The sequence below is a fragment of the Dendropsophus ebraccatus genome, chromosome 1 (assembly GCF_027789765.1).
Source record: "Dendropsophus ebraccatus isolate aDenEbr1 chromosome 1, aDenEbr1.pat, whole genome shotgun sequence".
NCBI classification, from domain to species: domain Eukaryota; kingdom Metazoa; phylum Chordata; class Amphibia; order Anura; family Hylidae; genus Dendropsophus; species Dendropsophus ebraccatus.
In genome coordinates this window covers 180,603,681-180,722,320 of record NC_091454.1, presented here as the reverse complement: position 1 = coordinate 180,722,320, position 118,640 = coordinate 180,603,681, and the positions used below count along the sequence as shown (strand labels likewise).

Here is a 118,640-nt window from a genome sequence, read left to right as displayed (position 1 = left end):
TCTCCATTATATATCCTTGTGTAATAGGGGATTTGCAGCTGGCAAATGATGGCAACAAAGGGCCACAAGAGTGATCCTGTGATCATCCGTATGGCACTAGAGAACAGTGAACCTCCAGCATGCTCCGGTTTGTCCAAACCTGAGCGTGCAGAATTTGATTACCGGTGGCTGAAGATGTTGGATGCTGCTTGGAAATCCATATTCACAACCAGATCAAGCTCGAGGTTCACTCCTCTCTATGTGACACTCCCATCATGGCAGTATTGTAATAGGATCAGTAAATGAGCACCAGTCTACGTAATTGAATGTTGGAACATCCAATAGGGACATTACTGATGTATGGGCAGGATAAAAAACCATTCCCAGCAAAATGAAGACAAGCAACTGTGGTCAGACAGGTGTAAAATACTGATATATATATCCACTTATAGGCCAACTATTAATATGGAGGATAGCATGGACATAAATAAGGCTCCTATACGGACACATTATTACAGTAATGAAGTAATGCTTCACGCTAGCTTACGGCCTATTTGTTACACCCATACTATTATATTAGATGGGCTGATCTATCACACACAATACAGGTGACCCAATCTCCCCCAACATCACAAGCAGAGACCGCAATCTGTAAACATAAGGTATTGGTTAAAATTTTGGACCAGTTTGTATTTTTTTTTTCTTTTTAAGTTATAACATTTTTTTCATACTTTATCAATAATGTTCCATTTGGAAGAATTACAGTGTTAAAGATATTTTAAAAGATATTCAAAAGAATTTGAGGGTATTTTTCTCTTGGCCTTCTGGTCAGTCTCCTCCTGCCATAGGATTAGGATCCAGCAATTGTACTGACCAATCCATCAAAGTCAGCCAACAAGGTGAGCATAGGATTTCTTTGCTGGCAGAAGCAATCATTCTATGAGCACTCCCATAGACAGGCTGTCTTTTACCTTAGAGGTCAGTACTGCCATCACTGGCACATTCAAGTATATTGGATCTCCCCTCAAAGTTTTCTCTTGCACTAACTTCATCATAATCATCAATGACACTTCTGACCATATAGCCAAGATCAGAGAATAAATCCCAGGCTATGATGAATTGTCATCTAAATGTGGTTACACCTACCCTGTCTATTACTTAGTAGGTGCTACAGGCTGCAGCAGGTCTGTCTTCTATACAGTCACACTGATTCTGTTATCAGTGTTATGCAGACAGGTACCATGTTTAGAATGCCAGAACCAAATACTTGTGATTTCTGTTTAAAACATTAGTTTGCTTATTTGCTGTTATATATATATTGTCTTGGATATAAATGTATAGTAAAAGCAGTGTATGAGCCACATCAATACATTCTACCGAAAATATAAACTGCTTCAATCGAAACTTGCTTTTTTTTTTTTTTTTTTTTTATGGTTTATATATTTTTAAATGGGTTATTCAGGCTTAGAAAAACATGGCTGCTCCAGTTTGGGTGTGCTTTTGCAGCTTTTTATGAATGTGACATATCGGGTCAGCGTGATACTGTTGGGCAGCGCTAACTGCAGGCTATGGGATGCAGGCATTTTTAGCAAGATGTTTTTCTTGATAATAAATGTGTCTGAAGGTTTCCATACACGTACAATAACTGACAGCCGAATTATCGTTATCTCTCCCGTGCATCCTCCCCATGCACAGGAACGTTCATGCCTTACTGTATTCTCTTTCGGAGGAGTAAGCCGCAGCAAAACAAAGTGGTCAGCTGTGGTTTTCCATTGTGCCCGACCCCTATCAACACCGACATCATTTCTCAGTGGTTGTTTGGGATGGCCCCATACACTAATAAAAGCTACTGTATTTTTCTGCGGGGGATCTCTCCGCTGCGGAACCCGCCGTGCTCAGTGTCCTGTAGTGAGTAAATGGGAGGGCGTGCGCTCCTCCACTGCCGCCGCTCTCCGCTTAAAGAAGTGACATGTCTCTTCTTTGAGTGGCGGCTGCGGAGGAGTGCGCGCTCTCCCATGGAAGGGCTCACGCACCTTCGCTTCCGTTGGTCCCTGCTCAAGTAACAATTCTTTGATCCCAGTCATAGAGACGCTGTGGGACACTGATGAAGGTGGGATTCTGCCACTTTTGCGGTTTGAACTGGCCCTAATAACTATAATCACTGTGTCCAGGGAAAAGCGGAGCGGTCCATCAGCTCTCAGTACTTCAGGGGCTTGGCAATGCTCTTTGACACTTGGCACAGAATTAAAACAATGTTTTGTACATTTTGGGAGCACAAATCTATGGAAGGTACAATGTGTCTGCAGTTTAGAATGTGAATTGCAGCTGACAGATTGTCTGTAAATAAGTTGCTCTTATTGGCAGTGCATTGCTGGATGATTTTAATTTTTTTTTTCCTAGTTGCCATATTTGCCAGTGTCCTAGTTCATGTAAGCCGGAAAATGATTTGGAAACTGTATTCTCTTTACCCTCCTAAGGAAAATGCAACACACTACTACTTCCTGTATAGTAAAAAGAGATGTTCATTGCAAGAAGCAGGACAAAGTGAACAAACACACAAGGGGTGAACAGAGCCTAAGTTGACAGGAAAGGATGGTGTTTTACGGACCTTTGGGGGGGAAAAAAATCGACTTTTTTTGCATCATGCACATGGAAAGACTAAGGGCTCTGTACTAAACTGTACACAATGCTATAGGTATTCTGATGACTGCCTGTATCCCTTGGCCAGCTATGTTCTAGAAAAGATGTGGTCTCAGATCAGCTGAATGTCACACATTGAGGCTATGTATATTTGCTCTCCATCAGCTGAACAATTTCTTCAGACTTCTTATCAGTAGGAGGTGAAGGAATGTTCTGAGCAGCGAATTCCTCAGTGCTCCCACAAGCCTCAGCAACACCGATCTGGTCTTTACTCTGCCTTATTTGATAGCTTATTATAACCATACTCCATGTCAAGTACGTTAATCTATGTACTCAAATATTAAGGATTAGAGAGGCTAGCAAGGATTAGGAAAACATAGCTGCTTTCTTCCAGAAACAGCGCCACTCTTCTCCTTAGTTTATATGTGGTATTGTAGTTCAGTTCCAGTGAATGGAGCTGAGATGTAATACCACACACTGCCTGAGGACAGGTGCAGTGCTGTGTTTGGAATTCTAGATAACCTCTTAAAGTAGTATCTATTTGCTGAAAACATACCATTCTGTAAAAATGTTACGTTAGGCTGTGTTTAAAAGTGACATTTAGTGTTAGTATAAAAACTTTTGTCGTATAATGGAGACATGTTAAAAGTTTTGATTGGTCAGGGTCTTCATACGTTCTGCAATTACTGTCTGTGCACCATGGACCATGTGCTACAGAACTCCTGGAATCAAGCTCTAGAACAGTTTAAAACACTACTGTACTGAGCTCCCGGCATCATCATGAAGGATGACCTGAGTGCTGAAGTACGCTCCGCGGCACATTGACCGCAAATGGAGTGCACAGCTGCACGCTTCACCCAGTTTTATCTAGAGATTGATCAAAGCTTTCGCACTGACTAAATGTCTGCATGACATGTCAAAAGTTTTTATAAATAATAATGATGCTTTAAATGTAGTGAGTTATCAAAAATATTCTAGAATGTCCTACTGAAAGAATAAAAGCTGCCATGACTGCAGTGGGGTCCAGCCTCATCTTACTGCCTATGGAAATAGGACAAAATGTCCATATAGTGTGTGTGTGTGTGTGTAAATATATACACACATATATATACATATATATATATATATATATATATATATATATATATACACACACACATATACATGTACACACACAGTGGTACCTTGGTTTTAAGAGTAACTTGGACTGAGAGTGCTTTGCAAGAAGAGCTCACAGTTTTTCAAAGTTGTAACTTGGTTTAAGAGCTCCCTGTACTGGATGGGAGGGGCATGGTCTGCATAGCTTGGTCTACAGCACTATACTCTGACCCAGGAAGTCTTCCCCACCTTCCAAATTAGCAGATCTACTTCAGGCTAGGGCTTGCATCAGGGGACAGGGCTGTGGAGGTAATCTCTTCATAGCTGTAACCTCTCTCTTTCCAGACAGAGAGTGCTGCTATACTGTGCCCACATATGCCCTGCTCATTCCTTTATGCTCCCTGCAGTCTGTCAGCACTTGTGTTTCCCATCCTCTCCATTCCTGTTATAATGTGCCTGCACTTACACTCAGACATTCACACTGCTGTAGAGGAGTTTCCCTCACTGTCTTCCTGCACAGCTCTGCGATTTCCACTTCCTGATTGGTCCATGCTGAACACACCCCTTCCCCAGTGCTGTCATGTGACAGCAGCCCTGCTTCTCTATTCTAGCCTGTTGTAGTGCACTACTGCATTATGGGGATCTGCAGTTCCATCCTGTATCTACAAATAGCTGCTGTTCTGTCAGGTTTATGCACTTACTATACATTAAACACCACATGCTGATTGGTATACTGTTGTACAGAAACTTATAATATCACATGTAGCTGTGTCTAAGTGTTTGTTTCATTTGTTTTACATGTTATTCAGAATTTAAAAAAAAAAATCATTTTTGGGGTGTGGAACAAAGTGTCTGGATTTCAATGATTTCTTGGATTACAAGGTCCTGGAACAAATTATGCTCATAATCCTGCAAGGCACCACTGTATACTTGTAGACTTGCTAAATTCCAAGCAAGTAAAATTGGAATAACTAATGAATTACCACACCCTGCTAATAAACCAGATAAAATCCAATGCTTTATTATCCTTGTGGTGTCATTTACACGTGGACAAATTAAAGATACAAAATTAGTGTGTAAAGAAAGTTTGGGACTGGAATTAACCATGTGTATCCAGGCCAGTCCACCGCAGACAACACCAAGCCTCCTTATAGCTCTCATTCCCTCCAGATTTGGTCTTCATAAACTTGGCTGCAATAAACCCCAATGTGCAATTTTAGTTTTTTTTTTCTGGGAATACTGCAAATTGTAGAAGATGCATCTAACAGCAGCTGATCCTGGTATACATGTACAATAAGGCAGCACGTTACTATAAACTGTATAAAAGGGCTTTATGAATAGGACCTATAGAAAAAGAAAAAGACGTGGCTAAAATCTCCACATTCAGCAAAAGGCAGATATAGGTTAGGCTAGTTGGTATTTGGGGCTTTAGAAACAGACAGAAAATATACTGTATACATATACAATAAAGCTATTAGAGTGCCATCTCTCCTCTCTCACCACACATCTTTGGATATAATACCTAGTATTCATTGGCTAAAAGTCTTATAAACGTTGCATATGTATTAGAAGACCTATGTCCTTTGCTGTTGGTTGAAAGCAGGCACAGCAGTGATACGTGTTAATGGCATAGGGAACAGCTAGTGCTTCCTGTGGTCATCTCTGGAACAGACGGGCAGAGTTATCCTGCCGTCCCCTCCCACACAACTCATGTATTAGGTCACAGCATGCGCACAGCTAATCTTGTGTGTATTATACACAGAGCTCCTCTTGTGTTCCGTATGTGGTATAAATAGAGCCAAGGAGGAGGCGGGGATACAGTGTCATCATCTTCAGTGCACTGAGAAGTTAACCCTCTTGTGCAATGAGAACAGGAACCGAGTGGATCCGGGGCAACAGTTGTCAGCAAGGTTTTTAGTGCAATAAAAGCTTCTTGTTCCATAGTTTGTATCCAAAAAAAAAGAAAGAATGTTTTACAAACTGCTGCGATGCTGCCGTCTGTCCTGGTTTCCTTCTGGAAGACACTGTAACAAATCCCACCCCCACACATACACGTTTTGTAAATGACTTTTCCCGGAGGAGATGCTGATACTATAGAATACTGTCTCCTGTTTAAAAAGTTGATTCTAAAACAAAAACAAGAATCGAGCGGTCACTTAAGGTGGATTTTTTTTTTCTTCTTAAAGTTTGTGTTTTGGAACTAAAAAAAAAAAAAAATAAATGGCTGGGCCTTGTATCGAACATAGTTAGTCCTAATGAAAAGGACCCCGCACCTTTCCGATCTGTGGTGCCCCTCCAGCTGAAGTCCGCTGCCCCCAGTACCCTGCTGCGTGCCTGGAAGTCCAACAATAATGATCCTTTACTCCTTATTCTCTCGATGTTATCAGGGTTGGGGTGCGACTGCTTACGATGAGCTGCAAACCTAGCGGTCGTGCTGCCCGTTTATGATGCGCTTCTTTCCATCCCCATTGCTTAATGGCTGCTCCTCGTTTTCCTCGCTGTCCTCTTCTTCGTTGTCACTCCGATCATCACCGGACATCTATACAAGGAAAATTAAAAAAAGATGACAAGCTTTACTCCGGAATACCCCTTTTATAATTCAGCCTAATATTTGTATTACAAAGTTTTAACATTATCCCTCACAAAGCTTGGCAATGTTTGAAAGCCCCACAGAGTAGGAATGATCGAACAGCGGGAATCTTCAGGTTCGTTAGAACTCGAACCATCGGCTTTTCATTCAAAAATCGATGGTTTGAGTTTGAACGAACCTGAAAATTCCCGCTGTTAAATCATCTCCACCACAGAGTACTGGTTGTGACAGCGTGGTGTGTTGTGTATAAAAATAAATAAATAATAAAATATATAATATATATATATATATATATATATATATATATAAATTTTTTTTTCCTTCCTTTCTTCCCAACATTGGTGGGGCTCCATACCATTTAGTTTGTTTACGCCTATTTTAGGGATGGGGATAACCTTATAACTTGGGAGTATCCATTTAAAGTGCAAGAAGGTTGACACATTCATAAAAATTAAATATGCAATTAAATTATTGTGCAATGAAAACTCTAGATTCCAGAAGCAATTCTTTCCCATGTACAAGATCTCTACTTGCCCTCAGGCAAAGCTAAGGGGAGGATTTATGAAGACCGGCGTACAAGTACGCTGGTCTTATATTAGGCCCCGCCCCCTTATCCCTGGCGTGTGCCTCTTAGTGAATCCGGCTGGCCACGAGTCCGGCGTACTTAATCTAGAAGCAGGTGCAGATTTGGATCATGATTTACGCCTGCAATAAATAAGGTGCGGGGGGAGGCCACACCCCCCCCGAAGCTCCCCCAGGCGACCAATCGGGTGAGTGGGGCATACGCCAGGGAGAAGGGGCAAATCTGCACCTTCTCCCTGGCCTACATTTCATAAATGTCCCCCTAAATCTTTAACTGTCCAGGCATGATGGGAGTTCCCAAGGTTCCCTACCGCTGATCTAGAGGATGAAAGACTGTATTATCCATGTCTATGTCACAGTTTGTTATAGTGTATTGTAGCTCTCTGTAAGCTTCATGTCTGTGATTAGCGCTTTATCATATAGATGGATTGTTTCATTGCAGACATTAGGGTCATAGTGCTAGGATATACCAACATTGTCTGATCAGCAGAGCTCTGGCCCCAACTGTGGTAATAGATGAATACTGCATCTTGAAACTTTACTATACCTATATAACCTTGTACTCTGAAAACACAGATGCTTATCAGAGGTTGTGTTTCTCTCATCTGATACAATAAAAACGCCGGTGTTGGGGCTATGCTCATGAATGGCGTGCTTTCTACAGATGAGCACCTCATTCCCGCAGAGGCTGCCGCTGCTGCTGAATGTAGAACATTCTTTTGTTCCTCTCCAAGAGCTGGTAAGTTTCCTGCTGGCAGTGCTTGGCTTGTGTAAGTTCTGTGGCTTATTGCAAAACTCTGCTTTTAAATCCTCACTTGGCACATACACAAAGAGCAAGAGCCTAAGCCTCTGGATGCCTGCACATGCAGGGGGCTTTGTTCCACCAGCCCTGAAAATTGGCCCCAAGAGAAAGGGAAGTGAATATGGTAAATTTACCATTTCACTTTAGATGTATTGATATAGGGAGACAGAACAGGAGCTGAACAGAAGGTGGCTTCTAACAGTGTCTTGATAAGAAAGTGATGTGTTGGACAGTTTCTGGTTTCCATAGGGTTTTAAAATTTGTCCATTCCTTGACCGGGTCACATGTGGCTCATAGCTACTGTATATGTTCCTATATGCACTAAAAATGTAGTCGTGATGATTTAAATGGGATACACGATCTCTTTCCCTATTCACAGTATAGGAGAGGTGTGGAACACAGGAGGTCCGACCACTGCCAGCCCCCCAATCTTCATAACGGGGCCCCATCTCTTTGTTTTGAGCACGGGTTAACGGGTTAGCATGCACGGTGCCACTCAATTTATTGTCTACTGAGCCACTAAAGCTAGTCAAATACAAAGCTATATTCGGCAGCTTCCATACAGAATGAATAGATTTAGGGACTGTTCTGGATATCATAGGGGATACTTATCCCCCATGCTGTGCATAGCGGACAAGGTGGTGTAGGTCAGATCTCACAGAGGTTATAATACATGCACCCCTAGTACTGTGTGCATATAGCTGTGTAATATTTTAAAGGGTAGTTTCGGACTCAACATTTTTTAGTAAAACTCAAATTTTGATTAATTTACTTAGTGAGGGCGGGTTCACACTACGGAATTCTCGCAGATAAACTCTGCGGAATCCCCCCAGCTGTATGCGCTCACGGACGCGCACCTTTCCGCCGGCTCCATTGACACCATTCTATGGGCCGGCTGATTACGCATTCCGCCGAAAGAACTTACATGTCGATTCTTTCGGCGTAATGCAGAATCAGCTGGCCCATAGAATGGGGTCTATGGAGCCAGCGGAAAGGCGCGTGTCCGTGAGCACATACAGCTGGCGGAATTCCGCAGAGTTTATCCGTGAGAATTCCTCAATGTAAACCCACCCTGAAAGCTAAAATTGGATCCAGCAGGGAGAAGTCCTTCCTTTATATTTCTGGCTTTAGCTTTTTTAGGCTGGGTTCACACTACGTATATTTCAGTCAGTTTTGTGGTCCTCATATTGCAACCAAAACCAGGAGTGGATTGAAAACACAGAAAGGCTCTGTTCACACAATGTTGAAATTGAGTGGATGGCCGCCATATAACGGTAAATAACTGCCATTATTTCAATATAACAGCCGTTGTTTTAAAATAACAGCAAATATTTGCCATTAAATGGCGGCCATCCACTCAATTTCAACATTGTGTGAACAGAGCCTGTGTTTTCAATCCACTCCTGGTTTTGGTTGCATTATGAGGACCACAAAACTGACTGAAATATACGTAGTGTGAACCCAGCCTAAAGGAGAAGTCCCACCAAAGTTAAAAATCTCTGGCAAGCAGGGGGCTGCAGGAACATACTAAAGAAAGTATACTTACCCCTTGCCATGCCTCCGTTGCGCCGCTGTCAGCTAAAAGATGTCATTCTTGGCCAGCAGCTGGATATGTCACATACCGGGCTCCTCCAGCTGCAACGTCACAGTGTGTCCCGCCCCAATCACTGATTGGCTGAGCAGATAGTACATCTGCCGGTTACGCGGCGTTGCAGCAGAAAGTGCTGCAGGGCAACAGCAGCTGACAGGAATCGGTAAGTCAGCACTGCGGGGCACGGGGAAGGATAATTATGCTTTCTTTATTATGTTCCTGCAACCCCCTGCCTGAAATTTTTAACTTTGAGGTGTATGGTAATCAATTGCAGTTAAAGGAGAAAGCCCACCAATCTTACCACAGGGAGACATAATGGGTTGACTGGGTTTTGATCTGCTAATGTTATCTAATCCCTGTATTAGGCTGTAAGATGCATCCACAGAGCTGGGTCATATTGACAGTTTCTGTATGGAGGCACAGGGAGTCCCTGCTGCTCCATACAAGGGTCCAGAGCCATGGGCACTGTGAGATTCTAGATTGTTCCTCTGTACAACACTGTATTACAACTTCTAGGGAAGAACATCTCTGTAACAAGATACCGAATGGAACTGCTGCTTTTTGCGTTTTTCTCCATCAGATTAAAACCAACACTGACATAAATCACCTGTAAGAGCTTCCATATAACATCATGTAAAGTAGGTTCCCATGCCCTGTACAACTTGGGCATTTACATAATACGGTGGTGTGCTTACTGTGATACCACATGAGTAGGACGCTGCATTGTGTGTCAGTTCCGGAAATGTAAGAAAGGAAATGTGCCATACTAAACTCCTGTCATTTGCATCACTCATTCTCTGCTGTGCAGAAAGACCGGGCCTCAGGAAGCCAGGTTCACATGAGGAAGTTTGCAGCAGTTTTTCTTGCATCTTTTCTTAGCAAAAACCAGATCCAAAGAAAAGGGAAGTATCTTTTTTTTTTTTTTTTTTTTAACTCCACCTGCATGAGCCACAAAACCTACAGCGAACTGACATACATGAAACCTGCTCATAATGTTTTTCCTCTATTTATTTTTTATGGGTCAATTTGTCTCACTATCACCTGGCATACTTTCTTATGGAGGCTGGATGGAGATGAAAAGGACATTGTTATAGTAAGAACTTACATTTCCTGAGATCATTTTGCGCACCATCCTAAAGATAAGGTATGCCCAGTATATATGAAGGAACTGAAGAATAAACATAACCATATTGAAGAAGTAGTAGAGGAAGAAGCGTGGGCAGTAGTACAGGGGGTACACCACTGTAGAATAGATTATCCTGCAAAACAAACATGTTCATGATGAAGTACAATTACTGATACCATTACTCAGCACGCAAACAATTATCATGTAGGATGGAGATCACCCAGACAGCTAAGCATTTATTATCATATTCTGCTATTATAAGACCTTTCACAAGTGAATGGAAACTATGGTCCCCAGGGGCCCTCAGTAGTTATCATGGTGATGTATACTGTGCTTTCCAAGGCTTGGCAGTAAGCAGTGCTTTCCATGTCTTGGCTCTGCCTTTAAAAGCAGTCAGTGACATTTTATTTTTCTAATTATTTTAAACAAATATGATAGACATATGGCAGTGTAAATATAGCCTACAACTGGCTCCCCTATATTAGACTCATTGTAACGTAAAAAGAACCGGCCATATAGAAAATGCAGTTCAACCTGCAGGCATTATGTTACAGAGTAAGAGGAGCTGAGCAGACGGACATATAGTTTTGTGGGAACAGTTCCAGAATAGTTTTTTTTGTTATTGTTAATGCCTGCTCACACTAGGCTAAGTAGTCAAGTGGGTGGTCCTACTCAGTAATTGACAGCTGTCTTTCTATGTACACATACACAGATATCTGTCAATTATTAAGTTGGACCACCCGCTTGACTACGTAGTACAAAATGAGCAATGGTTTATATGTGTGTAAATCAGTGCTTATCAAACTGTGAGGTGGCCCATTGACTCATTTTGTACTTATTTTATGTTATACAGGGATTAAGAAAACAAATGGAGGGTAGACTAAGCAATAGTTTTTATATTTGCATGGACTTCTACCAGAGATGGTCAGGGCCAAGCATTCTGTTTGGTCAGTCTGGTGAGGCCCAGGCATCATTTTATCTGTTGGGTGAGGCTCCCGTAGAAAAATTTTGAGAAGCGCTGGTGTAAATAGGTTATCCTGAAACTTTTTCTATAAAACTATAAATTAAGCTGCTCTATACCATGCTGCATGCACACTGGACTGCATTTTTAGTGAAGTCACTTTAAAAGGAAAATTAGCAGCAGGTTAGAAGTATCTAACCTGCTGATAAGACCCTATAGCACACGGGGCACTTACCTTTCTTACCTTCCTCTTTGGTGCTATTTTTGCGCTATTAGCAGTTTAATTCTAATACTAATACGCCCTTTTGATGCACTGGGGGTGGGACTACAAGGATCCACCCTGGCCAGCCCGCTCTGCTGAGGCAGGGAGATATCAGCAGGTTATATAGTTCTGACCTGCCTATAGATTTTCCAGCGTTAGAAAAACATGGCCACTTTCTTCCAGAGACAGCACCACTATTGTCTCCAGTTTGGGTGCAGGTTTTGCAACTCCGTTCCACTGAAGTGAATGCAGCTTAAAGGGAACCAATCACACACAAATTGGCCATAAAGATAAGGAAACGTGCTGGTACATCAGCCAGCACGCTTCCTAACCATCCCCCTGTCCCCTCCGTCCCATGAACATTCAGCCCGCAAAGTTAGTTTAATAGTGTCCCGCGCTGTATGCAAATTACCATGTAAGTAGTCAAGGTGGGCGGGCGGCTGGTCAAGTAGTCACGGTGGGCGGGGGCTTCGTCATGTAGTCACAGGCTCCTGGGCCGCCTCCGGTGCTGTAATCACGCCCCTCCGGGCGTGTTGTAAAGCGGCTCCTGGTGACGTCACTCGGGGGGGCCGGCATTGCACGTCGGCCACGCCGACGTCTTTACTAAGTTGCGCATGCGCAGTGCAGCCTGAGAAGACGCTGCTGTACTGCGCTTGCGCGGCGTAGTACAGCAGCGGCTTCACCCACTGTACTGCGCACGCGCAGCTTAGTAAAGACGTCGGCGCGGCCGACGTGCAATGCCGGCCCCCCCGAGTGACGTCACTAGGAGCCGCTTTACAACACGCCCGGAGGGGCGTGATTACAGCACCGGAGGCGGCCCAGGAGCCTGTGACTACATGACGAAGCCCCCGCCCACCGGGACTACTTGACCAGCCGCCCGCCCACCTTGACTACTTACATGGTAATTTGCATACAGCGCGGGACACTATTAAACTAACTTTGCGGGCTGAATGTTCATGGGACGGAGGGGACAGGGGGATGGTTAGGAAGCGTGCTGGCTGATGTACCAGCACGTTTCCTTATCTTTATGGCCAATTTGTGTGTGATTGGTTCCCTTTAAATGCAAACCTGAACTGGAGACAAGAGTCGTGTTGTCTCTAGAAGAAAGCGGCCATGTTTTTCTAATGCTGGATAACCCCTTTAACATATTAACATATGTGTAATGCAGGTGTAGATTTCTATTCGTATTAAAGAGGCAAGTCTGGCTTCCATATCCCTTGCGAATATTTTCCTTGTTCCCGATTATAAAAATAAAAAAGAGAAACAAATCTCTTAACCACTAGACTAGAGACAACTGAGCTTTACTATTAAGGCCCTATTACATAGACGATTATTGACTGTTCTGGACGATAATTGTTTGGTGTAATAGAACATATTAAAAGACATTGATAATCCGACATGCATGATATTGGTTGATTGTGGTCTTTCAACATGTTGAAATAGCATGATCATGTTGGCGATGGTCTGCCGTGCATGGCTCCAAGTAACAGAAGCAGTGGCAGCAGACCGCCGCTGACTTCAATGTGCCCCACGAATGATCTAAAGATCATCCAGGCCACCTCTCCCGCTGCTCCCTGCATGTAATAAAGTCAGCGAGCAGGGAACAAGGGGGAAGCGAGTGCTGAGCTGGCAGGTCGGCGCTCCCTTCCTCTCATTATCATGCCATGTAATATGGCCTTTAGTCTTCTACACTTGCTTCTATTCCTGGGTCATCCCCTCTTACTATCTCTGTGATACACCTACATATTTCAGATAAGCCTACCTTATAAAACATCACATTTTGCTTTAGACTGCATTAGATATACCTAGACATAGGAACTTACCAGAATGGGAAGATAATGAGCCGACTGATCACAAAAACCACTGCAAATACCACAAAGAGAATGTTGCAGGTATTGCTCCACTGGGCATAGCTGCACATTTTAGCAGCCTTGAAAAAAAAAAAGGAAAAAGAAAAAGCGTAAGGGCAGGTATGAAACCAATATACAATACAAAGCAGTCATCATCACTTTACCTCTAGCAAAACATCTGAGACATCGTGCACCAGGAGGGTCAGAGTACCCACTCGGATGTACTTCACTCCCCATGAAAAGTTCAACAGAAAAATAGTGGCCAAGTGGTGAACAACTTGTACCTTGAAGTCCTGCAGAGAAAAAAAAAATGTTAATGTAGTATAAAATGCGTTAACAAAATTCTATTCTGTCAAGCAGAACGGTATGTATGATGTTGATGCTTCCTCCTCATATCCCTCAATTTCCTCCAGCTTTCTTCAGATGAATGGAACATTGCCCGATTTACATTTCCAGTCCCTAGAAGTGTTTTGATTTCCTGTGTCTTTATTCAGCATCTTAGATAGACACAAACACGTGTATAATGCAGCTGGTCAGTGTAGGGACCAAAAGAATAGACCTGCTGAGAGAATGGTCAGAAGTCTCTGATGGTAACACAGGGTTTCATGTGATCTTCTCTTACCTTCCGTCTAACATCAGAGGCAACGCTGAATAGCAGGGACCAGTAGAAGCCCAATTCCATCACATAGTACCAATACTGGGAGTCAAGAACTTCCTAAAATGAGAACAGAACAAGGAAATATTGTTAGTGTACAGCCACATATGCAATGAACTGAATAAAATATCATCCAATCATACCTTGTATAATTTAGGAATAAAAAACAGGATAAAACTAAAATCAGGTTAAAACTTCATATTTTTCACAGGACCAAGTTTATATAATGCACTTTTAGGCTATGTTCACACAACGTATATTTTCGTAAAAGTAAGGGATGTTGCCGATTGCAACAACGGCCATGGTTTATACGTAAATATACGTTACGTTGCTGTCTATGAAATCCCGTCCGGAGCATATACACATAGTATATGCTCCGGCCAGGTTCTCTAGTGGCGCCGCAAAAAACTGACATGTCAGTTTTCTGCGGCCGCTATTTATTGAATAGCGGCCACAGAGAACCTGTCAGTGCACACAGTAAGCACGCGGCTCCGGCCGCACGCTCCATTGTGTGCAGTGGGGAGTTCTGATGCGCGCGCACACTGATGCATCAGAACTTAGTGGCGCTAAAGATCATCCAGCCGGTACTGCAGCATGACTCAGCATAAAAAAAATAAAATAGCTGTCCCAACCCCTCGTTTCTATCCAGGTTATATGGAAACCTAGTTGCAGTTTCTATGGTTTTTTTTCTTGGAGACCATGGATGTCTTGATGGATCGTGGTCCTGTGGTTGGTGCTTTCCTTTGTTGACTATATCGTTACTTTGTTCAGCGTCCACAGCTGGAAGCAGAGTCAAAAAGGAGAATAAGGTGGTGGTTTTGGATTCATCCTTTGGTTTCTTTGTGGCCACAAAGAGGACACTTCAACCAGGTATATTGGGATCTGCGCCAGCACCCTGACAAATTTCATAGCTACTGTAGAATGTCCATATCCACGTTTGATCAGCTACTAAATGATCTTTGTTCAGGATTAACTTACCAGGACACGGACATGTGGTCGCTGATCAACCCCGGGGAACGTCTGATATTTACCCTCAGGCAAGGACATTTAAATCTTTACTTTTTTCTAGACTTGTGGCAATAGGAAACCCTTGTGTTTTACTATTTGCCACAGTTTAAGAGCGACAGTCATGCCACCCTCAGAGTGTGACTATTGGTTTATAGTTCTAGATATAGGGGCCTATAAGAATTCTGCGAATGCTGAGGTCTTCAGAACTTCTAGAATGAGTGAGCTGCTTCATACCGGCCAGCTCTCCCTGTATTGACTGCAATCCTGTGTGTCATTTATACAAGACATAGTTAGTATGTTCAGACATAGTTAGTATGTTCAGAAGAAGAAGAAGAAGAAAAAAAAGAAGACACCTATGAAGTTGTTAATTTCTTCCATATAGATTTGCTATTGGTTGTCTACCTAATATAAAACCTTAGTATTGTGATTGTTCTACATTATTTGGAGCTAGAATCATGATGCTGGCTACTAACCACTGAGCCATAGTTCTGTAAGAACTTCCAGAGTACTTGTGTTAGTGCATTAGTGTTTTACTCTGTTTTAATATCAGAATTAAGCTCTGTCCATTTTACCTACTTAACATACCTGCTTTGGGTATCCGACCCATACTTCCCACACATCATGAAACCAAGGTTTCTGCAAAAGAAGAACATTTTATTATAACTCTGCATATTATTAGGCCTATGGGGGCCTTAAGGCAATGTTTCAATAGTTTTTTCATCAGAAAAAATCTACAGCAAAAATACATGGCAGCAATCCAACACATTTACTTGGATTTCTGTTGTATTTCATTATTGCTGCTGATTCTGCCACCGTCTAGGAAGTGGATTAGTACTATCAAATGGGAATAATCCACATCTCTGTGACCAGACATTTTTCCTGAAAGGAATACACAAGGAAAACTTTAGAGTTATTTTTCACAACACGGACACAGAAAGGATTTGCACTGCAGTTGACAATTTTAAAAGGTTATCCAGGATGAGAAAAAAAAAAAACCCAGCTACTTTCTTGCAAAAACAGCATCATCACTATCCCTAGGTATTACAATTCAGCTCCATTAACTTCAGTGGAAGTGAGCTACAAAACCCACACCCAAACTTAGGACAAGAGAGGTGCGGTTCCTGAAAGAAAGAGGCCATGTTTTTTGAAAACTGGAAAACCCCTTTAACAATGTGTGCAATTCCCATTGAAAACAATAGAGTGCAAACAAAATGCACCTTCCATATGCAGTCTAACGCTGAATATGCAGCAGAATAAGCAAGTCTCTGCTGGACTTTGCAGTGTATCACCAGAATCTGAACTTTTAATCTTAATGCCCAATGCCAGGCATCTGATATTCAATGTGGGACAATTGCAAAGTGAAAAGAATAGGGAAAGTAATACATTATGGATAAGGCATATCGCAGAAGGATCCCACTGCATGCCACCTGTCTGCCGTCCTGTCCTGCTAACTACAAATGGATTAGCAGAATTGTCTTTGCTTCTACAACTATCTTTGCCAGCCATTGTATTTATAGTAAATACATAAAAATATAACGTTTGCACTGTTTAGAAGCACACAGAGTGCAAAGTCTTTCAAGCCAACCAGGTTCTGTTTTCTGCCTCTACCTTATTCTTCAACCGGATGGGTGCCTGGACGATGACTATAGCATGCCGCGCTAGGCACACTATTCGCACAATGCACTAGTATTAATACATTTACCCCCCTGTCTTTATATGCAAAATTTGTGATTTTAATGGGAGAGGAGAAAAAGTCACTGCTAGACATGTCTGGAATCAGCATATCCCTAGGGGGGAGGGTCGGACATTGAAATTCAACATTCCTAATCCTTCCTTTCCCCCTCAATACTATCTGTCTGCGGACATAAGATAGTCATTCAGTCCCGCTGAAATTGACAGCTTATTTTTCTCTAATGTGTGTTGTGGGAAAGTGTTTTTTTTCTGTTGCACGGTAACAACAGGGGGTCACAGTTCAGAAAGGAAACCAAGAAGTGATCAAATCCATGAGGGAGAAGGACAGTACTGGGATGTAGGTTACAGCACATATATGTAAAATATTAGCTGAGCTCCTATGGGCAGCAACAAGAATCTGCTTGATAAGTCTTCCCCTATTGTACGACATTATGTTCTCCCAGACACCAAGTGCGAACGTGGCCTAAATGTTAACAATAACTGTAGAACAGATTATTTGTAATCCATAAATGTCAAGACAAGAACGGCAACTTACATCATAGAGGACAGCGATTCCCCCGATCAGGGCGCACAGGTAAAAGGTGAACCTCCAGCTGCGGAAGAAACACATGAGTTAGTTTGGTACAAGTGCTCTATGCTTACTCCTTCCATGTCTACATGAAGCATAGGAGATGCTTTTGGATAGATATATATATATATATATATATATATATATATATTAAATGACATGTCTGGATAGGGCTATATTATTTGCCAACATCTACAAGGAAGTATTAAAGTTATTCTAGCACAATAAACAGGATAAAGAAACGTAATGTAATGAAATGTATACACCGATAAGCCACAACAATAAAACAACAGACAGGTGAAGTGACTAACTCTGATTATATCATGACAGTGACGTCTGTCAACGAGCAAGACATATTAGACGACAAGTGAACTGTCCGCTCTTGTTGCTGATGGGTTGGAAGCAAAAAAAATAAAATAGGGAAGCATAAGGATCCAAGTAGTGACTAGGACCAAATTGTGATGACTTGATGAAGAGATCAGAGACTCCACTTGTCTTGTGGGGTGTTCTTGGCATGCACTGGTTAATACCTCCAGATGATGGGCTAAGGAAGGACAACAAGGAAACGGGACAGGATCAGAAGTGCCCAAGGCTCATTCATGTGTCTGGAAGGATAAACTGCTTCTACAAATCTCACAGAATAACTAGTGTACAATCTATTGCACTCAAGCATGGCGTCACATCACATGGAGTCACATGCTGCTCCATCGGCAGCCATGCATGGGCGGATGAGCCTTTCAGCTATATACAGGGACGGGCACAGAGCAGGGGTGGAAATCCATCATTAGAGTGAATGGGGTTGCAAAGAAAGCCTCCTCTATTAGTAAGTGATCTGCTACATATACTGCACTGTTTTGAAAAAAAAAAATCATATTAAAGATGGCCAATCCTTTTAAATGAGGGATCAGTTTCATGCTACCCACAGAAATCTAAGGAGGAAGGGAGGAAGAAAAAAAGCGAGGAATGACTGGAAAAAACTGAGGGGCAGAGACAGACAGCAGACAGACTACAGTTCTAGTAGTAAATACTAGAACTGACCCTGATACTGAATTCACAGCTTAGACTGCTCAATACTGCTCTATAGTATATCTATGCTGTTGATACTTCTTAGGATATGCCAAGAAGATACAAGATAGCAGGATCTCCTTCTCTGTGTGTGTTTGTAGTGTATGGGTGACATCCTCGAGTCTAGTCTAGTCCACTAGCTCGGGTAAATAGAGTGAGTCTACAGAGGGAAAACTAGTGAAAATGTCCAATGCAAGTTATATGATGGCCAGAAACAGTGCTACCCCTCATGTACATACACAACTGCTTATCCTAAAATGTTACCTCAAATGACAGGTACACCAGATATTACTCAGATGGGCCTGAATCTTTGCTTATATTAGAGTGAATTAATACTACTGTGAATTGGGGTGCCGCAATCTCTCAATATACCTGTGTATTTGTTATTTTTAATATATCTTCAAGAAAAGCCCTGATGAACGTGGAATCACTCTACTGAAGTGTATTAGGTCCGAGTGCTTAGAACAGCATATACTATAAATACAGTCCTTCTGCCAACCCTCACAATTCTGGTGGAGCATAAACAGGTGCACTGCTTATCCTCAATATTGGGGCCATAGCTGACAGCTTATGTCCCTGTAGGCACACCATGGCTGGACAATACTGGGGTTAGGCCCCATATGCGGCCCCATATACTGGCATTGCTGGGGCTACTGAACGTGCACTACTAGGTGTGTATATTACACCAAGAAGAATGTGGCTACTGTATGCTCACTGCCGCAACATTGCTGGCATTGTCCTCAAATCCTAAATTTGATGAAGAAGAACTATGGAGAGGACATGTGAAGTTATCCTCAGCCATGTCTAGCTGGATATCTATGAACCCTTTCAGGACTGGACCAAAAATGGCCTTGAGGACCAGGGCCCACTTTTCAAATCTGTCTTGTCTCACTTTAGGTGGTTAAAGCTCTAGGATGCTATAACTTATCCTAGCAATTCTGAGATTGACAGATGATTGACAGCCGGGCCATCTGCGGTAACTCACTGCAAAAAGAGTATACAATTGCGTCCTTTTGCAGGACCAGGTTAAAAGCCAAAGCCTTACAGGTTGTCACATTAGAATTAGCTTCTCAGCAAATGAGCTAATGTATATTATCATTAAAAGAAATGCTAATAATAATAATAATAATAATAATAATAATTAAAAAGATACCTATATCTCTGCAAGTAAAAAAAAAAACAAAACACTACTACCACTCTAACATCCAGTGTACTGATGTTTGGCTTCATACAGGTGTATAATACACTACATATTCTAAACTTTTTCAAATGAATCCCATAAAAAAATAGAAATCATCAGCTGATCTGATCCTTTCCTGACTGATCACATGCAGAATAAATAAGGCAGCACACATAGCAGACCAATACCCCCCTCCAGGATCAGCCATAAAAGTCATTCACATTGTTTGGTAACACAATCCTAACAAAATTCCTCCTGCGACTTCCATCTCACAGTCCTCACTTAATCTATATTCTAATTCTCTCATTTAATATTTCACAAGGGGAACATTAACAGACGGGAACTTAACCCCTGTGAGCCCATTGTCCCTGTAATGAGATTATTGCGGCTCTTGGCAGTGGCAGCATCCAGTTCAGTAATGAAGGCTGCCCGCTCCCCTGGTGATAGGTAATTACGGCCCCCAGAGGAATCCTGCTGCCTCTAATTACAATACATTATGGCTGAGGCCCTTTATGTGGGCTAGTGTCATGGAAAGCTTTCCAGATGAACAGAGCCCCTTCTATGAGGGCACGAGCGCTGGTTTCATGTCTGGTACATTGTACGTGCACAAGCACATCATTTATTTTATGGCGAGTGTGGGGACAGGAACAGATCAGGAGCAGGGTTATTATTAAGTGGAAACAGTCCTTACTTATACATAGTATGATTACACATATACTATCACCTCGAAACAAAGAAGTTAATGTTTTAGGGTAAATTCACACGGGCGGATCCGTAGCGGATTTTATGCTTTGAATTAGCAGCAAAATCCGCTGCGGAACCTATGCCAATGACTTTCAATGAGGATACATTTACATCCCGCTGCTAGTATGTATGTGACAGCACCATTAGCCACCGCCTGCTGGAGCATACTTTACCTCTTCCCTACTCCGGCTTGCTTCGGAGGCTCCCGGCGTCTTCACGTCCCGTTCAGCCAATCAGTGCACTGCCCCACCGCAGCCACAGATTGGCTGAACAGGACGTGAAGGCGCCGGGAGCCTCCAAAGCAAGCCGGAGTAGGGAAGAGGTAAAGTATGCTCCAGCAGGCAGTGGCTAATGGCGCTGTCACATACATACTAGCAGCGGGATTTAAATCCGGCTGCGAGTATGTATCCTCATAGAAAATCATTGGCACAGGATCCGCAGCGGATTTCACAGCGACTGTGTGAATTTACCCTAAATCTTAATTATATTCAATGTAATGTGAGTGGTATATAGGTGCATATGCTAGGGGGCAATCTAATTTACTAATAAATGAAGGGGTTTTATAAAAAAAAAAAATATATATTATATATATATCTATATCTCCTTTATCAACTAAAACCAGACAGGAATAAACTGGTCTGTAGCCAGCCATACATTTGGAGTGTTACATGTCAGCCATTTAAATAAATAGTCCATCATGTAGTACATGAGCTAGGCCTACCAAAGAGGAAGCCACCCTGTGTTCTGTGCTTCACCAATACTGTGGGTGTCTTACTATCTATACCTTATTGGTTTATCAGCTGTGTATTAAGCTGTGTGCTAGACCAGAGCCAGAAGCAAACGGCTCCCTACATTGTGCAGTGGCCGTGCTCGGTTCCTACAGCTCAGCTCCCATTGTGGCAACGATATTAAAAAAAAAAAAAATAATAAAAAAAAAAAATAAAAAAAAATCTATATTCACCTACCCTGTTCCCATTCTACTGCCACACCAATGCCAGTCCTCTCTGCTGTTTCCTGGCTCCTGATGACGCATCATCCCCACAGGAACTGCCCTGCCCAGCAAATCACTGAAGGAGGAGGTATACCACTGCTGCCAGTGATTGGCTGAGCAGGGCAGTTTATGCGGGGATGATGCATCATGGGCCAGGGAATGGCAGACAGGACCAGAACTTGAAGCATCAGCAAGACCGCTGCAGGGGATCAGGAGTAGGCGAGTATAGGTTATTTTTTTTTTTTACCTATTCTCCAGCAATATATAATTATTTTTTAGCTTCCAACAACCTTTATATATAATATTAATTTAGGCAAACTCAAAAAGTAGCTGCTATGTTTTTGTACTTGATTAGAGATGATCGAACATCGGGAAATCTTAGGAGTACCACCTGGAAAACGGGATACAGCCTAGGCTGTATCCCTGTTTTCCAGGTGGTACTCCGGCAGTCTCCTCCTTCTCGACGTAACGGGAAGGCATCGGGAATCAAATGCTGCAAGTTCGAGTTCGATCGAACCTAAGATTTCCTGATGTTCCATTATCTCTACTTAGGATATCATAGCATTACAGTGTCAGGACCATATAACTGGAAGGACACCAGGTGTGGATTTTTGCCTTCTGGGTCAGTCTCCTAGGCACTAAAGGCAAAACCATGTATCAATACTACTTAAATTGCTACCTAGTATGTTGATTTGGTTGAGAACTTGTTTATTTGTTGATTCAAAATTACTACAAAAAAAAACATGTATCATACCAGTTCACTCCACTAGACCACCCATGAGTTTTTCATTCATTGTTATATCTGTAATTGTAAACCATAACTAGATTCCACCACAAGGTAAGTTGATAACCACAACTTAGCCCTTGGCCATGGTGGCTTATTGGTTGTTGTCTTGCAGTGCTGGGGTCCTGGCCATAAATATAACTACAGACGTTTGTATGTTCCCCCCATGTTTCCATGAGTTTCCTGCCACACTCCAAAAATACTTTGATGTGTTAATCTGGAATTTAGCTTGTAAGCAATAACTAGGACAGGGACTGATACAGACGCATATAAGTAAATCAAATACATTCTCACAGCACTAGTGGGAAATTTGTGTGTTTAAAAAAAAAAAAAAACAACATGTGCTCATGGTTGCCAGCATTAGATATCCCTTAATCCAGAGGCTCAGCTATACAGACCCCTGAAAAATACCATCCTGAACCTAGAATGCTGTGCCTGTTTGCTGTATGGGCTCTGGTTCCACATTTATTTTGAGTATGTGATGTATGCTGTGCTTCATGTTAATCCTGCACTGTATTCCATTGCCCCTTAGAGATGCTGGCCATGAAGAGTTTCCTTTCTAGATATTTGCAGTAACATAATATGACTTGCGGTAAGCAGTGCTGATGCAGAGGCCGCTCCTACCCAGTGTCTGAGATGAGTACGGAGCTCACACAAATGTCATCCCGTCACGTGACTGTGCATTACATAAGCACAATGGTTCATCGCCACTGCACTCTGATATTTACACTGACAGACTTCCTTCCAAAACAAATCAGCTTAAGCACAAAAAAAATAAGACACACATGATCCAATATTTGTGGACTTAGCTAGTACTTTTTTGGATCTATCCGCAGATTGTAAGTACTGCTTACAAGCTGAATAAGTCCCCCATTTAGGTCCATCCTCAGCATGCATGACCAGAAAGCAATTAAGGCTCTGTGCACAAATGACATCAGAACCTTCTTTCCCAATGTATACCTCTGAAGGAAGGCTCCAGTATATACCATTAGGAGTTGAGTGAACAAACAGTAAGATTCAACAAATCCAAATCTGATGAATCAGTGTTCTGATTCCCAGGAGAAGTCGGGAATGAGACCCTGTCCTGCCTAATTCCAGAATTCTCTGGAGTAAATTAAATCGATGGCTGATTCAATACACTTGGGTCTGGGAATTTTAGATATAATAGTGGCATACGTTCCCTTGTAAAACAAAAATCTAATTTCCTTTTTTTTAACTAATCGTCCCCATACTGTAAAAAAAAAGGGGTATGCTATCCTAAGGCTGCATTCATACGGAACACAGACGTGGAATGCCTGTAACGGACTCTTCCCCGCCCGGGCAGCATCTGTAATTAGATGCTGAGAGCGGGGGAACTGTACAGATGTGTGCGGCGCGGCTCAGTCATTACAGCGCGGCGCATATCTGTATAGTTCCCCTGCTCCCAGCATCTTATCACAGATACTGTTCAGGCAGGTCCGTTATAGGGATTCCACATCCGTGTTCCGTGCAGAACACAGAACGTGTGAATGCAGCCATACATTAGCCACAATGCCACACATAACGCATACATCTGGTGACTTGGGCCCCATCACCAAGTTCAGCTAATGCTCTGGAAAACACAATCTCAAAATTTCCAAATTACAGCTGCTATAAACATGGCTGAATGTATAGACACTCTATACGCATAAGGGGCTCCCAAATGTCAAAGGGGTTATCCAGCTCTACAAAAACATGGCCAATTTCTTCCAGAGACACCACCACTCTTGTCTCCAGTTTGGGTGGGGTTTTGTAATGGAGCGTTTACACAGAGATTTATTGGACAGATTTTTGAAGCCAAAGCCAGGAATTGATTTGAAAAGAGGAGAAATCTCAGTCTTTCCTTTATGATCTGTTGTCTCTTCATAGTCTGTTCCTGGCTTTGGCTTCAATAATCTGTCAGATAAATCTCTCTGTGTAAATGCACCCTTAGTCTATGTTCACACTACGTAAAACTACGGCTGTAGTTCTCCCCGCAGAACTATGGCCGTAGTTTTGAGGGTGGAACATAGCCTTATTTGCAATGGGATCCCGGCCGGAGCGTACACACATCGTATACGCTCCGGCCGGGATCCCATGCGGCATCGGAAAAAAACTGACATGTCAGTTTTCTGCGGCCGGAATTCAGTGAATTCCGACCGCAGAAAGACCTGTCAGTTCACACAGTGAAGCAAGTGGCTCCGGCTGCTCGCTTCACTGTGTGCTATGGGAAGCTCTGATGCGGGTACGCGCTGATGCGCCCGCATCAGAGCTCCGCGGTCGGAAAGATCACGGAACGGCCGGGTGTTCAAGTAATGTGAACATAGTCTTAATCAGTTCCATTGAACCAAACCTGAACTAAAGACAAGAGTGGTGCTGTTTCTGCAAGAAAGTGTCCATGTTTTTGTAGCGCTGGATAACCCCTTTAAGTACAGCCATTGTTTTATGTACATAGGTCAGAGTATACTCCAAGTTAACTTTGGTCAATGAGGAGATCCTTAGAATAATTTTTGCACCCCACACTATGGTATAAACACCTGACAGTAATACATTTATTATGTACAATTTAATATATAATAAATGTATTAATGTTTATACCGTAGTGTACACTTGTATATACCAGTATTTGGGACTCATCAGTTCTACATAACCTGCCCTTATTTCCATCCTCATGGTGCAGTACTAGGGCTTTGGCTATGTTTCCACTATAGAAACATGCCATTATTTAATGGCAAAAGGCGTCCATCTATTGATAATGACAGCCGCAAATAACAATCAATATTTGCAGCCATCATTATCAACAGATGGCTGCCTTTTCCTGATAATATCCTATAGTGAGAACATAGCCATATCCTGGTATCTGTACACAGACCCAAAGTGTGTCTTTACCAATGTCCCCTGATGTAACATCTTCAGTAGCCTCATAAAAAAAATCTTTGCTAGTTCACATATGCCTTTTCTCACCAGGATTCTTGGAATTTCTTCATCACAGCTGGTCGGTCCTGATTTCTCCTCCTCCTGAACCATCTCTCGATCTGTACCAGTGTGCGGTTGCATTTCTTAGCCAGGCCGTAGACGTCCGTCTGCATGAGTAAAGATTTCAGATCACTACATTTAGCAGTTACTTAACAAATACCATGTACAGTAGTGGTATCTTGGTTTAAGAGTAACTTCAATTGAGAGCATTTCGCAAAAAGAGCTGTTTTTCAAAATTGTGACTTGGTTTAAGAGCATTGTTTTGTTTTAAGAGCTACCTGTACTGGGTGGGAGGGGGAGTGGGGGAGGGGATGGTTTGCATAGTGGGGTTTACAGTCCTGTACTCTAACCCAGGAAGTCTCCCTCACCTTCCAAATCATAGCAGATCTACTCCAGGCTGGGGCTGGCATCAGGGGACAGGACTGTGGAGGTAATCTCTTCATAGCTGTAACCCCTCTCTCCCCGGACAGAGAATGCTGTAGTTATGTGTCCACATCTGCCCTGCTCATTCCTTCATGCTCCCTGCAGTCTCTGTCAGCCCTTGTGTTTCCCATCCTCTCCATTCCTGCTATAATGTGCCTACACTTACACTCAGCTATACACACTGCTACTATAATGTGCCTGCACTCACACTCAGCTATACACACTGCTACTATAATGTGCCTGCACTCACACTCAGCTATACACACTGCTGCTGTAATGTGCCTGCACTCACACTCAGCTATACACACTGCTGCTATAATAAGCCTGCACTTACACTCAGCTATACACACTGCTGTATAGAAAAGTGTCTGCCACTGTCCTCCTGCACAGCTCTGTGATTCTCACTTCCTGATTGGTCCATGCTGAACACACACCCCTTCCCCATTGCTGTCATATGACCACACAGACCTCTGACAGCAGCCCTGCTTCTCTATTCTAGACTGTTGTACTACCCTACTGCATTATGGGTATCTGCAGTTTCATCCTGTATCTACAAACTGCTGCTGTTTTTTCAGGTTTATGCACTTACTATACATTATACTCCACATCAGGGCTCCAGATGGCGACCAAAATGGTCGCCAATGCGACTGACATTTTGCAAATGGCGCCCAGATTAATAAATCTGGGCGCCATTTGCGACTGGCCCCGGCGGCGGCGCGCTGTCTCTTTAAGTATCCCCGGCTGATGCGCGGCTGCCAGGGGTGTCCCATCCTATCCCCGGCAGCGCGGCGCATCAGTGAGCTGCCTGGGGCCCTGACTTCTGGCACAGGAAGCGCACGTCAGAGACGCTTCCTGTGTCAGAAGTCACAGCCCCGGCGTACAGGGAGCTCACTGATGCGCCGCGCTGCCGGGGATAGGACGGGACACCGGGTTGTCAGGGGAGTTTGTGTGTTTGTTTTTTTTAAATACTGCTTAGCATAGAGGAAAGGGGGGGGGGGAGAAGAGGGGGCATCTATAATGGGGGGGGGGGAGGGGGCATCTATAAGGGGGGGAGAAGAGGGGTCATCTATAATGGGGTAGAGGGGGTCATCTATAAGGGGAGGGGTCATCTATAAGGGGGGGAGGAGGGGGCATCTATAATGGGGGGGAGGAGGGGGCATCTATAATGGGGGGGAGGAGGGGGCATCTATAATGGGGGGAGGAGGGGGCATCTATAATGGGGGGGAGGAGGGGGCATCTATAATGGGGGGGAGGAGGGGGCATCTATAAGGGGAGGGGGCCATCTATAAGTGTAGGGCAAACTGGCTGCAGACACTGGGAGATAGATATATGCACAATTATTATTATCAGGGCCCCTCAGGTGTCTGTATTGTAGGGGGTCACTTGCATTAGTCACTAGGTGAGAGATATATCTATCTATATACACATCTTGTGGGGGGTCACTATGGCTGCAGTCATAAGTCTAGCTCAGTATGTATAGACTGTTGCAAGCTTTTAAAGGGAACCTGTCACCCCCGGTGACGGGGTGACAGGCTCCCAACCCCCCGTTAGAACCCCCTATACTCACCTCATCGCGCCGGGTCCCGCTTCTGAAGATGGTCGGGTCACGGAGATCTCAGCCGCTGCAGCCCGACGCGCACACTGAGAGATGAGTCCAACGCTCATAGAGAATGACGGAGCGCTGGACTCTCCCGTCATTCTCTATGAGCGTTGGACTCATCTCTCAGTGTGCACGCCGGGCTGCAGCGGCTGAGATCTCCGGGACCCGACCATCTTCAGAAGCGGGACCCGGCGCGATGAGGTGAGTATAGGGGGTTGGGAGCCTGTCACCCCGGCACGGGGGTCGACAGGTTCCCTTTAAGTTCAAGTTCAGAAGAGTAAGCCTCATTAAAAGGCTAGCCAAGTGAAGCTGAAGTACTGAGTCAGACTGTATATGGTTGTCAAGTTGCAAGTTTCCATGTTGAACGTTTTCAAACTAAGAAAAGAAAGAATCTAAAGGAGGAGGCTGCTGCCGTGGCCTCTGCACACAGTAAGTCCCATTTAACATAACATTAATTTTACATGGTTTAAAATGTTGGCGACCAAATATTCTATTTGGCGCCTAAATTTTTCAGGTTAGGAGCCAATGGCTCCCAGGTAAATTTTTTAGTCTGGAGCCCTGCACATGCTAAGTTGCTATGATGGATCTCTGTATGTAAGACTTATCGGCATTAGTTACACTTTGGAGGCTAGAATTCCAGTTATGGTCTCAAGTTACAATATTATCAAGTTCCTCTAATTGTCCCAGGACAAACTGATATTGTAACTTAAGGGTGCACAGTATACTTTTTCTATATGACCTACTTTATTAGTACCTTGTTACTATACATGCAGCAGTAGAGAGCTGTGTATCTATAGGCCAGAACAGGCTCAATTACAAACACGTTGAACAGCTTATGTATGTATCTGTAGTGCTATTGTCTTGTTCATGCTCACTCTGCTGTTCATGCTCACAATATGTGTCAAATTCAGAGTTCTTCTTAAAATTACTCAATGTGCCAATACCCTTTTATCACTCCACAAAGTGTCCACCTACCATGCAAAGGAAAGTGGCCAAAATATTAAAAAATTATTTAGAAATAATTTCTAGAGCACAAATATTTCTACACCATCCATGAACATAGCACGTATAAGTGCCATTCTCCCTGCTGCATTCACATTTCACCTTGCTAGGGGGGGGGGGGGGATCTTCTGAATCTACAATCCGCACTGAAGCCAAGAAACAGCATTATGTCAAGTTCTGATGCAGACAATACCTGTGCGGATTTCGGTCCAATGTTCCATCAAGGGTTAAATGTGCCCTTCATAATACATGCTGCAGATTTTAAAAAGTCCTATAATCTGTGTGTGTGTATATATATATATATATATATATATATATATATATATATATATATATATATATAGCTATGTTTGATAGGGTCTCGCATTGCATTGTATTATGATGAAACCTTTCTGCCTCTTGTAAAGATTGCATAAACATTTTCGGACACTTTAGCAAAGGAAAACTGTAGTGTAATAGAGAGCAACCAATACAATGTTGGTCTTCATTTTTAACATATAATACGGTGCTACATTTCGGATATATGTTCCATTAAATTCCTTTAAGTAGTCTGACCGTGCACTACAGAGGACAGCATCACCATGCAGATCTAGGGCCTTGCACCCGTAAAAGAGCTGACCCTGAACTCTGTTTACAGATGATCAATCTTATTGTCCATTGTTTCTGGTGACAAAGGGACGCTCATGCTGACAGTGGCAGAACAGGGCGTGTTTGAGCACCCGATGAGATCAGAGCTATCTCATGGAGTACAGCATATCACAGGATCATCATACAGGGAGGGGAAGTGGAATATCAGTCCATACATTTAGATGAGCAGGAGTAGGTGGATGACTCATACACACTATTGGCCTCTTGTAGTACACAATCTCAGGGTATACTGAGGGGAATAATCCATTATAAACATCATACAGAAATGGCTAACAAATGTAATATAATTATAGACCAATAAAACAGGAAGAATAATAAAGGCCTGTGGGCAAAGGCCTCTATGATGGTATCAGTACTCCTGGCCTGCCTCTTTTAGAAAATACATTTATTAATATATAAAATAATAATTCTGCAGAATACTCCGTGCCATTCCAGTTATACAGGAAGTAGCTTTTTTTATACTAGTGTTCATACTGGTGAAAAAACCTATACTCACCTGCAGCCACCAGTATGGAGCATGGGGTGCTCCATACAGTATGGAGTGTTAGCATTAGCCAATATTAGATGCTATTTCTTACCCACTACTAGACGTTATAACCACAGTGTTGGAGATAACTATCCAATCATAAAGACCCCCAGAAGTCTCAAAAATGGAAACCTGAGTCTCCCGCCAGAACAGAGCAGTGGTCACAAGTGTTGACTGCCGCTTCCTTAATTTTCTCTGTGGCAGCTGCTAGACTGGTAAGTACAGCATTTGGCTAAATATCCACAAAATGAATGGAGTGCACCACACAGGTGTGCTATTTATTCTGTACTTGGCCTCCGAACATTGCCAAAGGTGGAAATTTTCAGCAGTCCCATAGAGAATGAATGGACCGCTGGCCATTCATGTGCGGTGTGCTTCATTCATTCCAGGCATAATTATGTCCCCGTTCTCGGGATTGGTGGGGATCTCAGCTGATATAGGGCATAACTTACAAGAATACCCTAAGACATAATAACCCTTTAAGACATACAACACCTGAAGGTCCACCAAATGGCTGCATATGGTCACTGCATTTATTCGGCCTGCTTGGATAATCCAAGCTTCGTTTATTGTGGAATAAGGGGAGAAAACTGCAGTTCACAGATATAATAAAACTATATTGCCAGCCTAGGGGTTCTCCGTTATAAAAAAACATAAATTCCCTGTAAAAAATAAAATCTGCATACAGGACCCAGCACCACATAACACAGTGAAGAAAAAGACACATCTTATGTAAAAAATGGATGTGTCATGCAACACAAAGGAAAAGGTTGCACAATGTCTTTTTCTGTACATCTGTTGTATGTGTGCGGAGAAACATACAGTACATTACTTATTTACACTGGATAATCCAGCGCGCACATACAATAGACTATATGTGGCTCCATTTGCTCATGGTCAGTAGGATATTCAGTACAGTGAATCCAGCTTACACTACATTAGATTTCTTATCTCCATCAACACTAAAAGTTTTGCATGTCTACACAAAATGCAACAAGGAGGATTTGCACAGGCAAATTTTTTAAGAATCACGATGTTCCACTCAACATGGAGATGACTTTGTTTTGAGTAAAATACATTTTAAAGGCGTATGACTGAGCATTACATGGAGTACTTGGTAATTCAGCCACATATTAGTAAGGGATGTTGCTGCAGAACTGGACTTAGTAGCGAAGATAAGTTTAAAGCTTCTTTCCTTTATACCTGGCCGTCTAAAACTCTGTGATTAGTTCAAGTCTTATTATATGGCTCATTCTGGATTGTAAATGAATGTCGATCTTAATGATCGGTGCCCCTATACAGAGCCTTTACAAGGCGTGATCAGTTGTGCGTCCCTTTCCTGAAATCAGCTGGTCAGCAGGTCATTGGACCTATAACACAGGACAATATCAGCCAATTCATCTGGTTGTGTTTTAGGGCCCTTACACTATGTTAGACTATGGTTACCACCCATTACTTAGACACATAAGATAAAGCTTTATGATGTTATCCCTCACACAGGAATACATCAATATCAAAAACAGTGGTGCCTTGGATTACGAGCATAATTTGTAATCCAAATTCACTCTTAAACCAAAGCAAATTTTCCCATAAGAAATCACTGATATGCAGACAATTGGTTCCACATACCCCAAAATAATGTTTTTTTTTACTCTGAACAACATGTAAAACAGATGAAACAAACATTCAGAAACATCTGATAATGTGATATTATAAGTTACTGTACAGTAATGGAGAGGATGGGAACCACAAGGGCTGACAGAGACTGCAGGGAGCATGAAGGAATGAGCAGGACATGTGGGCACATACATGCAGCACTCTATGTCCGGGGAGAGAGGGGTTACAGCTATGGAGAGATTACCTCCACAGTCCTGTCCCCTGATGTAAGCCCCAGCTTGAAGTGGATCTGCTATGATTTGGAAGGTGAGGGAGACTTCCTCGGTCAGAGTACAGGGCTGTAGACTCCACTATGCAGACCATGCCCCTCCTCCACTCGCCCTCCCACCCAGTACAGGGAGCTCTTAAACCAAAGCAATGCTCTTAAACCAAGTCACAATTTTGAAAAACTGTGAGCTCTTAAACCAAGTTACTCTTTAACCAAGGTACCGCTGTATATGGTTTTCACCCAGATGAATGGCCATCCAAGTATTACAAGGATAGCTTGATTCCACCAGAACAAGCACTGTATACACTCCAGCCGGGATTTCATGTGGCGGCACAAGAAACTGACAAGCCAATTTTGTGCAGCCACTATTTATTGAATAGCAGCCGCACAAGATTGACAGTGCAGACAAAGTAAATTGCGTCTCTGGACGCATTTTACATTGTCACCTATGGTTAATTGGAGAGCGGGCACACACGAAAGTGCCTGCATTCCAATTCAAAAGAAATGAAGTTCATCTGCAGTACCGACCAGGCTGAACTTCACAGACAGCGGCCATGTCACAGAACGGCCGCTGTCTTACATAGTGTTAACCTGGCCTAATGCAGGTTGAATCAACCTTAGAAAATGGATGCTTTATAGAAATATCTCAGAATGGACATACCTAGGCCTCCCCAGTTATTAAGTTGGCACATATGAGAAAGACTCACTTAGGTAAATAAACTTTTTCTTCTAATTCTAACCTATATCATATATAGAAGCTTTGTCCAAGGCTTCCAGCACTTCATGTTCTAGTTGATAGTCCCAACCTTTCCATCTTTAGATGTTGATTCCTTGCAAATTCATCCAACCCTCATATACAAATGACCATTTCTATTTTTACACTCATAAATATAGCCATCTATTTTTATTATCACTATGTCTCATCTATTTTAGCATTCTCTATGCCAGGGCCCAATCCACAAAGTTATTCCACTCTTCTCGGAGTATAGAACCCTAGAGTCACCTTACTGACAGACGCTGGACATTTAGGAGAATGAAATCCCCCTCACAGTTACATTTCCTCCTGTTTATCCAACGTGGTGATTCCAGGGGATTTTCTGGCCCCGGCTCATGACAGATTTACAAAGCTTTCACAAACCACCCACTAACCTGTGGAAAAGAAATACTTACCCTGCTGGACCTTGAACTATTCAGCAAATTTATATTTATAGTGTATTTACAAAAAGCATGGTGGCATGGTGGCACATGCCTAAGGTATATGATAAGAGGGAACACGTCAGCCCTGAAACTCTACATAATGAATCCCAGATTTGTCTCTATATACACATACTTTGTAGATTGTGCTATATATACCCATGTATATATACACAGAATTTGTGGGTAATACATTAAGGTTCCTTTAAAAAGCTCTGTTTGTCTTGTGGTTGGCACACTAGACTGTGGTGAGATAATTTTAGACAAGCCCTGTAGCTCATAATCATGTTCAGAAAGACATAAAAGTTGACTACAGAGGTCCAGCATGTATATATCTTGTGGTCAGTTCTGTGGATTCAGCGTTTATAAGTTTAGTCAGCTTTGCGCACAGTTCATGTACTCAGGGATGGCGCTTCCCCTTTAGTAGTATATCATATATAGAATATCATGCAGCGCTCCTTTATGATACAGCTGCTGAAATACTTACTTGAGATGGGTGTTTAGAGCTCGAGATGTAGAAATTTTCCAAGACCGGATTAAATGAAGCTTTTAGTCGGACTTTGCTCTTTATCCCCATGGCTCTGGCCACAGGTGTTGCAATGGCCCTGTGGAAAGGAAAGACACACACTGTAAATTAGACTTTGATAGCCTACCAATAACAGCTTTATTAACCCTATACCATGTTATCTGTCCTCATGGAAGCCCCAATATAATAACATCTATAAAGGCTTTTATTGTGAGTTCATTCTCTGCTGTATGTGGTTATTGGTAATGTGAGTAGCGTCATGCAAATGCGGCTATTTATTGTCCAGACTGAATATGGAAAAACATGCACTGGTCAAACAAGGTGAACCAAGGATGAGAGCTATACTATTCTGCTCAGCATTGGGTTTACTCGCTCTCCAGTCCACTACTGATTTTAGCTTAAATATACTGACCAAAATATAATATACTGTCCTTTAAAAAATAAAAAATAAAAAAAAAAAATTGATATTTCACACACAAATGTGAAGTTTTTTTGTTTTTTTTTATTGAAAAAATAAGGTTTTAAGCATAACAGAGAAGAGAAACATTGCCATTTTAAACAAGTGATGTTCCATCATATAGATAACAAAGACTCAACAAGAAGCCCTTTAGGTCGTGAAAAGCAAAAAGGGGAACAAGGAGTTCTTCCAGAGGAGACACGGATTGTGCCAACAGTGCCCATCCGGGCTGTCTCCGTAATGCGACATGACAAAGGATACTGGGTAATATAGTGCCCGATGACCCAATAAGCTCGAAGAAAAAGGAAAGGAAGAGGAAGAGCACGTGAGTTGTGCGCCACGTTCTTGATACGGCCTTGTTCCTCAGCTGTTAAGGATTCCATACAATAAATAAAGTCTATTTCAGCAGAATGTGAAAAGTTTTGATCTCATCGCTAGGAGAAGTGTCAATTGTATGCAATCCCTGGCTTGTCACTCTGCCTACTGCAAGAGATATTGTAAGTCTATGGCCCCCATCTCCTGCAATAAGATGGACTGAACGCTGAACCAGAGAGTAAAGTGCACTGCCACGTGGCTATATCTAGAGACTAGTGGGGGTCTCATCTCTGAAGCAAAACTTTTGACATGTCTGTGAGAAACATCAAAAGTTTTTTTTTCTATGACAACAATTCCACCAGTTTACAGTAAAAAAAAAAAAAAAAAAAATTACTATACATAAATAACATGTAGTTAAAATTCCTGGTGCTATGTTTTTTCATCCTCCTAGTGCCCTGTCCCAGATTCAGACTGCCCCATAGACCGCGCTTCAGTAGTCCGAGCACAGTGTTGTGACATAAAATCGTACATTGCATTAGCATAGGAAAGACCTACGGAAGCATACATTTATAAGTAGTACACACCTACACTAAGACAGTCAATGATGGTAATGGAGATAACAATAAGGAGTATGCTACACCTGAGCTGTCGGACTGCATGCCAGCATCTGTAAGTGGATGATAAACTGTGAGGACATGGGACACGGCAACACCCTACTGTGAGGATGCTATAAAGGAATTACTGTGTACTAGCTGCCTACATCTTGGGGTCTGTGTAAATCGAAAAACCAGTTACATTTCCCATTGCTTATATAGTGCAAATATATTTCCCAGTACAAATACAACTATATTTTCTAAAGTTACACTTTGATTTGTAATCATAAAGTCCTCACATTAACTTGGTTAATATGTACCCAAAAAACAAGAAGGTCAAGTTCTGCCTTGTTCCAAATCAAAGTGACCTGACTATGGAAGGTGAGCGGCGTACCAGAGTCACCACTGTGCAGCTTCATGATGGTCTTATGTGTATATCAGGGTTATACACCATTATATGGCCGTACCTGTCAGTGTATACAGAGCTTATATGCAGCCTAATACAATGGAATTTATTGGCAATTTATAGTGAAACCTCAGTAAGCTGACCACGCAAATGTGTAAAAAGTGTTTTTGTTTTTTTTTTGGGGAGGGGAAAGAGCCTGTTAAAGAAGTAAAGTATACAGAATGCTGGGTTAAGGGGTTACCCAGGATTAGAAAAAAATAACAGCTGTAATACTACACACAATGTAACCAATCGTTAGTACCTGTTTCTGGAAGAAAGCGGACACATTTATGGAACCCTGGGTAACCTCTTTAAAGTTGCTAATGGAGTAAGAAAGCATGTACAACACACAAATAATGATGATGGAAGGGCCAAAACAATTATGTCTGTCATAGTGTGTTTACCTATTGGTCGACAGCATGGTATAACCTATCTGAATCACTGTCCCAAGCATTGCTCCCCATCTAATTTCTGGAACAAGGCATAGCTCCCCATCTCATAACTTGTCCCAAGCATGGCTTCCCATCTTATTCCTGGTTCCAAGCATGACTCCCCATTTTATTCCTGTAACCAAGCATGGCTCCCCATCTCATTCCTGGTCCCAAGCATTGCTCCCCATCTCATTTCTAGAACAAGGCATAGCTCCCCATCTCATAACTTGTCCCAAGCATGGCTTCCCATTTTATTCCTGGTCCCAAGCATTGCTCCCCATCTCATTTCTGGTCCCAAACATTGCTCCCCATCTAATTTCTGGAACAAGACATAGCTCCCCATTTCATTCCTGGTCCCAAGCATTACTCCCCATCTCATTTCTTGAAAAAGGCATAGCTCCCCATCTCATAACTTGTCCCAAGCACTGCTCCCCATCTCATTCCTGGTTTCAAGCATGACTCCCCATCTTATTCCTGGAACCAAGCATGGCTCCCCATCTCATTCCTGGTCCCAAGCATGGCTTCCCATCTCATTTCTGGAACAAGGCATGGCTCCCCATCTCATAACTTGTCCCAAGCATGGCTCCCCATCTTATTCCTGGTCCCAAGCATGACTCCTCAGCTCATTCCTGGTCCCAAGCATGACTCCTCAGCTCATTCCTGATCCCAAGCATGGCTCCTCAGCTCATTCCTGGTCCCAAGCATGACTCCTCAGCTCATTCCTGGTCCCAAGCATGGCTCCTCAGCTCATTCCTGGTCCCAAGCATGGCTCCTCAGCTCATTCCTGGTCCCAAGCATGGCTCCTCAGCTCATTCCTGGTCCCAAGCATGGCTCCTCAGCTCATTCCTGGTCCCAAGCATGGCTCCTCAGCTCATTCCTGGTCCCAAGCATGGCTCCTCAGCTCATTCCTGGTCCCAAGCATGGCTCCTCAGCTCATTCCTGGTCCCAAGCATGGCTCCTCAGCTCATTCCTGGTCCCAAGCATGACTCCTCAGCTCATTCCTGGTCCCAAGCATGACTCCTCAGCTCATTCCTGGTCCCAAGCATGACTCCTCAGCTCATTCCTGGTCCCAAGCATGACTCCTCAGCTCATTCCTGGTCCCAAGCATGACTCCTCAGCTCATTCCTGGTCCCAAGCATGGCTCCTCAGCTCATTCCTGGTCCCAAGCATGGCTCCTCAGCTCATTCCTGGTCCCAAGCATGGCTCCTCAGCTCATTCCTGGTCCCAAGCATGGCTCCTCAGCTCATTCCTGGTCCCAAGCATGGCTCCTCAGCTCATTCCTGGTCCCAAGCATGGCTCCCCAGCTCATTCCTGGTCCCAAGCATGGCTCCTTAGCTCATTCCTGGAACAAGGCATGACTCCCCATCTCATTCCTGGTCCCAAGCATGACTCCTCAGCTCATTCCTGGTCCCAAGCATGGCTCCTAAGCTCATTCCTGGTCCCAAGCATGACTCCTCAGCTCATTCCTGGTCCCAAGCATGGCTCCTCAGCTCATTCCTGGTCCCAAGCATGGCTCCTCAGCTCATTCCTGGTCCCAAGCATGGCTCCCCAGCTCATTCCTGGTCCCAAGCATGGCTCCTTAGCTCATTCCTGGAACAAGGCATGACTCCCCATCTCATTCCTGGTCCCAAGCATGACTCCTCAGCTCATTCCTGGTCCCAAGCATGGCTCCCCAGCTCATTCCTGGTCCCAAGCATGACTCCTCAGCTCATTCCTGGTCCCAAGCATGGCTCCTCAGCTCATTCCTGGTCCCAAGCATGACTCCTCAGCTCATTCCTGGTCCCAAGCATGGCTCCTCAGCTCATTCCTGGTCCCAAGCATGGCTCCTCAGCTCATTCCTGGTCCCAAGCATGGCTCCCCATCTCATTCCTGGTCCCAAGCATGGCTCCTTAGCTCATTCCTGGAACAAGGCATGACTCCCCATCTCATTCCTGGTCCCAAGCATGGCTCCTCAGCTCATTCCTGGTCCCAAGCATGGCTCCCCAGCTCATTCCTGGTCCCAAGCATGGCTCCTTAGCTCATTCCTGGAACAAGACATGACTCCCCATCTCATTCCTGGAACCAAGCATGGCTCCTCAGCTCATTCCTGGTCCCAAGCATGGCTCCCCATCTCATTCCTGGTCCCAAGCATGGCTCCTTAGCTCATTCCTGGAACAAGGCATGACTCCCCATCTCATTCCTGGTCCCAAGCATGGCTCCTCAGCTCATTCCTGGTCCCAAGCATGGCTCCCCATCTCATTCCTGGTCCCAAGCATGGCTCCTTAGCTCATTCCTGGAACAAGGCATGACTCCCCATCTCATTCCTGGTCCCAAGCACGGCTCATTATCTCATTCCTGGTCTACAGCATGCCCCCCCAACCCAAACACATCAGCATCATACAGATTTAAGCTATGTTCACACTAGGTAAAACAACGGCCGTTGTTTTACATGTACATCCGGCTGATATTGCATTATCGGCCGGATGAACATTATTTTAAAATCATTACTATCCGGCTGCCAAATGGCTGAAACTGAGAATCAATTAAGCTTTGATTCTCAGTCACGCCACGGCGACAAAGTAGCCACACTGTGGGTGAACTGTCAATTCCGGCCGCTGTTTGGAAACAACATGACAAGAATGGCCGCTGTTTTTGTCATGAAAAACACATAGGGGGACATGTATGCAAAGGCGTAAATGTCTTTTTTTTAGGCGCAGATGGGGCAGATTGGCTTAAAAATATTTGCAAATGGTATTTTTGCGAATATTTTTTCGCATCTGCCCTATCTTCATCAGTGCATAGGGGGTGCACGGACGAGCTTCAAGCCATCAGGATTTATGTAGAGGCAATGCGCCGGGGACATTTGTAAGCCCAGCGTAAAAACGCCGAACTTCATAAATGTCCCCCATAGTGTGAATATAGAATATAGCATTATAATAATAATATTAAGAGACTTAACTGTTCCCTGTCCCTGTTCGCAACCAGGTAGATACAAATTACCTAATACGTAAGAGAAAGCTTAGTATACGGACTGTTATTGTGTTACTTTTTCATGTTCTTTATTGTAAGATTCATGACGCATTTATGTTATATGTAAGATGTGCCTTCATTTAAAACACAGTACGTTTTAACATTTTCTTCCTAAAAAGCAGTGGGTCTGTAGTAGTTGCTTTGCTACGCTCTGTGACCTGCATAATAAAGCTAAGCGTATTATACAGACACACCCAAGCAACCAAAGCTACAACAGTGATGTCACAGAGTAGGCCGTGTTATTTTTTCTGTAGTGCAGAAATTACTTCATCACTCTAAATCCTCAGCCTAGAGGTGCCCTACTGTAATGGCTATATATAGCAAGTGCTTTATATAGTCCACGGAGAGTCCTTGTGTGTCTGGAAGATTTCTTCAATACAGATCAATATTTACCTGTATGCTGGCAAACTACATGAACAGAAATGTCCACACCTAATATACTCTCTCATATCATTCCTGTGTATGTACTGATCAAATAATACCAGGGTGATGGAGGTCGCACTAATTCCTGGTTGTGGTCCTCTACATGTGACAAAGCAGAAACAAAACTGTGATCCAACAGATATGAACTAATGAAATCCGTCAGAGTTCCTGCAGGTTTGTTACGGCAGCAACAATCACGGCAGACTATGGTATTCTTGAATAAAACCTAAATACATGGCTTTTCTTCTATAGCAGGGGTGTCAAACTTGCAGTTCCCCAGCTGTTGCAAAACTACAGTTCCCATTGTGCATAGTTGCCAATAGTCCCGATTTTGCTGGAACTGTCCCAATTATCAAGAGCCAGTGTGGCAAATCACTGTCTCGGCACTGTCCCGGCAAGCAGATCTGAAAATTCATGGGTCGGGTGCAGTAGCATCACCACTAACCTCCTCTAGCAGAGCAGAAAGCAGAGTGTTTAGAATACCTCTGCTTGCTGTAACCAATCCGGGACTCCTGGGATAATGCCAGGGGTACCTGCTCTGCACAGGGTTTCCTGCTTGTAAGCAGATCTGGCCCTCTTACAACAGGGTAGCATGGCTAATGCTGCTGTCAGGATGGAGGACGCAGCATTGCAAGCTAACATACACTTTTATGGCCGGCAACTCCAGTCTTCTTTCTGTTTGGAGCTTCCTGACTGTGGGATCAGAGAGGAGGGGGAGGCCACATGGCAGACTGCAGGGGCAGGAGAGGAGGTGAAGAGCAGCAAGCTGTTTTTGCAGTGCTGTGTCCTGTACCCTCTTCTCTATATAACCTGTGCTGCATTAACCTCCCCGCTTCTGAGCCCTCTTTACAGAAGAGAAATGAGACCAGTGAGGTTACTGTACTGTATGGGTTTATGTAAGTATATAATTGTGGGTATATTTGTGTGTACAGTGCTGTATGTGTATATGCACGTATATCTATGATGGCCGGACCATAGTACCAATGAAGCACTTTTGCCCCTCTGCCTTTTGTCTCCAACCTTTCCTCATAGTCAGTAAGCTCTTGCGAGCAGGCACCTTACTCCTCATATATGGTTTGATAATATACATGTCTGTAATGCCTGACTTTTGGCTATGTATGTACCCCAGAATTTTAAGCATTACGGAATCTGTTGGCGCCATGTAAATAGAAATTATTATTATTATTATTATTATGTATCCTTTTGTTTATGTACATTGGGAAAATAGGTGTTGGTGCTTGTTTTGTAAGCCTATTACACTGCTTTGTATTATGCAGGCAAGGTCGGGAAGAACAAGACTGTTCATGTGGCCCTGTCTGCTGATCTCTATATTTGTAAAAACCCCACAACCAGCCAACGAACAAGCAATTGTGTGTAATTTGTGTGTAATTTGGCGTTGCTGCTATCATACAGAAATAAAGCAACCATTTATTTTAGTCTTATTAATCAGTTATATGACCCATGTATTATAAAAAAAAAAATGGAGACTTTTAGAAATTCTGGGGAAAAACTCCACCGGCGAGCCCCCCCCCTAAAAACACACCCACAATAGACCACACCTCCACAAACCACACTCACAATAGGCCACACCATTTATGGTCAAAGCGGAAGTGTCCCTGGAAAAAAAAATTAAAATGTTGGTAACTATGAATCATGATGGGCATTGTAGTTCTTCAGCTGGAGAGCCACGAGTTGGACACCGGTGTCCTATGGCCTGTATTATAACCAAGATCTGTGTAATCAGGAAAGTGTAGCAGTAATCTAAAACTTATTTCTCCAACTACATTATATGCACTGGAGATAATGTACAGATGTCATATATTACACATATAAGCTCAGATCTTCAGTTTCAGTGAAGCATCATTGCATCACGGCAGATGCAGCAGCGAGCTGAGTCACCTCATCTGTATGACACTGCTGATCTGTGTTTGTCTGGGCTTGAGCCTTCTGTGATAACTGAGCTGTAAGGCTAAAAAAAAACATGAAATAGTTATCTCACCTAACCATCCTTAGGCTGGGTTCACACTGCATGGTCTATGTAATAACAGGAGCATCTGCTGTCAACTGTCTCTGAAAACAATCAGCAGAATTATAAATGCAGCTCTGGATGATTGAATGATATTGAAAGAATTTTTCCATCTCGAGTCTCAAGCTGTGTTTAGAATGCGTTCCGTATGAGGTCAAACCACCCTCTTCCTACACCTATAGCTGTGCGTTAATGGATTATCAGTAACACTGTCCGGCTATTGGTTAAGAACTATGGACGTGGTTTTGACAGTGTTCAGAACACATTCTGAACATGAATGTCGAAACAAAGCCTGAAAAAGAAAAGTTTCACTTAAAGAGGAGCGCAACTCAAATTCGATCTGATTAGTTTACCAATGGCTGGAGAAGTTGGATGCAGCCCTCCCTAGGACTCCCTAGTCCAGGAAATCTTTTCCAGGCAGCCTCCAGCCATCATGCTGGAGTTGCGCTCCTCACCCAATTGATTTACATAATCGTGTACATATTCTTCTCCTTTACGATTATCTTGTAACATCCTTTGGTTACGACACATGTTGAACAATGCGGTTAATGATGTAAATGGGTTACTTCTCTATTTAATGTCAGATGAGGTCAGCCTGTGATGTCACATCTGCAGGGTGTGGATAAGGCCTACTAAGTGACAATGAAGTTATTTCCCAGAAATAATACCATCTGTATTGGTTTATATAAAAGAAGGAAGTCACCATACAGCAATGTGCATGAGGCCTTACACAAAACTCCACATGTAGTATTAAAGTGTGCCCAACAAGTCCCCATTTTATTGGTCTATGACACGCTGATACTACAGGCTTAGTACGTGGTGGTTTAGAGACAGTACTTGGGAAATTTCCATAGAAAAAAATTTCCATAAACTTGCTGAGAAACCAGAGACTTCCATAGTACATTAGATACATGTTCCAAAATATTGAAAATTTGCATCTGGCTGTTTCAGCCCTGAGTTATCATGGAAACCTATGCACGCTCAATAACATGGTCTCAGTCCAAGGACAGTACCACTAAATCCAATACTGGAGCTGTAGGATAAATGCCCATGGAGGACGCTTATGATAGAGGACTGTTTTAGCCGATTTGCAAGGTTATTTAATATTGCTGCCTCAATTTATGGCGAATTAATAAATATGAAGGTCTTCTCCTCCCGCTTTCTAAAACTCAACATGGGCAAGACAGAACTAATCATCTTTCCCCCATCTTGTTCCACCCCGCCATCTAATCTATCACTATCAATCCAACTGCCAATCCCTTCACTGGCTCTCTATTGCCCAACGTATTCACTTTAAATTGTTGACCATGACGTACAAGGCCATCCACAACCTGTCCCCCTCCGTACATCTCTGACCTGATATCCCACTACCGTCCCTCACACAACCTTCGATCCTCCAGTTACCTCCGTCTACACTCCCCCCTTTGTTCCTACCTCGCACAACCACCTCCAAGACTTTGCCCGAGCCTCCCCCATACTCTGGAACTCGCTACCCCAACACATCAGTCTCTCATCCACCATCAAGTCCTTCAAAAGTAACCTGAAAGCCCATCTCTTCAAACTAGACTACAACCTATAACAATTCTGCATCACACTTGACTGGCTGCACTTTACCTCCTGTTTCTCTCCTAGTACCTTATAGATTGTGAGCCCTCGCGGGCAGGGTCCTCTTCCCCCATGTGCCAGTCTGTCTTTTGCCTTTATGTAATGTTTTCTGATCTTGTAACCAGAAACACACTATAAACAGAGATCAGGTCATACAGGAAAGCCTGAGATTTCTCTCCTCTTTTCAAATCTATTTCTGGCTTTGGCTTTAAATCATTGGCAGATAATCTTTCTGTGTAAACGCACCATAATGCTGCATTTACACGAAGCAATTATTGTGCAAATTCGCACGATAGCGATTGAATTCGAACGATAATTGTACGTGTAAAAGCTGCGAACGATCAAACGACGAACAAGAAATCATTCATTTTGATCTTACAACATGTTCTAAAACAGACGTTCATCGTTCGCAAAAAAATCGCAGATCGTTCCGTGTAAACAGTCGTTCGCCGATTTAACCAATGTGTGAGATAGGCTTAAGCGATCGCAAAACGAATTTCCATACAATATATCGTACCGTCTAAACACTGATAGTTATGAAAAAAAAAATTGTTACTCCGAAATCGTTAATCGTATGATCGGGCCAATTATCGTTCCGTGTAAAAGCAGCATTACAGGGAGCCACAATCGGCCTGATTCAGCTGATTATTGCACCGTGTAATAGGGCCCTTACTATGTGTGAACGGCGCCTACATCTACAGACAAAAGTAATTTGTATTACAGTTTATTCTCCATGCTCCTGTTATTTATGGTTTATAAACCCCCATAAATATCAGCTTTTAAAATTCTGCTCAATACTTTGGAATCAGACAGTGATTCATCCAGCTCTGCTGACAGACATTGCTCCCATGATGCAATGCTCTCAGTACAAGGAAACAAGTAAAATTTTGGATTTATCTTTAGACTCAAGTAGGAAAAAAAAAAAAGTCACTGCGATGTGAATTTTTTAAAAATATATGCAGGCTGGCACTCGCACTTCAGGCATGGATCACGGGCTCTGCATATGTGCAAGAGGGTTATCCCCACTGTCATTCAATGGGTTTAATCCATAGTCTTTCAGTGCAGGGTCCACTAAAATAACATGCATATGTGCTATGCTATGCAGAGACACACATAAATAAAATAAATAAATAAATAAATATACATAGAGCTGGATGAATCACTGTCTGATTCCAAAGTATCAAGCAATATATATATATATATATATATATATATATATATATATATATATATATATATATATATAGTGACATATTATATGCCTGTACAGTTGCACATAGGGGCACCTTGATTTTGGCCATACATAGCCATGGACTTTTGTTTAAAATTTGGTATTGCAAATTTTAGTTTTCTCAAGGAAAATTTTAAAACTGAGGAACGAGTCTGACATCTTAATACACAGAATGTGACACTCTCCCCACTTCTCCCCTTGTGTGTATAAGGCTGTGAGTATGTACGCGCTGGGATACTACTACATGGCTGATGTGTCTTGCCAGCTCTTCCTACACGCCCCGCTCTTCCTGACTGCATGAGCCTGCAGAGCAGCACACGGAAACAGCTCTGACTCATGATACCCAGGAGACTGCTGGGAGGCCCTGCCATAGCAGGTACTGTGTATGGAGGACAGAACTTTATGAAGAAAAGGGAAGTGGGGACTCTTGCAAACAACAACACATTTCATAACCTGGATGGATGATCAAAGACCGTGTGATATACAAAGGACAGTGTATGCAAACTAACACAGTCTAATAGAACTCAAACTCCATAATGAGAACCTGATTTATCTCATGGTCTAATAAATCCAACCCCTGTAAGCTCCTACATTTGGAAGGCATCAATTCACTGTGCTATAGTAAGGCTAGGTTCACACTGAGTTTCTGCACTCCATTTAAAGGGAAAACTAACACTAGACTAACACTAAACTAAACTGGCCCAAACTAACAGAGAGGAATGTCAAATAGGTGTCAGACTGACCATAAACACAGTATACCCAGCAGTGGCACAAGGATGAATCTCTGGATAATGTTAATACAGTAACAAAACAGATATTACCAGTACAACCTGCACCAGTAGTACCCAGAAACAAAATATATATATATATATATATATATATATATATATATATATATATATATATATATATATATATATATATATATATATATATATAACAGGTGTCCCAACACATTTCCCCCAGGAGCTACCGATTTCATCAGGGGACAAGACGACCATAGACTAAAACTGAATGGTCCTACATAAAACTTAACAGGACATAATGATACCCAAGCCACTTACTTGTGCCCAGATAGTGGAGGGAGGTAATCCCAGAATGTACCTGTGGTAATAATCAGGTTTGTTCCCACCCGGGAATTTTGAGAGGCCAAAAAATACACAAAAAAAGACTGTGGAAAGCAAAAGATGTTCAGACAGGAAGTGGCATACAGTAGGCACTGAATGTTCAGACAGGAAGTGAAATAAGCGGCACTGGCCATAGTGGCTCTGGCTGTGTATTCCATTCATCTGATTCGCTGACTTGTAATACATCTCCCATGCCGTGGCCACTGTCAGTAAAATGTCTGGCAGGCTGTGTCTTCACTGCAAAGCTACAGACATGACGTGCGTTTTGTCACTTTTTGTGGTCCAGCAACTAGGTCATGTGATGGCAGAGGGAAAAAACAGGGCACAAAAACAGCTAAACCACAAAAAAGACCATTCACACATGAAGTCAAGAACGGCAGGGAAAAACGCAAATGCATGGAAAAAAAAAAAACATTGACAATTTTTCAATTTTTTCAATTTTTCAAATAGATTTTTTTCAAATTTATATTAGGAATCACCCATGTCCTTGGGCTGTGTTTACAAAGCTTATAGAGGAGTGGCTCTGGATTTTACAATCCTAGACAGAAGAGAGTAAAGGCCCTATTCCACGAGGCGACTATGAGGAACAAACGAGCGCTATTAGCGCTCATTTGCTTCTCGTTCCCCACTTTCTGCCGCCGCTATTCCACGCTGCAGCAGCGAGCGGGTGGGGGCGAGGATAGCCCATAGAGGATAGCGGCGGTCGTTGCTATATCAGTCCCTTGTTTTTCAACATGTTGAAAAATAAACTATTGCAACGATCAGCTGACATGAATGATGTCAGCTGATCGTTGCCTTCTATTCCACAGGCCGATAATTGTTCCGTGGAATAGGGCCTTTAGGCTATATTCACACATTCCGTTCTCTTGTCTGCAACTACAGACAAAAGTATGGACCTATTCATTCCTATTAGGCTATTCACATGTCCTTAATTTTAAAGATCTGTGAATAACCCGTAAAAATTACTGACAAGCCCTAGTACGAGCCGTAATTGAGGCAAGGATTGTCCCATAAAGGTCTAAGGGGAACTTCTGTAATTTGTGGACGTTACAGAAGTATCGTCTGCAAAATACGGATACGTATTCTGATGTCACAGGTGTAGCTCCTCCTGGTAGCCATTCACACTTTTACGGATCTGCAAAAAAATACAGAATACAAATCTAATTCTTGTGGATTGCGGACAATCGCTGACATAATATATGCTCCTGAAAAAAAACAGGAACCTGTTGATGTAGCCTTAAACCCCTATTCCACGGGGCGATACAGAGGAGCAAATGAGCGCTGTCAGCTCCTCGTTCCCCGCTCGCTGCCGCCGCTATTCCACGTGTCGACGGCGAGCGGGCGAGTACGGGAGGGGCCACGGGGAGCTGCAGGGGGGCTGCCCGGGTGATCGCTAGATATGGCTAGGATATAGCGGCGGACTGCTGCCGCCGCTCCTACTCCGCGGGGCAACGGCAGCAAATCGCTGCTATATCAGTCGCTTGTTTTTTTACATGTTTGAAAAACAAACGACGCAACGATCACCCGACATGAACGATGTCGTCTGATCGTTGTCCTCTATTCCACGGGACGATTATCGGCCGTAATGGCCGATATCAAACGATAATTGTTGCGTGGAATAGGGCCTTTACTTGCACAGTGTCGCTCGCAGTGCTAGACTGTTTGCATAACTCCCATTAAAGTCAAAGAGAAGCAAAATGCATAAAACAGCTCACTGGGCTGTTTTCAGCTTCCCGACCATCTCCACAACCCAAAAGCAGGGGCTGGGGATCCCTTGTTTTAGAGCAATGGTGCGTCTACACAGAGATTTATCTGACAGATTTTTTAAGCCAAAGCTAGGAATGGATTTGAGAAGTGGAGAAATCTCAGTCTTTCCTTTATAACCTGTTCTCTGTTTATAGTCTGTATCTGGCTTTGGCTTCACAAATCTGTCAGATAAATTTCTCTGTGTAAAGGCACCCCAAGTGTCAGTGATCAGCTGAGGAGCTTTATTTTTTATTTTCTACGATGTAACAACCCTTGTCTACAGTACTCTGTACTATAAAATGGGCTAAAGGTTCACCTTTCAACAAGCCAATAACCCTAAGCTTACATCCAAGACAACACAGGAGCGGCATAGGGACAACTCTGTGAATGACCTTGAGTGGCCCGAGACATAAACCCAATCAATTATATCTAGAGAGACCTGAAAATGGCATCCACTGGCATTACCCATCCAACCTGACAACACTGAAAGGATCTGCAGAGAAGAATGGCAGGAAATCCTCAAATCCAGGTGTAAACCTTGTGGCATCATACAAGAAGAGTGGAGGCTGGAATCACTGCTGAAGGGGCTTCAACTATGTAATGGGCCTGAATATTAATGTCAATGCAAGATTTTCGTATTTCCTTGTTTTTAAATTGTCATAATGGAGTCCTGAGTGCAGAGTGATTAGGAAATGCATTGTACATTAAAGATTTAGTAAAAAAAAAAAAAAACACACACACACACACACACACACAACACCACATCCTACTTAGAAACCTAAAACTACAGCTCAGTTGTGTGACGTGGTCTCCACAGAAGCAGGTCTTGGCCTCATGTGCAGGCGGTATTGTATAGAGTAGAGAATCACTGCACAGCTAACCTGCACACATTATACTCTAAATACTGCAGTTCTGCAATGTGGTTATTGGCCGTGCCGTCCCCACAAGTGACACAAAAACACACCACAAAAATTCAGCTATTCAAGGTAAATTGTGTCCAATCCAGTGCAGACAACCCTAAATACATGTGATCCATGGATGAGGCTGGTTCCACGCATAGGGTGGGTTCACACTGAGGAATTCTCGCGGATTTTCAGACGGATTCTGCGGCAAAATGCGTGCGGAATCCACACAGAATTCCGCCCGTAAAGAATGAACATTGTGAATGCACATTGGCTTCAATGGGCTTTCCGTTTATTTGTTCACACAGCAGAATTTCCGCGCTGAAAATTCCGCCGCGGATCCGTTTTCCGCCTGAAGAATTGACAAGTCAATTCTTTGGGCGGATTCCGCTAGAGGAATCCTATAGAAGTCAATGGGGCTTTAATTCTGCTTGAAATTCTGCTTGAATTCCGCCAGAGCTGAATAGGCAAGGAATTGCAAGCAAAAGACTTTCTGTTTCAATTCCTCGAGAATTCCTCAGTGTGAACCCACCCATACGGTTTAGACGCAGTCTTATGGTACTTTTACACGGAACGATAATTCGCCAGATCGCACGATTAACGATTTTGAATGAACAATGTTTTTTTTATAACGATCAGCGTTTAGACGGAACGATACATCGTACGGAAAAATTGTTATGCGATCGTTTTGCGATCGCTTAAGCCTCTCACACATAGGTGAAATCGTTGAAAGACTGTTTACACGGAACGATCTGCGGAACGAATTTTTTTGCGAACGACCAACGATAATTTGAGAACATGTTGAAAGATCAAAATGAACGATTTCTCGCTCGTCGTTTGATCGTTCGCTGCGTTTACACGCAGGATTATCGTTCGGATTCGATCGTTATCGTGCAAAAACGAACGATCAATCGTTCCGTGTAAAAGGACCATTAGTTTTTGAAGCCTTTGCCAGAGTTGGAGTATAAGATTGGTGAAGCTATACAGAGAGTAATCTATTTTTCTATCCAATGAGTTTGAAAACTGCACGTAACCATAGCCCTAGGGTGATGTCGTACACAAGGAGGGTTAATTCCTATAGTTTATTATTATACACTTAATGGTATAATACGCCTTAAGGTGCTGTGTTCAGTTCCTTAATTGAAATCTGCTGCGGATCCGCAGCAGAAAATACGCTGGGGGTCCGGTAAGTGTGAACATACCCTCATGGTAACACTTTTATTGCATTTGAGTGGTTTTGCTATATTTGGGCCATCTACTTTTGGCCCTTTCTGGATTTTTTAAACAAAATATTTGGCTGCAGAAACGACTATAGCCCAGAAAAACAGCTGTCCTCGATTGATACAGTGAAATCTGAAACCTCATCCTAAATAAGTGTATTTCATATAATCAACCAAAAAACCAAAGCCCGGTACCTAATTTTACAGCAATAACAATTACAATATGTGCACAAAAAATATTTTTTTTTTGGGGGGGGGGGGGGGGTGAAGAACTCCTTTAATCAAGGCTGGCAGGAAAGGCAGAAGTTGCTGGGGACTACCCTAATGATTCCTGGTTGAGAAAACATGAGAGTAAAGACAGGTTTCCTTTAAGTTACAACATGCTGGTGAATGTGCTCAAGGCTATGAATATTTCTGACATACAGCAGCATAGTTTGGATAAAAGCTGTACTAAAAGCAGCATTTAGGACTAGCCCTTTAAGCAGTCTCTGTAGGAATGCCTAATAAACCTGTGGCCAGTTACTTTCCTGTAGTGCCCTTATCTTGGTAGTCAGTAAAAGATACTGAGCAGTGACTATCACAGGCAGGAAGAGAGATAGCTAAATGAGTCGTCTGCTGATAGGAAGCTGCATACATCAGCGCTGTCTGTGGGCACAATGGGAGAGTGTGTGCTCACCTCCAGCCAAGCCTTCTCCTCAGCTGTCAGATTGTCATCCCAACTACCCCAGACACATGCACACTCGGCTTGGCCAAGCATACTTGTGTTTTTAATGGGGAGAGGGCATAAGTCACTGCCACACCCCTCTTCTTAAGTCTTCTTCTATAAAAACAAATGATCGGGCATGCTTAAATCCTATGTGCCCAATCTTTCTGCCTCCATACACAAGAGATGATAAGTTCGTAGATCCTGACAACTTTTCTTTAAAGGGGTTGCCCAGCGAAAATCTTTTTTTTTTTTTTTTTTTTATCTTAACAGGTGTCAGAAAGTTAAACAGATTTGTAATTTTATTTATATTAAAAACTCTCAAGTCTTCCCATACTTATTAGCTGCTGTATGTCCTGCAGGAAATGTTTTATTTTCAGTCTGTCACAGTGCTCTCTGCTGACATCTCTGGCAGGACAGGAACTGTCCAGAGCAGGAGAGGTTTTCTATGGGGAATAATAAAAACCAAGACAGTCTCGACCAGAGGTGACAGCAGAGCGCAGTGTGTCAGACTGAAAATAAAACATTTCCTGCAGGACATACAGCAGCTGATAAGTATGGGAAGACTTGAGATTTTTTTTTTAAAGGGGTAGTGCAGCGTTAGAAAATTATTCACTAAATAACACACATTACAAAGTTATACAACTTTGTAATGTATGTTATCTTAGTGAATGGCCCCCTTCCCATGTCCCCCCCCACCCCCGGAAGTGTAGTGCACTATACATACCGGATTTGTGTCGACTTCCGGGTCTAGCGTGGGTGGGGGGGAGCACGGGCAAGGGGGCGATTCACATACATAACATAAATTACAAAGTTGTATAACTTGTGTGTTATGTGTGTTGTATAACTTGTATAATGTGTGTTATTTTGTGAATAATTTTCTAACACCTAATATAGGTAAATTACAAATCTATATAACTTTCTGACACCAGTTGATTTGAAAGAAAAAGATTTTCGCTGGACAACCCCTATAATGTATAAGGGCGCTTTAAAACATTGATGGCCCATAATTAGAAAAGGCTGATGGGTGGGGGTCCGAACCCCATTACCCCCATCAGTCATTATTACAGAGGGGCTGAGAGATCCTACATTCACCAGATAAATACACAGGGGGAGATTTATCAAACTTGGTGTAAAGTGAAACTGGCTCAGTTGCCCCTAGCAACCAATCAGATTCCACCTTTCATTCCTCACAGACTCTTTCGAAAATGAAAGGTGGAATCTGATTGGTTGCTAGTGGCAACTGAGCCAGTTTCACTTTACACCATGTTTGATAAATCTCCCCCATTGTCTCTATACACCCCTCCATAACCAGGATGCTTCTCATACATACAGCATATATACCAGTGTAAACAGAATGTACAATACAAAGCAAAATAAGTATATAAAATAGAAAAATACAAAAGACTAAAAAATAAATAGAAAATACAATCTCCTGTGCTTGGAGTCCTAGCGTCTGACAAGTTTCCTATTGTATGGTGTGCGGCCATCAGCAGGGACTATTATCTCTTACACAACTTAGTGAATGGTTGTATTGTTCAGATCAGCCTGCCACCGCTGCACTGCTCTCATCTGGGCCCTCCTGGAAGGAAATCACAACATCCTCAGCTATGGTCGGTGGCGATGGCTGAGGCTTAACACGCCGGGCCTGGAATCCAGGCTGCATTCTGTCACCAGTGACACATGGCCTGTGTGCACATAGACTTGTTGCTGTAGGAGTCTATGGGAGCACACTGCTGCCCCATCCTACAGACACAGGCACCTACAGGGCCTAGGCTGCCAGACACACAGGAATAGCACCGCCACCTACTCAGATGCTGCTCAGGACATGAATCAGGCCTTTATATACCCACTACTGCCCTCACCCTAAGTCATGGTTCACCCATACTCAACCAGTCTGATGTCAGGACTTAGGCCCCGGCCACTATCATGTGTGTTTAGTGCAGTGTGTACAGAGCACAGATCCATAACCTGGCGCTCTCAGGATGTCTAGCAGGACTGTCTACAGAACTGCCCTGGAACTACTACTCCCATCATACACTACCAGAGAGAACTGGAATACAATACACATAGCAAGTGTACATGTAAACACTGTAGTGTACTTGTGTTTTGGGTCTTTAGTGTGTGTGTGTGTGTGTGTGTGTGTGTGTGTGTGTGTGTGTGTGTGTCTGTGCCTGTTTTACTTTAGCGTGTGTTTACAGTATATACAGTTGTCCTCAAAAGTTTATTTGTCCACAAAAGACTCCATTGATGTTAGAGGGTGCAATACACGGTATTAAGATCTGGGATATATAAACTTTTGATCAAAGTCAAGTACCATCAGTACATTCTCTTCACGTTTTGCACATTGATAGAACGGTGCCGCCACAGGGAAGCCAGTGCTGCGGTCCTTTTTTTGAACCGCGGCCTGATTCCTGCATATGGCGCCATTCTATTCCTGGGCACCAGCCGGGGGTAAAGCACTAGAGGTGGGTCGGCTGGCCCCCAGAGGGAGGAAACCACCGCCCCTCTATGACCTGGCTCCATTAATTCTAATAGAGCAGCATTCTTTTGAGCACCACTGTATATCATGGGATGTGTGTGGAGTAAATAGGTGTGTAAGAGTGTGTGACTTATGTGTGTCATCAGTGTATACAGAAAACATGCACAATATTTGAGCGTAGTGAAGAGTATATAGATGTGTGTTGGACTGTAATGAGTGTACACCGTATACTGTTATAGCATACAGAATTTTAAGTGTGTGGTATATACTGTAGTTGTGTGTGATGGCATGTGATGTTGGAGTGTTTGTGCACAACGTATGTACATAGTCTATAACGAAGATATGAGTGTACAAGGTAGAGAAGTTTTTTGTGTGTAGTATATAGATGTGTGTAGTATAGCTTAGTGTGTATACAATGTATATAAAACACATGTATGTGTATATATATATATATATATATATACACACACACACATATATATTCTGGAGGATGTTGTATGTTATGAAGGTGTGGGTGTGTTGTAATGTAGGTGTGTGCAGTATATAGGTGTGTGTTCTGGCTGTGGATTGTAGTGTGTTTGTGTGTACAGTATATAGTAAATAAGGACAATATGTGTACAGTGCAGAGGATGTCAGTGTGTAGTATATGGATGTGTGCCCAGGGTTGCTGAGTGTGTTAGACTGTAGTGTGTACAGCAGACATGTACAATAAGTGTACAGTGCACAGGGTTTGCAGTAACTGTGATGGGAAAGATAGAACAACTAGCGTGTAAGGGAAGAGCGGAGTCCTGACCTCCAGCAACCAATGAGATCACAGCTTTCATTTAAAAAAAAAAAAAAAAAAAAAAAAAATGGAGTTTGATTAGTTGCTATGAGCAACCGTCCCACAGTGCAGTGTATAGTGTGTCCTGTGTGAAGATGTACAGCGCAGTGTATAGTGTATACCCAGGATGTTGTGTCCTGATGTACAGCGCAGTGTATAGTGTATACCCAGGATGTTGTGTCCTGATGTACAGCGCAGTGTATAGTGTATACCCAGGATGTTGTGTCCTGATGTACAGCGCAGTGTATAGTGTATACCCAGGATGTTGTGTCCTGATGTACAGCGCAGTGTATAGTGTATACCCAGGATGTTGTGTCCTGATGTACAGCGCAGTGTATAGTGTATACCCAGGATGTTGTGTCCTGATGTACAGCGCAGTGTATAGTGTGTCCCCAGGATGTTGTGTCCTGATGTACAGCGCAGTGTATAGTGTGTCCCCAGGATGTTGTGTCCTGATGTACAGCGCAGTGTATAGTGTATACCCAGGATGTTGTGTCCTGATGTACAGCGCAGTGTATAGTGTGTCCCCAGGATGTTGTGTCCTGATGTACAGCGCAGTGTATAGTGTATACCCAGGATGTTGTGTCCTGATGTACAGCGCAGTGTATAGTGTATACCCAGGATGTTGTGTCCTGATGTACAGCGCAGTGTATAGTGTATACCCAGGATGTTGTGTCCTGATGTACAGCGCAGTGTATAGTGTATACCCAGGATGTTGTGTCCTGATGTACAGCGCAGTGTATAGTGTATACCCAGGATGTTGTGTCCTGATGTACAGCGCAGTGTATAGTGTATACCCAGGATGTTGTGTCCTGATGTACAGCACAGTGTATAGTGTGTCCCCAGGATGTTGTGTCCTGTGTGAGGATGTACAGCACAGTGTATAGTGTGTACCCAAGATGTTGTGTCCTGTGTGGGGAACATATAGCACAGTGTATAGTGTGTCCCCAGGATGTTGTGTCCTGTGTGAGGATGTACAGCACAGTGTATAGTGTGTACCCAAGATGTTGTGTCCTGTGTGGGGAACATATAGCACAGTGTATAGTGTGTCCCCAGGATATTGTGTCCTGATGTACAGCACAATGTATAGTGTATACCCAGGATGTTGTGTCCTGATGTACAGCACAGTGTATAGTGTATACCCAGGATGTTGTGTCCTGTGTGGGGAACGTACAGCACAGTGTATAGTGTGTACCCAGGATGTTGTGTCCTGTGTGAGGATGTGTGTAGTGTGTACCTACTTTAAGTGTACAGAGAGTGTGGTGTGAGTATACAGTGAGTGTATTGCCAGTGTTGTGTGAGTATATAGTGAGTTTGCTATAGTGAATGGACAGTGTGTGTACAGTGAGTGTGGTGTGTGTGTGTGTACGTGCACAGTGAGTGTGGTGTGTGTGTGTGTACGTGCACAGTGAGTGTGGTGGGTGTGTGTGTGTACGTGCACAGTGAGTGTGGTGTGTGTGTGTGTGTGTACGTGCACAGTGAGTGTGGTGTGTGTGCACAGTGAGTGTGGTGTGTGTGCACAGTGAGTGTACAGTGAGTGTGGTGTGAGTGCACAGTGAGTGTGGTGTGAGTGTACAGTGAGTGTGGTGTGAGTGTACAGTGAGTGTAGTGAGTTTGCTGTGTGTGTACAGTGAGTTTGCTGTGTGTGTACAGTGAGTGTGCTGTGCGTGTACAGTGAGTGTGCTGTGCGTGTACAGTGAGTGTGCTGTGCGTGTACAGTGAGTGTGCTGTGAGTGTACAGTGAGTGTGCTGTGAGTGTACAGTGAGTGTGCTGTGAGTGTGCTGTGAGTGTGCTGTGAGTGTACAGTGAGTGTACAGTGAGTGTACAGTGAGTTTGCTGTGTGTGTACAGTGAGTGTGCTGTGAGTGTGGTGTGTGTGCACAGTGAGTGTGCTGAGAGTGTGCACAGAGAGTGTGCACAGAGAGTGTGCACAGAGAGTGTGCACAGAGAGTGTGCACAGAGAGTGTGCACAGAGAGTGTGCTGTGAGTTTGCACAGTGAGTGTGCTGTGTGTGTGTGCACAGTGAGTGTACAGTGAGTGTGTGTGTACAGTGAGTGTGCTGTGTGTGTGTGTGTGCACAGTGAGTGTGCTGTGTGTGTGTGTGTGTGTGTGCACAGTGAGTGTGCTGTGTGTGTGTATGTGTACAGTGAGTGTGGTGTGTGTGTGTGTGTGTATACAGTGAGTGTGGTGTGTGTGTGTGTGTGAGTGTGCACAGTGAGTGTACAGTGAGTGTGTGTGTGAGTGTGCACAGTGAGTGTGTGTGTACAGTGAGTGTGCTGTGTGTGTGTGTGTGTGTGTGTGTGTGAGTGTGGTGTGTGTGCGGTGTGAGTGTGCTGTGAGTGTGAGCTGGCGGGGGGAGTCACTCACCTCTCGAAGCCATAGCGGAGCAGCATGAAGAGCAGGGCGAGCGGCAGGGTGACGAGGAGCTGGGACGTGTAGGCGGCGCCGGTCCCCTCGCTGTTCTGGAAGTCATCCCAGGTGTAGTTACACGGCAGCCAGATCCGATCCCACCAGAACCAGTCGCTCAGAGCCTGCAGCACCATCCTGGAGGGGAGAGAGGCGGTGGCACAGGGTTAGGCACGGGAGGAGGAGGTGGCACGGCGGCGCTCTCTACCAGGCGAGTCCTGTGACTGGCACACTGCGCGGCTGCTGCTGCTGCTCGGAGGGGAAGTGATTCATTGTGCTGCCGCGGGGATGTGTTCTCGCTCTCTTTCCCCCTCTCTTCACTTCTCTGCCTTTTTTTTTTTTTTTTTTTTTTTAAAACTTCTCCAGCTTTATAGATTGCAGAGGAGATGGCCAGTCCCTGCTGGTCACAGGGGGATGGCAGAGGACGGGGAGGGCATGTGCTGGGCTGTACTGCCACATCCTGCTTACCAGGAGGCAGCTCAGCCCAGGGGCATGTCTGTAACCTGTGCAGCTGGAGTATAAATCCACAGGTTACCCACAGGATGGGATGACTACAACTGTGCCAGCACATAGTCTGGGCACATATACCACTTTGCCCTCTATAGCATCAGTACAGCTGTGCCACCATATAGGCTGGGCACATAGATATACCACCTAGCACTCTACAGGACGGAATTACTAAGACCCCTGCAAAGGATATATGGGGGGAGGGGTATTTATTAATACCTGTGTACCACCATGTACTGTGCCAGTTGTAACCATAGTGTCAATAAACATCATTACCTCCTGTTACACTATACATCCTAATAAGCGAGGAATTGAAGAGGAAAGTTTTCTCCTTGAAATTTCTCACCTATTCAGCTCTGACAGAATAGGGGTGGGTTCACACTACGGAATCCGCGCGGATAAGTTACGCTATATGGCCCCGTTCACACTGAACAAGAACGGTGGAATTCCGTGGCGGAGCCCTCCGCTGCAGAATCTCGCCATGCTCAGCGTGCTGCTTTGAGTGAATGAGAGGGTGCGCACTCCTCCGCTACCGCCGCTCTCCGCTCGGAGAAGTGACATGTCATTTCTTTGAGTGGAGAGGAGAGGAAGTGGCCGTGCGCGCGCCCTCTCATTCACTCAAAGCAGGACACTGAGCATGGCGAGATTCTGCAGCGGAGAGCTCCGCCGTTCTAGCTCAGTGTTAACGGGGCCTATGTCTTCAAGCATATTACATGCACATTTATGCCTCCATATCATGGACACAAATACGGCCGCCGTCACACTTGGCCGCTTCAACGTTTGAGTCAAAGCCAGGAGTGGATCCAGCAGGAAGAAGAAGTATGAGCCCTTCCTTTATATTTCACATTCCTTCTGAGCTCCAAAAACCACTGCTGTGTGTGACAGTAGCCTAAGGGTGATGAGAGGTGCGGTCAGGCCTGGACCTGCATCCCCAATGATGACGACACAAAAATGTCCATGTGATATACTCATGTGATAGAGATGGAAAGCTGGGTGGGAGAGCAGCTCACACAACAGATATCTTCTACTCAGCCCCTTAGTAATGACGTCAACTACTACAATGACAATAATACATCTCCCACATAACCTCCACTTAAAGTATAAGAAGAAGAAACTGCGGACAATTGGTAATAATAAATGACTGGACGTTACTATCAAAAATATTGTCACTCATCTTTCATAAACTCCTCATTCACGCGCCAAGTGATTTTTGAGCACTGTGATTTAAGTCCACTAGCTAGCTACATGATCCATGACGAACCGTCTGTGATTGGAACTGTTTCTGTGGATCCAGTTGTACAGTGCTAGTTATAATAAAATTAACATCACATCGCTGATATCACATGCTACAACCGTGGAGTCCTTGAAAAACACAGATTACATAGATTTCTATAGGGCATCCATGCTGTGATCAGGGTCAGCATTAGGGCACATCCTATTTTGTCATGGCACAGATTGTGGATCCGCGAAAACACGAATCATGTGAATAGCCCAATAGAAATCAATGAGCCCTAAAATTGTCTGTGATCACGAATCTTTGAGCACGGGCAATTTAGTGGGACGTGTGAATAAGGCCTAAGGTTGTAGTGACACGTTCAGTTTTTGTTACAGTATAAAGCAATGTTCCCATGACGGGATGATCATGGACATTATTTGCGGCCGCCATTGTCAAAAGACTGCTGTCTTTTGGCACTAAAATGACGGCCATCCGGAAAGACGGCCGTCATTTTCCGGTTGTGGGAACATAGCCTTATACTTTCATTGTTTTATACCATCTACTGTGCTTTATGCCATTTCCAAAAACTGCATGTGGTACTCCCAGCTAATGGGCAATCTTGCGGATTCTGCAGTATCATGTCCTCAATTCATATATACATATTATAGTCTGTTTTGCCTGTGATAACCTGTGGTCGCTGCAAGGCATTCCCGCTGATAACTAACAGGACAGAAATTTGATCTACTGTTTTTTTTATGTTATTGTTTATTTTTCTTAATATTATTATTAGAAAAATAAAAAAGTGAACAAACAAGTATGACTAGATACATCTATTATGTATAGTGTACACAATCAGAGTCACCATACAAGTGACCATTTCTACACACAGTCCTTCTGCTTTCCTACTACCAGATTGATAGGTAACTAGCACAGCAATGTCATCTGTTTCTGATGTATCATCTTCACTTACATGTACCAGAAGTGTAATGATAAAATAAAGCCAGGACCATGGCTGCCAGGTTTCTAGCGGAGAAAATTACAGTGACCGGGGATGACGGGAATGAATGATTACTCTATGAGGAATCCAGTCCTCTTGAATGCCTGCCATAGATTCTTTAGGTGTATTTAGACAACTAATGGTATGTCATCTTAAGTAAAAGTATGTGTAACAGACAGGTCTTTTGTGCTCGGCAGATCCTCACTGATCTTCTCCACCCCATAATCCACCTCTGTTTTTGCATATATTGGGTATTTCAGGTTCCACCCACCCTCGGTAAATATACAGGATTCCTATCAGCCCTACCAGTCATGTAAGATCTAGGGCAATTAGGCTGTCAGAGATGTAATGGGGTGTAAGAATGTGAGTGTGTTCTATATATGGAACATACATGCTATATACATAAGGGAAATCATTAAAGGATGACTATACTCTGGTGCTCATTCCCCAATTTTTAGTCTTTAATACATTTATTATTTTACATATGCAGCCAAAACCATGCCTCAATGCTGTTACCAATGGTGAATGGTTTAGATAAACCTATCAACATCACAAGACCATTGGTGAACACATTAAGGCATGGTTTCTGCCACATATGTTCGCCAGCATGTGCGAACACTGCCTAAGGCTATGTTCACGCTAAAAAAAGGCCGTATTTCATAACAACGGCCGTATTTGCACAAATACGGCCGTTGTAATGAAATATGGCCGTGTTTTTTACGTAATGTGAACCCAGCCTAAGACTATGGGGGAGATTTATCAAACATGGTGTAAAGTAAAACTGGCTCAGCTGCCCCTAGCAACCAATCAGATTCCACCTTTCATTCCTCACAGACTCTTTGGAAAATGAAAGGTGTAATCTGATTGGTTGCTAGGGGCAACTGGGCCAGTTTCACTTTACACCATGTTTGATAAATCTTCCCTTATGTTCCCACTAAGTATTTTGGTATTTATCAACCAAAACCAGGAGTGGATTGAAAACACAAAAAGGCTAGGTTAACACACTGTTGAAATTTAGTGGATGGCCACCATTTAATGGCAAATAACGGCCGTTATTTAAAAGTAATGTTTTAAAGTAATGGCAATTATTTGCCATTAAATGGCGGCCATCCACTCAATTTCAACAATGTGAACATAGCCTTTCTGTGTTTTCAATCTACTCCTGGTTTTGGTTGATGAATACTGGCAAAAATACTGTGTATGAACATAGCTTTATGGTGTGTTTACACAGACAGATTATCTGACGGATTTTTGAAGCCAAAGCCAGGAACACACTGTAAACATAGAACAGGTAAAAAAAAAAAAAGAACAACCAAAGTTTTTTTAGAGGGCACATCTGTGTCAGGGGTGGTGCCACCCCGTGGCAACAGGCTAGTGATATCTGGCTATTCCCGTGTTTTGAGACTCGCAACTGAGGCTCCACGGACTCCTCTTTTGCATATTTAAATTTTTGGGGGCATCAGTGGAGACTCTTGATTGAGTATTTCATTGGAATTTTTTTCACTGTTCTCCTTGAGTTCAGTGATAACTGTGTTTTGTTGGTCGATTTGCTATTGCCCCAACTAGCCAGAATCCTACTCCACACTGACGAGGGGCAAAAACCCCGAAACGGCTGTCTGTGGATGGGAGCCTGTCTTGGCAAGCCCTTGTCATGATCGCAATACTCGCACCTTGAGTTAGACATTAACAAAAGGGGCCACCCTGGTGTTTCTCTATTTATGTTCCAATACTCGCAACCGAGTGGGACTTAAGGGGCTATTTATCAGGGTGGTGTGGTTCTCTCCCTATCATAGAGGCACCCCGTGTCAACAGGCTAGTGATATCTGGCTATCCCGTGTTTTGAGACTCGCAACTGAGGCTCCACGGACTCCTGTTTTGCAAACATAGAACAGGTAAAAAAAAATAAAAACAACCAAAGTTTTTTTAGAGGGCACATCTGTGTCAGGGGTGGTGCTCGTAGTAGTATTATGAAAGTCCATTCTCGGCACTCACCATTTTCTACAATAAATAATTTTTTTTGAAGCATTAAAATCGTGAGTGCCAAGATTCGACTTTCATTAAAAAAAAAGACTAAGATTTCTCCTCTTTTCAAATCCATTCCTGGCTTTGGCTTCAAAAATCTGTCAGATAACCTGTGTAAACGCACCATCACTGTTAAATAAAAAGAAAAAACTTTTGACATGTTTTGCCGATCAGTCAGGATCTCAGTGCTGAGCTGGAAGAAGCTTATGGCTGTACACTTCCCGGGCTCACTGCTTCAACTAAATCTTTTGATTTTGTGGAAGAATATTCTTTAAGGGTACAAACCCACACACCGTATACACAGCAGATACGCAGCAAATACGCAGCAGATACGCAGCAGATTTGTTGGTACAGATTTGATGCTGTGTTCAGTTATTTAGATATAATCTGCTGCGTATTTGCTGTGTGTTTGCTGCGTATTTGCTGCGTATCGCAGCAGTAAATACGCTGCTTATACGGTGTGTGGGTTTATACCCTTAGGGTTCTTTCACACGTACAGGATCCGCGGCAGATTTGATGGCAGATTCTGCTGCAGATCCTGTACGTCACAGTGTTGCACTTACTGAACATACTTTTAGACAAGCGTAGCAGCTCTAGCAGCTGATAGTTCCTGGAGAAGTAGTTTAGGCCTGCAGATGGCACGGCTCCAGTTTACCCGCCCCTTCTAGAGTCACAGCAAATGGGAAGTCCTCATGACATTGTTAAAAAGCATTGCATGCAGCGGCCTGTGTGTTACTGCTGAATACAGGCTCACAATTACCCTAAGCATTTGTTGATACAGACATAGCTCACTGAAGAATATAACCGGTTACATGTTTAGTTTACATTTTCCAAGCCAGCTGATCTGTGAAGAAGAGACCATTCACAAGTTCACTGAGTTCTACTTTTGACAATTTTGAGGTGAGGCAGCCGTGACGTTCAGGAGGCTCCACCTTAGAACTGTCTATGGGTCTGTCAAGGATACACGTACAAAGATCACATTGTTAAAGAATTACTCAGAGGAGAGACAAGTAGAAACAATGGGGTATAACATCCAGAAGAACACTTCTACTTCATTGTCCTAGCATCAGTGATATTCATAGCGAATACCACCCCCCCAGTCAAAACTTTTGAAATGTCACTTTAATGGCATTGTTTAATGTGTCACTATTATTAAAATATGATAGTACCTTGCTTAAAGAGTAACTTGCATTGAGAGCGATTTGCAAGAAGAGCTCACAGTTTTTCAAAATTGTAACTTGGTTTAAGAGCATTGCTTTGGTTTAATAGCTCCCTGGACTGGTTGGGAGTGGGGAAGGGGGAGGGGCATGGCCTGTACAGGGTGGTCTACAGCACTGTACACTGACCAGGAAGTCTCCCTCAACTTCCAAATCATAGCAGATCCACTTCAGGCTGGGGCTTGCATCAGGGGACAGGACTGTGGAGTTAATCTCTCCATAGCTGTAACCCCTCTCTCTCCGGACAGAGAGTGCTGCATTTATGTGCCCACATCTGCCCTGCTCACTCCTTCATACTCCCTGCAGTCTCCGTCAGCCCTTGTGTTTCTCATCCTCTCCATTCCTGCTATAATGAGCCTGCACTCACACTCGGCTATACACACTGCTGCTATAATGTGCCTGCACTTACACTCAGCCATTCACACTGCTGTATATAAAGTTTCTGTCACTGTCCTGGTGCACATCTCTGTGATTCTCACTTCCTGAATGGTCCATGCTGAATACAGACCCCTTCTCCATTGTTGTCATGTGACCACACAGACCTCTGACAGCAGCCCTGATTCTCTATTCTAGCCTGTTGTACTACGCTACTGCATTATGGAGATCTGCAGCTCCATCCTGTATCTTTGTTTTTGTATGCTTCTGTTTTTCAGGTTTATGCACTTACTACACATTATACACCACATGCTGATTGCTATATTGTACTGTCACTTATAATATGACATATTCAGCTGTTTCTAAATGTTTGTTTTACATGTTATTCAGAATAAAAAAATCATTATTTTTTGGGGTGGGAAACAAATTTTCTGCATTTCAATGATTTTCTGCAGTTCTTATGGGAAAATTTGCTTTGGTTTGAGAGTGATTTGAATTACAAGCACGGTCCCGGAACGAATTATGCTCGTAATCCAAGGCACCACACTGTCACGTGTTGAATGAAGGCAGAATCTGGCTATTTTTATGGGACTGGTCAACTAAATAATCTGTATTGGAATCTTTCTTCCCAATGGCAGATGTCCAGGACAAGACAGATCAGGAATATTGGTTTTCAAAATGTCGGAACGTTTGTTCTCACAGGAGATAAGAGGCTGCCAGAATGTTCTGCCAGTGGCTTATAACCCTCTCCCCATTGAGAATCCATACACTATTGGCTGGCAGGTATAGCTGTCCAGCAGGTGTTTAGCAAACCTTTAGACCCTTTGTGACTGCTCAAAGCTTTCTGCCACTGAAAAGCTGACACAATATCCTAAGCATAGGGCATTCGGACCATAGGTTTAGAAGGTTGTGTCAGAGTTTTAGGAAAAGAAATCTGTGAGCAGGGCCGAAGGGCTCGATTTTTTATTGGAATTCTCAAATGTATCTAATCCCACCTTTCAATTCTACTTTATTTGATTTGGGTTGCATCAAGGACTTTAAGAACATTCTCCTTGAAGACAAGAATCTTGTTCTCTACTTTGGCAGGCATCCACTTCTACTGCATTGACATGCAGACACCGTAAAGGTTGTGTGTATCTGCTTGTAAGTCAGGAGTTCCTGTCACTTGTTGAGTTACCTGGCCAAGTCACTAGTAAAATATGCTCAGTCTCTGCCAGTTACCTGAATGTCTCCTTAGCAGAAGCTTTATTATCATCCGGTATTTCTATTGCAATGATGGTTTATTAGGGCCATGTGCCTGACTTAGGGTGGTATTACACGGGCCGAGCAGGGCCCGATAATACCTGTAAACGAACAGCGATCTGCTAGATCGTTGCTCGTTTACTGGGCCTATTACACAGCCCGATAATCGCTTAACAAGAGCTGCAAGGACATCGTTACCGATGTCCTTGCAGCCCTTGCTAAACTGGCATACATTACCCATCCACATTCCAGGGCTGCTCCTGCCGTCCGCTTCTCCCGGGGTCCCGTGCGCACTCTAGCTTCACAGCGGCCTGTCAGCTGGTAGGCCGCTCAGCCAATCACAGGCCGGGAGCGCCGCAGCCTGTGATTGGCTGAGCGGCCTATCAGCTGACAGGCCTCTGTGAAGCTAGAGCGCGCGCGGGACCCCGGGAGAAGCGGACGGCAGGAGCAGCCCTGGAACGTGGATGGGTAATGTATATCGTTAGTCGCCGGCCACGCACCACTATTACACGCAGCGGTGCGCCGTCGCGCCCGACGAAAATAGGGTCTAACCTATATCAACGATCAGCTGATGATCGTTGTCATCGGCTGATAGTTGCATTTATTACACGGAGCGATGATCGGCCGAATCGGGCCGTGTAATAGTACCCTTAGAGCTCATTCACACTGTCATGGACTCTATCACAGTGCATAGAGGCTGTATGGCTTTACACCGCAGTACAAGCAATAGGAAGATGGGGAAAAAACTTTTTTTACGCCACCTTTCTAGCTTGTACTTCTTCCCTTATGTCAATATAAACTGCACCAAACTTATCATGTTGTGATACAGCAGACCCGAGCATTGTACAGCCTGCAGGCCACTTTCCGCTAACTAGCTCTGACTGGCCCGTGTCAGAGCGTCTGTGCTGCTGAAACAATGATACATTTTACTGCAGCGTATATTGGCCTGGCCCTCAAAAACCATTTCAATTTCTCATGTGGCCCCATGGGAAAATTAATTGCCCACCCCTGTGGTACAGTGTAGAATATGTTTTTTCAGTGCACTTTTTTTTTACCTTTCTATGCCACCCACTAAGTGAAGTAAGACTGCAGAAATTTTTGTGACTTTTTAAAAAGGCACAAATAATAAATGCATCTAAAAACCCATAGAACTAAAACCATCAGGTACATTTGCTTTGAGTGCTGTATATGAATAGAACAATGCAGGCACGGGGAAGCTTCCCCGTGCCTGCGTTGTTCTATTAATCCGGTTCCCACAGACAGCGCTGGTCTATTACGAGCACCGGTCTAGGCTAAAGCACTAGGCACAGGCCGCGGCACTGGCTTCCCTGCAGCGGCACCATTCTATTCATATGCAACACTTAAAGCGAATGTACCTGGTGGTACATTCTCTTTAAGCTTATATTACACTTGAAGGGTTTGTCAAATATTTTATATTGAATATTTTTGCAAATAAATTCGTTTAGCAAACTTTCCCCCTTCTCCTGATATGCTGCTCTTTTCCTGTCATTGTTGACAGCTCACTGCCTAGATTACAGATCACTGCTCTGCTCCAAAAACAGTGGCCTGGTATATATATATATATATATATATATATATATATATATTATACATTATATTTACACTTTATCTCAACACGTTTACATTATGGCTATATAAGCACCCTCCAGGCCACTGCTTTTAGAGCAGAGTGGGGGTCTCTAACCTAGACAACGAGCTGTCAACAATGAAAGGAAAAGAGCGGCCACATGAGGAGAAGTCAAATTTGCTTAATGAATGTAGTTGCAAAAATATTTAACTTTGTGAGCCCTACAAGTATAACTAAGTAAGTTGAAATGAGAATACCCCTTTCATCCACTAGTAAAAAGTAATAACACCCCCCCCCCCAAAAAAAAAAAAAACAGTGCCTAAAACATATAATAGACATGTAAACCAGTGGTCATGTGGTCAGTGGTGCTTGCTGCAACTAATTTCCACCCCATTAAAGGGGTACTCCAGTGGGGGGGCACTTTTTTGCTGGGACCGGGAAGGAGGTGGCTGAGGGAAAAGACGTCCACTCACCTACCCGGTTCCAGCGACGGGTCCCACATCGCGGCGCTCCGGTGCCCGGTTCCCGGCCGCTTCCTGGTGTCTGACGCGGGCTGGAGACGTGACGTCTCAGGTCCGCTCAGCCAGTCAGGGAAGAAGGCGGGATCCGTTTCAAGTCCGCTCAGATCCCGCCTCCTTCACTGAGTGGCTGAGCGGACCTGAGACGGATCGTCTCGGGCCCGCGTCAGACACCAGGAATCGGCCGGGAACCGGGGACCAGAGCTCCGCAATGCGGGACCCGCCGCTGGAACCGGGGAGGTGAGTGGACGTTGTTTCCCTCAGCCACCTCCTCCCTGGTCCCAGCCAAAAAGTGCCTCCCCCCGCTGGAGTACCCCTTTAAAGTGGAATCTAAAAGTAAAAGCTTCTATATCCCTCCTATGAAACTGGCTGTTTTCAGAATTACGCCATGTTCCCATGTAGTAAGACACCAGCCGTTCCGTGACCCGTCCGAGTCAAAGAACGGCCGGTGTCAGGGAAGATCATCCCGGCCAGTACTGCACTACCGGCCGGATGATCTTCGCCGCTGAATTCGGATGCGGGCGCATCCGTGCCCGCCCACATCCAAACTTCCCGCTGCAATGGAGCGTGCGGAGCCTGTGTGCACTGACAGGTTTTCTGCGATCGCTTTTCACTACGGCACCGCTAGGAATCCCGGCTGCAGTTTATACTATGTGTATACGCTTTGGCTGGGATTCCTTAGAAGGCAGCACTATGTAAGTTCCATAGTAATCTTGGCTGTTGTTACAACAGCTGTGATTATCACGAAACTTATGTAGTGTGAACATGGCCTTACTGTAAAGGACTCCTTCACATAAAACTAAGCCATAGTACAGTCATGGCCAAAAGTTTTAAAGGGGTACTCCGGGCCGGGGGGTTATTTTTGTGGATCGTCGGGGAGGGGGTGGAAATTGAAGCCGGAGGTCACTTACCTCCCCCGTTCCAGCGCTGGTGCCCAGATCGTGCCGCCCGGTACTCCCATCCCACGGTTGCTTCCTGGTCAGAGCGGCCGCATGATTGGCAGAGCTGCCCTCAGACGTCACGTCTCATGCGCCCGCTCTGACCAGAAAGCAGCCGCGGGACGGAAGTACTGGGCGACGTGATCCGGGCACTGGCGCTGGAACGGGAGATGTAAGTGACCTCTGGCTTCAATTTCCACCCCCTCCCCGGTGATCCACAAAAATACCCCCGGCCCGGAGTACCCCTTTAAGAATAACACAAATATTATATTTTCACATGATCTGCTGCCCTCTGGTTTTTATGTGTTTGTCAGATGTTTTTGTCACATACAGAAATATAATTGCAATCATAAGCTTATATGGTGTCACGGCCGCGGCGGCGGCCCGTGCTCCGGGCCGCTGCCGCGACCTCCCTCTGCCCCATGCAGCTGCCGGGGTCCTTGTGCAGGGACCCGGCGCTGCTACATGTTCGGCCCCGGGAGACGCCTTACCTCGCCTTGCTCCTGTCTCCGTCTGTGCCGGCCGGCGCGCGCGTCCCCGCCTCCTAGGGCGCGCACGCGCCGGCTGTCTCAGATTTAAAGGGCCAGTCCGCCCCTAATTGGTGTTGCACACAATCACTCCCTATAAATTCCAACCCTGCCCCACTACAGGTGTTGGAGCCTCTACATGCTTCCCATAGCGTTTGGCCCAGCTCCCTGTTGTTCCTGACCTTAGTCCTTGTCCCTTGTTCCTGTCTTCAGTCCTTGTCCCTAGTCCTTGCCCGCTGCTTTCCCATTGTTCCTGAGTCCTGTCCGCCACCGGCGGTCACGTCTACAGTCCTCTGCCGGCACTATCTCCTGCCTACTGCTCCTGCCACGCCTCGCCTGCCGTCACTGGCAACCAAGCCAGGGGTAGCGACCTGGGGGTCGCCTGCCGCAGCAAGTCCATCCCACCTTGCGGCGGGCTCTGGTGAAAACCAGCGGCCCCTTAGACTCCGCTCCCTGGTGAGGTTAGTGCCATCGCTAGTGACGGTCCAGTGGATCCACTACTCCAGGCGTAACAGTAGGCTCCAACCATGGATCCCGGCGAGGTGCCAGATATCCGTGAAGTAGCCCGAGTGGTCACCCTACAGGCTCAACAGATCCAGCAACAGTCACAGCTGATCCAACAACTGACTGCAGCCGTACAGCAGCATACCACAGCTCAGCAGTCATCACCTCCTGCAGCCCCTTCAAAACTCCGACTGGCTCTCCCAAGTAAATATGGAGGTGACCCCAAGTTGTGCAGAGGATTCCTGACCCAATGCACTATGCATATTGAACTTCTAAGCAGTCAGTTTGCCACTGAGCGCTCTAAAGTGGCTTTCATCATCAGCCTATTGGAGGGTAGAGCTCTGGCCTGGGCCACACCGCTGTGGGACCGTGATGACCCTGTTGCTGCTAATCTCCGAACCTTCCTGGCCGAGTTCCACTCTGTCTTTGAGGAACCTGCCCGTGCGTCTTCGGCTGAGACTGCTCTCCTCAATCTATCTCAAGGAACATCCTCCGTGGGTGATTACGCCATCCAGTTCCGCACCCTGGCCGCGGAACTAGACTGGAATGAGGCCGCCCTAATTGCCACCTTTAAAAAGGGCCTGTCCAGCCGAGTGAAAGATGTGCTCGCTGCCCGAGACCTTCCTACCTCCTTGAACGAACTCATTCTACTGGCTACCAGAGTCTACACCAGGTTTTCCGAGAGAGAGGAGGAGGTCCGGCAAGAACGGCGTCTGAGTCTGCCCCGTCGCCATCCCCGGCTGGCACCGGTGTTCCAGAATCCCGTTGCTCCTATGCCCCAGTCGTCTCCAGAAGTTCCCATGCAGGTGGAACGAGCTCGCCTGACGACTGATGAGAGGACCCGTCGACTGGAGCTGAATCTCTGCCTCTATTGCGGTGGCACTGGTCACTATCGGCAGAGATGTCCCCAACGTCCTCAGCGTCCGGGAAACGCTCGCACCTAGGTCCGGTGGGAGAGGCCTCCCTAGGTGTGAATGCCACCTCTCCAAGGTTGACTATGCCAGTCTCCATCCAGACACCCTCAGGGCAAGTTCTCCAGACTATTGCCCTCATCGACTCTGGCGCTGCTGGCAGTTTCATTTCTGCTTCGTTGGTCCAAAGATGGCGGCTACCCGTGATACAGCTAGCCCAACCCCGGTCTATCTCTTCGGTCACGGGCGAGATTCTTGCCGAAGCTTTGCACTGCCAGACGGCACCCCTAGTCCTCCAGGTGGGCGCCTTACATCAGGAGAGGATCTCCTTCTATGTCTTGCGCCATTCCTCTTCCAACATCCTGCTGGGTCTTCCTTGGCTGCAATTATATACCCCTAAGCTGGACTTCTCATCGGCCTATCATCCCCAGACCAATGGGCAAGTGGAAAGGGTCAATCAGGTCCTTGGCAGTTATCTTCGACATTTCGTCTCCGCTCGCCAGGACAACTGGTCCAGTCTGCTTCCATGGGCGGAGTTCTCCTACAACCATCTGGACTCGAGTTCCACAGGCAAGTCACCCTTCTATGTGGTCTATGGACAACACCCTCGTCCTCCTCTGCCTCTCTCTCCATCCTCTGAGGTCCCAGCCGTGGAGGAGTTGTTATCTGACCTGCAGTCGATCTGGGAACAGACTCGACAATCGTTGCTCAAGACATCTGACCGCATGAAGGGCCAGGCGGATAAAAGAAGAAGACCCGCCACGAATTTTCTACCAGGTGACAAAGTCTGGCTCTCAGCCAAATATGTCCGACTCAAGATTCCCAGCTACAAGTTGGGCCCTCGATTCCTCGGTCCTTTCTCGGTGCTAAGACGCATCAACCCTGTCACCGACAAACTCCGCCTACCCCCTACTATGCGGATTCCGAACGCCTTCCATGTTTCCCTCTTAAAACCAGTGGTCCTGAACCGGTTCTCCGATAAGTCTTCGTTCTCTGCTCCACAAGCCGTCTCTGACGACGTCTACGTTGTTAAAGACATTCTGGCCATGAAAACTGTCAGAGGGAGAAGGTTCTTCCTGGTGGACTGGAAAGGATTTGGTCCTGAGGAGAGGTCCTGGGAACCCGAGGCTAACATCCTGGACCAAGATCTCATCAAGAGGTTCCTGCAGGCTAGAAAGAGGGGGAGGCCAAAGGGGGGGGGTACTGTCACGGCCGCGGCGGCGTCCCGTGCTCCGGGCCGCCGCCGCGACCTCCCTCTGCCCCATGCAGCTGCCGGGGTCCTTGTGCAGGGACCCGGCGCTGCTACATGTTCGGCCCCGGTGGGCGCCTTACCTCGCCCCGCTCCTGTCTCCGTCTGTGCGTGCGTCCCCGCCTCCTGGGGCGCGCACGCGCGTGCGCCGGCTGTCTCAGATTTAAAGGGCCAGTCCGCCCCTAATTGGTGTTGCACACAATCACTCCCTATAAATTCCAACCCTGCCCCACTACAGATGTTGGAGCCTCTACATGCTTCCCATAGCGTTTGGCCCAGCTCCCTGTTGTTCCTGACCTTAGTTCTTGTCCCTTGTTCCTGTCTTCAGTCCTTGTCCCTAGTCCTTGCCCGCTGCCTTCCCATTGTTCCTGAGTCCTGTCCGCCACCGGCGGTCACGTCTACAGTCCTCTGCCGGCACTATCTCCTGCCTACTGCTCCTGCCACGCCTCGCCTGCCGTCACTGGCAACCAAGCCAGGGGTAGCGACCTGGGGGTCGCCTGCCGCAGCAAGTCCATCCCGCCTTGCGGCGGGCTCTGGTGAAAACGAGCGGCCCCTTAGACTCCGCTCCCTGGTGAGGTTAGTGCCATCGCTAGTGACGGTCCAGTGGATCCACTACTCCAGGCGTAACATATGGACAGTTAGAATGAGTTAATGCAGCAAGTCAATATTTGCAGTGTTGACCCTTCTTCTTCAGGACCTCTGCACTTCTCCCTGGCATGCTCTCAATCAACTTCTGGACCAAATCCTGACTGATAGCAGTCCATTCTTGCACAATCAATGCTTGCATTTTGTCAGAATTTTTTGGGTTTTTTTTTTTGTTCACCCGTCTCTTGATGATTGACCACAAGTTCTCAATAGGATTAAGATCTGGGGAGTTTCCAGGCCATGGACCCAAAATCTCTATGTTTTGTTCCCTGAGCCATTTAGTTGTCACCTTTGCTTTATGGCAAGGTGCTCCATCATGCTGGAAAAGGCATTGTTGATCGCCAAACTGCTCTTGGATGGTTGGGAGAAGTTGCTCTTGGAGGACATTCTCGTACCATTCTTTATTCATGGCTGTGTTTTTAGGCAAGACTGTGAGAGAGCCGATTCCCTTGGCTGAGAAGCAACCCCACACATGAATGGTTTCAGGATGCTTTACAGTTGGAATGAGACAAGACTGGTGGTAGCGCTCACCTCGTCTTCTCCGAATAAGCTGTTTTCCAGATGTCCCAAACAATCGGAAAGGGGATTCATCAGAGAAAATGACTTTACCCCAGTCCTCAGCAGTCCACTCCCTGTACCTTTTGCAGAATATCAGAGAAGTGGATTCTTTGCTGCCCTCCTTGAGACCAGGCCTTGCTCCAAGAGTCTCCGCCTCACAGTGCGTGCAGATTCACTCACACCTGCCTGCTGCCATTCCTGAGCAAGCTCTGCACTGCTGGTAGCCTGATCCCGCAGCTGAAACACTTTTAAGAGACGGTCCTGGCACTTGCTGGTCTTTCTTGGGCGCCCTGGAGCCTTTTTGGCAACAATGGAACCTCTCTCCTTTAAGTTCTTGATGATGAAGATTGTTGACTGAGGTGCAATCTTTCTAGCTGCGATACTCTTCCCTGTTAGGCCATTTTTGTGCAGTGCAATGATGACTGCACGTGTTTCTTTAGAGATAACCATGGTTAACAGAAGAGAAACAATGATGCCAAGCACGAGCCTCCTTTAAAAGTGTCCAATGGTGTCATTCTTACTTAATCATGACAGATTGATCTCCAGCCCTGTCCTCATCAACACCCACACCTGTGTTAATGGAGCAATCACTGAAACAATGTTAGCCGATCCTTTTAAGGCAGGGCTGCAATGATGTTGAAATGTGTTTTGGGGGATAAAGTTCATTTTCTAGGCAAATATTGACTTTGCAAGCTTTGTTAAGCTGATCACTCTTTATAACATTCTGGGGTAAATGCAAATTGCCATTTTAAAAACTGAAGCAGTAGCTTTTGTAAAAATAAATATTTGTATCATTCTCAAAACCTTTGGCCATGACTGTACAGCTGGATGCATGAGCTCTTAGACCGCAAGAAATGGATCGGCTATTATTGCAAAACATGATCACATGTCATGGAAGGTTGATAAACATGTAAATGAAGTCTTCTAGACAGTATTCCTCCTGTCCTGGAAACTGCTGACACCTGGCACCTGCTGCTGCTGACAGGTGATGAACACACATCATGACAGACCTGGTTTATAGAAAACCGCACTCATACTCATGCCCACGCATTTCCTCTTCTCCACTTTGCAGGTAATGCTTATCTGGTCATCCAGATGTTATAAGTAAATGATCCTCCACAGACGGTAGCATTGCATTCTGGGAACCCTGCAATGTAGACTGAATAATTTAGTGTGCTAAATAGCTTCTTTAAAAGGCTTCATTTTTTTAGAGCCATTTTGATTCATAACAAGAGAGTAATTAAACTATAAGTGACCATCCTCCTAACCTTCACTGATCTTTAAAGCCTTTGTGTTCGTCTGATAGACAAACAGTGATGGGAGAACCATTTGCAAGGGAGAAAGGTTTTGTGTTGTGGACAGTGGTTTTCTTATGCTTTATTATATTTTGGACAACTGGAGAACCGTCTTAAAGGGGTATTCTGGTATAATACTTTTTTGATATATATATTTTGCTCAGGATGGTGTAAAAATAAAAACTGAGTGAAATTTACCCCACTACCCCACAACCCCATTCTAATACCTTTTAGTTCTTGTTCCTGTGTCTGAGATGAGATGGAGGAGTTGATCATCACCTATAAAGTTATTTACTCCATCGCTGAAGAGGGTAAACCAACTTACTTCTTACCTCCCTTGCTTCATCGCTGCCTCCCGCATCCTGCTGCGCCGGTCCACGGTCACCAGTTGCTTCCTGGACTGGGACAGGGCTTGAAATGTGAGAGCCTGAAACGTCATGCCTTAAAGGAGAAGTCCGGCGAAAATTTTTAATAAAGTATTGTATTGTCTCCCAAAAGTTATACAAATTACCAATATACACCTATTACGGGAAATTGCTATAAAGTGCTTTTTTCCCTGCACTTACTACTGCATCAAGGCTTCACTTCCTGGATAAAATGGTGATGTCACAAAACGACTCCCAGAGCTGTGCGGGCTGTGGCTGCTGGAGAGGATGATGGCAGGGGGACACTGAGGGACACAGGGCACTGGAGGGACACTGAGCATCCCCCTGCCATCATCCTCTCCAGCAGCCACAGCCCGCACAGCTCTGGGAGTTGGGTCATGACCATGTTATCTAGGAAGTGACATCACCATGTTATCCAGGAAGTGAAGCATTGATGCAGTAGGAAGTGCAGGGAAAAAAGCACTTTATAAGCATTTCCTGTAATAAGTGTATATTGGTAATTTGTATAACTTTTGAGGGACAATACAATACTTAAAGGGGTAGTGCGGCGGTAAAAAATTATTCACAGAATAACACACATTACAAAGTTATACAACTTTGTAATGTATGTTATGTCTGTGAATGGCCCCCTTCCCCGTGTCCCACCACCCCCACCCGTGTACCCGGAAGTGTAGTGCTTTATACATACCTGATCCGTGCCGACACGCGTCCGCCATCTTGTGCCAAACGTCATCTTCGGCCGGCCGGCCCGAACACCTCCGATCTTCCCGAGTGCCGGCCGCGTCATCAGCTGCTCAGCCGCGATTGGCCGAGCACAGTTATGCTCAGCCAATCGTGGCTGAGCAGCTGATGACGTGGCCGGCACTCGGGAAGATCGGAGGCGTTCCGGCCGGCCGAAGATGATGTTTGGCACAAGATGGCGGACGCGTGTCGGCACGGATCAGGTATATATAATGCACTACACTTCCGGGTACACGGGTGGGGGTGGTGGGACACGGGGAAGGGGGCCATTCACAGACATAACATACATTACAAAGTTGTATAACTTTGTAATGTGTGTTATTCTGTGAATAATTTTTTACCGCCGCACTACCCCTTTAAATAAAAATTTTCGCTGGACTTCTCCTTTAAGTCCTGTCTCAGACCAGAAAGCGTCTGGGACCGGAGCAGCAGGATGCGGTCAGCAGCGCTGGAGCCAGGAAGGTAAGTAGATTTTATTGTTTTTACCTACCACCTCCCCAAAGTACCCCTTTAAGAAATCAAATCTACTTAGCTACCACTGTCATTTGCTATGGATTGGCAGAGAAAATGTCTTCATGTAGGATCCACAGAAAATCTAGTGTGCTTTTACTCTAAGAGGTTGAATACTAGAAGATATCTCATTTTTTCATTCCTGCTCTTCCTAAATTACTTTGGAATAAATACATTTCCTAGATATACTTTAAAAGACCACATCTCCAAGACATCAGATGTGTTTTGCTTGACAATTCAATTCTTGCCATTGTTCTGCTGCACTCTCACTACTCTAGCAGTGGCGGCTATGAAGAACGTATAAAGGTAGAATAAAGTAGAGATATGATGAAAGTTTATCTTCAGCGGAAATTGACAATGAACACATATTACATAATCACATGACAGGAAACCGAGTCCTCAGATGTCTTCATCTTGTTCTTTGTATTGCAAAGGTCATATGTTTAATGATAAACCTGAATCCATTTGTTTTGCCTACATATTACTGACCTAACCTGAGCTACAAATTCTGAGAATAAAGGGCCATTGTACTGATTTACCTGGTCAGTGCTGGTTGGAGATTTGTGAAATATAGAAAGTTACTGTATTCAAGGTAATGGTGTTTGAAACCATTGATGTTGCATCCTTTTTTTTCCATTAGAAGGAGGTTAACCTTATGACCCTTATACATGGACCCGAGTCAGCAGTGACAGCCTGCTCAGCCAATCACTGGCCGTGGTGTTGTCCCGCTTCAGTCATTGAGTGAGCTGTCACTGCCAAGACCAGTCTACCTCAGAAGTAGCAGCCAGAGCATTCATCAGGGGACCCAAAGACATGACAGGAGGGAAGTGGTAAATTATTTCCGGTCTGACATGAAGGGGTGGATTAACTTTACCATAGGCCCCGGGCTGTTCACCAGGCCTGGCCCCCCCGACCCCACTGTAACTATGGCAGCAATAGTGTGGTGTTCATAGTACAGGATAGATAATGTCATAATGTCATAATGCCCTGATTTGTGCAAAATTGCGGTAAAAAAGCAGGGATTTTTTTGCAAATCATGGCAGAACTGTAGCCAAGAGACAGTATACCACTGAAAGTATAATTCTTTTTGGGTGGCCATGGGCCCCCCAGGAACTCAGGGCCCCGGGCTACCACCCGAAAAGGACCTATTATAATCCGCTACTGCTGACATGGTGCTCTCTGCTGCCACCTCTGTCCCTGACAGGAACACTCCAGAGCAGCAGCAAATCCTCATAGGAAACTCTCCTGCTCTGGACAGTTCCTGTCACAGGAATTGCAATAAAATGGCACACAGCCTCAAACCCCTTTTCCATATAGAGGTTGCAGGTGTTGACCATCCATCAGCTACAAGCTTCTGCTCAGGAAGAACCCTTCCTTCCAGCATCTTGACAGTTATATGGCCCATCTATGAACTTTCCCATATCACTCTTTGTTGCTGCACAGAGAAGGCTACAAGCAACACTATACATCACCTCTCTGAATGGCAGCACATAAAGCACCAAGCTGCATATTACCGTTCAGTCTCTGAATATTAAATGATACATTCAAAGCCAAGATGCCATTAATTATACATACAACACATTGCTTTTACCTCTATTTAATGCATACATTGTAATGACACTTTGGGATTAATGGTCCATTAGGACAAATCATTTTACATTTCCCAGTGACATGCTTCTTGTGAAATGGGATGTAATTATTGTGGGAAATGTATATTAAAAAAGTTTGGTAATGAAAAGACATGGAACCATAATTAAAACAAAATGTTGGGTCTTATTACAGAATAAAATATGTGAATATAGTGCCTAGGGTATAGTAAAAAAAAAACCAAACAAAAAAAGATGCTGCTAGGGTGTGGGGATATAGAATAATAATAATAATAAAAAAAAACACTATACATACCTATGCTCCTTCCCTGCAGATCCTGTTCTTCTCATTCCAATACCTGGATTTTTTTTTCTTCTTCCTGCATTTATAATGAGTGCTTGCAGCAGGTCCTGCTTAGCCAATCACTGACTGAGATGGGACAGTGCTGCAACCACTAAGAAAGAACACAGGTAACCAGAAGGAGAAAAACAGGAGCTGTAGAGGAGCAGCAGGAGACTGGGCTAGAAAAGTATATGTTTTTATTTCATTTTTCAGCTGCTTCAACATTTTTTTTTTATTATACGCTGGAATACCCCTTTAACTAGTGCAAATACTGAAATGTACACAAAATATGAAGGAAATGTGATTTAATAATTGGGGTTCAAGCTTATAAAAAAGTAGAAATCTTAATGCCCACCAGGTGCTGCCAGCATGGATCAAAAATAGTTATTTTTCATTTGCATAACTTGCCCAGTTCTGTGCAGCACTTTTGTGCTAATGCTACCATGACTTTTTTGTTAGTGGGGTTACCAATGTCAAAAATTACTCAAGAACAGACATTGCTTTAGTTTACATAAGTATTAATGCCCCACAATTACAAGGTATAAGGCAGTGCTGTTATTAATTACTTCTTTTTTATTGCTCACTGATACTACTATATCTGCTGCCCAGCATGTGAAACAGGATCCCTCTTACAACAGGTAGGGAGGGGCAGAGCCAGGAGCAGTGGAGACAAGAGGTATGTGATGTGTGACATTCAACATGTCCCCCAACTTTCAAAGAATGAATAAAGGGACGACCCTGTTATCATGTAATATTAGTGCTAAGCATTGTTATAAAATATTATAGCTTATGTTAGCCCTTTTGTGGAGGATTTCAGCCAGCAAGGGGAGCTAACACTCCAGCATCGCCCTGAACAGGGAGGACAGAATTGCAACCTGTCAAACTGCACTGTTCCTCTTTCTATTTTGTGCACTCTGACAGGTTGTGGCTCTGGATTCGTGTTCAGGGAAGTGCCAAGTTTTCAGTTTCTCTGCATATTACAAGGGGATAGTTGGTATTTGGTGCTTTGAGGTGGTCCACTTTTGTACCACCACTATTCAGCCACCATCGTTCTCTCCCAGTCTGCTCTAGCAAGGCTATAGAAGAAAGGCAGCTGCTTTTTTCTGTAGTCTTGGGAGAAATGGCAGCTACGCACACCATATTTGTTTTTTAAGACCAGAAATCCCCTTTAACAATATTGTTCAAACTGCAGATGGCAGCTGCAGGGAATTCCCTGCAGTAGCCATGCAGAATTCAGGTGCCATTTCCATCTGTGAGTGCAAAGAGGTGAAGACTGTTACTGTGTCTATTGGCACATTAATACCGTGCCAGGTTCATTGCCCTATGGTCAGCAAGTACCACACTGTATAAGACTATTCATCAAATAAGGGTTTGTAATTTAGCATTAATTTCAACTAGAGATGAGCAGGGGCGTAGCTGGGATTCATGTGGCCCCACAGCAGCAAAAACTCTACTCCCCCCCCCCCCACACACACACACACGCACAACACAAAGTTGTGCAGGAGCAGACTACCTTCTGCTTAACCCCTTATGTACTGCAATGTGTAAGTGACACAAATCGCACTTACATCCTGCAGCATAAAAAAGGGTTAAAAGCAGAAGAGAAGGAGATCTCTGCTTTACTGCTCCTGCACTGATAACTCCTGACCTCTGCTGGAGCTCTGGAGAAAAGAGGTCATGGGTTATCAAAGCAATGAAGCAGAGATTTCCTCCTCTTCAGCTTTTACTGTTGCAGCATGTAAATGAACTTTGGGTCTCTTACACACATGCAGCTTATGGCTATATCTATGTTTTCCATGACTCCCTAGGGCTGCATCCAACTCCTACAGCCACAGGTATTCAAATGCCGAACGATCAGACGCATGCACGAGTTGTGCTCAAGTCTGATTTTAATCTATATCTGGCTGGTCATCTTTTACACACAGAATTGTTGGTAGCAAGTATTGCGGATTTACTACCAACAATTCCATCCCTTGCATTTTGCTGAAGAAGGTGTCCAGGGAAAAGATAGCACTGACTTTGTGGGAAATGCGGTTGGATACTGTTTCTGTCACGGAAAGAGGTGGCAGCAGAGAGCACCCTGTCAGATTAGAAGGAAAACACCACTTCCTGTAGGACATACAGAAGCTGATAAGTACTGGAAGACTTGAGACTTTTAAATAGAAGTAAATTACAAATCTATATAACTTTCTGACACTTTCTAACTTTCTCAGTTAATTTGAAAGAAATATTTATTTAGGTTATGTTCACACTACGTAAAAATACGGCCATTGTTTGCGCTAATACGGCCGTGTTTTTACATAGTGTGAACCCGGCCTTAAGCTATATTCACACTCTGTAAAAGACCGTCCGTTCCGTGACCCCGGCCAGGTCACGGAACAGCTGGTCTCTGCAGAGATCAGTACTGGCCGGATAACCTTTATGGCCGTAGTGTTCTGATGCGCCGCTCGCTTCATTGTGTGAACTGACAGAGCTTTCTGCGGCCGCAATTTACTGAATTGCGGCAGCAGAAAACTGACATGTCAGTTATTTGTGGGTCCCCATGGGATTCTGGCTGGAGCGTATACGATGTGTATACGCTCCGGCTGGGATCCCATAGCAGATAGGGCAGTGTTCACAGGCGCATAGAGTACGGCCGTTGTTGCGGATGGCAACAACGGCCGTACTTTTACGTAGTGTAAACATAGCCTTAATCTGTAGTTATATTGGAAAAATAAAGATAAAAGGAGGCTGCACTGTCCCCCACCCAGATCCAATTTCACTTTATTACACCAATGCACTATATCCAAATAATGATTCATTCAGTAACATAATCCCATCAGTCATTCAGGACATCATAATGTGTACAAAAAATTGACAATACAGTATTGTGGTTTCTTTAGTTTACACAGTAAGGCTATGATCACACTATGTATATTTCCGTCCGTAGTGCGAACCGCGAATATACGCACGTAGTTTTGAGGTTGATGCGTTCGCTTGAAAGTATACGATATACGCCCGCACAGTGCACACTACGTATGAGCCTACGGCCGGATCGTATACGGCGCCGTGAAAAATTAACAAGACCATTGTTTGAGGCCGGAACTGTTCCAACTCACGGCCGTGGATTTCAATGCGGCCCCGTACGGAATACTTTTTTCAGCCAAATCGAACTTGATTTTTATATTAAAAGGTTCTGTGTGGTTAACTGGGCTGGGCGAAGATTTCCAAGTAAATTACCTGTTTCAGATCGCTTTGAAACAAGCTAGGGAAGCATAACTGTACTACGGGCGTATGTTCGCAATTCGCCCGCATGTCTATTTTTCACTTGCCCGTAGTTTCGGCCGCACATGTCCGGCCACGTACGAACTACGGCCGGACATATACGTAGTGTGAACATAGCCTAATGCCTTTATGAAGTGCTTGGTACGCAGAACAACATTATTATGGTGCTGCCTCCTTTTGTGGCAGGAGATTGGTTGTGGCTGCTTTTCCTTATGATGCCCTGATAGTATGGGAGGCAGGGAGTCTAGTATATAGAGGCTGAGTATGAGCATGTAGTAAAGTTAGAGTTTCAATAAATGAATAAACTATGTCCTCACAGTCAGTGCCAGGTACATCTATGCTAGCTATATAACCGATACACTCACCTATGAAGAATAGTAAAACTTACACATTATTTTGATGAGGTAAAATTATCATTGTCAGTTTAGCCATTGAAGCCATTAGGCAGCTGATAATCTGCCAATTCTTCTGCATTTGCCCTTTTTTCCTCTATTGAAAACCCCAGACTGTGAAATGATGTCTGCTTTGACTTTTGGGGAAAAAAAATTGAGGCAGAAAATCTGATGTTCATGGTGAAAACATTCCATGCTTCTAATGTGCTGAACATAATCTATTCCGAGCCTCAGCTACAAGTATAAGTACAAGTACAGACTAGATGGACCAGTTGGTCTTTCTTCCCATTGTGAATGATGTGTTCCTATCACCATAGTACATCTATATTTCATGGTGTAGGTCAGGATGCGGAACCTTTGGCTCTCAAGCTGTTGCAAAACTACAATTCCCATCATGCCTGGGCAGCCAAAGCGAAGCTTTGGCTGCCCAGGCATGATGGGAATTGTAGTTTTGCAACAGCCAGAGGCCCAAAGGTTCCCTATCCCTGGTGTAGGTGGTTTTAGCAATGGGCAGTTCTTTACTAAGTAGTTACTATTTTCCTCCAGGCCATAGACAATGTATATAATGATTTGTGTGCTCTTGAGTTTCCTTTGTCTTCTCCCACATGAGAGATGAATTAGAGTCCCTTTACACAGATAGACAGATGCATTGTCCTTTACAGGTGCCATTGGATGATAATTGAAGCTTGTTTGAACGGATAATAATTCTCGCGATTAATCAGTCATTCCCAACACCTGTAGACAACATATCCATAGTATGGAGATGTGCTGCTGGCTTTATTATTATTTTAATATTGGCATTTTTGCTAATTTGCTAGCTGATGGCTGGGATGTTTACACTGAGCAATGACCAGGAACGAACACTTGTAGGAAAGTTTGTTCACTTGATCATCAGCCCCTGTAAAATGCCTCTAGGGCTTCATTGACATCATGTTCTGTGTTGATGTCTGGCCTTTGAAAGGTTTAGTTTTGCTCCAACCATATTATGCAACCTATATGGTGGAGGTGGCAGGATTCCGATATGTGTAGCCATGAAAGTCAATGGGTAATCACCGTTCACATACTGGAGTGGTGTGTATGAGGACTCGCATAGGATTGACAACATCATTATTGTCAATATCAGAACAAAGGATTTATCTCAGAAAATAGAACAAAGTAGAATGGATGAGGAAGCCTTAAAGGAGTACTCCAGCACTTTTGATGTTGTGCTGCCCTTATATAAAACATAATAAACATCTGCTCCCCCAGTGTCCTCCTGTAGAGTCTCCAGGTCCCCTGCTGACCACAGCTGCTGCTACACCAGAGCTGACCTCATCTCAGCAGTGAAAGCCCGCTCTGCCAATCACTGACCGCAGCACTGCCCCATCTTAGTAAGTGACTGGCTAAGTGGGCCGTCACTGCCGAGGCGAGTTTGTCTCAGAAGTGGCAGTGGGGGACCTGGAGACACTGCAGGAGGACACTATCAAATGTTTTAAGTGCCAGAGTTCCCCTTTAATATCTATTCAGCTTTTTCTAGGTGCCCCAAAGCAGAGCATCTTTAGTAATATTATGTTTGTACTTCCTAAGCCATATGTCACAGCTTTTTTTATATCCTGTGTACACTGCCAGAGAATGGATGACTGCCTACTGATTAAATCCAGATTTAATAGCTAATAAATTAATGGGTGGAAGCCATCGGGATACGAACTAAAAGATAAGAAATGAGATGCATTTGCAAACAGACTCCACCCATCTATAATAACAGCAATGGGAAAGATAACATCCTGTAACCTGCTGTCTACACTGCATTTATGATCCGCGGCATAACTGACACATAACCTAACATAACTCCGCATTCTTCAGGGACCATTACATCATTACAATCATTGTAAAATTCTGTTCTGTTTTGGACTTACAGTTATGTACTAAAATAACATAATCTGATGTTTCCTAAGGTATTATTACTGAATAGTTGTATGTACAAAAGGAAGGAGTTTTCTGTTTTTGTGTAGTTATCGCCCCAGCACACTACCCTTCTTTGTCTAAAAACGACCTACACAACATGACCACCTTGACCTGTCCTCCCTACTCCCATTTATACCATCCACAATCTGGCCTCGGAACACACTACTCAGCTGGACACTGTTTTAACCCTTTATTAACATTGGCTGTATATATACTGTACTGTTCTTGGGCAGGTTCAGGAGCCTTCATCCATTTCAACAGGGGTATGCTGTATATTACAGTGATGGGCTACTGAAAGCCCCCATGTCTGCCATCTTTGCACACCTAGTAGGCTCTGTTCCATTCACACTCCATAGGACTGCAGAGTACAGTGCTCAGCTATTTTTGACTGTCCCATAGAGTCCCATGCAGCAGCAGGGCAAATACTTGATGAACAATCCATTCAACCAGGGGCACTCAGGACCCTTGCTCGGTCAGCCCCCCCCCCCCCCACCAACCAGGGTAGGGGATAAGTTTACATTACAGTACAATCTCTTTATTTCCTTGTCATTAGTTATCTATTAGCAGCCAAAACGTCATCACATCACCAGTCTGTATTCCTTCTTCTAGACCTGTCCTCTGCCTCTGACACAGTTAACCACTCCTTCCTGTTGCTGTAACATATTGTCTTATCTCTTGGCATCACAGACTTGGCCTGGCCTAGATCTCTTCATGCCTCACCAGCCAACCATTTATTGTCTGCCACTGAGTGTCCCCAATGTACTTTTACGCTGAGGACACTGTAATTTACCTCTCTGTTATCCGTCAGCTCTATCCTCCTTCTTCTCACTCTTCCTTCTAAAACTTAACATGGAGAAAACTTAATTCATCATCTTTTCCTGTTTCACTCAACCCACCCAACAGTACTATTAGTCACAGTCAATGGCTGCATACTTTCTCTAATCTCACAAGTCCGCTGCACCAAGATAACCTTTGATTCCACCATGTCTTTGGGTTCACACTACGTATATTTCAGTCAGTATTGTGGTCCTCATATAGCAACCAAAACCAGGAGTGGATTAAAAACACAGAAAGGATCTGTTCACACAATGTTGAAATTGAGTGGATGGCCGCCATTTAATGGAAAATATGTGCTGTTATTTTAAAACAACGGCTGTTATATTGAAATAATGGCAGTTATTTACTGTTATATGGCAGCCATCCACTCAATTTCACCATTGTGTGAACAGATCCTTTCTGTGTTTTTAATCCACTCCTGGTTTTGGTTGCAATATAAGGACCACAATACTGACAGAAATATACGTAGTGTGCAGGGGTGATTCTAGCCTCTCTGCTGCCCGAGGCGAACTATAGAATGACGCCCCCCCCCCCCCGTCAATCCGCCCACATTATAATCCACTACTGCCCCCCCCACTGCTGTCCCCAATAAACATAATGTTTGGTCCCTTGCTGCACAGAGGATGTCAGGAGAGGAGGGGGCTGACTTTATAGGAGAGGTCCCAGCAGCACAGAGGATGTCAGGAGAGGAGGGGGCTAATCCTATAGGAGAGGTCCCAGCAGCACAGAGGATGTCAGGAGATGAGGGTGCTAATCCTATAGGAGAGGTCCCAGCAGCACAGAGGATGTCAGGAGAGGAGGGTGCTAATCCTATAGGAGAAGTCCCAGCAGCACAGAGGATATCAGGAGAGGAGGGTGCTGATCTTTTAGGAGATGGTCCCCCTCTTCCCCCCTTATAGATGGTCCCCCTCTTCCCCCCCTTATAGATGGTCCCCCTCCCCCCCTTATACATGGTCCCCCTCTCCCCCCTCCCTTATAGATGGTCCCCCTCTTCCCTCTCCCCCTCCCTTATAGATGGTCACCCTCCCCCCCTTATACATGGTCCCCCTCTTCCCCCCCCTTATAGACGGTCCCCCTCCCTTATAGATGGTCCCCCCCTTATAGATGGTCCCCCTCTTTCCCCCCTCCCTTATAGATGGCCGCCCCTTATAGATGGTCCCCCTCTTCCCCCCCTCCCTTATAGATGGTCCCCCTCTTTCCCCCCTCCCTTATAGATGGTCCCCTTCCCCCCCCCCCTATAGATGGTCCCCCTCTTCCCTCTCCCCCTCCCTTATAGATGGTCCCCCCCCTTATAGATCGTCCCCCTCCCTTATAGATGGTCCCCCTCTTTCCCCCCTCCGTAATAGATGGTCCCCTTCCCCCCCCTATAGATAGTCCCCCTCTTCCCTCTCCCCCTCCCTTATAGATGGCCCCCCCCTTATAGATGGCCCCCCCTTATAGATGGTCCCCCTCTTTCCCCCCTCCCTTATAGATGGCCCCCCCCTTATAGATGGTCCCCCTCTTTCCCCCCTCCCTTATAGATGGTCCCCTTCCCCCCCCTATAGATGGTCCCCCTCTTCCCTCTCCCTTATAGATGGTCCCCCCCCCTTATAGATCGTCCCCCTCCCTTATAGATGGTCCCCCTCTTTCCCCCCTCCCTTATAGATGGTCCCCTTCCCCCCCCTATAGATAGTCCCCCTCTTCCCTCTCCCCCTCCCTTATAGATCGTCCCCCCCCTTATAGATGGTCCCCCTCTTTCCCCCCTCCCTTATAGATGGTCCCCTTCTCCCCCCTATAGATAGTCCCCCTCTTCCCTCTCCCCCTCCCTTATAGATGGTTTCCCCTTATAGATCGTCCCCCTCTTTCCCCCCTCCCTTATAGATCGTCCCCCTCTTTCCCCCCTCCCTTATAGATCGTCCCCCTCTTTCCCCCCTCCCTTATAGATGGTCCCCCTCTCCCCCCCCCCCCCTGCACAGCAGATAAAACAAAAAACAGCACACAAATCACCTGCCCTCCGTTCCCCCGTCGAGCCTCTCTGGTCTGGTCCCGGGTGATGCGCGGCTGCCGGAGGTGTCCCGTCCTGTCCCCGGCAGCGCGCGCATCACAGATCTCCCCATGCGCCTGCGGCTGTGACTTCCGGCGCACGGGGAGCTCTCTGATGCGCGCGCTGCCGGGGACAGGATGGGACACCTCCGGCAGCCGCGCATCACAGGGGGACTAAAGGCTGCATTCCCACGTTCCGTGATCGACGTGGAATGCATGTACTGGAGCCCCCCCGCCCCCGGGCAGTATCTGTAATGAGATGCTGGGAGCGGGGGGGACTGTATTCATAAGCGCCGCGCTGTAGTAACAGCACGGCGCGGCTGATTTAGTACAGCGCGGCGCTTATGAATACAGTCCCCCCCGCTCACAGCATCTCATTACAGATACTGCCCGGGGGCGGGGGGGCTCCAGTACATGGTACAGTCAGTGGCGGATTATAATGTGGGCGGCCGCCGAACCGCTCATATTATAATCTGCCACTGAATGCCGCCCCCATGGTGACAGCTAGTGGCGCCGCCTGAGGCAGACGATTCAGGTCGCCTCATGATTGCGGCGCCCCTGGTAGTGTGAACCCACTAGCCTGTATATCCAAGTCCTTAGTATCTCATTCCTTCCTCCTACCCCCCAAAACATTCCGCAAATCTGCTTTTTCCTTTTGGTCAAGTCAGCAATGCTCCAGCCTACACTACTGCAACACCCTGCTCTATGGCCTCCCATGTAACATTTGCACCCCCCCCCCCCCCCCAATGCACCAACTTTGCTACTGAATGTATATTTTTATTTTGTGGAACTTAAAGGACAAGTGCCATGAAAAACTTTTTCCCAGTAATTGAAGCACATTACAAAGTTATATAACTTTGTAATATGCTTCAATCACCAATTTGCCTCCCTTCCCTGTCTTTTCCCCCCTCCACCCCCCACCAGGAAGTGTCCTGACTCACCCAGACCTGATTACTGTCGTCACCCTCACCAAGCTCTTCTCTCAGCTCCTTCTCCTGTTACACTAGCCTCCCCCCTCCCCTGCCTTGTCAGGTGACAGGCTTGCTCACCTCCGATTGGCTAAACAACTGCAAGCCATCACTTGTCACATCTCACTTGCTTATCTTCCCTCTGACTGACTCCGGCACATAGGCAGCTCCCCCCCTCATACCCTCTCTCCCCCCTCCCCTCATACCCTCTTTCCCCCTCCCCTCATACCCTCTCTCCCCCTCCCCTCATACCCTCTCTCCTGCTGCCGTGGACTCAGTGAAGGAGTCATGTCACTAGAGAAGATAAGCTGAGCAAGCAGAGTCACCTGACAAGGAGGGGAGGGGGGGGGGGGCTGGTGTAACAGGACCTAGAGCAGCCCTCCTGCTGATGACTCATCCTCACAAGAAGGAGCTGCCTGGTGATGGTGACGACAGTAATCAGGTCTGTGTGAGTCAGGACACTTCCTGGTGGGGGGTGGAGGGGGGAAAAGACAGGGAAGGGAGGCAGATAGGTGATTGAAGCACATTACAGAGTTATATAACTTTGTAATGTGCTTCAATTACTGGGAAAAAGTTTTTCATGGCACTTGTCCTTTAAGCACATGACTCTAAAGCCTGTTTTGGCCTTAATGACCAGGCTCATTTTTCAAAATCTGACCTGTCTCACTTTATGCGCTTATAGCTCAGTGATGCTTTAACGTATGCTAGCGATTCTGAGATTGTTTTTTCGTCACATATGGCACTTTATATTAGTAGCAAAATTTGGTCACTACTTTGTGTATTTTTTGTGAAAAACATCAAAATATCAAGAAAAATTTGAAAATTTTGCATTTTATGAACTTCTGAAATTCTCTGCTTCTAAAAAAGGAAGTCATAGCACATAAATTAGTTACTAAATCACATTACCAATATGTCCTCTTTATTCTGGCATAATTTGGGAAACATATTTTACTTTTTTAGGGTGTTACGGGGCTTAGAAATTTATGAGCAAATTATCACATTTTGTGAAAATTTCCAAAACTGATTTTTTTTAGGGACCAGTTCTTTTTTTAAATGGATTTAGAAGGCTTGTATACTGAAAACCCCCATAAGTGACCCCATTTTGGAAACTAGACACCTTAAAGAATTAATCTAGGGGTATAATGAGCATTTTAACCCTACAGGGGCTGGAGGAAAGTATTTACAATTAGGCCGTAAAAAAATAGAAAATTTAAATTTTCAAATAATATATACGTTTAGATTAAAGTTTCTCATTTTCAAAAGGAACATGAGAAAAAAAGCATGCCAAAATTTGTAACGCAGGTTCTCCTGAATACAACGGTACCCCATATGTGGGTGTAAACCACTCTATGGGCACACAGCCGGGCTCAGAAGAAAAGGAGCGCCAATTAGCTTTTTCAATGCAGATTTTGCTGAAGAAGTTTCTGAGCGCCAGGTGCATTTGCAGCGCCCCTGTAGTGTCCGCAGAAGAGAAACCCCCCAAAAGTCACCCCATTTTGGAAAGTACACCCCTCAAAGAATTCATCTTGGGGTGTGGTGACCATTTTGACCCCACAGGTATTAGAGGAAAGTATTTAAAATTAGACAGTAAAAATGAAAAACTTGAATTTTTCCTATAATATGTTTGTTTAGTTTGAAATTTCTCAATTTCACGAGGAACAAGAGAAAAAAAGTACCCCCAAATTTGTAAAGAAGGTTCTCCTGAATACAACGGTACCCCATATTTGGGCATAAACCACTGCATGGCCACACAGCCGGGCTCAGAAAGAAGGGAGCGCCAATTAGCATTTTCAGTTCAGATTTTGCTGAAGAAGTTTCTGAGCGCCAGGTGCGTTTGCAGTGCCCCTGTAGTGTCCGCAGAAGAGAACCCCCCCAAAAGTCCCCCCATTTTGGAAAGTACACCCCTCAAAGAATTCATCTTGGGGTGTGGTGACCGTTTTGACCCCAAAGGTATTAGAGGAAAGTATTCAAAATAAGACAGTAAAATTGAAAAACTAGAATTTTTCCAATAATATGTTCGTTTAGTTTGAAATTTCTCAATTTCACTAGGAACAGGGGAGAGGCTGCATGCCTAAATCTGTAACGCAGGTTCTCCTGAGTAGAACGGTACCCCATATGTGGGCATAAACCACTGTATGGGCACACAGCCGGGCTCAGAAGGGAAGGAGCGCCAATTAGCATTTTCAGTGCAGATTTTTCCGAAGAAGTTTCTGAGTGCCAGGTGCGTTTGCAGAGCCCCTGTAGTGTCAGAAGAATAGAACCCCAGCAAAAGTCACCCCATTTAGGAAAGTACACCCCTGAAAGAATTCATCTTGGGGTGCAGTGAGCGGTTTGACCCCACAGGTATTAGAGGAAAGTATTCAAAATAAGACAGTAAAAATGAAAAACTCGAATTTTTCTAATAATATGTTTGTTTAGTTAAAAATTTCTTAATTTCACGAGGAACAGGAGAGAAAACGTACCCCAAAATCTGTAACGCAGCTTCTTCTGAGTAGAACGGTACCCCATATGTGGGCATAAACCACTGTATGGGCACACAGCCGGGCTCAGAAGGAAGGGAGCGCCAATTTGCTGGAGCAAAACCGCAGCTAGTAATAGTTATTAGAATAGCGCAGTTACTAAAATACAATAAAAAATGAGATTACAGGTAATGTGGGGTGGTCACGGGCAACCTGGGGTGGTCACAGGCAACCTGGGGTGGTCACGGGCAACCTGGGGTGGTTATGGGCAACCTGGGGTGGTTACAGAGAATCTGGGGTGGTTACGGGCAACATGGGGTGGTTACGGGCAATGCGGGGTGGTTACGGGCAACGTGGGGTGGTAACGGGCAACGTGGGGTGGTTACGGATAAACTGAAGTGCTTATAGGTAATCTGGGATGGATACCTGTAATTTGGGGTCGTTACAGGCAATCTGGCGTGGTTACGGGCAATCTGGAGAGGGTCACTGGCAATTTGGGGTGGTTAGAGGCAACGTGCGGTGGTTATAGGCAACGTGCGGTGGTCAGGGGCAACGTGCGGTGGTCAGGGGCAACGTGCGGTGGTCAGGGGCAACGTGCGGTGGTCAGGGGCAACCTGCGGTGGTCAGGGGCAACCTGCGGTGGTCAGAGGCAACGTGCGGTGATTAGAGGCAACGTGCGGTGGTTAGAGGCAACCTGCGGTGGTCAGGGGCAACGTGCGGTGGTCAGAGGCAACGTGCGGTGATTAGAGGCAACGTGCGGTGGTTAGAGGCAACGTGCGGTGGTTAGAGGCAACGTGCGGTGGTTAGAGGCAACGTGCGGTGGTTAGAGGCAACGTGCGGTGGTCAGGGGCAACCTGCGGTGGTCAGAGGCAACGTGCGGTGGTTAGAGGCAACGTGCGGTGGCTAGAGGCAACGTGCGGTGGTTAGAGGCAACGTGCGGTGGCTAGAGGCAACGTGCGGTGGTTAGAGGCAGCGTGCGGTGGTCAGAGGCAACGTGCGGTGGTCAGAGGCATCGTGCGGTGGTCAGAGGCAGCGTGCGGTGGTCAGAGGCAGCGTGCGGTGGTCAATGGCAACGTGCGGTGGTCAGAGGCAGCGTGCGGTGGTCAGGGGCAACGTGCCGTGGTCAGAGGCAACGTGCGGTGGTCAGAGGCAGCGTGCGGTAGTTACGGGCAATCTGGAGGGGGTCACTGGCAATTTGGGGTGGTTACGGTCAAGATGTGGTGGTTATGGGCAACGTGCGGTGGTTACATGTAATCTGGCGTGTTTACGGGCAACCTGCGGCGGTTACAGGCAAACTGGGGCGGATACGGGCAACCTGCGGTGGTTACGGGCAAACTGGGGCGGATACGGGCAACCTGCGGTGGTTACGGGTAATCTGGGAGTAAAACGCAATTATTACTATAATAAAAAGTGTGTTTTATTTTGTTTGTATGTTTTTCACTTTTTCACATTTACACTTTTTCACTTGTACTTTTTTCACTTTCATTTTCACTGTATTACTATGATTACTGTGATATTTTCTATCACAGTAATCATAGTTTAGTGACAGAGACCAAATTGGTCTCTGTCACTTTAAATTTTCAGAGCTAACTGCTTCTGACGCGCATGCGCACATCAGAAGCAGTCAGGACGTCGAGGAGGACGGAGCTCCAGGATCAGGTAACGTATGTGGGGAAGGGGGGGTGACTGGGGGACGGGGGTGACTGGGGGGGTGGGGGGCGACTTGGGGGGGGCACGGTGACACTTTTTATCCCCTGTCACCAATGATTTATGGTGACAGGGGATAAAAAGTGCCAGGCAGCAATGGGAACAGGCGATCGGCGGTATATAGTATATCCCGCCGATCGCCTGTTCCGGGACCCCACAGGGGGGTCCCCGATCACTGCCCCATGCTCTCCGCTACCTCCGGTGGCGGAGAGCATGGGTTTTTCATTCATTTTTTATTTCCATCGCTGCGAACAAACATCGTTTATTCGCAGCGATGGGGGCGGCCATCCGGGGAGGGGGGTTAGAGATCGGCCACAAGGGGGCTGATCTGAGGTCTGATTAATACTTATTTCATCTCCCCCCACCGTGGATTCACGGTGGGGGGAGATGAAATGCAGCGGCGGCGCCGGTACTGGTGGATCGCCGCTATAACGGTAATAGCGGCGATCCGCCAGTACCGGGGGGGACAGGGAACTGCCGGGGGAGGATCTGTAGTGGCGGCGGGAGAAGGCAACATGCAACAGCCCCCTCCCGCCGCCCGATCGCCTCCCAATGCAAACATATCCCCATAGACGCTGCGGTCGCATGGGGTTAACTGCCCGGGGGGAGCGCGGCTCCCCTCCGAGCAGAGGCAGCGGGAGGAGGCTATGTGACATAGCCTCCTCCCGCTGCCCGATCTCACCTCGGGACAGCGGGGGGAGGCAGGGAACACATGACGTTTGGGAAACGTCATGTTGCGGGAACTACCTGCTTTACATGACGTTTCCCAAACGTCATTTTGCGGCAAGGGGTTAAAGTGTCACTGTCGTTATAACTTTCAAAATCTAAATCAACAGTAGATGTGATATAAAGCAAGTTTGCAATGTACATTCATTATTTATTTTTAGTTATCATGGAGAACATGGCACTTCCTGTTTTCTGACTTTTTTTTCTCAAAGAGTCAGAATACAATCAATATCTTAAAGGGGAACTATCAGCAGGTTAGACAAATGAAGGTATGTCTCTTACTTTGCTCCTCAGTTAGTCTTTTGTTTCTTGGACCAGTAAGACTATAGGAAGCTCTGGCGCACCGTAAGGAGCACTGCCCCGTGCTAATCCGCCCCTGGTCGGCCCACCCCTTTCTAATGATAATCAATGTAGTGAGCTGGCCGGATCGTCGATATGGGGGCGGGGCAGTGATCCTAACCATCTTACCGGGTCATGGAGAAAACGACTAACTGCTCAGTAATGTTGCTGAGGATAAAGGTTAGAGACTTACCTTTATCCTCTGCGTCTCCTGCACAATAGGGGACTATCAGCAGGTTAGATTCGTCTAACCTGCCTATAGTTTGCCTTTAGGATATCGATTGCTATTCTTTCTTGCTGATATTCTAATCTATACCACACAAGTAGCACTAAACCCACCCTTACCCCAGTGGCCAATGGGGTAAGACCGTGATTAAACGACACAAAAGAGCCATCTAGGGTAACAAAATAAGAAGCCATATAAATTGTATGTTTACATGGAGTATAAGCTAAATCTTCTCCCTCCATAGAAATCCATTTTGTTTATATTGCGTCATTTGCTAATATTATCCATTATACTGGGTGGATGATGGATCAGATGTGGTGATAAGCTTGATTTGTAATTTATATGAATGATAATGTATTTATTGTTCCCCATACTGTAATGCGCTATCTTTCAAGAATGCCCATGTGCCTTTCTGTGTATATCTTATTGTTATAACATGCATTTTTCGTGCATTTTGCTGTATTGAGTGGTATTTACATAGCCCTTTACCTATGCCAATTGCTTGCACAATGTGTAGCACTGATCTCTCTGATCAGTACTTTTTTCTTAAGCCTTCACACAGCTCTGAATATTTTAAAATTAACTGTTGTCAGAAAGTTATACAGATTTGTAAATTACTTGTATTTAAAAATTTCAAGTTTTCAATACTTATCAGCTGCTGTATGTCCTGCAGGAACAGGTGTATTCTTTCCAGTCTCTGTCCATGTCAGGTACTGTCCAGAACAGTAGAACATCCCCATAGAAAACCTCTCCTATTCTGGACAGTTCCTGTCACGGACAGAGAGCACTGGGTCTTACTGGGAAGAATAAACCACTTTCTATAGGACATACAGCAGCTGATAAGTACTTGAAAATTTTAGATTTTTAAATACAAATAATTTACAAATCTGTATAACTCTCTGACACCAGGCGATTTAAAAAGCAATTTTTTTCTCTGTAGGCCAGGCCACTTGATGATCATTGGATTAATACAGAACAATGTGCCGCCAATAATGATAATTTAAATATAGCAGCAGTGTGTTTAGCTGAGTGTGAGTGCAGGCACATTATAGCAGCAGTGTGAGTGGCTTTGTGTAAGTGCAGGCACATTATAGCAGCAGTGTGTATAGCTGAGTGTAAATGCAGGCACATTATAGCAGCAATGTGTATAGCTGAGTGTAAGTGCAGGCACATTATAGCAGCAATGTGTATAGCTGAGTGTGAGTGCAGGCACATTATAGCAGCAGTGTGAGTGGCTTAGTGTGAGTGCAGGCACATTATAACAGCAGTGTGTATAGCTGAGTGTAAATGCAGGCACATTATAGCAGCAATGTGTATAGCTGAGTGTAAGTGCAGGCACATTATAGCAGCAATGTGTATAGCTGAGTGTGAGTGCAGGCACATTATAGCAGCAGTGTGAGTGGCTTAGTGTGAGTGCAGGCACATTATAACAGCTATGTGGGGCTGACAGAGACTGCAGGAAGCATGAAGGAATGAGCAGGGCAGAGTGGCACAGTATAGCAGCTCTCTCTGTCCAGGGAAAGGGGTTACAGCTATGAAGAGATTACCTCCACAGTGTGCTCCACAGCCCTGGCCTGAAGTGGACCTGCTATGATTTGGAAGGTGAGGGAGACTTCCTGGGTCAGAGTACAGGGCTGTAGACCCCGCTATAGAGACCATGTTCCTCCCCCAATCCCCCTCCCACCCAGTACAGGAAGCTCTTAAGAATTGCTTTTGCTCTTAAACCAAGTTACAATTTTGTAAAACTGTGTGGTCTTCTTGCAAAATGCTCTCAATCCAAGTTACTCTTAAACCAAGGTACCACTGTACATGAATCACTTGTGCTTTCAAAAGCCTGTGCTAGACATATACAATTGGGTGCCACCAATTTTAAGAAAGAAATATACTGAATAAGGCTGGGTCCACACTATGTTTTTGCAAAAAAAAAAACAAAAAACAAAAAAAAAAGATGAAAAACGGATGGAAAAAAACGGATGCATTTGTGTGCACCCGTTTTTATCCGTTTTCCATTGACTTCAATTATAAAAAAAAAACAGATCAAAACGCATCCTTTTTTTAATGTACACAAAAGTAAGGTCAGCTACGTTTTTGTGCATGTTATAAAAAACAGATGCGTTTTGATCTTTTTTTTTTTTAATAATGGAATTCAATGGAAAAACGGATAAAAACGGGTGCACACAACTGACTCTGTTTTTTCCATCCGGTTTTTATCCGTTTTTTTTGCAAAAACGTATTGTAGACCCAGCATTAAAATTATCCGATTGGCTTGACATTGGCTTCCTTAAAGTTAATTAGTCATAGTCACATGTTAGAAGTTTGTAAAGGTGGGGTTTCAAGTGATGAGACCCCTATCGATCGATCGGTAAAGTGAAAGGGTATAAACGCATTGCCACATACATAGCAGCAGATATTAAAGTGAACCCTTTGAAGAATACTACAATGAGTTGCTCCTTACCCTAAATAGCTGCTTACAAAAATAGAGATAGCTACTCATTAGTAAATATACGGAGGGTTAATGTTCTATGAGTATCTCTTCTATTTTGCAATCCACAGGTAGGTGAAAGTAAAACGCAGCGTCCAAGGTTCAAGTTAAAATGTAGGTTAACAATCTGTGTCTGTGGCAGCTGAGCCAGCACTGTGGGATTGTGTAATTCATCCAGCTGGTTAAAGCCAAGTCTGAGGGGGTTGCGATAGAAACCTTTCACATACATTACGAGATTTATTCCACAACATTCAGCAGAGAAAGCAAAGTCAAGGAGCAGAGCCAGAAGTGGAAATTGCACTAGACTTCAGCTAGAGTCTGCCAGGATCAGCCCAAGTGTAAAGAATAATAATAGTGAATGGTAGGAGAGTCTTTCAGCAGAGGTGGTGCTGGCGCGTACAGTAGGAAATGAGAAGAACTTGGGTTAAGCTTGTGGATCAAATATCATCTGCTGTTCTGCATTCACTTGGAAATAAAATGCCCCTTTTGGAATAAAGGCTTGTATATGAATGGACATGGGGAATGACTTACTTTTTTCCTTCATGAGCCTCCTTCTCCTGCCTTGACTAGCTTCCCGGCTCTGCAAACACAAAGGGAAAATACACATCAGGTCAGCTTTGTTCCTGTATTATCAATGTATCTGCAAATCAGTAACTCTGCTTAGTAACCATTGGTCGTAGATGATTAAATTGTCAGGGAGAAGAATGCACTTACAGAATGGGCAGAGCATCCACACAAAGACAAGCTGTTTGAAGGTCATGTAGGTGCAGCTCTAATGTGTATCCAAAACTGTAGCCTTACCCTCCTAATTTACATGATGTGAGCAGAACAAACTCTAAAATACCACATTTTTCCCATACTTTTTTCCCATCGGTTTACAGCTAGTTTGATATTATATCCATATTTATTATTGATGTAAAGTTAAAGGGGTACTCTAGAAGAAATTATATTATACAGAATTATACATGTGTGTAAATTATTTCTGTTTAGAAAACACAAGCCTTCCAGTACTTATCAGCTGCTTTGTGTCCTGCAGGGATGGGTGTATTCTTTCCAGTCTGACACACTGCTCTCTGTTGCCCCTATGTCCAGAGCAGCAGCAAATCACCATAGAAAACCTCTCCTGTTCTGGACAGTTCCTGTCACAGACAGAAGTGTCAGCAGAGAGCAGACTGGAATGAATACACCACTTCCTGCAGGACATACAGCATCAACAGTATCAACACTTTTTTTTTTTTTACAAATCTTTATAATTTTCTGACACCAGTTCATTTAAAAAAAAAAAAAAAATCAAGTGCAATATTCTTCTGTTGGGCCTTTTCATCTAAAAAGTCAACTTTTTGAATTTTTCATTTTGAGTTGCAAAATGCGTCCAAAAACAAAGTGCGTGAAACAAGTGACCATTTATTTCTTACATCAAGTGAACATACAGGCAATAGTTATCCCAATATCAAATTCTTTTCTTAAAAATAAAATCTGTGGTTGCTTGCTATGGTCCACAATAGCGATGTTTCTTGTAGACAAGTCTTTCAAAACTCCTTGTCTGCAATGATTCTTGATAAAAAAAAAAAAAAAAAAGTGCTACCAAAAAATGTGTGATGTGACCTGGCTGCTGACAAGATCTTGGGTGATCTATGTGTGGCATAACCAAAGTCACCATATAGCACTAGCTTTAGGGAGCAATTCATATTTTGCAACTTTTTCAACCCATATTCTCCTTTTCTCCAGTTTTCTAAACTGAGCAAAACTCATCATATTGTATGATAATTTGCCTATGCCTTTAAGGGTGCCTTTACACACACCGGATCCGCTGTGGATCCAGTGTCAGTTCATCCTTATGAGAATACATTGACATCCCGGCATGTTAGTTAACCCCCCCGGCGGCCGGAGCATACATTACCTCCTCCCCGCTCCGGCTTGCTTCAGGGATTCCTGGCATCTGCTCGTCCTGCTCAGCCAATCAGTGCTCTATCCCACCGCAGCCACTGATTGGCTGAGCAGGACATCCTACCGAGAAACAAGCTGGAGCGGGGAGGAGGTGATGTGTGACGGCACCCTTAATGTACTTTTCTATCATATGAATTTTACGAGATATATTAAGTCGACTGGAGTTGCACAAAGACTTTGCAACTTTAAAAAAAAAGTTGCATATAATAAGAGCACAATAAACCAGCCTGGATCCAGCCAACATGGAAGCTCCCATCAAAGCTGAGATGACCCAATTCTGATATGCATTACATGACGGCATAGTAATTACAACATCACCAAAGTGCCACAAAGATCTCTGCTCTATGGTCACATGTAAATCAGCAATATGGGTAACATAGTGTGAAACAGATGCAAAGGATAAAATGCGCTCTCTACTGACTGACCTAACAAGCAACTTTTACTCTAAAGGCCCTTTTACATTGTCCGATTAACAAGGAACGTTGCTAGAAACACTAATTTGGCCAATAATAGGCCTGTGTAAAAGTGTCATTGATCATCCAAGGAAAAAGAAAAAGGGGGTAATATTTATCGGTATTGGCTACACAGGTAAACAGGGGATGTGGAGACGATAGCAATTTATTAAAATGGCCGCACAAACGATACATGTGGCCCGACTGCACTATTAATTATGCCTTTTAAAGGTACTGATCTCGCTCATTTGCATCCTTGAACAACCCTATATTGGGCCATGTAAAAGGACCCTAAGGCCTCATTCACACGTCTCATAAATCGTGCATTCCATCTCTTAGACTTTAGGGCCCATTGAACTCTATGGGTCTGTTCAGACCGTCATTCTGTGCTGCGACCTGTAACATGATCCGTGCTGCAAAAAAATAGGACATGCCCTAGTGCAGAGGCAGATTGAGGCACGGACTGCTCAATAGAAATCTATGGGATCCATGTTTTTCACATGATTTCACGGATGCCCATGTCACTAAGACCTGTCATGTCACTTGCGAACTGTCCCATGCATCCCCACAGTGCCCCCAACCCCCCCCCCCCCCAACCTGGCAGAGCATCCCCATAGATGAGTGCCACCCTGACCTGGCAGAGGGGCATCCCCATAGATGAGCCCCCGACCTTGCAGAGCATCCACACAGAGTAATAAAGTAACGCAAGTCTCATCTGAATCGGCATAATCATTTGTCACTCATGCCCTGGGAAGCCGGGAGAATGAACACCCGGAGACTACCCTGATTCAGATGAGACCTGAGTTCCTCTGTGGGGTCTTCCTACACACCATGCGACTGCCGGGGGAGGAGAAGGTGGGGGGGCACACTCCCCAGATAAGGCTTTTCTGTGTCCACGTGCTCTTATCTAGTAGATGAGAGTACTGCCCTCCTCAGATACAAGGAGTAAAGAGGAGGGGTGAACACACAATGAGCTCCTTTCCCCCTGATAAGGGTTGGTGTTGCCATGAACCAGCTCCATTTTTGGCCTACAATAACTTTTGAATGTTAATGCCTGCTTTGTAGTGTTGGAAGCATCTGAGGTGCTCTAGTCCAGTGTTTACAGACAAATAGTGCAGAAGATATGCATCTCACAAGACTCCTTCAGCTTGTCGGCTGGACATACACTCAATATAAACATTCCTTACACCATAGGTATTCCATGCTACCACAGACGGCCCTAGCAGGTTAACATTTATAGAGACCCCAGGTCTATTTCCTTAAGTTTTCTATTTACTTAAAGGCCAGCTTAAAGATCGAATGGCAATAAAATAAATGGAGCGTCAGTACACGGCTTACTTGTGCGGCTAACACTCCACTTGTTCTCTATGGGGCATCATAACATTGTGAAGCTCAGCATCCAGCAATATTTGGAACCCCCCAAAGAATTAATGGAGTACGGGGTATGCATGCTGCAGCTTGATTCGCTCTGGGGACAAGCAGTCATTCCCCCACCTCTATTCTGTGGTTTAGGATTACTTTGCATCTCGGGATAATTCCTTTAAATTAATAGCTGAAAATATGTGCAATAGAGAAGCCTATCTGTAGGTGACACAGAGATAGTAATTGCACCAGGACCTGGTGCCTGAAGGGGGGCTTTTTAAGCCTACCGTTCCTCCAATCATGGTAGAGTGATTTGGTAGCTGCTACATAAATATCAACACATTACATGGATTATTGTACCCACCCCTCATAAATGGTATATACAAAACCCAATTCTTCTTAATATGAAATGACAGTAAGATATAGATTCCTGCTTGTACAGCCTTCGCCATTATATATACTGTGGTGCGATCTGCAAAGTAACCTGCTGATGGACAGTGTGGTTATGGTTGAGGGTTGTGTTTTATTGATGAGATGTGCTGTAACATTATGGACCTAAAAAACACAAGTAATTTAAATCTGGCCATAAATGTGAGAATAATTATTAATAGGCTTCTACTAAACGGAAAAGGAGTGAAAAGATAGGCCTTAGGACCCTATTACACAGAGGGATAATCTGTGGAATCCGACTGATTCGTCAGATTATCGCTCCATGTAATAAAGACAACAATTAGCGGATGATAAGGATCGGCTTATTGTGTCTTTTGGTCCTGTCTAAAAATCACTGGTGAAAGTGTAGAGAAAAAAATAAAGCTACACTTTACCTCTCCACGTTCCCCAGTGTTCTTCTTGCTTCTCCTGGCTCACTGCAGCCACTGCTGAAGCTGTCTTTGAAATGAAGGGCTGCTCAGCCAATCACTGGCTGAAGCTGTGTTCCATCTTGGCCAGTGATTGGCTTAGCGGCTTCTCACTTCAGAGACATCTTAGAAGTGCCAGTAGCGGCTGGGGGGGGAGAAGCCTGGAAGATGTACTGTAGATTATCGGACCCTTAGCTATTGACTCCACAACCCAGCTGTTTACCCCTCAGATGTCATGCTTAATCCTGACACATACCACCTAGGTGGTTACACAACCAAAACTTTTTTTAAAAGTCTTTTTCCTTACATATTTTTTATCATAGAAAGAAATAGAAACAGTAAAAAAAACAACAACACATAATTTGTATTGCCACATCTATAATGAGCCTACCAACACTAATATGCCATTTATCCTGCAAAGTATATACTATAAAGAAAAAAAAGCCATATGTCACCCAAAAACATACCAATAAAAACTACAAATTGTCCCTAGAAAAAAATAAAAAACACCCATAGAGCTCAGTCAATGCAAATGAGATGTCCCACCACGGGTGTTACTTGTCTTTGCACCCCTCGCAAAAGCCTGTACTTCAAAGTAGTAGTGGTGATGAAGTTTTACCACTAGATGTCGCTAGTATGTATATTGTATGCTTAAGTATTGCACAGCTGTAGGTAACTAAAGGGTTATTGTTTCATTGATTTGTGCACCAATGGGAGCTTTTTCTCTTCTCTACCCATCTTCTTTCTCCTTTCTTCTCTTGCACTCTCTTCTCACCTCCTCACAGCACATATTACATATGCTGTAGGAAGTTTTCACATGGTGAGAGAAAGTGTAGCCACACTTAGTAAGTCTTACTCTGGTTTCTGTAGAAGAAGGACGCACGCCATAAAAGTCCCTAAAGCAGTCAAGTTGGGTCCTGGCTTATGCCAGGTCCCCAGTTAGAGGACAAGTCCAGTGTAGTCTGAGGTGTGGTAGTGGACGCACACACATGGGACGCAAGAACACTCTTTTCTTGAACGCAACACTTCTACACACTATGCAGTGCTAAGTACTCTCAGAGAGGACAAGTGAGACATCATCCCAGCCCACACCGTAAACAAGTTTAAAGGTGCAGGACAGTATCTTGAAGAAAGAGGAACTGATCCGGATAGAGCAAAGTTGCTAGAAGCCTATGTACTTGTTACCAGAAAATTCAGACCACTCTGCTCATCCCAGGTAACAAGGTCTGGGGCTTGTGTCACCCTCTAGGCTGGATCGCCTGACACTGGTCCACAATAGTGGTGCAAAGACCAAGGAGTCAAAACACGGGCACAAGTATTCTCTCTACTCAAGTATTCTACTTATTCTACTTCTAAAGTTCCGGCAGAGCACAGCACTACTTTAGGTTGGTACTCTCTCGACATCCTCCTCTATACTTCTATGAACTTACTCTACTTCTCAGCATACAACCAAGCAAGCACGGCTATTCTACCTCTTAACCCTTTCTGGACCGTCTAATTTTCATTTTTGCGTTTTCATTTTTTCCTCCTTGTGCTTAAAAGGCCATAGCAGTTGCATTTTTACACCTACAGACCCACATGGCCCTTATTTTTTGCATCACTAATTGTACTTTGCAATGACAGGCTGAATTTTTGCATAAAATATGCTGCGAAACTAGAAAAAAAATTATATGTGCGGTGAAATTGAAAAAAAAACCACAATTCTTTTTCTTTGGGGGGGGAGGGAATTCGTTTTTACGCAGTCTGTCCTATGGAAAAACTGACATGTTATATATGTTCCTTAAGTGGTTACGATTACAACGATATGTAATATGTATAACTTTTATTTTTTTTGATGGCTTGTAAAAAATTCAAACCATTGTTAACATATATATGTTACTTAAAATCGCTCTATTCCCAGGCTTATAGTGCTTTTATCCTTTGGTCTATGGGGGTTTGTGAGGTGTCCTTTTTTGCGCTTACGCCATTTACCGTGCGAGATGAGAAATGTGATTAATTAATAGTTTGGGCGATTACGCACGCGGCGATACCAAACATGTTTATTTATTTATTTATTTTTATTTATAACATGGAAAAAGGGGGGTGATTCTGACTTTTATTAGGGAGGGGGCTTTTTATTGATAATAATAATTTTTTTTTCTTTAACACTTATACTAGAAGCCCCCCTGGGGGACTTCTAGTATATGCACACTGATCTCTCATAGAGATCTATGCTCTATAGGATGTACAGCATAGATTGATAAGATCAGTGAGGCTGCAGCAGCCAAAAGCAATAGAATGGCGATCCGGGACCAGCGCCATTATGGCGCAGGGCCCCGACCGGCACCAGACGCGTAGATCGCTCCTCCTTGACAATGTTGCTACAAGCCTACGTACTCGCAGCGCAGGTGTAACCAGGTAACTTGGCCACCTTGCTCAACTCAGGTAACAAGGTCTGGGGCTTGTGCCACCCCAGGAGGACAGGTCACCCGGCACTGTAGGGCAACAGATGGTACAGCAACAACACAGGTTGAAACACGGGCACAAGTAGTCTTCTATTTCCAAGTTTTCTTCAGTATTCTACTTCTTTTTCTAAAGTTCCGACAGAGCACACTTCTACCCTGGGTTGGGATGCTCTGCACAAACTCCTCTCTACTACTCTGAACTCTCAGCACAAACTCCTCTCTACAGCTCTAAACCTACTTTTTTTCTCAGCACGCAACCAAGTCAGCACAGCTCTTCTGCTCCAAAAGCTTTTAACGCAGATTGTGTCTAGTCAAGTCAGAAGTCTATTGTCAGCTACTGTATTAAGTATTCTTGAAGTAAAGAAGATTTTATTCATGGTAACAGGACTCAGTGATTATTGTTCTGGCACCTGCACAGTAGTTACACCATCCTTGGGTCATCTCCCCTTTCTGTGGGTGGCGGTACTGACAGTCCGGGTGGGTCATAACTCCACTTTGGACCACCGTCATAAGTACCCAAGGGACCCCATCACAGCGCGACAGGTCACAGACCACAGGGGAAAGAGTACCGGAACTGGTGTCCCGACAGCATAACACCTGGCTTAGCTATATCTCGACCACCCACTACACTAGTGGAGTCACACAGCCCCATCTAGCAAGTGACCAGTCGCACCTCATGTAGTACACCACACAAAAACTAGTAAAACATTACAAAAACTATATGAAATTGGTATGGACATAATAGTAGCCCTAAAATACAGTGAACATATTATTCATACTGCACAGTGAATGTCTTAAAAGTAAATTCTGATAAGAGCGGCAAAACTCTGTAAAATATAAAACAGCTTAGGCTGGGTTCACACTAAGTATATTTCAGTTACTATTGTGGTCCTCATATTGCAACCAAAACCAGGAGTGGATTGTAAACACAGAAAGGTCTGTTAACACAATGTTGAAACTGAGTGGATGGCCGCCATATAACAGTAAATAACGGCCATTATTTCAATATAACAGCCGTTTTAAAATAACAGCAAATATTTGCCATTAAATGGCGGCCATCCACTCAATTTCAACATTGTGTGAACAGATCCTTTCTGTGTTTTCAATCCACTCCTGGTTTTGGTTGCAATATGAGGACCACAATACTGACTGAAATATACGTAGTGTGAACCCAGCCTATGAGAAAAAATTAAAAAATGATGACCACTGGAACTCAGAAGAGATAAAATTGGTTCTTAAAGTGAATGATGATGGTAAGGAGGAAACTGTCGGAAAGTGATCTTTACAGAACAGGAAGAATTTTCTTTATCAGGAATATATTATAGTTAGTAAAAGTTAGATATTAAAACTTGCTTTAACCCCTTAAGGTCAAAGCCTATTTTCGTTTTTGCGCTTTTGCTTATTCCATTTTAAGTTTAAAAGTCCATAGCGCTTGCATTTTTTCACCTAGAGACGTATATGAGCGCTTATTTTTTGCGAAACCAATTGTACTTTGCAATGACAGGCATTATTTTTCCATAACATATGCTGCGAAACCGGAAAAAAAAATCATTTGCGCTGTCAAATTGAAAAAAAAACGAATTTGTTTTGATTTCGGGGAGTTTTGCATTTACGCCGTCCGTCCTATGGTAAAACTGACTTGTTATGCATGTTCTTCAAGTCGTTACGATTACTATGATATATAACATGTATAACTTATATTGTATCGGATGGCCTGTAAAAAATTCAAACCATTGTTAACAAATATACGTTCTATACGTTGGTCTATGGGGCTGTGTGAGGTGTCAGTTTTTGCGCCATGATGTGTTCTTTCTATCGGTACCTTGATTGCGCATATACGACTTTTTGATCGTTTTTTATTACATTTTTTCTGGATTTGATGCGACCAAAAATGCGCAATTTTGCACTTTGGAATTTTTTTGCGCTGACGCCGTTTACCGTGCGAGATCAGGAATGTGATTAATTAATAGTTCGGGCGATTACGCGCGCGGTGATACTAAATATGTTTATTTATTTATTTATTAATTTATATTTATAAAATGGGAAAAGGGGGGTGATTTGGACTTTTATTAGGGGAGGGGATTTTTTATTAATAAAAACACTTTTTTACTTTTTTTACTGTAACTAGAAGTCCCCCTGGGGGACTTGTATATAGACAGCACTGATCTCTCATAGAGATCAATGCTGTGTATATACACAGCAAAGATCGATTAGATCGGTCATAGATTACTATGGCCTGCTGCAGGCCATAGCAATCTTTAGCCGAGCCGGGATCAGCGTCATTCCGACGCTGAGGCCCGGCACGGGCAGAAGAACGGATCTCCCCCCCGCGATCGCATCGCGGGGGGGGGAGATCCGTCCCACTAGACACCAGGGACGTGCGGCGCAGTGCCTCTAAATGCAGCTGTCAGGTTTGACAGCTGCACTTAGAGGCTTAATTAGCCGGCGCGGCAACGGGACCCGCGCCGGCTAATAGAGGCACTGCCCGGCTGCATGTGTCAGCCGGGATCAGCGCCGTTCAGAGCGGGGTCCCGGCGGGACCCCGCTCTGAACACCCCGAGCGGCACCATGACGTATCAGATACGTCATGGGTCGCTAAGGGGTTAAAGAGGCACTGTCACGAAAAAAAAAAAAAAGATTGACATGTCAGAGTCTATGGGGCACATGTCTTCACAGTGACACAAAGTGGGAAGAGGATGAAGTCTTCCTGCTCATTCATTTGATCATTCATATCTCCCTGTAGTTTTTTTTTCATGACAGGTACACTTTAAACAATAAATCATTTTCTGATGACACATTCCCTTTAAATAAAATCTTCATTAGAAAACTTTTTGTGAGGCTTTATTCAACTTTAATTTGACTATTAGGGGATTACAGAGGTTTGGCACACAGGCATCATAGACAGTGATCTATGATGAACAGAAGAGATCTGTGTACAAGTGCGGTGTTCCACCATGGGTGTTACTGGTTTATACACCCCTCGCAAAAGCCTGTACTCAAAGTAAAAGTGATAATAAAGTTATACCTAAGGTTTGCCACTAGATGTCGCTACTATTTGTATACAGTACAGACCAAAAGTTTGGACACACCTTCTTATTTAAACAGTTTTCTATATTTTAATGACTATGAAAATTGTAGATTCACACTGAAGGCATCAAAACTATGAATTTACACATGTGGAATTATATACAGTACAAAAAGTGTGAAACAACGGCAAATATGTCTTATATTCTAGGTTCTTCAAAGTAGCCACCTTTTGCTTTGATTACTGCTTTGCACACTCTTGGCATTCTTTTGATGAGCTTCAAGAGGTAATCACCTGAAATGGTCTTCCAACAGTCTTGAAGGAGTTCCCAGAGATGCTTAGCACTTGTTGGCCCTTTTGCCTTCACTCTGCAGTCCAGCTCACCCCAAACCTCGATTGGGTTCAGGTCTGGTGACTGTGGAGGCCAGGTCATCTGGTGTAGCACCCCATCACTCTCCATCTTGGTCAAATAGCCCTTACACAACCTGGAGGTGTTGAAAAATGAATGATGGTCCAGCTAAACTCAAACTAGATGGAATAGCATGCCGCTTCAATCTACAATTTCATAGTCATACAGAAAACTCTTTGAATGAGAAGGTTTGTCCAAACTTTTAGTCTGTACTGTATGTCCTTATATATTGCACAGCTGTAGTACACAAGAGGTTATTGTTTATTGGTAATCTGCGAACCAATAAGAGCTATTTTTTGTTCTCCACCTATCTCTATTCTCTTTTCTTTCTCTACACTTTCTTCTCCACCATTTACTGGAGGTATTACATACCCTGTAGAAAGTTGTCACATGGGAGAGGAAGTGTTAGTGAGTCTTAGTGAAGCCTTGGTAAAGAGAGGACGCATGACAAAACGGTCCCTGCTGTAGTCCAGCTGGGCCCTGGTTCTGCCAGGTCCCCCCACTTGTAGTCTAGTCTAGTGTGTGGTAGTGGACAGATGTATGGGAAGCACGAAGACTTTTTTCTTCTGCAAAGCAACACACATCTCTAACAGTGCAGGACAGTATCCTGAAACAAGAGGAACTAATGAAAGTTGCTACAAGCCTACGTACAGGTGTAACCAGGTAACTTGGCCACATTGCTCAACTCAGGTAACAAGGTCTGGGGCTTGTGTCACCCCAGGAGGACGGGTCACCCGGAACTGTAGGGCAACAGATGGTACAGCAACAACACAAGTCGAAACACGGGCACAAGTAGTCTTCTATTTTCAAGTATTCTTCAGTATTCTACTTCTTCTAAAGTTCCGACAGAGCACACTTCTACCCTGGGTTGGGATGCTCTGCACAAACTCCTCTCTACTACTCTGAACTCTCAGCACAAACTCCTCTCTACTGCTCTAAACTCTTCTCTTCTTCTCAGCATGCAACCAAGTCAGCACAGCTCTTCTGCTCCAAAAGCTCTTAACGCAGATTGTGTCTAGTCAAGTCAGAAGTCTATTGTCAGCTACTGTATTAAGTATTCTTGAAGTAAAGAAGATTTTATTCATGGCAACAGGACTCAGTGATTATTGTTCCGGCACCTACACAGTAGTTACACCATCCTTGGGTCATCTCCCCTTTCTGTGGGTGGCAGTAAAGACAGCCCGGGTGGGTCATAACTCCACTTTGGACCACCGTCATAAGTACCCAAGGGACCCCCTCACAGCGCGACAAGTCACAGACCACAGGGGAAAGAGTATAGCCAGCCTTTCTAAAACAAAAGCAGGCGTGCCCCCACACCTGTGTGCCCAACCGGCACTGGCGTCACGACAAAACAAAAATAGCATTAGTGTAGAGTGACGAGCTTGGCCTAATCAGACCTGCGCTGCAAAAGTGCATGGTAAGGACTGGCAGAGCAAGCAGGCCATTATCCAGCCCATGGTTGTAGCTTAGGAGAAAATGGTTGGGGAAAGAGGCAGAGAGAGGTGTTGCAGGCCTAGGGCACGTCAGCTCTAGGTTGTGTCCCTTTAACCACCATACTTAGGACTCAAAGCCCTTGGCTAATTGGATTTTTAGCAGTAGCATAGCTGCCATGGAGGCAGACCACGCTACTGCTAGGGGGCCCATGTGGCAGGTACGTGGCAGAATGTGGTCTGTCTTCATGGTAGCTAGGGCTCACAGCACCCATTGGCAGGGCTTCCAGCCCTGCCAGTCCCTCTTGTGGCAGGAGGCAGCATTGCACTTCCAGCCACCAAAGGCCCCACCCATGTACATACTTACATGACCCAGTGCAGTCTCTTAGCGTTCCTTTCTCCCAGCTCCCCAGCACTAGGGATGAGGGAGAACGGTATGTTAGGGGACAACGTCGGGTCATGTGAGTATCGGGGGGGGGGGGGGGGGGCACGTACAGTTTCTTGCTGTGGGTCTTCATGAATCCTAGCTAGGCACATTATACAGTGTAAAGTTTGGTCTGAAATAACCTTTCAAGGTCACAGTTAACACCTCAGTCTGAAACAAAGGATAAAGCAAATCCCTTCATGTGTCACTGTGTTGTTGTATAGTACTGACACTCCTACTCTCTTCTATGGAATGAAGGTCAAACTAGTAAGTTCTGGCTAGTGACCATAACTAGAAGATTATTACCCCCAACACCGATCACAGAGGAGCTCTAAAGTATTTTCTATATGATATATGAGGAAAATTGGACGTGACAGTACATTACTTGTTTACAACAGATTCCATGACACAGTTGTGAACAGAGCCATATCTAGTTACTACTTTAGGGCCTTATAACATATAGGGGTACATTTATGAAGTCCGGCGTTTTTTACGTCGGGCTTACAAATGTCCCCGCGGAGCTCAGGGGATTTATGTAGAGGCGCATTGCCAGCTCTGCGTGCAGCCGCACCCCTCGTAAGCCCCTTCTCCGCCCCACTGGCGAAGGTGGCGCAGATGGGGCAGATTGGTAAGTGAGTGGCAATCTAACAGATCAGCCCTCGCTTAGGGCCCTAATCGTTCAGATTATCGTTAAATTGTTCGAATCTAAACGATAATCGTTCGGTTGAAATACTGTTAACGATTAACGACCGAACGAGAAATCGTTGATCGCTTTATAAGACCTGGACCTATTTTTATCGTTGCTCGTTCGCAAAACGTTCGCATTGAATAAGACGTTGTTCGGTCGTTCGCAGTAGATACGAACGCAATAGCGAATAAATAGCAAAGGAAAAATTATCGCAAATACGATCATAAGTAACGATTATCGTTCCATGGAAATGAGTTAGCGTTTTCAGGTCTTTCGCAATAGCGATCGTTTGAGATCGTTAATCGTTAACGATTATGCGAACGATAATCGTCCGGTGGAATAGGGCCCTTACAGTGTGGGCTTATCAGGTTTTTGATTTTGATCCCTGATCTTGATCTTGAACTCCTGAAGGTATGGGCCATAAAGGTTTATACAAGTTAAAGAGGTGTTCCGGCCAGTCTGCCAGGGCTGCAGGGGGACATGTCGGTAATGTATACTTACCTGTCCCCTCGTCGCTGCTGGATTCCAGGCTTTGCGCTCTGCACCGCTTCCTGTGTTTTCATAACATACAATGACATTGTACTCCCGATGGTTGCTCAGGATAGACTCTGTACTGAGTGGCTGTTTCCTATGGGAGTGCAATGTCATTGGATGTTCTGAAAACACAAGCAGTGGTGCAGGGTGGGAAGCTTAGGAACCAGCAGCGGCAGGGGAATGAAACAGGTAAGTATACATTACTGACATGTCCCCGCAGCAGTAGCAGCCTGGACAACCTCTTTAGTCTTACATATAACTTTTAGGATGAGTCACAACTACGGGTATTTAAGATATAGTATAGAATACAGGAGCAGATATTTTTTTAAATGTTCTTGTAATCCTATCAAAGAACAGCTAAAGTAGTGGATGACAGGGAACAATTGGCTACATAGACAGCAAAGATCTGGATAAGATAAACTTTAGGTTTGCTGTACACGCAGTTTCCATAACTAAATCCCCTTTGCTGATCATCAGCAAGGAGCATTGCTAGAAACGCTGCTTTGACCAGTAATTGACCAATGTAAAAGTGACAGTGATAAGCTGAGGAGGATAAGCTGAACATCTTCCTGTGTAAACAGGGGATGTCTGGCCGATAGTTATATATTTCAATGGCCTGTTCACTCAATTGATCTTGCCTTCGGAAGGCACTGCAAACAAGCGCTGATTAACTAAATTAGCTTGCGTCCTCGGGCTGTGTAAAAGGACCCTAATACGGCATGTCCTAACCCTTTGCTGTGGTTCATTTACATTTTAACCTACAAGTAATAAAATTCCCAAATGAGAAAGAGCAGTGTTATAAACAGCATGTAGGAGACTCTACAGCAGCAAATTGAGTCCATGTGGCTTTATAGTATGGAACAACAGGTAATATCTCTGCAATCTATCATCTGATTGAATATGTGACAGGTACAATGAATGACATGCAAAGGTTGCGTCTGGCCCCATAGAAGTCCATGTGTATTGTATTACAGCTGTGCCATAACGGCCATATTCACAAGGTTTCACTTACTGTCATCTAGTTGACTTGTCAAACTGACATTTTCAACCCTCATTATTATCAATAATCACTTATTCATAATGGGCTTTTAGGACTACAAATGTAGCTGTAATAGCATGTTATTTAATAAGAAGAACATACCAGTTCTGTACATAACATATAGTATAAGATGACAGAAGTAAATATAAGCCATAGAGAGCTTTGAATCCCATGTACCTTATATAGTTAGATGTGAGAATTATTTATGACTGTTACTAGAGGATGCATAATAAAGACTGATTTATAGAGTCCTAGAGTTCAATGAGATTCCATAAATAGGAATTCGGTAGTAAATCATCATTGTGTTAGGACAAGCTCACACGAGGCCTTTCTTTGCATTTACATTGTGTTCTACAGGCTTTTCTTTGCATGTTTTTCTTCTTTGCATATAGGCAAATTAGAAAAACCAAATACATTTTCCAGAAAAAATAGTGATATGATATGAAGCAAGGAATGACGATCTATAATAGAGGGAATCTGTCATGTTGAACAAGCATTCTGACTTTCCTATTATAGAGCAGCAGAGGTTGTTGGATGACATTCAGTCTTAATTCGTTGAAATCTATGCCTATTCTGTCCCTAGAAGTCCAGTGGGTGGTGCTTTATACTGATTGACAGCTGTCTCTATATGCACACTCATGAAGAGAAGGTATCAATCATGTTGAGACCCCCCCTCTCCCCACTGGGCTCCTAATCACATCATATGCAGAGATATACAAATACTGTATATGACTGTACATAGCTCCTCCTGCTCTATAACATGATGTAGGTAGATTGGAGTGCACCTTCATGGTGACAGGTTCCTTTTAATGCAGAATATATAGTTATTATAGTGGAGTTTGCCCTGAATAGATGAATGAGCAAGCGCTCACTGATCGCTCAGTTCTGCCCTGCATAAAAATCATTGGCCGTACATCTCCCTATATAATACAGTGGGGGCCATGGACCAGGCTGTCTGCGGCACAGGCTTCGGAGGTCCACGAAAGGATTTCGTTCTGAGTCCTGGCTGGCGGCAGCAGGTGGCAATGGGCAGCCTTACTTTCAGGGGCGCTTTACTTTCAGGGGGGTGCCTTACTTTTGGGGAGATGCCTTACTTTAGGCTAGAGGGTGTTTTATTTTGAGGGAAACACGGTAGGAGAAATAAATAAAACAAAGCTCATATAAGGTGTATGAATATCTCCTGACTGTCCAAAGAAAAATGATATTGATGGAGCTAGGAATCAGGACCCCTTTGTTCTAGGAGAGGTAAGCTGCAGCCAGAGCTCTTTGGCTGCAGCTTAACCCTCCCTATAAAAAACACAGGACTGCTCAGCTCTATGGGGAGGAAAGGGGCTGGATGGGAGAAATAACCGACAACTGGACGAGTGTTCAGCCTTCAGTTATTGAAGGTATATGAGGATCTTTAGTAACGAGTACCAATCAGTGAGATCACCACTTGTTTACTATGCACATCGGGCCATGTAATACGCCACATATTCTCACCTTTATGGCAGAGCATTCACCAGATCAGATACTGTACAGGAGATGGGGAAACATGAAAGGATCATTGGTAGCAGACATTACAGTGCAGATCTCCTAGGGATATGTGTTGTGCTGTGTAATTCTTGAAGGAAGCCTGCTCACACTGTGACGTTAACCTGTCAGGGCAGGTTTCATACTGCCTGCGTGTTAGAACCTCCATCTAATCCTACTTCAAAGCCAGGCACAGAGTTTATAACTCCAGACCGGGGCGCCTCGCTTCTCATTCTGGTTTTGTGTTTTAATTGGGAACATGACATCATTTGTGTCATAAGGAGCTGAAAACCGCTCTGATGTAAAATCCACACACCGTCCTGGCATCAAAGGATTATGCCTGCTTCTTTTTATTAAGAAGTCCCTCATCGTACAGTGTAAGAAGTACAATGACTTCCATACTTTGCAAAGACGGGTAAAGTGTTGCTATTACACGCAGCGGCAGCGAGAAGTGCGGGGGGCTGCCTGGGTGATCACTAGATCGTCCGGGCAGCCCATAGAGGATAGTGGCTGAAAGACAAACGACTGCAACGATCAGCTGACATCGTTCATGTCTGCTTATCCTTGTCTTCTATTACATGGGACAATTATTGGCCGTAACGGCCGGTAATCGTTCCGTGTAATAGGGCCTTAAAGCAAGTTTGCAATTTACATTCATTATTTTTTTTTAGTTATCATGGAAAACACAGCCCTTCCTATGTTTGGACTTTTCAAAGAGTCTAAGCACAGGAAGCCCTGTGTATATCCCAGGCCATCTGAGCACTCACAGATAGAAGGACACATTGACTCTCTGTACTGGCTGGAATTCCTGTGTTCCTCCTTTTTATAACAGCACAAGACTAAAAATCTGCCTTCAGGAGACTGGACCTGGATACAAGTAAGTATAGCTTTGTTTTACTTTACAGCATGATAGCAATAAAAAAAATGAATATAAATTGCAAACTTGCTTTAAATCACATCTACTTTAGGTTAAGATTTTAAAAGTTATAATGACAGGTACACATTAAGTTGTATGGCCGATTTGTTGCAAGAATATCTGAAATTGAGAAAGATCAGTCAGATCTGGGGTCAGTAGTAAACCACTTTCACACTTGATCAGTCTTTTCTCTCCATGTATCCAAAAACATAGAAAATGTGCAAATCTTTTCATAATAGTTTTTGTCCTGGTTTGGATAACAAATATTCATCCAAAATACCAACCAGAATACTACAGTGTGTAATTGGCCTAATAAAAATACTGATTCATGGGCCATTTAGGGTTCTAACAACAGTTATTAGCACAATCCAGCCAGCCAGTCGATTTAATCTGGCATAGGATTATAATGTAGGACATAACAACGGTAAATGATCTAATAAGGCAGTGCAAAAGGGGTTACAGGATTCAGGTTTTCGATGTAGAGAAAAAGGTACATTGTGATGTACAGTAATGGTGCCCAAAGAGAAAGGGTAAGGGTCCTATTAGACAAAGTGATTTTTAACGATTATCGATTAACGATAAACAATCGCAAACGGGATTGTTAATCGTTAACCTGAAATCATTCACCATATTACTAGGGATGCACGATGCACCGAAATATCGATAATACTATCGATATTTCGGGCAAAAAAACGGTTCGATACCAGGATTTCCTGGTATCGAAACTTTAAGTTAAGCTGAGAACACGGTGGGCGGCTAGCTGAGCGCCGGCCGTGTTCTCTATGTGCCTCCCCCTGCCCCCTGCAGTCTCCTCCTCTGCTCTCCCTCCCTCCGCTCCCATTGGCGCCAATTTCATATTTTTAAGTATATCATATATTTAAGTATATAGATGCCGCTGTCACACTGACAGCGGCATCTGACCCCTCCTGAGCCCGCTCCATATACAGCGGGGGTCGGCTACTGTGTGTAACAGACCCTTGCTGCTGGTGTCTCTCTGATAACAGAGTCCGGCTCCGCCAGACTCTGTTATCAGAGAGATGATTTATGCAGAGGAGCCGGAGCTGCACGGAGGAGAGCGGCTGGAGAGGGAGAGCGGGAGAGGAGGACGGAGGAGAAGGCTGGAGGGAGAGCGGGAGGTCCGGGAGAGAGGAGTACGGAGAGGGAGAGCGGGATGTCCGGGAGAGGAGCCGGAGCTGCACAGAGGAGAGCGGCTGAAGAGGGAGAGCGGGAGGTCACGGAGAGAGGAGGACGGAGAAGGCTGGAGGTGGGGAGGATGAAGAGGGAGAGCGGGGGTCTGTGAGATCCGGGAGAGGAGGCCGGGGGAAGTGCAGCACATGTGAGGATCCAGCAGGTGGGGGAGGTGGCCGGGGCTGAGAGGAGCAGATAAGATCGGCTGTAGTGTGTGGGATCCTGTGTAACCTCCTCTTCTCTTCCTCCGCAATCTTGGTAACTGGTGCAGCAGAGCTAGTTTAGTGATGGGTGGTGCAGCAGAGCTGTCTTAGTGGTGGGTGGTGCAGCAGAGCTGTCTTAGTGATGGGTGGTGCAGCAGAGCTGTCTTAGTGGTGGGTGGTGCAGCAGAGCTGTCTTAGTGGTGGGTGGTGCAGCAGAGCTGTCTTATCGCTTGGTATAGCAGAGCTGTCTCAGTGATGGGTGGTGCAGCAGAGCTGTCTTAGTGATGGGTGGTGCAGCAGAGCTGTCTCAGTGATGGGTGGTGCAGCAGAGCTGTCTTAGTGATGGGTGGTGCAGCAGAGCTGTCTTATCGCTTGGTATAGCAGAGCTGTCTCAGTGATGGGTGGTGCAGCAAAGCTGTCTTAGTGATGGGTGGTGCAGCAGAGCTGCCTTATCGCTTGGTATAGCAGAGCTGTTTTAGTGATGGGTGGTGCAGCAGAGCTGTCTTATCGCTTGGTATAGCAGAGCTGTTTTAGTGATGGGTGGTGCAGCAGAGCTGTCTTATCGCTTGGTATAGTAGAGCTGTTTTAGTGATGGGTGGTGCAGCAGAGCTGTCTTATCGCTTGGTATAGCAGAGCTGTTTTAGTGATCAGGCTATTTGGAAGAGCAGAATTGTATTAATGATAATGACTAGTGACTATATTTCTACCCCTGTGTTTTTTTTTTTTTTGTTTTTTTTTATACTTTACTAAGTATCGAACCGGTATTGAGTATCGAAATAAAAAAGTTAGTATCGGTATCGAACTCAAAATTTTGGTATCGTGACATCACTCCATATTACACAGAACTATAGTCGTTAGTTACCATTGTTACTACAATCGTTTACTCTATCTGATCCCAGCAAAAGAAAGAACGATGTGGAATTACACTGAATGATTAGTTAAAGAATGCGGAATTACAGCAAACGATTAACAACGATTTTAGGGTCAGATCTAAATGAATGATCAACGACACACAAACAATTTTCCAGTTGTCACCTGCAATCACACTGAACGATTATCGTTCAAATTCAAATGATATAACAATTTTCCGTGTCCCGTGTAATAGGGCCCTAAGACTTCTCTGGCACTGCTTATGTCGCCATGAACAAAGGGGTCAGCTAGTTGAAATTCAACGTGCCCAATCCTCTCAACTGACATCATCTGAGTCAGGAGGCCTTCATACACATTGGACAGTCAGTCCTGCCTGGTCTTAAAGGAGTTATCTAGGATTAGATAAAAACACAGCTACTTTCTTGCAAAAACAGCACCACCCCTGTCCTCAGGTTGTGTGCGGTATTACAATTCAGTTCTATTCACTTCAATGGAGCTGAGCTGCAGAACCACATCCAAACTGAGAACAAGGGTGATGCTGCTTCTGGAAGAAAGCAGCTATATTTTCCTAATCCTGGATAACCCCCTTTAAGTTAAGTTACCCCATTTAAGTGCCATCTTCTGTGGTTAAAGTACATTTTCTGACTCCAGGCTATGACTGCTATCTCTTCAGGCAACATAGCAGGTAATTTAGGGTACTATTACACTGGCCGACCAGTTTACTAATAACTGTAAACAAGTGCCAATCTGCTAGATTACTGCTCGTTTAGCGCTCGTTTACTGGGCCTATTACCCGATAATCGTTTAACAAGGGCTGCAAGGACATTGTTACCGCACAGCTGTTACACGTAGCGATGCGCAGTCGGCGCCCGACACTTATAGGTCCAAACCTATATCAACGATCAGCCGATGATTGTGGTCATCGGCTGACTGTTGTCTCTATTCCACGGAGCGATAATGGGCCGAATCGGATCGATTCGGCCGATTATTGCTCCGTGGAACAGGCACCTTAGAATTGCTGTCTCTAATCATAACTTTGCTTTTTCAGGAAATATTAGGCAAAGTCTGTAAAAACAATAGTTTTACAACTAGACAATGGGACAGGTGTATATAAATATTGTCAAGATCTCCCACTGGCCAGACATCCTCTATTTACACAGCACACCCTGATCAGCAGTGTGCTGCTAGAGGTGGAATTGGCCGGCTCACTGGAGCTTAAAGGGGTAGTGCACCAAAAAATGTTTTCTTTCAAATCAACTGCTGCCATGAAGTGCCAGAGATTTGTAATTTACTTCTATTAAAAAATCTCAAGCCTTCCAGTACTTATCAGCTGCTGTGTGTCCAGCAGGAAGTGGTGTTTTCTTTCCTGTCTGACACAGTGCTCTCTGTTGCCTCCTCTGTCCATGTCAGGAACTGTCTAGAGAAGGAGCAAATCCCCATAGAAAACTTCTCCTGCTCTCCAGACTGGAAATAATACCACTTCCTGCTGGGCACACAGCAGCTGATAAGTACTGGAAGGCTTGAGATTTTTTAATAGAAGTAAATTACAAATCTCTGGCACTTTATGGCAGAGGTTGATTTGAAAGAAAAAATTGTTTGGTGCACTACCCCTTTAACTCTTTCAGCACCACAGGTTACTCAGTTTTACAGTAAATATTTAATGTGTTACGTGTGAAATCAATGCTGAATTGATTTTTAATGTATTTCCCTTCCTTAAATTGCCTGTCATCAGGAACACTGATTCATGGTTCATCCCATAATTTCTTGAGAAGATTAATTATATTGCATTCAGCAAAATGTTAGGAAATCCCCTCCCCCTCCTGCTCGCCTACATCGCAGCATTATTTGGCAATTACATGTTTCTAACCACAGAGGAACTTCCGGACCAGATTTTAGTATCACAACATCCACAAAATAAAAGAATAATAGAATAATGGATCAGGTATATCTTAATAGGAAATTCTGATTATCATGGGAAACTGGAACTCCCCCCTAATCTCAGATTTCCTGATGAGAAAAGTGTCTAGACGCTTTGGTACTGGTTGCATCCTGGATAACTTTTCACATAATTCTAGGGTACTTACAGGGTATCATGTACCTAAAGACTTAATGGCTGCTTAGCTTACAATTTCAGCTAAATAATGGTCACTGCTTTATAATTAATGTGTAAGAATTAAGTATTCCATTTATTTGTATTGTTAAAGGGAACCCATCACACTGAAAAATGCAGTCTAGTCTTATAGCTTTGTGGGAAAAGTTCCAGGATGGAAGTATCTGCTTATTCTGGGCTAAGTAGTCAAGTGGGTGGTCCTAATGAGTGATTAACAGCTATTTCTGCATAAGTGTGCATGTAGAAAACAATCACTGAATAGGACCGCCCACTTGACTAATTAAAGAGAACCTGCTGACAGTTAACAGCTCTAGCGGACACTAAAGCTGTCAGTCATTGGTTAAAGGTAGTGCTGGGGTTTCAGGGAAAGAGCCCCCTTCTCTTACTGCAAATTTCTGCAACGTGGCCATATCTGCAGACTGTCTGCTATTGTGCTCAAAGCTACACATAAGAAAGCATCTTCAATGTCCTTTCATACCATATCATGCCTCATTGCCTCCCATCTGTGTATATATATTTGCTGTCATTGCTGCGTATACAGGCAATATTAGACCTTGTCATACGGCAATATCTATCTAGCACCATTTGGTATTTACCTTGTCGCATTGCGATATCTCGATACCTCCTTAGTACCGTTTTGTATCAGTCTAGCTAGCGCTGTTCCCATACATGCTCACCTATAGGTAGGACCCGCTGCTATGGTTCCCTGATGAGTCCAGACCCACTAGCTGTGGGAAACATGTTGGAAGAGGAACTTTTTGAATTGATTGTATACATTTGTATTGCTAGCACATAGGTAAACAGAACACGTGGTGCTGGTTTAATACTCTTTTTGTCATTTTTTTCATCACTTTTGGCTGTGTTGTCTGCGGTGAGTCTGTCGTGACTCCATAAAGCCCCTATTACATAGGGCGACATAAAGGAGCAAACGAGCGCTGTCAGTGCACGTTTGCTCCTCGTTCCCGGCTCACTGCCGCTACCATTACACACAGCGGCAGCGAGCTGGTGAGTACAGGGGAGGCCACGGAGAGGAGTGGGGGGGCTGTCCAGTTGATTGCTAGATCGTCCGGCAGTCCATAGGAGATATCAGCGGTCTGCTGCCGCCGCTCCTGTTCCGCTGGGCGTCGGCAGCAGATCGTTGCTTTATGAGTCGTTTGTCTTTCAACATGTTGAAAGACAAACGACTGCAACGATCAGCCAACATCGATCACGGAACAATTATCGGCCGTAACAGCCGATATCGGCCAAATACGGCTGATAATCGTTCTGTGTAATAGGGCCTTTAGTTGCACGACACAAGAACCTCATATATGTTGTGGTTCCTGGAGATCCCACTCATATTGTTTGTAAATGACATAAGTAAATGCTAAATTACATAAGTTAATGCTAATACAGGCTGTATCACCGACGTGAGAGGTTCATTTTAGAATATGTTTCTGAGACAACTGGTAATAAACAGTCCACACAATTACAGATCTAGCCTGCTTAAAGGGGTTGTTCACCACCAATTGTTTTATTTCAAATCAACTGGTGCCATAAAGTGCAAGAGATTTGTAATTTACTTCTAAAAAAAAAAATCTCAAGTCTTCTAGTACTTATCAGCTGCTGTATGTCCTGCAGGAAGTAGTATTCTTTCCAGTCTGGAGAAGAGGAAAAGGTTTTCTATGGGAATTTGCTACTGCTCTGAACAGTTCTTGACACAGACAATATGCCAGACTGGAAAGAATACACCACTTGCTGCAGGATATAATGCAGCTGATAAGTACTGGAGTTTTTTTAATAGAAGTAAATTACAAATCTCCGACACCAGTTGATTTGGAAGAATTTTTCTTTTTTTTAGTGAACTATCGCTTTAAAGTTAATGTCCACTTTTTAAATAAGTTTTTTTAGGTCCATTGTGCTAAATAATTTCCTAACTTATGTTTACAGCAGTTGCTTCCCTCCATTTCCATAAGTTAAAATTATATAAACCTAACTGGCTGTAGCCACCACTAGGTGGGGCTCAGGGGCTTACTGCATACTGTATTATTACTGAGGGCAATGTATGAACAGTCTGCATCGTTATTTGTTCCACTTATCATAATTTTGCAATCTAGTTCTTACGGGAATGTCTACTGCTTGTTAAATCTGAGACAGATTTACCATCAGTAGACACTCCCGTAAGAACTAGATTTCAGAATTATAAGTGGGACAAATAACAATGCAGCTCAGATCAACAAATGATGTGCAATATGACCAATAATAGCTATGTTGTTACCAAAATATGGAACAATAGGCTCCCAGAATGGCTGCGGCTGCTAAAAGGCCTCCTTGCCTGTCAATCACACCAGAAAGCTGTGACTAGTCACAGTCTAGATGACTAGTTCACAGCTATCCCTCTGACTTGTGGGCGTGATTCAAATGCATTTTACCGGACAAGAAGTCTAAGGAGCCCGGTACCCCCGCCACCACAGGAGAGCCGGCTGTGTGGTGCAGCCCTTCTGGGAGCCCAATCAGCACAAATTTGCTGATTGGCTCCCTTTAATCTAAGATGCCAAAATATTAAGATGCAATAAAACCAATAGAATTAGCTGAAAAGTATCTGTGTTTTAGTGTTTATAAGGCTGCTGGTTATATTGATGTCGTCCTGATATTTTTTTTTACTGTATGATGAGTTGTAAACAATGATTAATTGTGGCACACATTGCATATCCATGGAAAATAAATCATTTGTATAATTGTGATTATTTATTACGTAATTGATTATTTTACAATGATCTAGGGATAAGTAAAGCAGCAGTGGATTTGTTATATTTATGTAGCACATTACACTATTTTTCATGCTGATAAATTATATTCTGTTCAGTTATTCTTGTATGGCAGACACAATGGTATGAGAGCTCTGTTTTATACGAGACAATGTTAGACCTATAACCACCTTTACTGCATCACAAAGTGATCAGGACCATCTTGTGACTGAGCCCCATGGATACGAATGCAGCAGCCAACTCATAAAACTCAGCAAGGCTGTCAGTGACAGCGCAGGTCTAGTAAGATGTTAGTCTATAGGTTACGTCTCTTTTAAATAACATCATGAATATATCCTACTGTATGTAGGCCCACTCAGAAGTGTTCAAACAATTCTTACCTGTGTAGTGTTGGGCTGGTGGGGTCAGGGCACGGCCGCCACAGCTTGGGGGGAACAGGTCAGATGTAGAAGAGTGCAAGGAAGAACAGGCAAACACCTCTAAGACCTGAACGCAGGTGAAAATTCCCATGTCAAGTGAACACACCCTTATCGTCTGACAGTCCCGCCCTATGGCTCTGTACTGGCTGGAAGGCTTGAAATTATACAGCACTCAATATAAAAAATGATAAAGGTGGGGCAAACCTAGGAAGCTGGATGCGATATATCAATGAGGCACTGAAACCAGCTGAGATACCTGCTCATAAATGTCAATGTTAGAATAAGGGCAGGAAACAGATGTAATACAATTAGTTTCCATGTGAAATGTGTCCTCTGGCATTTGGATGTTGTATTTGGTGGATAACAATATACACTGGTTTGTACATATCACATTCTACATAAAAGATGGAAAACTTTTTTATAACGGTGAAAAAAAGGCGTCTCCATTTAAAGCATTCTTGCCATTGGGAAAAATTTGTAAACTTCATAAAGACCTTAATGGTCGAAACATCGCAGTTTTCTTTGCACTCAGATGTGCAAAAAAAACCTTGAAATTGTTTATTCCACTTTGGATGCTGTTGGACTCTTTAACCCCTTAACCCTTTAAGGACGGGGCCAATTTTTGTTTTTGCATTTTCGTTTTTTCCTCCTTGTGTTTAAAAGGCCATAGCGCTTGCATTTTTCCACCTAGAAACCCACATGAGCCCTTATTTTTTGCGTCACTAATTGTACTTTGCAATGACAGGCTGAATTTTTGCATAAAGTATACTGCGAAACCAGGAAAAAATTCGAAGTGTGGTGAAATTAAAAAAAACCCCACATTTCTTTTATTTGGGGGGAATGTGTTTTTACGCCATTCGCCTTGGGGTAAAACTGACTTGTTATGCATGTTGCTCAAGTCGTTACGATTGCTATGATATATAACATGTATAACTTATATTGTATCGGATGGCCTGTAAAAAATTCAAACCATTGTTAACAAATATACGTTCCTTAAAATCGCTCCATTCCCAGGCTTATAGCGCTTTTATCCTTTGGTCTATGGGGCTGTGTCAGGTGTCATTTTTTGCACCATGATGTTTACTTTCTATTGGTACCTTGATTGCGCATGTACGACTTTTTGAACGCTTTTTATTAAATTTTTTCTGGATTTGATGCGATCAAAAATGCGCATTTTTGCACTTTAGGATTTTTTTGTGCTGAAACATCGCAGTTTTCTTTGCACTCAGATGTGCAAAAAAAACCTTGAAATTGTTTATTCCACTTTGGATGCTGTTGGACTCTTTAACCCCTTAACCCTTTAAGGACGGGGCCAATTTTTGTTTTTGCATTTTCGTTTTTTCCTCCTTGTGTTTAAAAGGCCATAGCGCTTGCATTTTTCCACCTAGAAACCCACATGAGCCCTTATTTTTTGCGTCACTAATTGTACTTTGCAATGACAGGCTGAATTTTTGCATAAAGTATACTGCGAAACCAGGAAAAAATTCAAAGTGTGGTGAAATTGAAAAAAACCCCCACATTTCTTTTATTTGGGGGGAATGTGTTTTTACGCCATTCGCCCTGGGGTAAAACTGACTTGTTATGCATGTTCCTCAAGTCGTTACGATTACTATGATATATAACATGTATAACTTATATTGTATCGGATGGCCTGTAAAAAATTCAAACCATTGTTAACAAATATATGTTCCTTAAAATCGCTCCATTCCCAGGCTTATAGCGCTTTTATCCTTTGGTCTATGGGGCTGTGTCAGGTGTCATTTTTTGCACCATGATGTTTACTTTCTATCGGTACCTTGATTGCGCATGTACGACTTTTCGAACGCTTTTTATAAAAATTTTTCTGGATTTGATGCGATCAAAAATGCGCAATTTTGCACTTTAGGATTTTTTTGTGCTGACGCCGTTTACCGTGCGAGATCAGGAATGTGATT

At 44.2% G+C, this 118,640-nt stretch overlaps 1 protein-coding gene across 2 annotated transcripts; it reads right to left on the bottom strand.

Moving 5' to 3' along the window:
• Positions 1–4,717: 4,717 nt before the first annotated feature.
• On the bottom strand, positions 4,718–116,782 carry CERS3 (ceramide synthase 3). 2 transcript variants are annotated; one of them, XM_069985238.1, is made up of 12 exons: positions 116,668–116,782; positions 92,662–92,710; positions 54,851–55,027; positions 32,907–33,024; positions 25,130–25,248; positions 17,372–17,429; positions 15,730–15,780; positions 14,104–14,196; positions 13,646–13,774; positions 13,455–13,561; positions 10,388–10,541; positions 4,718–6,256 (listed from the first exon to the last, which is right to left on the bottom strand). In XM_069985238.1, exons 3-12 carry the CDS (start codon positions 55,024–55,026, stop codon positions 6,140–6,142), a joined length of 1,122 nt encoding a protein of 373 aa, XP_069841339.1. In that variant the 5' UTR covers position 55,027; positions 92,662–92,710; positions 116,668–116,782; the 3' UTR covers positions 4,718–6,139. The 2 variants fall into 2 exon arrangements, with proteins under 2 accessions (XP_069841339.1, XP_069841347.1); XM_069985246.1 differs by lacking the exons at positions 92,662–92,710; positions 116,668–116,782 and having other exon boundaries at positions 54,851–55,225.
• Between the last annotated feature and the right edge of the window lie 1,858 nt (positions 116,783–118,640).

What these genes read in the sequence shown, in the direction of transcription:
- CERS3 (XM_069985238.1), bottom strand. Translation starts at nt 55,026, where the DNA reads ATGGTGCTGCAGGCTCTGAGCGACTGGTTCTGGTGGGATCGGATCTGG. An exon ending in GAATCGCTGTCCTCTATGAT is followed by an intron (nt 15,781 to 17,371) that starts GTAAGTTGCCGT and finishes CTTCTTTTGCAG; the next exon opens with AAACCTTGGTTTCATGATGT. An exon ending in CCTCTGATGTTAGACGGAAG is followed by an intron (nt 13,775 to 14,103) that starts GTAAGAGAAGAT and finishes TTTTCTCTGCAG; the next exon opens with GACTTCAAGGTACAAGTTGT.